The following is a 144179-nucleotide window of genomic DNA, read 5'->3' on the forward strand; positions in this document are numbered from 1 at the left end:
TATTACCATATACCAGTACATAAAAGGTGTCTACCAAGAGCATGGAGACTCCCTTGTTACAAGGACTCACATGGAAAAGACAAGGGATAATGGGTATAAGTTGCACTTGGGGAGACTCCAGTTGGACTCCAGAACAAAACTTTTCACCATGGGAACAGTTAGACTTTAGAATAAAACCCCTAGGGAAGTGGTAGGTTCCCCTACACTGGACACTTCTATGGCTTGACTTGACAGGGTGTTGGACCACCTCATTTTAACTATATTTCAACTAAACAGTTTGGGCCAGATGATCCTAGAGGTCCCTTTGAACCAGGCATTCTATGATTTTATAATTCTATAACGCTTTTTATCCCATCTATGTTTAGTGATTCTAAGTATACAGTGTAAGTAAAGTATATTGATATATTTTCTTGAAGACTGCTGATCAACAATACTCTCAGTAACGTCTCAGGATTCTTTTCAAAAGTAATACCAAAATATACCTTTTATTCCTAATTTCCCCTTAACTTTAGGCTCTTTACTTAGTATTACATTCTACATAATTCATACAGTAACATTCTGAATTTTATTCTTACAGTCAACTGACACTTTGGATAATTTTTTGTACGTATATATCTATTCAAATTAAAATCCTAAACTGGGAAACCATCAGCTCATCCAGAAATACTGATTCTGTGGGGTTTCTTTTTTTAAAAGAAAACCCCGAAACTGAGGATCTCTTAAATTTCTTTAAATTAAATTAAAATGTGTCCTATTTACTCCAAAATTTTGGGAAAGGTGACTGCAGATACAGGCACAGATACTTCAAATGTGGTACAGAATCATATATGTGATACATATATGTATCCTATATATACATATATATATGTGTATATATATACACACATATACGAATCATATATGTGGTACATATATCATTTGCTTACTTCAGAATGTGTCATTCTTAAAAAAGCATTATGGATGAATCTGTGTAACTACAAATTTAAATCTGTCAGTCTTGCACTAATGAGACAAAAGACTGTTTGCAATGAAGATGATGTTAAAAGAAAAATGAGTGCTGTAATGGTCTTTTAGCTCTAATTGTATTTTGCTGACATTTGGTGTAATTATCTGCAGTTGAGTATAATTTTATCTTTCATGCCACTCAAAGAAATTCTGGAGTAAATTGAGGTAGCTATCTGTTTTCTGATAAATTTGATCTCTTTATTTTACCCTAGTCTCAGAATATAGTTAGAGAGGTATGAAACCCAGTATTTATCATAATCTGCTTCATTTGTTCAGTCCTCACGCGGCAATACCAATTAGAATTTTATCAAAGTCATCCTTCCAGCAATAATGATAATCCTTCAGCATCTATCTGGATTAGGTCTCTGTTTTATTCTACTAATGAATACTCTAGAGGGGTCTGGGCAATTTTACAGAACAAATTAACCTTAGAGCATAGCCATTTAATTTGTTCATTGTACTGGACACCTGCAAAGTGTACTGGGCTTAAATGCAGTTTAATAGACCCTTCTAGGCCTGTTTTAAAGTAACCCAAAGAGAGCATGCATACAATGATATTTAAAGTATGATGGTTAAAATGTTGGTTTTTTCTAGTATTTTCAGTAAATATCAGATGTGCTATACATGAAAAAACACTTTTGGAGTACATCAAACTTCATCCTGTAATTGCTGCTTTTGAAATTTCAGATAAAAAGTTACAAAAAACTGAAATATGGAATGGATTTGTTTCTTCAATTCCTTCTTTGTGTATAGCATGGTCAAAACAAATGTCCTACATGTGATTCATTTTGTTTCTTATTAAAAGCCTCCTATTATCACATAAATATATCAACTGTAATTCTGAAGTAAGTCTATAATGGAAGGGGACTGGGGAAGACAGGGTAGAAAATTGGAGGGAAATGGAGAAGCTAATTGGTATTCTGTTTTCTACTATTCATATCCCTAAGCCTCTCTAAATTAAAAAAAAAAAAAAAAAGAAAGTCAGAGTCTTTTCATTATCTCATTATGCTACAATTACTACATACTGTAGTGCCAAGACTCGAGAGTGATTCATTTACATTGTTCATCAGCCTATATTTTTGCCTCTAGGACTAGACACAGACCAAATCAGAACACATCATACGCTGCTTGTTTGGCTGTTAGTGTCATACTAACACAACAGGCAAATAATTTGGTCATTATTAACAGTCATAAGGGTTAAATAAATAGACTTTATATTTGAATATTTTAAGTCACCTTCTCAAATCACAAAGAGCTTTTTTCAGATGACTGAACTGTGGTCCTTTCATGTTATAAAGCTTGCTGGCAGAACTACATTGCTGAAAGACTTGCTGCATCCGTGGCTAAAATGAAACAGAAAATACAAGCAAAATCCAAAAGCAAGTAGATTTGGATATCTTAGTTTATTTCAGAGCAGAAAATCATAAGTAAATATGTAACTATACATTTAGGTGTAGAAGCAGACATGTAAAATTAAATCACTAAGTATTTTATCCATTGAAATCTCAAATAAGCTGCAGTGGTAGAAGACAGTGAAAAAAAATTAAAGCAGGGAGAAGGCTTGGTTTTCTAAATTCAGAAGGCACTGCTGGGCAAAATGTGGAATGCTGTGACAGAGAATTTCTGAAAAAAACACCCTATATAGCTATTCAAAAATCTCTATGGGGATTTTTGCTTAGGTCTAAAGAATAAATACCATGACCTCAGAAAGTTCTTCTTCACTCTGTTAACAAATTCTCAACCTTTTGTTTATATAAATAACATAAACTCCCTTTTGTCTCTTTGTTTCCTTCTTTTAATGTGCTACATATTTTAAAGTATATTTTAGCTATGAAATGATAGCTATTAAAATAAGTCTACTGTTTACAGGAGTGGGTGTAAGTGAATTCCAAAAGATGTTTTGAATCCTCTGCTACTGCTGAAATCATGAAACTGTTCTTATTTCTTTGATCCACCCAGCTCATATTGATGCAAAGCAAGAATATACAGAAAAACGTAGCTAAGAAGATCTGGAGTTTCAGTCAAGATTATACTTATCTGTAAGCCTTTTTTGTATCTAATGTGAAATACATGTAAAATCCCAATATAGACACAGCTGAGTTGGCTCAGGTACTGTGACATGGAAATTAGACTAGTATGAAGATTAGACAGCTGTGAAATGGCTGTGAGTGCTGTGTAGATATGTCACAAGGGGACTTAGAGTGAGGTTAAAGCAAGAAAAGAACTACATCACTCAGTGATATAGTCTGAAATTTATTTACTGAGGACAATAGATTTAGTTGGTGGATAGCAATGTCTAGTATAAGTTGTTTCTATTATAAGATTTCAGTTCAATGGAACTCACACACAACTTGCAAAGGCTCACGTCTCTTTGGTCCAGTCTAGACAGCCAGTGTTGATCCAGGGAAGCAACAGCTTACTGTTCAACATTTTTGACTCCTGGCTAGTATCCTGGCCCCTGTATTGCCTGTACTGGAGCTGGATGTCCATGCATAAAGCCCTTTTTCTCTGACTCCCAGGAGGCTATTTTTGTTAACATATGTTGATTTTAAAATTAGATCATCAGCATAAGCCACCAATGGTCTTGTTAATCTTATAGCTCCAGGCCAATTTCTTTGGCTTTCCCTATATTTAAATCCAACTAGTGGTTGTTTTCCAAGTTATCACCACTCCTGATTTCCTTTCCCAAATGAACAATAAAGATATTAAATCCTGTGTTTCTATGCTTTCTCATCTCGTATCAGAGTACAGTGTCCCTTTACAGCTAGAAATGGGCAGATGTGATATAAACTTCATTTTATTGCAAGATTTTATTCAGGAAGTTTTTAGTCCACAGCAAGCCATACAACAAAGATAATTATAAGAGGAAAGCAATGAAACCCGTGTTTATATCACATTTGATCTATATATTTTCTGTAATAGAGTGGTCTTATACATGTGGTTTCATCTAGTGGGACGTGTCCCTGCCCATGGCAGTAGGGTAGGAACTAGATGATATTTAAGGTCCCTTCCAACCCAAACTATTCTATGATTCTATGTGCAGAAAAGGAATTTGTAAAGTTAACACACCTATGAATATCTTCCTCTTTCTACAAAAACTACCATGACTTCATCCTACTTGAGCATGAGGGCTGCTGTTTCAGGTCCACATCATCACACTACAACAACTACCTGAAAACAAAACTGAAAATTCTGCCTAAGGTTTGACAGAATATTTTAATTTGTCCAGGCTAGGGTTATATTGCTGTTGGCTGTTTTTCATTTTCATAAAATTAGAAAATAATATTTCCATTTTATTTTGATGAAACCATCTTTCCATTCCCAATTGTAGACATTTCTTTGAAAGAAATTTCTTATGAATTACATTCGATGAAAATATTGTGTAAATTTGACTAATAACATTCTAAAGGTACTAAATATCCAGGTTCTGATTTTCTGAGGAATAAATAATTAATGGAAAGTCAGCTACCGTCCCTTCCTTGGTTCAGCTTTTAATAGACAGTAGAAATACATATGGCCCACTCAGGAAATTGACATAATGTCTACACTAGCAGTGCAAAATTAGACACATCTTATCTTTCTTTTGCACTTCCTTTCCTCTCTCTTTACACCAATTGTTCCTTCTTTCCTCTTCTTCAAGGGTCATCAGGGCATATATTGTTATGCTTCTCCATTTTTTCTGAGCTTGAAGATATTCTACTACACATGGTGTTGTTTCTGCTTGGTACTTTTATGGAAAACAATGTCTTTAATTGACATAAGAACTTGCCCAATTCCTACTTTTTCTCTAGGTGGCAAACAAATTCTAATTTTTTTTCCTCCTCATTTCAAGCTTAGTTTACTCCTTGAGCCTGAGCTGTGCTTTGACTGTAACTCTTTGTTCTCCAATGCACTTGGGGCGGGGGGGGGCTGTTAATCTGGAAGGATTTACGCTGATATTCTGTTGCTTGATTTTGGTGGTCTCAATTTGGGACATGGTAAAAGAGACTAGCTTTCAACCGTGGACACTTGAGCATGAAAGATGCTCTAGGGTATCAGAAATGAGAAAAGCATGTGCAGCACAAGACCTACAGGATAACCATATCGTCCTAAGGTAACAAATGGAGGCCTAGGAGATCTGGAACATCTTGAGTTGGACTAGTTACCTGTGCTTAGGCAGCTAACTGCTACACTCATCTGATCTGAAAAGCCAGTGCTTGGCAACTGGCCTGAGCTGAACCAAAAATGAGTTGTAGTAAAACATAGAATCATAAAATCATTGAGTTGGAAGGAATCTTAGAGATCATACAGTTCCAACACCACTGCCACAGGCAGGGACATCTTCCAGTGGACTTGGTTGCTCAAAGACTCATCCAACCTGATCTTTAAGGCCTCCAGGGATAGGGCTTACATAATTTCTCTGGAAAACCTGTTCCACTGCCTCACCACCCTCACAGTAAAAACTTTCTTTCTAATATCCAATCAAAATCTCCCCTCTTTCAGCTTAAAACCATTACCTCTCATCCTCCCACTTCACTCTTTCATAAAAAGCACCTCACCAGCTTTCTTGTAGGACTCCTTTAAATACTGGAAGCATGCTATGAGGTCTCCCCAGAACCTTCTCTTCTCTGTGCTGAACAAGCCCAACTATCTCAGCCTGCCCTTATATGGAATGTGTTTTAGCCCTCCGATCATCTTCATGGCCCTCCTCTGGGCTCATTCCAACAGATCTACCTCTTTCTTGTGTCAAGGAATCCAAAACTGAATGCGGGTGAGGTCTCACAAGAGCAGAGTAGAGGGGTAGAATTACCTCCCTCGACCTGCTGATTACACCTCTTCTGATGCAGCTCAGGATACTGTTGGCTTTCTGGGCTGCAAACGCACATTGCTGGCTCATGTTGAGCTTCTCATCCACCAGCATCATCAAGTCCATTTCTCCAGGGCTTCTCTCAATCTATTCTCTGCCCAGCCTGTAACTGAGCTTGGGATTGCTCTGATCGAGGTACAAGTTCTTGCACATGGCTTTGTTGAGCTTCCTGAGGTTACCTCTTGAGCCTGCCAAGGTCCCTCTGAACAGCATCCCTTCTCTCCAGTGTGTCAACCACACCAAACAGTTTAGTGTGATTAGCAAACTTGCTGAGGGTGCACTCAATCCCACTGTCCATGTCAGTGACAAAGACAAAAAACACCGGTCCTAATACTGACTCCTGAGGAACACCACTTGTAACTGGTCTCGACTTGGATATCGAGCCATTAACCAAAAATCTTTGGGATGGACCATCCAGCCGAATCTTTATCCACTGAGTGGTCCATCTGTCAAATCCACCTCTTTTCAATACATTGACCAGAATGTTGTGAGGGACAGTGTCAAATGCTATGGATAGGTCCAGGCAGACGATATCAGCTACTCTTTCCTTATCTACCAATGCTGTAGCCCATTGTAGAAGGTCCCCAAATTTGTCAGGCTAAATTTGCCCTTAGCAAAGCCATATGGTCGTCATCTATCACTTTCTTCTTTTCCATGTGCCTCAGCAATTTCCAGGAGGATCTGCTCCATGATCTTGCCAGGCACAGAGGTGAGACTGACTGGCCTGTAGTTCTCTGAGTCTTCTTTACTACCTTTTTTAAAAATGGGAGTTATCTTTCCCTTTTTTCAGTCATTGGGGACTTCACTGGATTGCCATAACTTCTCAAATATGGTGGATAATGGCTTAACAACTTCATCTGCCGATTCCCTAAAGAACCACAGATGCATCTCATCAAGTCCCATGGACTTAGACATTTTCAGGTTCCTTAGATGGTCTTGAACCTGGTCCCCTCTTACAGTGGGTGCTTCTTTGATCTCCCATTCCCTGTCTTTGCCTTCTGTGACTTCTGTGGTGTGCGTTGAGCCCTTACCACCAAAGACTGAGGCAAAAAACTCATTAAGTACCTCAGCCTTCTCCGTATCCTCTGCAACCAGGACTCTCATTTCTTTCTGGAGTGGGCCTACATTCTTCCTGGCCTTCTGCTTATCACTAAAATACCTATAGAAACTTTTCTTGTTGTCCTTGACTTCCCTGGCTATATTTAATTCTATCTGGGCTTTAGCTTTTCTAAGCTGATCTATAGCTGCACAGACAATTTCCCTGTATTCCATCCAGGCTACCTGTCCTTGCTTCCCGCCCATGTAGGATTCCTTTTTGAGTTTAAGATTGTCCAGGAGTTCCTTATTCATCCATGCGTGCCTCCTGACTTTTTTTTTTCCAGACTTCCTTTTTGTTGGTATGCATCATTTCTGAACTTGGAGGAAGTGCTCCTTGAATATTAACCATCTTTCATTGCCCCACTGCCTTCCAGGGCTGTGTCTCATGATATCCTACCAAGCAGATCCCTGAGGAGGCCAAAGTCTGTTCTCTAGAAGTCCAGGAAAGTGAGTTTGCTGCTTGCCTTCCTCACTGTCCTGAAGGTCTCAAATTCCATCACTTCATGGTCATGGCAGCCAAAGTTTCCCTCGAGCCTCATATTTCCCACCAACATTTCCTTGTTGGTAAGAACAAGGTCCAGAATACACTTCTCTTCATCAATTCATCTGTCACTCGGAGAAGAGAGTTGTCATAAACACTTTCCAGGAAACTCCTGGGTTTCTTGTGCCCTACTGTGTTGTCCCTCCAACTGATTTTGGTGTGGTTAAAGTCCTTCCTGAAAACCAGGGCTTGAGAATGCAAGCCTATGACTAAAGATACTCTTTCTCTTCTCTGACAGGTGGACCTCATCAGCCCTCAGTAGACCAGGTTTATCAAAGCAAGTCCCATGACCTATGTAAACAAATCCCTGGCTAGGGCTCTAGTCCTGCAGCCATATATTGATTTGCCAGACTCAACTGGCCTCTTCAAATCTCATTGCCTTGACTGAGAAGATTGATGAAAAAATTACATGACTAATAACTTCTGAATATTCAGACCACAGTTTTTATTTAGTTTCTGGTTTTCTGTAAAAAAAAAGACAATATTAAAGATAATAAGCACAAAAAAACATGCCTTTCTTGTGAGTATGGTGAAATAGTATTTCTTTCAAGTATCTTCACTTTCTCTTTGAGTTTTCTTAGAAAATCTGCAGGTATAGTGCTAAGATACTCTGTCACTGCATTTCATCAGTGACACATTAAATAATCCCATCTGCCTGAAGCAATAACTACTACAGGAATAAAGTGATTATCCATTGTTGCTTGATTTGCAGTTCCTCTAAATCTAATGAATTTAAACACACATTACTTGGTGTAAAATATTACCATTGCATTAAGTAGCTGTCATTTAAATACATTCATATAGTATCTACAATTCAAACTGGCATGTTCTGTGATATAATATCTAGTCACCTAGCACACCACAGCAAAGCAATTTGAACTAAAATGAGGAAAAAATTAAAACATGCAACTTACTTGGAGGTACAGAGGATTTAGAATGAATGGGAACATACTCTCTATCAGCCTAAAAGTTACTTCACATTGTGAAGGTATAGTGGTGGTGAGTCTAAAGCACAGACCAAAATACTGTTAAAATTATATAACAAAAATAGATAATTAGATTATGACTTGAAGCCTCAAATACACATAATTCTAGAATTTCAGAAACATCACAAGACAAATGTGGTTTCAGTCACCTAACTTGCACTTGCTTGACTTTATTGAGGCATTAGCTCGCATGTTCATGCCAGATGCAAGTTTTGGGGTTTTTTTACATCTTACTTCGTAGTACAGAAAAATAATTAATCTTCCTAGAGTACTGAGTGTTTGATCACTTAAGTTCTTGTTTTATATATTAGATGAGGCCAGCTCTAGCCTTGTGCTTCCATGTATGCATTCTGTGATCTAGGAAGGAGTACTGCTTACTATCCAAAAATGAGTTCTAGAGGAACAATGAAAGTAAATATCCACATATCTAGGCTGCAGGATAGAAAAATGTAATTCCACTGCATCAGTGCAAGTCAAGTGCATTGCACAACTGGACAAGGGTGAGGTGGGGCAGAAAACTGGTCATTGTCTTGCACTACTGTTACTTGTAGTTCCAGTTGAATGAATACTTCAAAAAGTTTTGAAAATATTGTGTAGTAAATTACCATTTAATAATAAAGAGATATGCAGTTAACCCTACCCTGTATTTAACATATCAGAAGCTAAAGTTGGGATAAACTCTTTTGATAAATCCTAGCAAATGAAATATCTGCACAAAATATTTACTGAGCATAGATGAAAAAGGAACAGAAGAGGGTTGCTCATCACCTGGTAGAACACAACAGATGAACTTAAGAAGAAAAGGTTTAGGTATCAGTAAAATTTGCACATCTAAACACATCAGAAAACTTGCCAAATATTTGTAGGAAAAAATCCTGAAAAATGTAGCAAAAGAAAACCCAGAAACTAAACACCAGCACAGACATTACTCAAGGAACTTGCTTGAGCTGTCTGCTTCTAGCATATTTATTAAACTATTCATAGGAATAAAAACATCATAAAAAAACCCCGATCTGCTATGTATAGTATCCAGAAGCTAAGATGAGAATACAAGCAACAGTTGAATGATATTAGTCACCTGCCTCTGCATTTCACCAGAAGATTTTCAGATCCTGATGTGATTGACCATAGAATAGGCTACCTAGAAAACAAACAAATTAATACAAATTTCATTTTGAAGATAAATCTTTATGTAGCTCATAAATTCCAAGAGATTCTACATCTGTCTGTCTTAATGGGAAACCCACCTTCTTAATTTGGATTGAGAGAGTCTGAGTATTTATTGTCACGCTTGTTCAAGTCCAACATAGATGCACACGGGAGTATTTCACATCAGGGCAGAAATGAAAATGTTCAGAACAAATTACACAACACTACATTACTTTTCTGCACCCACCTATGAAACTTTTACTAAATAATCTCTCCGACATTATTCCAGGAGATTTATAATTACATGTCAGTCAATGCTTGAAGCTGTGCCTGAAAACAGTAATTTACATTTTCTTATCACTGGCTTTGGCTTTTGGGTTTAGTTAATTCTTACACAGCAGCTGGTGTGCTTTTGGAGTCAGAATTACATTTCTGACCAAAACACAAACTCTTCAAAGTGATATCAAATACAAAGAAGGACATTGTCAGCAGAATTATGTATTTGTGAAAAACTTAAAAATTTAAGGAAAACAGTCTATCATCTAACACACTCCTAGGTAATATTATTTATTTGCCACACACTCAGTTTTCAGCAAGTAAATGGTATTCAAATGATGGAGTAGATAAATGCTTTATTTATGAGATAACAATTTGTCTTTCAGCAACTGCTTTCCTTATGTTGTACTTTGCTGATGGTGGAAACAGTAATGTTACAACACAAATAAAACGTTTCTTAAACCTGCAGAGAATTCTGAACAATGTTTTTTTTCTGCTAAAGAATGATATACGTGTGATTCTATTACTTGCATAAAATGAGCTCCCTGCAGTTGACTTTCAGATACCAATCTTCTCCACAAAAAGGAGTGAAAGGAAAAAAACATTCTATGTCCTTTCATTGTATGCACAGAAAAACAGACAAAGAGGAGCCAAGATGAGGTTATTAAAATTACACATTGAGAAATATGCATTACTTTCACAGTTGTATTTCATAGAAAACCCTGGATGAAACTAGTTTGGCACTGCCAGAAGCTACTGCTTAGTGCCATTATCAGTGGCTGATTCAGTCCAGCACAACAACTGTTGTTTCCATTTTTTTTTAAATTTCATGTGCATTGATATAATAGTTCTTCCTTTCTGCTTTCTTCAAATAATCTTTTTCGTCACTAGATTGCACACAGTTGTGGTTTGACAGCAATTGCTGTTGACATTTCCAGTTGCCCGGGGTCAGCCCAGTATTAATTAAAACATGATAATAGACTATTAAAATTTTTCTTCTTTATTGTAATGGATCTTATGCTATTTTTAAAATTCTGCTTCTTTCAGATAGAAATAAATCCTAATCTTACATTCCTAAGTAGAAAGAGCAGGTTAAATTAGCAACCTTATTGCTTCTAAATTAAGTCCTTAAATTAACATTCCCCCTCCAATCTTTACTGTTGGATTATACTTTATCTTTAAACTTCTCAGAATGTCAAAGAAAAAAAATCCAGAACATTAAAATTAATTGTTTGTGATATACACTGCACATTAATTTGCAAAGCACCTAAAGCTAACATCTGTACATTAATGTCTTTTGCAAATCTAAGTATGATTAAAACTCTAGTTGATCATTCAAGGCAGTCAGAAGACACCTGAAATGCCTGATATTTCTTACAAGCTCATGAGTCTCATTACCAACAAACATATTCTTCTAATAAAATTCTTATGTTAAAGAGTAGATTTTCAATTAAAAGTCACTACTCAATGATTGTATGCTCTGATATCCCACTAATTCCCTAGCCATATCAGATCAAGGTCATGCTTGCTTATCTTCATGACAATAATTACAGTTAATTACTTATTGCTTCAATTACAACACCAAACCAGCCGAGAGCTACTGCTGGAACTTATTCCATCTGGTATATGAGTACCTTTACTGTGCATACGTAGAAACAGGAGACATACTTACATGTGTCAGTGGTGCCATGGCTGGAAGAGTTTGAATTATACCCCCTATATGGCAGTATAGTCTGGATTTCATCATTATTAGTGAAAATCCATTATTCTATAAAAAAGATAATAGCAGGAATGATGCCTGATAGGTCTAGATAGGTCAAGAGTTAAGGTAGACTACTGCACTCTGTGTCTTGTTTGCAAGAGGTAAGCGTATATTGGTTTTCATGTTCTGCATCACTGGATCTCTTATTTTGCTCCAATCCCAGAGCAAAACCACACTTTTAATTTGGATTTTCATGTCTCTTTTTTACAGAAAGTAAAAGGAGATATTATGCGATCTAGGACCACTGAGACTTTAGAATCTGCCTTATTCCATCATCAGAAAATTTAGGGGTTTGTTCAAACACATATGTGTGTATGGATCGTCTTGTACCCATATGCTTACAAAGTATATGTACTAGCAGTATAAAATTCACTATCTCACAAATACAACAAGACTTACTAATGTCGACGAGTAATAAAAAAGTAAAAATACTATTGATGACTCTTACTTTGAGTAATTAATCTGGAAACCATTTTTTATGCAAGAAAAATACTGCTAATTCCTTTTCAAAAAATGTTATGAAAATTGTTTTCCTGTTTCCTACTGAAACAGATCTTAGTATTTCCCCACTATACAACTCAGCTGTCAATTGTTGCTTCTTGGACTTCAGTAAAGCCCTTGAACAGTTTCTCACAGCACTCTGCTTGAGAAACTGGCTCTGGACTGGAAAGGTCACACTCTCCTGATGAAAAACTGGTTGGATGGCCAGGCCCAAAGTGTTGTGGTAAATGGAGTTAACTCCAGCTGAAGGCCAGTTACAAGTGGGGTTCCCCAGGGCTCAGTGCTGGGTCCAGCCCTGTTCAACATCTTTATCAATGACCTGGATGAAGGCATTGAATGCAATTTAGTAAGTCTGCAGATGATGCTAACTGGGAGGAAGTGTCGATCTGCTGGAGGGTCGGGAGGCTCTGCAAAGGGATCTGAACAGGCTGGACCGCTGGGCTGAGACCAATGGCATGAGGTTTAACAAGGCCAAATGCTGGTCCTGCACTTGGGGCACAACAACCCTATGCAGTGCTACAGACTAGGAGAAATCTGTCTAGAAAGCTGCCTGGAGGAGAGGGACCTGGGGGTGCTGATTGACAGTCGCCTGAACATGAGCCAGCAGTGTGTCCAGGTGTCCAAGAAGGCCAATGGCATCTTGGCTTATATCAGAAACTGAGTGACCAGTAGGTCCAGGGAGGTTATTCTCCCTCTGTATTCGGCGCTGGTGAGACCGCTCCTCGAATCCTGTGTTCAGTTCTGGGCCCCTCACCACAAGAAGGATGTTGAGGCTCTTGAGTGTGTCCAGAGAAGAGAAATGAAGCTGTTGAGGGGGCTGGAGAACACATTTTATGAGGAGTGGCTGAAGGAGCTGAGGTCGTATAGCCTTGAGAAGAGGAAGCTGAGGGGAGACCTCATTGCTCTCTATAACTACCTGAAAGGAGGTTGTAGAGAGGAGGGTGCTGGCCTCTTCTCCCAAGTCACAGGGGACAGGACAAGAGGGAATGGCCTCAAGCCGCACAAGGGGATGTTCAGACTGGATACCAGAGAGAAATTCTTCACAGAAAGGGTCATTGGGCACTGGAACAGGATGCCCACGGAGGTGGTTGAGTCACCTTCCCTGGAGGTATTTAAAAGACAGGTCGATTAAGTGCTCAGGGACATGGTTTAGTGGCAGATAGGAATGGTTGGACTCAATGAAAATCCCACAAAAGTATTATTTTAATGCCAGCTTCCTGAAATGCAAGTCCAAGATTTGAGCTTCTGTTTTAGTGTGATTTTTTTTTCTAAATTAGCAGAAAATGGTAGTTCAGAATAATTTTTTAATAAAAAATAAGGTTTTTATATTCAATTCTTGTTATGAATACAAAAAAATAATGTTTACTATATCTCCTGATTTTAAGTTTTTTAATAACTGTAATAGTTAGTGCTTATATTTGGAATTTTCCAACTATTCAAGAGATATTAGTAATTAAAAATAATTAGTTTTACTAACTGACAGTAATGTTTTCAATTTCTAGTATAAAAATAAGTTTACATTCATTCTGGTTGCCATGACAACAATGTGAATTAGTTGTCATCCCACAGAATATTGTTGGAGTCTTTCATCATTTTGCAGTTTGATTTTACTTGATAGAAATGGTCAGTATTTTGAATCCCTTAATTCTTTAATTTGTTTTTGAATACACCATTTTTATATTCTTTTGAGAAAATATGGTTTGATAGGCAGATCCTAGTGAAAAATGAAGACAATTTGTGACACAGACCTCGTAAGGAACAATGTTCTGTTCTTAACCAGTTAACATTCTAACAATCTGGCATAATTATCACTGTATTTTTTAAATTAGTGGCAAAGAGGAACATTCAGTGTCATATTCATTTTAATCAGATTTCTTAGAGAAGTTAGACCTTAAACATGGTAATGATCATCTTCTTAATTGAGGCAGCCAGAAACAGAACAAGACATAAGCATTAAGAGAAGTGCTTATTAAAATCTGATAAAAAAAAAGCAATCAAAACTGTCATGAGTCTCTATAACTTAAAGATTTAATGTTATATAAAATTTAAGAGGCTTTATTAAATTAATTCAGAAAATAGAAAATCTGCTACTTGCAGTGTGCTTATTCTGTGCTCATAAAGCCAGATTTAGACACATTGATTGTATTAGTATTAAAAAATTTTAATTTCCAGAAGTAGATTTACAAAAGTATTGACATGGTGGTGTTAGAAATTGAGCAGAATATCCTTTATGCTGAAAGGCCCAATATACCACACGGAAATTTTAAGCAACACTGTAGGGATTTACAACAGATTTCATCTTGAACTTGTGAATAGAAAATGAGAAAGCAGAATGGACCTTAAACCCTATACCTTTTATGGTGCACAAACTTAATCCTGAGCTGTAAAAAGAGGTTAGATCCTCATCTCAAGTTAGATATGTAACCTCTTCCTTTTTTAAAATGAGAAGAGTCTCTCTTTTTCTTCTAATACTGTTGGTCATTGTCTTTTTATGTACCAGCTCAGAGACTATACCAGTGAACCAAGAAGTAAGAAACCTGGTTTCTGTACAATCATCAGCTTTAGAGATTTTTTGCCCATTGTTCTCAAATTCACCTACTTATGGTGCCTTCTCCACTGTGCTGCTGAACTGTGCCATCCTGGGATATATTTCACAAATTAAAGGATCAGGAGGAGGAAGGTATAGGGATCAAAGAGCCTGGAGATCTGAGACACAGGCCTGGCAGAATGGGTCCTCTGGCTCCAGCTCTGTCAAGACTGGTTTATGTCAGTTGCATTTTCTGAATCTTCTCACAGACGGTTTCCAAACATAGCAGGGTTTTCACCATGCTTGGATGTCAGATAAAAAATAGCCATTCTATTCTCTGCCAGGAACAATAAGGAATATAAGTAGTTAATATAAACACAAAACAGGGAAACAAACACAAAACGGGGAAAAAAAGTTAAAAAGGGGGAGAAGGGAAGGGAAGGGAAATTTTAGAAAGTTGTTACTGTAGTAGAATCAGTCTTGAGGCATGAGTAGTTTAGCTCACAGAACTGGAGCTGAGTCCATTAGCTGAACTTGAGCTCACAAATGTGGCTCTTCACGTTAGTTTAAACACAAAATAATGTCTTAGGCAATTAATATTTTTACTCTCTCTCTACATCACCAAGATTTCCACAATTTAAAAACCATTTGTTGGCATGGAAACACAAGCTTTATTAAAAATGAATTAAACTAATTAACCTAAAACATATCATACTATACAGTGTTTGATTCAGAATACATTAGAGGAAAAAGCACATGCTTCATTATCATTTTGTGCCTTTTATCTGATGAAAATATTTTGCTTCCATGAGAATTTACATGTTTGATCTTTGGGCTATCTCCTGAAGGTAAGGAAACTGTTGACAAGTGATGTTAAAGGTTCCTGCTTCAGCAAAGTTGGACCTTGCATTAATATATATTGTCTATCCCTCAACATAGTTTTGCTTTCTAATTTTCCATCAGACACCACCACGTGGTGTATCATTTTCTTTCCTAGCTGCAAATTTTATTTCAGATTTGATGTACTGACAAAGAAAAAATTCATTGAGTTAAAGAGAAAATGAAGACATAAAGTACCAAAATGATCCATACTCTTCTGCCAATTTGTTAAATTGTAAAATGACAGAAATAAAGAGGAAGTATTAAGCTAAATACCTTCCATAGAAAAAGAAGTCTAAAAGATTCAGAGCTTCTTTCCCATAGCCCCTTTCTTTCCCTATAATCCTGTCATGCTACACGATCTTCCACTTGCATTAAAGTCAACACACAGTTGTTTCTCATGTCAATTTTTGAGTGGCTTTGGATAGTAGTCACAATTTTGAAAGGAAATATTAAAAATTTTATTCAGTGTCTGACATTACATCAATGATTACATAAGCATTACTTCATGGATCTATATATATCACTTAGTCTAATTCTGTCTAGATTCTGAATTACTCACTGTAAACTACAACAGGAAGGTCATCTGCATTCAGTTTGCAACCTGGGCTTCGTGAAAACATACTTTCTCTCTGCAAGGGCAAAAAATAATAACTTAGTGGTCAGGGTGAGAAATCAGAGTGTAGGGTCAGACTTGTCAGTTTCTTTTTTTTTTCACAATTTAAAATAAATTCAAATCAAAGGGTGCTTGCAGATATTTTTTCCTAATATGAAGCAACAGCTCTTTGTAATAGAAATCTTGTAATCCAACAAGCAGCTTCTAACTCATTCAAATGCAGACCTTAGATAATGTCAAACTGTTGTATTTATGACATGTAACATGACTATAAATGTGGAGTAAAAAACTCAAATATCTCAATGCTGCTTGAATTCTTGGATTTCACTCCTCAGCTCTCCTTATTCTTCCTATTCCCGCCTGGGGATGAAGGGGATAGAAGACTGAAAACCCATTTAAAAAATATAAATATTGCAGTGCTGTCTTGGATCATTATAGATACTTGTCCTGAAACACCAGGGTTTCATTTCTTGCAGGATGTGAAAGATCTATTTTATTGAGCAACTCAGTGTCAACCTTGCCATTCAGCCCTTAATGTGGCACATTGTGAATGCTGCTATGCCTAGCGGGTGGCCTGGGGGTTCCCTGTCAGCATTTTTGTCATGCACTGCAGGAACAGTAAAACCATTCATACAATTCTGAGAACTCCAAACACTTTAATGTTGCTGAGTTTCCACTTAAAATATAAATATCATTGACCTTTCAGAAAACTTTTTCTTTTAAAAAGACTTAATTTGCATGACTGGTTGGTGTAAATGACATCCATACTCAAAGCAGTTTAAGTCTAATCTCTTAGCTGGCTTGAGGCTTTTTGCTAGAGCAACCTAATGATATATCAGGGTCAAAAAAAAAAATGCACAAGTTTGGTGGTATAGCATTGGCATTTAACAAAAAAACCCACGGGAATATCCAGTGTGCCCAAGCCTTGGGGTGGTTCAGATGAGGTTTACAACAAGCAGTGAAGATGTCTCATACTCGATACTAAAAAAAGAAAAGATATGAAAAAAGTTCTAGACACTCATCAGGAATTTTATCCAGTATGCTCAGCTGAAATATTGATTCTGGCCCACTGAGGAAGGGCTGAAATCTTCTGAGCCCCTGCCTTGAAAGGAAACATCAAACTCTGAAAAAGATTAGATGAGACTCAGTTCCAAATATTAAGAGGCACAATATTCATGCCTGTGTGATCTAAAATGATGGCTGTGATTTTAACGCAAGAGTCATATAGGACCAGAAGTGAAAAAAGGATTTAAGCATCTAAATTAAATTTAAGCAAACAAAACTTCATGACCAAAATTTATGTCTGTGTAACCAGCTTCTTCTGCAGGTGGTCTGATTCTGAGCCATATATTTCTGTGGCATAGTAGCAAACAAACTCATTCATGCAGACCCATTTTTTTTCTCACCAACCAACTTGGAATCAGATTTTATATACAATGAAGTAGAAATTAAGTAAGTGAAGAGTACGCACAGAAGTATCAATAATAAAATATAAGTAGACTAATTTTGTCTACATTTTTACCACTTCAGAAACCTTAAGACTTGGCTGAAACACAAATACCTCTGTTTTCTCATAAAATAATTGATTCCTTTTCTACATCATTAAAAAATATGGCATACCTAATCATAATTATGTGTACATTTACTTTTTGACTCAAGGAGGTAGCCCATTTTTTAAGTATAAACCTATTCTTGCATACCATGTTGAACAGGTACACAAGTTCATATTTATTACTTTAGAAAAATAACTTAAGTAACTATGGTAATGTAATATGTTCTCTCCAAGATGTAGATCATATCTCATTTTGATAATGATAGTCATATGGATGGATGGATGGATGGATGGATGGATGGATGGATGGATGGATGGACGGATGGATGGATGGGTGGGTGGATAGATAGATAACATGTACTGGGACCAGTACATTCAATAATTTGTGAAGGAATTTGGTACTACAAACACAAGAAAACTGGAATTTACAACTGTATAAATTATATTGCATTATTTCTTTAAGTTCTTGCAACTATTGAGGTCTTCATATGAAGACACTACATGTTTCAATAACCATTTTATTTATCAGCCCAGAGCAAGAATTCTTTCCTCAGGCTTTTGCTCAGTCCCTGCACAAAAATGCCAGAACTGCAGATTTCATGTGGGTCAAAGTTATTGTTATTGGTAAGATATTTTGCTTAGTCAAAACCTATTAACAATCATGAGGTGGGAAAAAAGTCAGTTATTGCAAATGCACAATAAAGCAGTTGGCTAGATGGTACTATTCTATGCTTGTCAGGGGTTGGGGGTGTAGTACATTGCAGTCATGAGCTTCTCAGCACTAACAGGAAAACCTGAGAACTATCATGTCTCCTTCAGATTTGTTTCTTTCATTTTTATCTTCAGTGTTAAGCATTTGGGCACAATATCTTATTTGGGCCAGATGGACATTTCGGTCAGTTATTTCTTTGGTTGACAAAAACAGTGATTTGATAAAGCATTTATCCTATATCAGTTTTAACAGTTGTAAATTAAAATATAAAGTGGGGTTAATATTTCTAATATCTGAAAATTTTAATCCTCTTTTGAGAACATTAATTCAAAGATTAGGTAAAAACACTTGCAAATGTAGGAACAAACTACAGTTCCCATGAAGAAGCAAACTTCCAATGTCATATATGGCAGTATAATTTAATTCTCAGTCACTTAGCTACAGACAAGAAACAGAACACAACAAACTTAAAATTGCATTATCCATAGAATCTGGTCAGAATCTGAATATAATGCACATTGCTCTTTTTGAGGTGAATGATTGGCAAAGACAACCACAAGGAGAAAACACAATTTTGCCAGAAGCTCATTATCTGATGTCAAAGCAAATAGTATGTTTTATATCTGTGGCTGACAAAGCTCTGACTTTTGCTGAAGAGGCTGCATTTTCTACTGCAATATGCCTGTGATAAAATGTCGCTAAGGAAGAGAAACCTGCTCAGAGTCTCTTTTTTTAAAGGATCAGACTCATTTTTAAAAAAGTTTAAAACACAATGCTGAACACTCAGTTTTTCATCTGGTTATTTTCTTGCCCACTTGTTTACTTATTTGCTTCTTTAATAATCACTTGTTTGTTGTGTGCCCATTGTCATGGGTTTTTGTATACATTCGTATTTTTGAGGAAGACAGTGAGATGATCAAAAATAGGCACATGTAAAGTTCACACAGCTTTCATCTTGGCATCGTTATTTGCTGACATATCTGACCATTAGACTTTGATTCTGACCTTACCGCAATTTTGCAGTGTTTTATCTTCATAGCAATATGCAAATTCCACAAACATTTGAGTGAAAAAAATAATTATATTGTCTGCCCAACAGTAAAAGAAACACTTACTATAAAAATGTAAGAATTGTATGTTCCAAATAACGAAATAATGAAAAATCTACCAGTCCTATTTCTCCTATTATATAATTCACAGCTTACTGAAATTAATAAGCCATAACTTCTAGAAGGATAAAATAATCTCTACGATTCATTATAAAGCCTTAATATTCAATGAGTAGCTATGATATCTGTACAGTGATTTGGCAATACACACTGTGCAGGCTGTTGTTCAAAGGCACATCTTTTTTTCATGGCTTCTTGAGGATTTACATTCTGCTACTGATTTCTGCTAAGTAGTTTAATAACTGTAAAATGGCACTACAGTCACATACTCTTATTTCCTCTCCATTTGTGCTTTCAAGAGGATAATTAATCACACACATGAAGAAGTGTTTAGGAAACTGAGCTTATATCTACATTATCAAGTACTGTTCCAGAGCGAAGCGGCAAAATTTCCTTACATTTTTGAGTATTCTTATTTTCCAGTTGAGCCAGGAGGACAATTTACTTCAAAGCACTCAGAAGAACATTTCTTTTCCAATGACAACTGCTATGCAGCCTAGTTCTGAAGAACAAAGAAGCATGTTAAAATTGTAGGTGCATGAAAAAGTGTATAATAGATTAAATCAGTGACACTATTTTCCAGTCATTTTTTTGGGGAACCAAAGCAGAATTTCTTACATACTGCACTATGCAAAAGCCTAAGGCAGAGAAGGAAACTTATGCTGATTTCTTCTTTATGGGATGCAGACGATATACTATATCTGAGATGGGATCCATATGCAAGCTTCTGTATATTCCACATCTCCACATTTCCACCCTGTTATTTTCTGCATTATCTGAAAGCAGACAGTCCACACAGAGTGTTGAATACAGAAGGACCTTTAATAGCTGTATGGCACTGGGATATAAACAACACTTCTGTGAGTTTTCCTTCACTCACTCTTCATTCAGCACAGCAGATCTCATGCTGGTCTGTCTTGATGCAATATGTACTCTACAGTTACACAAAACAAATTTTTCTAAAAATAATATTCTATATAAGCTGTAGAAGCAGATGAGATAGTTGACTTCCATGTCTACAACTTCTTAAATCCAGTTTATTCAAGATAGCTTCTTTTTAATTAGTTCTTGGCAGACACCACAGCTTTGATGGTAATTCTAAGCCATGTTCCAGTGAAGTATTTCAGTAAGTTTCTATATCTTAAAGGTGCAATATAAAACTTGAGCAAAATTCATTATCCTGGTTCTTTAAAACTATCTCTGGTTGCTAATTCACCAAAGATGAGGATCACAAATACATGCAGAGCTATTCAAGTTCATGCTTGTAATTGTAGGTACTAATTGCAAGTATTGAGATGCTTGGTTTATTATTACTTCAGTACCCAGAGCTCTAATAGAAAATGTACAGAAGTGGGTTGCTCAATGTGCATAATTTCTTTTGCATAGTTTCATTTTTTTGTTTTTCTGTTTGTAGGAAACAAGTACACTATTGGTTTCTTTCTTACTTACGAGCTTTTGATCACCAAAGAAGATAAGCTTTAGTATAAATGCTGAATGTGGCCAGAATCATAGATCTGTATTTATTACACCATTTCTTTTGTATGTGTATATACCATCATAAAACAGAAGCAAATTAGTGATGTGTGTCAACAGGGAGCATAGGAAATTTCTAAACCCTACCCCAGTTCAGAGATACAGACTGCATAGACAGGAATTTACTAGAACTGTAAGCTGCAGAGAGTACAATAAAACATCATTGTATACAAATTATTGTGTTACTTTTTAGGCAGTGATGAAATACCATTGTCACAGCTGAGATTTGATTCTGGCTTGGCTTAAACTAGTTTCTGTACTAAATTAGAGGACCTCAAATTGGCTTACTCATTGTGAATACAATCTCCACGTTATTGGGCACATCCACCAGTATCTGAGATAATGAGAAGGTTCATTCATTTTGCTGATGTTTCAGCCTGTACTAGTGGTAGCTTCTGCCTGTCCACCCAGCAAAAAAAAAACCTCAACAGTTAATAATTTCATTAATTCTAATTTCATTCCATAGGTAGCAATCAAAATTTGATGGTAAATTTGGACTTTGACTCACCCTCTTGTATTTAATCTGAGAAAAGCCTAAAGAACATACTTGAGTAACACCTTGGTAAAAATGCACCTGTCTTTTTGGAATATGTGCACATGTAATTTTTGCACTTTTCTGGCACACATTAATGCTATCCTGTACACTCCAAAACATGTTAATGGAAATACACTAATTTGCTAGTAAACACCAAACAAAACATGTACCAGCCATTATACACTTTTTTGCCGTCATTCATATTTCTGCTTATATCTTATGATTGCCTTTAACAACAGAAATCCAACAAAACAAAAAGCTATTGTCTGATATAGCATATATGGAATGTTTATATCAGTGGAACTTGCCAAGTATCATCAATTTATTTCAGTGTTTTCATTCTATTTGTATGAGCCAATTTTAGCTCATTGATGGTAACACATTTTGATTTAAACTCACTTTGATGTCAAGTCAGTTTGATCCAAAAATCCTGTTGAATTTAACTCATTTCTCTGTTTCCCAATGTGAAGTTCTTGTACATCAGTAACTATAGGAAGTTTATCCTTACAATTTTTCTGCACTAGCAGAAAATGGTTACCTAAAAAATGCCAAATATTATAAATTTTTTATCGAGCCATTTTTTGCTCATTGACAATCAGCTTCAACTCTCCCATGAGATCTTGAATCAGTTCTTGACTTACCAAACATATTCTTTAGTTCTTACTTTCATTTCAATTCATTCCAACTTTATCTCCTGACAAGCTGCCATATTATTTAGACACCAATTACTTAACAGACAGAAGAATATGCAAACATAATATGCCAAGAATGTCTGCTAGTGCCCTGAAAACTGCCAAGTTTCATAGATGATTTTTTGCCTTGTTAATTATTTTTACAAGACTTTCCATTGCAATAGCCATTCCTAGATATCCTCAAAACTCACATCTAATATTTTTAGATAAATACCAAGCTCCTTTCTGTCTTCTAATGGCAGAAATATATGAAGCCTAAAGCTCTAGAACTGGCAACGAATTAGGTAGAAAGAGCTTTAGCGCTGCAAATTTTAGTTGTAACCTTTACAATTTTAAGTCTGAAAATGATCAAAGTAATTTCTCAAGAACATACTGTTTTGCATTAAAAATCCTGTTATATACAGTCAATAATACTCCCTGATAATTTTTAATGTATATACTACATTCAAGATTTTTATTCAGTAAAAAATACCACTCAAGATAGTATGAGGAACATGTAACACCTGGAAGACAAAAACCTTTTAAAATATTTTTTGTATCTTATAGAAAATTGTTAAAGCCTATTCTCAATTTTAAATCAGAATCAGTGTTTGGTTTTTTTTATCATATTTTTTTTTTCTAGGCAGCTCAGAGTTTCATACCTGGTTTGAGACAAGATAGTCCGCCTTTTATATCAAAGACATCATACCCATTACTATGAAGCCTGTTCACGTAAAACCTACTGGCTTTTTAGGAGGAATAAAAAAAATGCAGGTCTTGTGAATCATAGATCTTACTGGACTAATCAGTAGATTTTGTATTCAGAAAAGACTGCCATTATATAATCTGACAGCCTCTGTTCTGGAATCATCCAATTGCTGATGTTGAACTAAAACTATATCTTTTACAAAGTCTTACCTATTAAGACATTTCTTTGATAAAATTAACCCACAACCCCTTGGCTAGCTCTAAAGTTATCTTTGAATGTTCCTATTTTTTTAGCTATTGAACCTCACTGTACAGTTGCAAGTGATTTTGAATAACCTGTTATTCCAACTTAATTTCCTACATGTTAAGTAATTAATTCAGTTGCCTAGATATAGCTTTCTACTTGCCTTCAAGATGCTTTACATATTCCCTATGGACTACAGTCCATGACAGTGTTGTTTCAGGGGACCGTCTCCCATAGGTTCTATGACACACCTGCCAGCACTTTGTGGATCTCTTGGACATCCTCAGATATCTGAAGGGAACAGTTGAGACCTTGAATATGGGGATAAAATCACGCCTAACACTATTAATTCACATTATTTTCTTAACAAGCTAAATACTTTGTGGTTTTAAAGTCTACATTATAAGGAACATTTTTCAATAGTTTAATCATTCTCATTGACCTTTCATACATCAAGTCCCACTTGCTACTTTTCCTCAAGTCCCAAAGTACGTAGCCTACTTTTCTAGTGTAGAAGTACAAGCATATCTTTATTCATATTGTTTGTCCTATTTAATAAATAAAGTTTATTTCTAACAGTTAAGGTGTAGAATAACCAGTAGTGTTTGTCTGGGTTTAAAAACGTTATATTTTACATACGTGTTGAAACAGTTTTCATAACGTATTTCTCATTTCATATACATTCAACTTTTTGATGGTGATTTGTTCAGGGCTAAATAATGACATTAAGGTGCAGATTTGCACTGGTTTTACTTTTGAGCCATTCACTAAAATTCCTTGTTTCTTCAAATGTAGTTACAGTCTTGATCCTCAGTAAGAATATTGCTGAAATGATTCTCAAGACATAACACTAATTCTTTAATCCAAACTCAGTATTCATGACACTTTTTGTTTCTAAACTTACTTGTGTAACAGTTCAGTTGTGACAGCAGTCTCTCTTTAAAGCGTATGTTAAGATGCAATGAATACAGACTGTGTGATTGCTACTTCAATTTAACTCAAAGCCAGAGTTTGTAAGGAAAAAATGCTACAAAAGCATTTCTTCTGGGATTCAACATTAGAATGTACACTGCCTCAAAAACAGCCCTATGACCTGCTTCAAAACACTCTACAACTTCTCACTGAAATTGGTAGTGAAATTCACCTCCATCTCTGGTTAATGATCAAACAGTAATGCAGCAAAGCACTGAGAAATCATTTAACCTGCAGAAGATATTGGTACTGATACTCCAGTTCGCCTATGTCCTCCACCAATACAGGATAATGTAATATATTTTACTACCCTTAGCATAACTTCACTAGCATTAGCTGATTTCTAACAGTGAAGTGGTATTCTACAGTAAGTTTGTGCAACTGGGGAATTAGTTACAGTTATTGATCATTAATTCCTTTGTGCTCCTGTTAATCATTAGTTGTGTGAATCATCAGAGTATTGCTTCATGCTGTTAACTCTGACTCTCTTATTTAATAGATTGTCTTTGATCGGTAGAATTTAAGATGTATCTGTGTATTGTCCAATTAACATAGTTATAAAAAACCCTGTTATAATGTTATTTGAGATGTCTGTCAAGTGAATTGATTTACTCTGTTGCTTTTTCATATAAGTTGCAAGTTTCTCTGTGAACACTCCAAGTCAGTTCTTATATTTGTATAATTTTTTTTCTTTTGCAGTTCTTAAATGTTTTTGACAACATGATTTTCCTATTTCTGAAGTTTCCCATGAGGTAGTGGTCAGTTTAATGAGTTTCTAAAGTAGGAGGAACTGTTTTCCCCTAAACCCCACCATAAAACACTGAAACATAGGGTTAGGGAGTCCAAATAAACTCCAAATCACAGCTGAGACAAAAATAAAGGTTATTTGTGGGGATTCTGCCATTTATTCTGGGGAAAAAGAAATAAAAAGATATTATCATACAAAACTTGAATAGCTGGTCAACTAAAGAGAATCACCTGGTTTATTTTGGGTGTACGTAAGATATAACAACTTCCAGATGAAAACAAGGAAAGTCAGGTTTTCAGAATCCTGTAGTCAAATTCTCCGAATTCTATAAAAGCGTATGTTAATGCTGAGCCTTCAATATACAAAAGCATTTTAAATTGTTTATCTAAGAGTGAAAATTAAGATATGCACTTTGTCTCCTACTAGGGCAGGGATGTATCTTAAGAGCCTTTCATAAGAATTTCACTAAAATCAGGAAACATAATGGTTTTCACTTTGACAGAAACCATTGCCTCTTAGGTTTAAGACATAAAAATCTATGGCAGAGATTTTAGACATGTAAGATTGCTTATAATTAAGGAGAACTACTCCTTACAATATTAGCTGGAAAAAATCATTGAAGTCTTACAATTAAATCAGATTCTTTCAGTAAGGGCAACAGTTCACTTGCCTATTAGAAGTTAGTCGTGTTATTCCTGAGAAATTTTTTGATCTAAAATCTATAACCAGAATGACAGGAATTCTTTAGGTAATATATCTCACTATCAACAAGTAATGCTCCTGAATCAAAACAAATGAGGTACAATCCTTCATTGTAAACACATTTTTTAAATATATGGCAAATCAAAACCTAAAACATTTCAGTGAAACTGAAGAAAGTTCATAACTCTGCATCTCAAAGATTGGATCGTATTTTAAACCTACTTTTTTCACAATCTCAGCCTTCATTGCAGGTCACTGCCATTTCTGTGTCAAATTCAACCAACTGCTGCAGCTTGGATACAGGAGTGTCTAATTTTGGTACCAAACAGCAACATTTCTGCTCTCCAGTTCTTCATGGAAACAGATAAATAAACACAAGCAGCAGAAATAAGTAAGGCAAGTGAACTATTAACCTAGTGGTTAAAGAACAGGGAGCTTGTCTCGGAGTTTAAATCTCTGTGATACGGCTCTTTGCAGCTCTAATTTAGAATTTTTTTAAAATTTCAAATACAGCTAAGAAACATTATAGCCAATTAGTTCCAGTAGGGCTACAAGGGTGTATATACCCCACTTGTATGTACCCCACTTGCACTGCTTTCCTGATAAGCTGAAATATGTCTCATCTTTTTCCAGGCTGTTCCTGGCCTAGAAATAGCAGCTGTTTATTAAATTCTCATTTGGGACGGGGTTAAAAGTCCTTGAAAATTAAATTAGGATCATTCAATTAGGCTAAAGAAACATCTCAACCAACTCTTAAAGGAACATGATTTAGTTTATTTCTGTCAAATTGGATCTTTAACAGGCTTCAAACTATCAAAACTGCTACAAAGTGAACTTAAATAGAAACTGTGCTATTCATTTATTTATTTTATATTCAGACATAAAAAATATACATTTTGCATGAATCCAGAAAAATTAATTAAAAAATAAAGAGTACAAGGTTGCTTAAATAATATTGTGTACAGATACCATGTACATTTTCACTGCCCATCCAGTGAAACTGTTACCCATAAGACTGCAATTTAAGTTCTTCAGTCCCATATTGTTCATATTTTCTGCAGCTTTGACTGTTAAAACTCAGAATGCCTGTCCTTATTACCATGTACCAGGACATAAAAAGGGTATTGTAAAGACCACCTTCTTTAGGTGTATTAGTTGTGTCTTAAACATGTCTGAGTGCAGGGATGTGTGTGTGAGAGGGGCTTTTCTCTGGCTCCTGGTTAATAATGAGAGAGGGAGGTGTAGGAGCAGGGACGCCCCCCACCACCTCACCTGTCGGTTGGCTAACTCTCACAGCTGGCTACTGCAGAGGAGGCGCAGCAGCACGTGCTGCCTGCCACCCCCTGTCCCCAGCTGAGCATACATATCCAAACGGTTCAGGCAGAGGTTATTCTGACACGGGACAGTTGAACTGCCAGTGACCCTAGAACCCCTAGACGTAATTCAAGAACTTTCCTAAAGGAACTTCATTGCATACCCCAAATTGAGAACTTTCACAGGAAGTCCACTCATCACGTGCTAACACGGCATTTGACTTTACCCTGGGAGATTTGTGGGTATCTGATTTACCATGCAGATGTCGAAAAAAAATAAAATGCTTTTACCTTCTCTTTTCAACTCTGCAAGTCAGGATAGGCCTTAACATTACTGGTGTCAGGATTGGGGTGTAACAAGTGTCTAACAAGAGGATGGAGACTGCCTTGTTATAAGGGGTCACATAGAAAAGGCAAGAGGTAATGGGCATAAGTTGCTTCAGGGGAGATTCCAGAAGAAAACATTTCACCATGAGAACAGCTAAACATTGGAATAATCTCCCCAGGGAAGTGGTAGTTTCCTCTACGCTGGACACTTTTAAGGCTCAGTTTGACAGGGCTCCAGGCCACCTCATTTAAACTATATATTACTTAAATGGCTGGACCAGATGATCCCCGAGTTCCCTTCCAACCTGGCACTCTGTGACTCCTAAAAAAATCTTTCCAAACTCCTTGAAGGACTTGTGGATTTCTGTTCTGCATAAGACAATAATTTTTTTGAACTGATTCCCAGGGACTTTGTAAAGACTTTGGTTTTTCTAAAACAAACAACTTCAAAAAAAACCAACAACCAAACCAAAAAAACCCCTCCTCAACAATTGCATCCTGCCGAAGTTCCTTCATCTTAGATCAGTGTTTTAACAGGTTCCTGCGTCATCCCTTTTCACAACTCAAAAAAACCCATAGGGGTAGGTAATTCAAATGTGTTTCTTATCAGCAGAGATTCCTTAGACAATCCATTGTCTCAAGTTCAAATCAATACAGACTGAGAGGGAAACATTAAAGAAATGTTAGGACAAAGGAGACATCTGCTAACATGTAATGTCATTGGAGTCTTTGAAGAAAGGAAAAACGGGCATCCAAGAAATAATCTCAAATTTGTATCTCTGACAAAAACATTAAGTATAATAATCGCATTTCATATCTAACACACCATCATAAAGTATGCTAAAGTTTAGCATACTTCTAGGGCTCTTGGTTAGTCATCCCACACTGGATCCATTGTTGTTATGAGAACTGTGATAATAAATATCCGCTCCATACATCACTGCACAGCAGGGGGCGGCAGCTTCCTGGGGCTCGGACCTGGAAGCTTCAGTGAATCCCCAGGTGCAGCAAGGGAGGGTCCCACCACCCCAGTCAGAAAGTAGGGAAGCTGGAGGGGCAGTGGAGGACAATCCAGCCCTTGCCATCAGGCATTTTACTGGCAGTGGGGACAGGCAGAGGCTGTACAGGTATATTGGTGTGGTATTATGGAATTACTAGGTCTTATGGATGCACTGAGCTTTACAAAAGGGAGAAGTTCTACTTGAACAACGAACAGCTTTATTCAGTAAGACTCGAATCAGCTGACTGACTCTTTAGGTAAGGTTGAGGCCTCACAGCCTTATGCTGCTTCAGCCAAGAGCAGAAACACCCTTGAAAAGACATATTGAGCTCTCTGCCCCAAAGGCAAATGGCTATGTTGCCACTCTGATAAGACAAGCAGACTTCTCAAGAGCCAATCAACACGTACTAATTGACCTAGTCCTACCTTGCCAAGAGGCACCATTTCCAAACTGTATAAAATTGGCACCTGCAAGCTCTTTTTAGGGGGTCAGAAAAATGACCAACTTATCTGATGGACAGGTCAACTGTCCTACAATTTGCCCACCATTACCCAAGAAGGGACATGTTTTTGGTAAGAACAGCGAACCTTTGACTTTGCTGGATGCTCCCCTGGGAAAATAAATACTAACTCAAGTTTTATTTGTTACGTCTTATAAATATATATATGATCATAGAATCATAGAATCACCAGGTTAATTGTTAATCAGTTATAATCATCCAGCACTAAAGCAGAGATTGAATTTATGAACAGCAATCACAACCTTTTTCTTGTCACTTAAATTATCTGCTGTTTACACTAATTCTGACTGGTGGCTGACACACATGCACATATCATATAACGCTTTAGCCATAAACCATCAGCCAAGTCTGGGACTAGAGGTGGAATTCTCAGTCCTGGCTGGACTATCATGTGCTGATCTTAAAGGTATGCTGTGCAGTTCAGCTGAATTTATTTCCTTTCCACAGAGAGTGGCTTAATCTTCGAGTGATATAGAGGTTGTTGTCCAGAGTTTCTAAATCCTCTTGTGATCTGGAAAACTTAATTACCTTAAATGCAAAAAGACCTTATATTTTTTTTTATCTCAAGATGATATACTTAATATGAGAAACAACAACTGACCATAATGATACAGATTTTGAAGATTCAATTTTTTAATCTCAAATACTCAATTTTTTAATCCGGAGAACAGTGCATGAAGGCAGTACTTCGCTACAAATTAAAGAACAAAATAAGCATTAGCACCTTCTTCTGTAACAGCTGATTCCTACCTGTGGAAGAGAGGGAAGAGCTTCCTTTCACAGAGCTTGCTTACAACTCAGCCTGAGATAGACAGGGCACTATGCTTGACTGACATAATTACGTGGCAGCTGACAGTAATTACATGTAAATCTTGTAAATGAAAAAGAGAGTGTATAAGAAAAGTTAGTTTTAGCTCTTCTCATATATTATCCTTGTTTTGTTATTTCTTCATTTATAGGAGAAATTTTTCTTGATGGAGAAAACCACCATAGGTAAGGTAACCATTGGCTGATTGAAAAAAGGGTGAATGGAGGTGGGTTATCATTAAAGAGAAACGGGTTTTGCTGATAAAGAGAAGTGAAAGAAATACTCTCTAAAATATTGTCCAAGTTTTTGTTTTCCACACAAACTTCAGACTATTCAATTGTGAGGTGAAAAAAAAAAAAGAAAAAAACCCAAAAAAACCACCTGTGAGAAACATTACATGCCTTAGCTGAAAAAACTCATTAAATGTTTCAATAATTCAAGAAAAATTTTTTTCTGGAACATTTTTAGGTTAATAAAAGGAGGGAGGTTATTTAACATGTAACTAGTGAAAGAGTGCATTATGAAGAATGAATGGTAACCATGTTTGAAACAGATTATGAGATGCACAAAATAGCAATCTGTAAAATATGGTAAATCTTAAGTGGCCCAAACAGTTTGACTTTTTAAATCTCAAAATCTATTCAAATACTACTCAGATGTTTTGGGAGATATTTGGTGAGCTTCTATATTTAGTGTAATCTTAAAAAGATTTATTTGTAAAATCTCTGCTAACACCTTCAGATTTCTTATGATTTTTTTAGTTTTTCCAGTCTCTTAACCTGGATGTTATCAGTATGATAAATGGTTAGATTAGCAAGTGTGCATGAATGAGCAACTGACAAAATGTTACAGTAATTAGATGCTTGGTCATATGTATGGAGTTTTTCATTTGAATTTTGCCGGTCCTTATTATGGGCATCAAATTTGTGCAAGGAGAGGAAAATGCTCTGTGTTTATGTGCAGCCATAATGTAAAGTAAGCATTACAGAAATCTATAGCTACAAACAAAGAATTATAGGAAACCTTTAACAAACCCCAGTGTTCTATAATGGAACTTGTATGTCACACATGAATTGAGCTTAGTGGTGTCACACCACCCTGAATTTTCTTTATGCCTATGACAGAATTATTGGATTTTTTTCTTTTCATCATCTTTAATCTATACTAAGAAAACCTTGTTCTTAAAATTTTCATGGCTAAGTCACTTTCCTAAAACTTTATTCATCCCTATTACTCTGCTTTGTCTTCTGTCTACTTTGTCGTAACGCTTCCTGTCATGTGCTGATCAAAACACCCTAATCCCACTCTTATCATAGTATCACATGGTAAGACTCAAAAATAAATCTCTATATACTGCATGATGTTGTTGTTAAAAGTATCCCAGAATTACACTTTCCTTTCTACAAAAGCATTACTAGTTCGTGATTCCTATTTAAAACCTTTTCAATTGAAAGTTAATGACTGACAAATACTTCTAATTTTGTATGTGTATGTTTGCTTTTTCCTAGTTAAGTGTGATTGTGTACTTTGTCTTTATTGCATTTCATAGTCTTTATTTCAGACCATGTCTCTGATTTATGAAGATCATTCTGTCGTCTCAAGTGTCTGGAATACCTCATGGTTTGTATCAGCTGTATAACTTCTATTCTCTAGGCCATCATCTTAGTCTCTCATGAAAATATCAAATAATGTTTGGCTAAGTACAGATTTCTTCAGTCCATAACATTTATAATGGAATTTGTCAACACAGTGTTAATAACAGATATTTGTGCAGCTTTGAGGTTTCTTTTCATCTTATTTGTTTTAACTATGACTATATAAAACTTAACACTAATTTAAAGAAATCACATATATACTATTCCTCTATTATTGCTCTAGAGAAAATCTCTCTCTGTAAGGCAAAATTCCCTACTTTCACATGCCAGGAAATGTGTTAGCTGTATATTAATGCTAGTATCTCAGAAATATTCTCTTAGAAATAATGGATTATGCAGTAGTAAAAAGAAAGCTTTTCACACATACTATATTCCATATAATGTGCTAAAAAGATTTCTCTTGAATTTGTCATTCCAGAACTCATCATGATGCTACAGCTTATAAATTTGCACTGAGAAAAGAGAGCAACTGATACTGGAATATACTCAGAACATGATAGGTAGAAAATTAATCTTATTCTACTCTTAAGTTGGCCATAATCAATAACTTTCACAAATACCGTAAAGTGCCCATAATTTCAAACTACATATCCTAAAAATTAACAACTGGAATAAATTACTTACAATAAATTATTATTGTTGAGTACTTTCTCCTTGTAATCACAGTTAAGGTCACATGAAATAAAAATGTCTTTAAAGTATAAAATTAGTTTGATAAGGAAGATATGGAACCATCTTCTTCTGGTTTCTATAAGCCTACATTTCAGATATGTTTGAGATAGAGTAAATTGTGTGGATAGTTCAGAAACTGCAAGTACTGAGGAAGTATTTCATACTGCAAATTCATGGCAGTTTTGCTTGTTGAAATATATTTGATGACAATCCTATAGATCAGATACATATTGTTAAATTTCACAAAGAGGTTAATAGTTTCTTCATTTATGAAAATAGCTTGTTTTAAAATTCACAGCCTGAACCTCGTTTTACATCCACAGGTTCTCAGAATCCATTCTCTTTCACACAACTTTAGGTATTTTTTCAATGAAAGACACCAGGACTATGTCAATTAAAGAGTAATTTAAATATATATGCACACAAAAGAGAGACAAAATGAGAGAAGACTCTCTATTCTGTGAACAGAATAGAGTCTTTTCATCAATACAATGCAATACAATATGATACAATACAATACATTATATCTTACAGGATAAAATTCACTTTACTCTGAAAGCCCAAGTAATCATTGTGTGAGAGAAAAAATGTGTGAATGGGATGAAAAGATAAAAATCAGACACTCCTCAAAGTAAGCTAGGGTAGGGGTCTATAGTGGAACTTCCCTGTGATGGCTATAACAACTAATCCAACACAGAAATTAAGGCATCACTCATATTATGGCGTTTTGAGAGCTTATTGCACTTTCATAGGTTTTATTGCATGGATTTTAGGCAGGTTTTCTCAGACCACCTAGGCTGCTTTTCTTCCTGATTTAGCTTGATACATCATAATATATCCCTTTGCCCTGGGCTTTTTACTACTCCTTTGTACCAGGATTACAAGGCCATATTACAAGGGTTTTCTGATTTTGTAAGTCATGTTACTCTCTATCCAGTTATAAAACTAAAGGTTCAATTTAGGCTAGATTTAGAGATTTACAAAGCTATTTCTAAGCAATCAGGGCCCTTTTCAATAACAAAAGTAGATTCTTATTAGAGATATTGTCTACATACGGCATAGGTAAAAATGCTAATTTACAAGTCAGATTTTAATGAAAGTCTAATTTTCTAATGTCTCATTTTGGTATGTCCTTGTTAAATAGTGGGAATATCACTTACAATTTTTCAGCCAAAGGCAGGGTCTTCATGTTTTACCTATTGAATGCTGTTAAATAATGTAAAGTGCCCATAATCACATAATTTGTTCCATTAGGATAAATTAGACTTGTGACAACTGTAAAAAGGAATATAATCACCAAACAAATGTGGCATGAACAGATAGTTGTGAAGATTCAGACTTCTGCCAAATATTGAAAGTTTATCCACTCACTACTCCTTCACTCCTTTTTTTCTCCTACATTTTCTTTATTCTTCTTCAATTGCACATTTGTGGAAAAATAAATAGTGCACAGCTAAAATATCATGTAGGTACAGAAGCTCAATATTTTCTTGCAGAGTGCTGTTGATCCTTATAGTGTTTGACGTATATCTGATACTGAGTATGTGCAATATTCATGCTTACATTTAAAAGCAAAGTACAATTGCTTTCTGATAATCTCAGAGTAGATTTTTGAGCAATGTTTGGATGTAGGTTACCTGCAATCCAAAGCAATAGAAAGAAGAATGGAGTTTTAAGAAAGGTAAACACCTGATGTTTTCTTTCAGTGACAGCAAATTTTGATTTGGCATTGATTCAGACAGTTTCCTTCTCCATACCTCTAAGCCATGTATGCTAAAAAGCAGACATTTGACCTGGGTGAATTACATTATACATTTTTACCAACAAAGACTGGCCAGTGAGTAGCAGTATGTTCCATCCTTGCATGCTTATTTGATTTCTTGTTCTGGTACAAATTATAGATATTACAAAGTCATAGTAATAGTCTTTCTAAGGAAAACTGATATTTAATGAATAATTTACTCTTGAATTAGTTTTCAACATTTGCTCTCAAAAGAACACAAGAAGGTATGACAGGTAGAGGAAGAAAATAACGGCAGGAGTAAGAACACAAAGCTAAACAGGAGCTGCAATATGAAATTTTATAAGTTATCTGAGCAGACATTTATTTATTAAATAACCAAAGATGATACATTAGACTGTGTCTCTGCCATAATATGCAGATCTAACATGTCTATTGTTTCTCACTCAAAAGCATCCTGAGAAACTTACTGATTCAATGATGACATTGGTACATGAGAAACATGTTGAGAATCATAGAATCATAGAATCGCCAGGTTGGAAAAGACCCACAGGATCATCGAGTCCAACCATTCCTATCGAACACTAAACCATGCCCCTTAGCACCTCATCCACCTGTGCCTTAAACACCTCCAGGGAAGGTGACTCAACCACCTCCCTGGGCAGCCATGGCTGCAGAAGTGCTGTTCATGACTGAGGCAGCAAGGCAGGACTTCAACGCTTTCTATGCATGTTTATCTCTAAAATCTTCCTGTAGTGGAAGGACATGAGTCTGTGGAAGGTACTTTCTGCAAAATCTACTGCACTTCAAAAGACATCTGATGTGAAAACCGACATGAACTGTTGCACTACCTTTAGCTACTTATGTGTATCCACATTTATTTCAGTTGTCAGCACTTTGAAATTCTAGCCCATGATTCCCTGCCCTTCTGTGTATCACTCTGTCATGCTAGGCATAAAATCTAATATACAGGTTTGTTGATTGGTTTGTTCACTTGCTTGCTTGTTTGTCATTGATGAGATTAGGAGGATGTATAGGATAAACTGTTTCTACAAAATATTTCCAGACATACACAAAATAATTTAATATCAGTGACCTACATTATGAAAATGCTAATGGAGTTACATTTGATCTAGTGAGCCAAAGAGAGAAGTTGAAATTTGACCTTAATCATTCAGGACAGTAGCTAATATTGAGAAGAATAGTTCAGAGGTTTAGGAAAACTTCTGAGGAAACTTTCTTAGCTGATATCCCTGAATGGACTTTTTTTCAGTACCTTTGTACAGACATCTGGACAACATCCAAAATGTGTTTAACAGGAAGTATAAATGGTGCCAACATGTGACTAATTTTCTTCACCTACTGATTATGTCTGACATAGCACACTTCAGAAAGTCACAGTGCATGCAAATAACATGACAAAATAACAGTACTTACAGTATTGTATTTGTATTGGTTAATCATGGTGTAATTTACTGGTAATAAATCATCAGGAAATGTAGGAAAAGGACGTTGTTATTGTATTAGAGAGAATCTAAGCTGTCTATTACTACTAGTATTAATGAGCAAACAAAATTAATTATTATTCTTATTACACAGAAAAATACTTGCTATCATTTGGACTACATAAAAATACTCTGACATGTGCTTGTATCTATTTTTATTATTGTTCATTGGGATTTTGTCCTCTTTTATGAAAAATCATCACCAACTGCATACTGAATGAATAAAAAAATGTTAACTACTATTTTAACTGCAATTTGTTTCACTAATTGTACATAACTGCAGAATATTTTTGTCTCCATCATTTCTTGTGTGATATTTTTTTCTTTTCTGCCTTATTCAGGGTAGAAACCCTAGGCATCATTGGAACAAAACACAGGAGTAACACTACTGACTGTTCCCAGAATTATATGCAGCAGATCCACTCATCTGATGTGCAGAAAAATAAAATTTGAACATTTAATATATAACTGAATAATCATGACAAGCAATAACAATTGAAAATATGTTAGTTTATGCCATTGATGTATTATGTCTATCATACACATTCTGTGTATCAGATGATTTCTCTTAATACTTGAGTAATAAACGCCTTCCTAAATATTCTACAGTTTTTAGAAAACACTCAAGAGGCACAAGAAAAGGAAGAAATGAGAGAACTAGTTTTAGAAGAAAGGATGAGAGAATGTACTCTCATTTAAAGAATTAGTTGTTTAGTGTTTCTCTACAATGAAGGCAGGACACTTCTTGTTCTGCCCTTTAAGACTGAGAAGAAACTAGCATTTTGGAAGCCAAAAACTCCATTTTACAGTAGTCATAATAGACCTAGTGTATAACAAGGTCTGATCTTCTCCCCAAATATTGCTGGACAGGGTAAAAATATTTTGCTTCTCCTGGGACAATAGATCTAAATCTTTTATCATTCTAACCATACCTTACATTCAGTTGAAAGTAATCATTTTCCATTGTGTAGTATGTCCATAATTATTTCAATGATAAAAATAATCTTGGTTCCAAAATTGAGAATTTAATGAACATTAGATAAGAGGAAAAAGTTCCAGACCATGAATTCATACAAAAGAAACTTCAGCAATGTATCCACAAATACAAGTGGCTTTAACACTTCTCTAAATCTCTAGCTGATTGTATTGCCATCTTTTTAAGAAGGAATGATACTTGGTGGTTGCTGAAGTGGCAGATAGTACTGTTTTGTCACAGATGTAGTGCTTACAAAACTATTTTTTTCTACAGCTCCAGAATTTCATCTCACACTGGAATCCCACTAATTCAGTATTTGTAACAATAGTTTCTTGCAGCTATTCTGGTATTGTTACATAAATTCTTAAATACAATAACTGTATAAGGACACTCAAATTTTCGCAGCGAACAACTATCTCCTGAGAACATTGTTGTTGTCTAAAAAAGCGTAACACCTGTTCCTAACTTTTGCTTTAAAGAGTAAAAGATAGACATTCCTTACACAAGAAAGAAAATAACGTTTTTCAGACTTCATCTTTCTTCTTCCAGATCTTTTATCCTTAAACTCCTAACTTCAATCCATCAATTAGATCTGAAAACACAGATATTCAAGTAAAGATATGACATGTGAATTTCCAGGCCTTGGTCTTTTGCTGTGGACTGTTTTGTATGTACTTTTCAAAAAACTATTTGATAGTTTCACTTGTTTTAACTATATAGTGGAATAAAAAAGTGAAAAAATATGCTTTGTAATTAATTTCTAAGATATAGCAAGGAATTGAAAAGAAATGCAGGTTTCTTTTGTGGATATGTGGATTTTTGCTCTGAATCTCTGGATTTAAATTGTAGTTACTTATCAGATCTGTGTGATAGGTTTTATCAGATATACTTTTACCATATCTATCATTTTCCTTTTCACCAAAGACACACTAGTTGCTTCAGTAATGCACCTAAAATTTACCTCTAATAGAAATCTGAGTAATTCATCCTTATTTTTTTTGCCATATCATAGTCTGTCTTTCTGGTGATAAACTGGTACAACCATGCTGTACCCTCCCTGAGACAGAAACAGGAACATACACTAGAAAAAATCAGAAAACCAAGGGGATTCTGTATCCTCCTCCACCATGCAGGAGGCAGTAGGTTAAAGGGAAGGAGTCATTGGAGGCGAGTCTACTATTGGGGCATAAGGCAAGCCGCCTCCTTGCCAACCTTCCCAGATGCTTCTATGCAACAGTTATGAGGCTCTGGGACCTGGTCGAGGACATCACTAGGAAACTTAATGGGCTGGTATGACACTCAGACTATCACCCATTATTATTCTTCCCTATGGGCAGCAATGGAGCCTCAATGTATAGTCCAAGGACACTCAAAAAGACTTGGGGACTTGAGAGTGTTGGTGAGAAAATCTGGAGCACAGGTTATTTCTTCCTCTCTCTTTCCAGTTACGGACAGTGATATTGGAAGAAACAGATTTAACTAGTCTGTTAATATGTGGCTCTGTACCTGGGTTAACTGCATGAATTTTCAGTAGTGGGATCTTCTATACAACACCATAAAAACATAAAATCAGAATTCTAATTTGCCATTAGGAAACAGCAGGAGAGATCAGAGGAGTTACTGATATCCTAATTTCCTGCGTTAGCAGGAATTTTTTAAGGCTTACAGATAAGTCAAGGAAACAGTTAATATCCAATACTACAGAAGAAAACATGAACAAAGTATCCAACATCAATAAAATATAAGTTCCTGTCAGCAAGACAAGAGGAAAAATTCCTCTTTTAACTCCATATCTGGAGATCAGTTTAACTGTAGGCACACTAATTCTGTTGCAATACACTGACAGACTACCTGGCGTCTTTTAATATAATTTACAGATCAGCTCACGCCTTTCCATAATCTATCTCTGGCAGAGTTTTCCTGACAGGACTTCTGAAGTCCTCCATGCTCTTTGCTGACCTTGCATACATAAAGTTCAGGCTGAGCATAAGCAGAAACCCTTAGGTATGGATAAACTCATTTTTCATTTCAAGCAAAGAAAAAATATAGAGGACTTTCAGGAAATCTGTATATCAGCTGCACATGTTTGAGGTACTGATTCTCTATCGCTAACTAGTCCAGATCAATCTAATAACTTACTCATGTGTGATGGTACCACCAAAAGATTAGGTATCTAAATGCAGAATCGACTCATTTCCTTCAGGTGTCAACATACCTCAGAAACACCTAAACACTGTAATCACCTTAGCTTCTGACACTGAAGGTTTCTAGCTCACTAAAGTTCCCCCTGTGTATACCCTGCGAAAAGGACCAATAGAAGTCATAAAAAAAAAGACATGTTTGCCTGTCTTCTATTGACAAATAGAAGACAGGCAAAATCAGACAAGGTCTGATTGCATAAAAGAATAACTTGATAAAAATATCCGATAAAGAATATCTGCTCTGAGAATATCTCAACACAGAGCTTCTGAAAATATAGGACCTTCTTTAAACATATAATTGTTCATGTTTCTACTCAATATTTTAGCTTCAGAATATTTCTCTAGCGTCTAAAAGACATTATTTCAGTCTTTCTCTCTGAGAGGGTTCAAACAAATACATGCAGTTTTTTGATATGTCCAACTGTAAAACCTAAAATGCAATAAATTCAGTAGTGAGCATGGTGCAAATTTATAGCTCAGGGTGTTCCTTTGGGAAATGCAGGTTTAGTTTTTTCACAAAGCATACAGGATTCATGCCTCGAAGAAGAATTTAAGCAGTGCTCTGTCATTTGGGGGTTTTATTTATTATTTTAATAATTACCTATTCAGTTTATCACAATTTTAAGCACCTATTTTCTACAAATATTATCAGTCTAGATAAGTGCCTAATCTGGATGCTGATTAGCAGGGGGCTGTTGACAGTAATATTTCGGGAATAAACCAAAAGGGTGTGTTATGGACCAGTGTTAGTCTTGAAGTATGATTTGCTTCTATTTTGTTTTCTGAATCTCACAATCCTTAAAGATTTGGGGCTTTGTTACTATAATCTGAGAAGCTTAATAAAATGCTTTTTAAATAATTTATCATAAAGGGAATGTGGTGCAATAAATTCTAAAATAAAATGCAATCTTACTGTGAACACAAGTTGAACACAACAAACTGTCTCATTACAAATAACAGAAGATGAAGAATGAGAAGGAGTATGAAAGGAAATGGGAATAAATATTCAACAGAAAAAAAAATAGACATCCAGAGTAAAAATCAGTTTTAACCTTAATACTTCACTGAATTCATTATAATTATTTTTTTGGGGAGGGGGAAGCATTTTTCCCAAATTCAAGAGCCAATTTAGAAAAATGTTACAGTTACGTAGAAAGGCATTAATGAGTTTTTCTTAATCTGGCTTTGTTTTATCAAATATGATACTGAAATCTTAAATCAATGAAGGGTTTTTTTAATGCAGCTTAGTGGGTATTCTCCTAAAAAAAGAAGCATAGACTTCTTTCTTATTGATTTAAAATTGACATTGATGCAAATTATTCATAAATTATGCTATTGTGTTTTTCCTCCATATCAGCTTCTAAAGTTTTATGGATGTCATGGTGCTTCTTTGTTTTCTCAGGAAACCTTAAATAGCCAATACCCAGAGATTTCATAATAACATCTCTGTCCTATTAGCTTTAGGTCCTGTGAATAGCTGTTAGATGTTCAAATACTGACACAAAAGAAGCAACACAGTTTTTTTCAGATTAGTATCAGCACCTACGTTTGTATTTTATACAGATTTTTACAAGCCATTACTTTTCTGATGTTCTTGTATCACTACAAACTTTTCACTCTATTAACATCAGGGAAAGGGGGAGGGGAGAGAAAAGACAGAAACTATCTATTATTTTTTCTCTCTGCATGCCCATTCTAGAGTCTACTAGAAATTCTCACAGAAATCAGTATCATGAGTCTTACCCCACTCCAAGTGAGAAGGGAACTGGAATTTACTTTCTTACTTCTTGATCATCTGTACCTCATAAAGCTATCTTCTGTAAAATTATATGGCCCTCCAAAAATGTGTAGCTTTAGCAGCATTTTGTAGTGGATCTAGATCCTGTTGGTGTGGACTGGTTTTTTCTTCCAATAGGCTACCTTTGCAGAAATAAAATGTTTCATTCTGCATTTTTATGAAAGTGAGATAATAAGCTAAGCAGACTAACCCAGTTCTGAGTCTGCACAGGAGAAGAGAGGAGCTGTAAAAAACAACAGATCTTTACAATCAAAGACTGAAGTTCCTAATGTGTCTACGCAGCAGCTAAGAGGATGATGGGGAGACTGAATCATTACTTCAGGTTCAAGTTTCTCAGTTATCTCTATAGATATACGGAACTCTTCTAGTTATCTAATTCTTTTATTGAAGTACCCTCCTGCAGAGTGGGAGTTTGTTACTGTGCAGGGCAACATGAGTCTTTACTTTTAATGATTAAAGATAACTTCTGGCTCTAAGTAATACTGTGTTCTATTTCTGTATGGTAAGTTAGTTTCTAAAAAATTCTTGGTCTCTCTCTTGGGGATTAAATATTTATTTCTGATCTACTGAAACTGAGGATTAACTCATTTATCCACATATTTTTTAGATACTCCACAGTAAACAAGGTATCTCCATAGGATGACAGATATTACAATGCCTGTAGGAAACTTATACACACCTGAGTCTGGATCTGGGGACCAGAGACTTCATACTGTGAAATGGTATTAGTTGTTCGTATGTGACCAACTGGCTCAAGTCCTAAGTGTTAATAAGATTTTAATGCTCTTTTATCCTATGTAAAACAGTTGTTTACAGTTACTGTTATACTAAAGAAGTAATTTAGAATAAGTCTCTGTTTTAAGGAGGAATGTAGTTCATGATGAATAGCTGTGATATTGGATCTAAGTTATGACATGAATAAACTATTCCCTGCGCAATGTATGATGCCTATTTTCTTCTTAGAAAGAAAGAAAGAAAGAGGGAAAGAAAGAAAAGAAAGAAAAAAAGAGAAGAAAAAGAGGGACTAGGGTAAGAAAGTCACCACACCAGGCTCTAACATTGTCTTCAGGCTTCCAGAATGGAGGGCATGCTGGCCCTGTCTTGAGAATGTTACTTATAGATTCGGGTTTTTGATGCACTTGCACAGTGACCCTTTTCGAAGCTTCTGGAACAGAGTTAGGGCTTGAGCGTTTTTGGTGATCCTTCTGACTCTTCTTTCTCTACCAGCAGGATTGCAGTATGACCTCTCTTGGCATGCAAGTGCAGCAGTAACACTTGTAAAATAAGGAATTTTGCACTGGAAACAACACTGCCTCATCATGTGACTTGCCTTTTCCCTGCTGCAGTTTGCTGTAAAACAGTTGATTTAAGGTATACCACTTGAGTCGTAGGACTAGTCTCTTACAACTTCTTCCGTGACTACAGGGAGAAAAATAGTTCTCCACAAGCCTCTCCAGTGACCTGTGCAGCTAGCTCAAACAAGAGTATTGACATTAACGTGGAGCTCTACCTGTTGCAGAAAGTGGTTTAGGCCAACCCTAATGGTATAGGAGTTTCAGAAGCATTTTGTCAAGGACCAACGATTCAAGTTATCATTAGCCAGAGTTACTGTCCGTCATTCATTTGACTGATTTGTGCTGCATATAACAAAGAGGAAATTCTGTGCTTTGGAGACCTATGAAGCACGTACAGTTTCCTGTGTTTATGAATATGTGCCTTCACCATTATTTGATCAATTGAGGTCCTGTAGCTGACTTTAGTGTGGAACATGAAATACTCTCAGACAGAAAGGTCCCTCTGTTTTTAGTGAACCTGCACATGGAATTCAGCACCAAGGACTGAGAAGGGAAAACCAGAGGTTTCTCTGTATAGTGTAAGCCTGATTAAATTCTATCTTTCCAAAATGATGACAAGTGCTTAACTGTAATTACATATATTTCTAATGCATTTTTTATCTGCTGCAGGCCTTGGTGCAAGGTTTATATTTTTTACTTATTGCAAATCTTGGGCTGAACTTCTCTCTTTTCTCCAGTGTGATAACTTCAAACTCCTCACTGCCATTCTGATTTTAGTTCTGACCCAGCTGCATCCTGCTGAATTGCATTAGTTCCTGCAAAGTAGCTTTTATGTTTTAAGGTACAACTACTATAATCTCTTAAACTATCTGATGAAATTTTAATCTCTCTGCCCTTCCTTTTAGAAGTCTGCTCAAGAAAGATGCCTTGACAGCATCTTATTTTATTTACTGTTCCAGAATCCCTATCTGTGCCTTGTTTAATTGTTTATCTTCTTCCTCCTGTTTTCCTTCCCTTCACTTCAACCTTTTCTTTCCACTCAGCTTGCTGAGGCTGAAGTTCAGGTCTGCCTTATCCTAATTATTGTGCAGACTCTATTCCATTATCTAAACACATTTTTTGTCCCCTAAAATGCTCCTGTACTTTATCATTAGATTCTCTCAATGTCATCACTACTTGTGCTTTTCCTGTCTTGATTGATTGATCATTGATGACAGAAAGGATGAGCCAGAGTTTATTAAGTTTACTTTGTGGGCTGTGTTGTTGCTAGGTGATACCCCCTAGTCACTGCTATAAATACATAATAATCTTAAGATTAAATTTTCTTGTTAGTTTTCATTTAAGTAGTGTAACACACCTGGACTTCAATGATCTAAAGAGCATTATAAACCTACTTGGATTAAGGGAAAATTCTGATTGGCTGCTATATTATTGCTAAGAAATGGATTAATTTGTATGAAGCACACGGTTCTCCAGTGCTGTTCAGTATTTCAAACTGCTAACCTCATCTTTTTCCAGCAGATTGACATGTCTTTTTTTCAGAATAGAGGTCTTAGGGGAGAATAAGGCACAACTAAGCAAGCTATTTAGTAATCATGAGGTAACACTCGAGAAAGACTGAAAGTATGACAGTGTGCTGGGTTGTATGATTCTCTTATGTTAATCACACTCCTTATTTCACCTCCTGCTTAATATTCATCCAACTAAAATTAATTTCATTGTGCTAATTAAGTAGTGCATGATCTTGCAAGTGTTCCTATGTGAAATACAGTACTATTAGTGTATACATGAGTGTACTACGGTAGTTGTTATGAGAGTGTCTGCATAAAGTCAGAGCCATTTTTGTCTCTGGATTGTTTTGTAATTAGGGAAGGGGGTTAATTAGCTGAAATTAAGATTTTTACCAGAAGCTGAATTAGGAATGGGGAAACTGAATATGCTTATCTAAGCTTAAAAAAAAAAAAAAAAATTGAATAAATGATTATTTTTCTATCACTTCAGTATTTGGAGATCTAGACTCTACATTTCAACCAACTAATAGTGAAAGCTACATAGAAATTATAATACCTACTGCTTTTAGCTCATTTCATACTCTGTAGTTAATAATTTTATCTCTTGATTCCTTGTGAGTGATTTCATGAGTAAAACCTAGCACTACAGTGGCATTTCATGGGGTTTTTTATCCTTCATATTAGCTGTTAGGGTATTTATCTTTTCATAGGATATCTGTTCAGCATATCCTTTCTCCTTTCTGTGATCATAAGGAGCTCCTTGACTGTTTTATTCCTGAATGTTTTTTGTCATTCACTCTTTGTAGTTTCTTTCCTGCCACTTACCTGCTCTTCAGGGCAGAAAACATCTATTACCTACCATACAGAAAGCAGAGTATAAATATGTAATATGATGTAAATAATGTTTTCTACCATTAGAAAATGGATATTTTAAAGGCAAAAAGAGGTTAGGAGTCCAAAACTTGCAGAAACTTTTCTTACACATTTTCCAGCATATTTTCAGCTAACAAAGACTGCAGTCAGTAGTGCCTAAATTTGCCAGAGCTATCTAATATAATTGAATAAATCTTCCATTTCCTAACTTAAACATTCATAACTGGAGGGATATTTGTGGAACAACTATTTCCAAAGCAGTTAGTCATAACCTGGGACTGTTAATTACAAATACATAATAAAAAATGTTTCATCTATTTTTGCTTTAATTGGGGCACCCTAACTGATAATTCCTTTTTTTGTCATGCAGAAATGTCATGGCCAAGAGGAGGAGACTCATCTGCACTCAGAAACCTCAAATCCAAGATTAGATTCTAAAATAAGTTTTGAAATACTTGAATCTAAGGCATGGAAACTGTTAGTGTAGGTTTTGTGAAGAAGTTAGTCTGAAAAATTCAGTATTTTTTTTCATGACCTTCTTAAATGGAATTCTCTCTCAAAAGTTTTACTGCTGCCATCAAAATATGGTTTACCTGTAGCTGAATTCAGTGTCTAATTTAGAATATATCCTATTTAACTTCTCAGCTATCTGAAAGGAATTTGTCTTTCACTTTGCTTCCAATTATGTATTTACAGTTGATTGGAAGAACCAAAAGTAAATAATGCAAATGTGCAAATTACTCTGAGACAATATCATAAATGTGTATTCCTTTGCTCTGATATTCAATTCCGATTGCAAAAGATATGGGTCTGGGAATAAAGTTTTGTTTCAAAGATCTTGATCACAGTACATAAAAATGAAGAAACTTAGCTACATCATCCATCTTGGAATATTTCAGTTGCTTTCCATTTCATAATATTTTGATTCTGCTGAAATTCTAGGTAACATGTTCAAGATGTGAATGCTTATCAGGATGCAGTTCTCAGAATAAATTTTTAGAAGAATGAAAATAGTCATAGATATATTTTTATTACAACAATACAGTACTTCTGGGCAAATACTATGGGTCATTTGCATCACTGACAGTAACTTCAAGGATGTTTTTCTTGTAAAGAAGAATATGTAATCAGATTGTTGCCAGTGAGGCTTTTTGTGTATGTTACTGCAGTAAGGCTGAGCCAACTCCCTCTAGGCTCCATTGTGTGGAAATAGAAACCTATGCTCTGTATTTTGAATTTTCAGTCATTTTAGTTCCTCCTACTTTTTCTCCAGTATGCTTCCTGTATCTGAAATAACTTTCCTTTTTCTTTTATTTTGCTTATCTGACTTTTTTTATTCCTTTCTCTATGCTTCTCTTCCTCTACTTGTCTTCTGTCACTCATAGCATTTCAGACCTGAGTGTTTTGTTACATAGGTTCAATACATGGCTACCAATCCATATGAATGCAAAATATGAAATAATATATTCTCTTAGCTCAGAAATAATTTGACAAATAATTTTTCTTCTGAGAAACCCATATATGCATTGAATGACGCGTCTCAAAATCATGATGAATTTCTTTAATAACTTCAATGGACTGTACATTTCTGAAGCCTTTAAATAATTAGCTATTAACTGGCACTCCAGTTTCTGAGGGATAGTGTGCTGGCAAGGACCCTTAGTCTGCCACCTGCTGTTTGTTAACAGAGAAGAACTTGTGGGAGATGTGGCAGCTGAAGGATGCCTGGTGCATAGCGATTACAAGATGATAGGATTTTCAGTTCTAGGAGAAGAAGGGGGGAGGGGATCAGTAGAATGGTCACCTTGGACTTCTGGAGGGCAGATTTGGTCTGTTCAGAAGGCAGCTCAATCAAGTTCCATGAGAGACAGTCCTTAAGGGCAAAGGAGCTCACAAGGGATGGCTGCTCTTTAAAAAGGAATTCCTGGAGTCACAAGAGCAAGCCATCCCTGTGTGCCCGAAAATGAGCTGGCAGAGCAGAAAACCATCCTGGCTGAGTAAAGAGCTGTGGGTGGAAATCAGGAAAAAGAGGAGAATATACAAACTCTGGAAGAAAGAGCACGCAACCTGTGAGGACTACAAAGATGAAGTGAGATCTTTCAGAGAGAAAATCAGGAGGGCTAAAGACCAATTAGAACTTATATTGGCCTATTCTGTGAAAGATAATAAAAAAATCCTTCTACAAATATATCAATAACAAAAGAAGGACCAAGGAAAATCTCCATCCTTTACTGGATGCAGGGGGAAGAATAGTGGCAAGGGATGAGGATAAGGCTGAGGTGCTTAGTGCTTCAGTCTTTAATAGCAAGGTAGGATGTTCCCTGGATACTCAACCTCATGAGCCAGTAGGCAGGGAGGAAGAGCAGAACAAAGCTCCCTTGATCCAAGAGGAAATGGTTAGAGACCTGCTGGGCCAATTAGATATTCATAAGTCCATGGGGCCAGATGGGATTCACCCAAGGGTGTTCCGGGAGCTGGCAGAAGTGCTTGCCATACCTCTTTCCATCATCTACCAGCAGTCCTGGCTGACTGGGGAAGTTCCACTAGGCTGGAGGCCAGCAAATATTACACCTATTTACTAGAAGGGCTGGAGGCAGGATCCAGGAAAATACAGACTTGTCAGTCTGACCTTAGTGTCAGGAAACGTCATGGAGCAGGGCATCTTGCATGCCCTCTCACAGCACGTGAAGGACAACTGGGTGATCAGGCCCACTCAGCATGGGTTTATGAAAGGCAGGTCCTTCCAAACTAACGCTATTACCTTCTGTGACAAGGTGACCTGCTTGATGGATGAGGGAAAGGCTGTGGATATAGTGTACCTGGATTTTAGTAAAGCCTTTGACACAGTATCTCACAGTATCCTACTTTAGAAACTGGGTACCACTGGCCTGGACAGGTGCACCATCTGCTGGATTAAAAATTAGTTGCATGGGTGGGCCCAAAGAGTCATGGTGAATGGAGTTAAATGCAGCTGGAGGTTGGTCACAAGTGGTGTTCCCCAGGGCTCAGTGCTGGGTCTAGTCCTGTTCAATATCTTTATCAATGACCTGGATGAAGGGATCGAATGCACACTTAGCAACTTTGTGGATGACACTAAACTGGGAGGAAGATTTGATCCACTTGAGGTTAGGGAGGCTCTACAGAGGGATCTGAACAGGCTGTATTATGGGCTGAGGCCAATGGGGTGAGGTTTAACAAGACCACGTGCAGAGTCCTGCATTTGGGATGCAACAACCCCAAGCAGCACTACAGGCTTGGGGAAGAGTGACTAAAAGCTGCCTGGCAGAGAACGACCTGGGGGTGTTGGTGGGTAGCTGACTGAACATGAGCCAGAAGTGTGCTACAGAAGGCCAGCAGCAGGCCTTCTTCATTGCAGGGGCGTTGGAACTAAATGATCTCTAAGGTCCCTTCCAACCCAAACTATTCTATAATTCTATGATTCTAAGAGAAGAAAAAAAAGAAGATATCTTGGCCTGTATCAGAAACGGTGTGGCCAGCAGGACCAGGGAAGTGACTCTACCCCTGTTCTCTGCACTGGTGAGTCTACACCTCGAATACTGTGTTCAGTTTTGCACCCCTCACTATAAGAAAGACATTGAGGTCCCGGATCATGTCCCAAGAAGAGCAATGAAACTGGTGAAGGGGCTGGAGAATGAGTCTTATGAGGGACAGCTGAGGGAAATGGGGTGGTATTGCTTGGAGAAGAGGAGGCTGAGGGGAGACCTTACTGCCCTCTACAGCTGCCTAAAAGGAGGCTGTAGAGAGGTGAGTGTTGGTCTCTTCTCCCAAGTGACAGGTGATAGGATGAGAGGGAATGGCCTCGAGCTGCATCGGGGGCAGTTTAGGTTGGATACTAGGAAAAATTTCTTCACAGAAAGGGTTATTGAGCGCTGGAACAGGCGGTGTGGGGAGGTGGTTGAGTCACCATCCTTGGAGGTGTTTAAAAGGCATGATTTAGTAGTAGACAGGTATGGTTGGAGCTGATGATCTCTAAGGTCTATTCCAACCTAATATTTCTATGATTATTATGTTTTCTTAAATTATTAGCTTGAAATTTTTTTCAATTTTATTTGAAAATCAAATCTTTAATTTTTATTTAAATAATCTTTCCACTACACGCTTTTTTATAATTATTTTTTTCAGTTTGCAAAGAATGAAAAATACAATTTTTTTTAAAGAATTAAATTAGATTCTGGCTTTTGGGTCAAATTAAAAATAGAATAAATTAAGATAATATCTGCATATTGTTTCTATGGACTGTTAAGTGCTCTTATCTTACTTTTATATATTTGTTATTTTTTTCAATGAGGAAAAGTTCAAATACCTTTTGCTTATGTCTGTGCTCTCATTTAGGTTAAATACTGGTTTCATAACCCTGTCAGTATAAAGGAACCATAAAATAAGGCCAGTTATGTTGGTACAGGAAAGTAAAATAGTCTTTTATTCTAAATGATAAATGGGCCTCATGTCTGTTTTTTCAGCAAGACCCCTCACTTCAAAGATATCTATTTTTCCCTCTTATTTTGTCTTCTGTTCTTGTTTTGTCCACTCACGGGCTTTTGAAATATTACTGAAATATCCAGTTTGCTGAGTACATTATGAAAAATACTGTAAAAATAGTATTCTTTCCTTCTATGATATGTCCAGATCAAAGAGGAAATCCCTGAGCAATAAATATTTCAGATCTTTAAGGGATTGTAGTAAAGACTGTGGATGAAATCATCATGAAGCCACAGACACAAAATCAAATCTGGCCAATTTTAATTGACTAACTGACTTCACTGGGGCAAGAAGGTAGCACATGTAAAAGAGAAACAATCTGTATATTGGTATTTTCATAATAAGAACATACAATAGCAAGGATAAAAGAAAAAACAAAAAGGGAAAAGTATTTGTAGAAAGACGATAAAATTGATCCATTAATTAGAGTTAATAGGGAATTTTCCCTGAGGTCAACTTGCCCTAAGTTAAGAGTCACGAAACACTAAAGAAAATGTTCAAAAGCATAAATGATCTACAGGAACCAAACCACAAATGAATTGGGCAGACATCCCACCAAACTGGTGGTTTAAGTAAGATGTATAGCTTTACACAAGTCATTTCTGAATGCTTAATCCTCACTGAAGGTGCAAATGAAGAAAAATAAAATTACACAAAAAATCTCAGCCAAATATTTGAAAAATATAGAAAAAAATTAAACTGGAAAAATATGTGTGAATAGATGAAATTCAGATCTTAATATTGCATAGCAATAGAATGAACCAAAATATATGGAAGAAGCATGTCAGATGGTGAAAAAAATCTCCCCAAAATTGAGAGAACATGGAAAAGCATCAAGCATAATATAAGAGCACAATATCTCCATATTTTTATTTTAATTTATTAAACACAAGGCTGATAATACATTTCATTATGTTGCATAGGCATTTCCGTGTGGGAAAAATAATAACTGCTAATGTACTCTTAACCTAAGAGATTAATTTACTTAATATTAAAGCCATTCAAAAACATTTAAATAAGAAGCCTGGCAGAATTCATTAACACCAACAGTATTTCATCTCTGGAAAAATTTTCTAAGAGAGTAGTGTATTTTTTGTCATTTGAAGTTCCTATATATTCATATATTATGTAGCCTGGAGTTCAACAAAATATATTAGTCTCAATATGGTGAGGATGGGTAATATTCAAGGGCTGTCTTAATTTAAGGGTCAGATAAGATGAGCTAGCCATCATAAATACAAATATATAAAGTCAGAAGGGAGCTTAAAAAAATTACCACATCATACTAAAGAGTATAGATAAATACCAAATGCATGCATCTTTAAAGAAATAATAAAATAAAAAAAGTCCACAAATGCAGCAGTAAATCAATAAAGCAGATGAGATATGGCAGAAACACAACAAAATTTCATATCCATAGTGCTTGATGTTTTATGTCAGGGATTAGAATCCTACTGTAGTGGAAATAGCAAAAAGAAATAACACAAGGACAGAGACTTTCCCACATGGCTTACATTCTAAACAATTGACAAAACACATCCACTGAACAAACATGGTCTGCAGGGGAAGATAAGGTTACTGTCCAAGCAGACATCTGTCAATAAATTAGATGTGACAGTGGCTCAACTTTCATACGTCATCATTGACCTAATCAAAGGCAACACAGCAATTATTTATAGGAATATTGTGTTACCTATATTCCCCTATGCTTAAGTTTAATTAATTGTATTTGACTTCATCCCATGGCATGCAAAAATATAATTTCATGCTTATGTCTATTTATAGTTTTCAGGCTTACTAATATAAATTGAAATGTACAAATCAAGGAATGACTTTGATTTCCACCAAGAAATTTTCCACCTATCATTGCTTTAAATTTTCAGGGAAATAAATCAACTGATCACCAGCACTTCCCTGGATTTGCTGAGTCTGTGTTAGTATTACAAACCATTAATTCTGATGGATCAATCTGATGACTCACCTCTGTATTTGTTATTCATATCCTGGCTACAGACATAATTGTGTTGTCTTCAAAGCAATCTCTTCATTATGTCAAAATATTTCACCTCAAATATGCAAGATAATCTAATAGGACCTGCTCAGGGTGAGATCAGCTTTTCACCAAAGGACATGACAGGAGTGAAACAAGACTTCTGGCCAACATTTTCATCAAATGGCTCTAAAGGCAACAGCTCATCTGAACAGATTTATAGTAGCTAAGCAGTGTGAATAAGCTATGAAAATGGAACAAAAAATATAAAATTCACTAATGACTTAAGAACTAATACTTTTGTCTCTATTCTAATTATGTCATAAGCCAACAAACCTTCTGGAATCTTGCTTTAGAATTTACTTAGCAAAGAATATAGTTATTACCCCACAAAAAAAATGCAGTAAGAATTCTTAGCCCATTGCCAAATGGATTATATGCCTAAGTGGAAATTCCAGACAGAAAACAGAGATCTAATAATTTCAGTATTTGCCTACTTCATAAACTGTTATACCCACTAAGCAGATCAAATTTTGATCAAATTTTTTACTAATGAGCAATAGTAAAACTCTGTTTAGAAATCCTGTCATTCATGGTGTGACATCAGTGTAAGATTGTACTTGTCCATTTGAGCACAGAAAGTGTGTGTGACTAGAAAACAGATGTTCTCTTTAATATCTCTATATGCCTCTTATTTCATAGAATCACAGAATTGTTTGGGTTGGAAGGGACCTTAAAGATCATCCAGTGGTGTCCCTCATGGGTCCATATTGGGACCAGCGCTGTTTGATATTTTCATTGATGATATAGATAGTGAGATTGAGTGCACCCTCAGCAAGTCTGCAGATGACACCAAGCTGAGCGGTGCAGTTGTCATGCCAGAAGGAAAAGGTGTAATCCAGAGGGACCTGGACAACCTGGAGAAGTGGGCCTGTGTGAACCTCATGAGATTAAACAAGCCAAGTGCTATGGTTCTATAATTCTATGTCTGTAACTGGTAATGGGCATCCTTTCTCGGTTTATTAACTCCAACTGTGCTGTTTGACAGTTTTAGCAGAGAGGTACAGCATGATGTGAGAATATTCATAGAATCGTAGAATGGTTTGGGTTGGAAGGGATCTCAAAGATTATCTGGTACCAACCCCCCAGACATGGGCAGGGACACCTCCCACTTGATTAGACTGCCCAAGGCCCCATCCAACCTGGATTTGAACACCTCCATGGATGAGGAATCCACAACTTCCCTGGGCAACCTGTGCCAGTGCCTTGCCACCCTCAACATGAACAACTTCTTCCTAATGTCTAATCTAAATCTTACCCCTTCCAGTTTAAAGCTATTACCCCTAGTCATAGCCTTCTTATCATCTTCATGGTCCTCCTCTGGACTCGTTCCAACAGTTTCATATCCTTCTTATGTTGGGGATTCCAGAACTGAACACAGTTCTCCAAGTGGGGGTCTCACAAGAGAGGAAAGTAGGGGCAGAATCAACTCCCTCAATCTGCCGGCCATGCTTCTTTTGATGCAGCCCAGGGCCTTCTGGGCTGCAAGCACATGTTGCCAGCTCATGTTGGGCTATCCATCAACCAGCATCCGTGAGTCCTTCTCTGCAGGGCTGCTCTCAATCACGTCATCCTCCATCCTGTATTGTAACAGTGGATTACCCTGACATAGGTGCAAGATCTTGCACTTGTTTAAACTCATGAGGTTCACACAGGCTCACTTCTCCAGCTTATCCAGGTCCCTCTGGATGATATCCCATCCTGGTGTGACAACTGCACCACATTTATTGCAATGCATCATGATTCATGTGCAGGTTATTTACTAAACTAGTGAAGCTAGAAGTAAATCACAAGGCCTTAGAATTATCATCAGTCAAAATATACATACAGCTATAGTATGATAGCTCTAAAGGATGCAATGGTGATTTGAATACACATTTTTATTTTTAATAATAAAACGTTTAAACATGTTGCATTTATTTCAGATATGGCATGTACTGATGTATTTTTTCTGAAAAATTTTGAGTACTTTTTTACATACAGGGCACATTTGCTCTTCAGAAAGCCAGAAAAGCATGTGTACAGTGAAGCAAGCTCATTTCTAATTCTTGTAGTTTGAGTGGAAAGAACATTCAGCCTGGTTTTGCTTCACCTTTCCCCCTTCTCTTTGTGAGGAAAAATAATTAGCATGAAATAGGGGATCTACCCTTCATTCTTAACACTTTTAATTTCACATTCACTCAGATATTAGCCAAAATATCAAAAGCACAATAAAACATTGAAAAACCACTGAGGAAATAGCCATAGGCATTTGGAAATTCATGCTTCCTCCCACACTTTCTTCTCTGCAAAGTTCTTCAGAAACTTATTCTGTGTCACCTCCTCAGTGTGGGAAAGTACTATGAAATCTAATGAGTATCCACAGAAAACAAAGACTGTTACAGAACTTGCTGCAGAACAATAGATTTGAATATGACCCTATTAAAAAAAAAATAAAATCTTACATGGATTTTAAGCATGTTATGTGTTGCTGGCTATAAATTTAATACAATAAAAATTTATTTACCATCTTTTTCATGTTAGGTAGTGATATTAATATCCACAGTACAACCTAAGGGTGTACAGTAAGCTAGATGTGTCCCCAGTACGTTTTGTTCTCTAACTTATTTCAATGCAAACACCTTCAAAGACTTTGTATAATCATTTCAAAAATTTAAACAGAACCTCAAGAGAAGGTGTGTAATTTTCAGTTCACTGAACCAGAGAATAATCTCTCAAAGCTGTTTCAGTGTTGTCATTACTTCCACCTACAAAAGAAACAGTGAGGACTCAAAGTCAGAAAAAGAATAAATAAGCAAATACCTTCATAAAGGAAAGCTTTCAGAAAGTGCTGATTCAATATTTTTCTGTGTTCTAGAAAGATTTACCTATGTTAGATAAATGGAACTTTTATTTCAGTATCTGAAATACACTGGATGTCTGTCAATATATTCATCACTTTGATGCAGTGGTAATCAAACAATCTGATTTCAATCTTAAACTTCTCTATTAAAGAAGCAATAAGAATGAACACTTTGCTGAACACCATAAATTTAAATCAGTTAAAATGCAGTTTCCAAGCCTACATAAACTAATGATGTATCTAAGGAAGTTGTAGGTTTGATGACTACTTATGTGTATGCTTTCAAATAGGAATACAAACAGACATTTTTTCCTTAGAGAATAAGGTCTTTTGAAATCTGTGTTTTATTGACCTGAAGGCTGCACACATCCTGAAGGATGGTTTCATGAAAATTACATTAAAGTAAAGCTTATGTTTCAAGAAAATTATGCTTTGACCACAGATTACTGACTGGATGTAGTTATATTTAACTAAATCAAATCTGAAGCATCTTATTTTCTGTAAACAAAAAATCCTTGACAATGTTGCCTGTGCAAGAAAAAAACTTAACCCTTTGAATTATATATCCTATGAAAGTTTGAAAGTATTCTGATATTTATTTTTGTTGTATACATTGTGGATAGAACTGATTTTATATACTAATTCAAAGTAGCCCATCATGGCTGTATAGCTATACCTACTTGCACATACACACATGTGTGTGCATGTGTGCGTGCATCTTTGCATAACAAATGTTGCCCATATGTTATGTGGAAATTAATGAGTTACTTTAATGTTAGGCTTATTCACATGTCAGTGAAAATCCATTACATTAACAAATTTAACAAAGAAGTCATCCTAGAAGACTTGTAACAGTTCTCATACTATCTTTAAGTCAGAGATTCTTAGAAGTTTGCTTCCTTTTGTTAGAAACTGTTGTTAATAATCACAATATCTCTGAAATGCTTAGCTAGCATTTTTTTAAGTCACATCATAGAATTTTATCTCCACACAAATCTTAGGTCTAAGGTACTAGTTATTAGGTAACCAAACTAAAATCTCTGAGGTATTGAATAATTCTTTAAATGAGGGAAATTGTCAGCTTGATAAATTTGACCTGGTCCAGCAGAGAGCCGCCAAGCGAGACAGTGACTGGATCAGTTGCCCTATGAGTAGTGGCTGAGGGAGTCAGGTTTGTTCTGCCTGGAGAAGAGACAACGTTGGGTGACATAAGATCAGTTCCTCAGCACCTATGGTTAAGACACTGAGAATATAGACAGGCTTTTCACAGTGGTGCATGACAGGAGGATAAGAGGCACTAGGTACAAGTTAAAATAAAAGCAGCTCAGACAGGATATAAGAAAAAAAAATGCAATGAAGATATTTAATACTGGAACTGATTTGCAACCAATACTGGCATTTTTTTTTTTGAGATTTTCAAGGCATAGACAAAGCTGTGGGAAACCTGGCCTGAACTCATTTAATGCTGCTTTGAACAAAGGATTGAATTAGAGAGGACTTTTGAAATCACATATACTACAATTTTCTGCCTCACAACTTGATGCACCTGGCAGTACAATTCAAAAACATGATTATTTTTTTTGTCAGACTCATAGAGTATGTAAGTGTTAGATCACTCTCTTCTCTTTTAGGTAATTCTTTTAAGCAAATATAATGTCTTCTCATCCTCTTATTGAATATAGGTATTTTGGATCACCTTTTTCTTAGTGTATTAACTTGTATTACTGAACTCTGCTCTCATTTTATTATTAATATTTCAGCTATCTATTCACTTCTTTCCCTATTTTTTGCATTGTTGCAGAAAAGATGTTTCTCTTAATATAAAGAGTTTAGATAAGTTTTCAACGTAGGTTAAGAGTAAAGGTACACTCTTTTCTCTTTTGGGAGCTCTTCCATGCAAACATATTAATACTGAATAGGGGAGGAAATAGTAAAATGAGAAATTTTGCTAATGACTCAAAACAATTGAGATTAAAAAAATAAACATTGGCTGCATATAGTTGCACAAAGTTGCTTTATATGGAATGATTATTCACTAAGGCAGCAAATGAATAATCTCAATAGCTTGAAAACAATACACACTATTGTCATAAAGATAACTGCTAGACATACCCTGTGAGGTGAATTATCTGATTCTACTCAGTCAAGACATCTTGCATTATTGTGAGCTGCTATATAAAAATTTCAGATTCATGTCAATAGCAATAAAAGGGAGATGAGAAATGTAAAGTAGTATTAGCAAAAGAATTTAGAAACCCCAGAGTATTCAATTACACTGTTGTATAAACCCACAATGCATCCACATCTTGAGTGCTTCACGCTGTTCTAATCATGCTATCTTAGAAAGGTACAGACTGTGAAAGTACAAAGAAAGATGACAAGGATGATCAAAGACACTGAACTGTTTTCATATGAGGAAAGATTTAATAAACTAAGACTCTTCAGCCTGCAAAACAGACAGTGGGAAATAGTTGAGGTACACTTGCACTACATTGTGAAGGATATGAAGAAATTGATTAGAGAACAATTATTAACTCCCTTTCAATCCAAGAAATAGGAGAAAACAATGAAATTATTAAGCAAAAGGAAGTGCATTTCCACACAGAGTAAAATTATATTGTAGTTCTCATAACTATCAAGTGATGTGGAGACCAAATATGTAAGCAGGTTCAATATGTGATTAAGTAATTTAGTGAAAAGTCCATCAAGATTTATAAAATACCAGGAAACAGATATAACCTCTCAACCAGGAGAAATAGTTAAAAGACATTACTGTCTTTTTGCATTTGTTCTCAAAACACCTTCTTACTGCTGCTGTGTTACATATTGCCTCAGATGTCTCTTCAGTGCCTTTATTTTGTTTAGCTGTGTTTCTTTTCAAATACAATACTCAATAACATCAATTCAGCACTGGAAAACTCAGTATTATTAATTCTGTTTTATGGGCTGTAAATCACTTTGACTATTTCAAGCAGTTTAAATAATATGAATATTGATTTCAGATATTGATTATAGGTCTCTTATTGCATTCAGGCCTTTTCCCTTTCAGTTCTTGGGGTTTCACGATTCACAAAATCATTAAGGAAAGTGATAGCCTGAATGGCAAAGCTGCTAAAGTGGAAAAAAAAAAAAAAAAAAAAAAAAGCAATGCTTTATTATTAAGTACTTCTTTCCTTCTGGAAATTTATGGTAGAGAAAGTTTCAAGAACAGATAGCATTTGCAGAGTCAGAAACACATCAAACAAATTGGTGGGAAAGACAATCGTAAGTGGCTGCTAGTTTTAAATGTACTCTGTAGTATCCCATAAACAAACCACAGACACTGAAGGAATGTAAGGGAAATGAAAAGCAAACACTGGCCAGCACCTCCACATGCTCTGTTGGTAACACATAACTAAGCTAAAGTACCGATGGTTTTACTCAGCTGGACATTTCTTATGTTGTTATTACAAGTGGAACAGTTCATACTACATGTCATATTACAACTTTTTGACATTGAATATCATTTTCAGTAAATGATTGGTATAAAAATTTCCAGAGTTAAGGAAATCCCAGAAACCAGTTAAATTATCCCAGAAATGAATTTTGGCCAGGTGCCTATGTGTTTTTTCAGCAATGCTCCAGAAAACAGCATCTAAAATATTCTGCTATTATTTTTACTCTGCCAGGATGGCTATAACAATATAATATCATTAAGGAAATTTATTATAATGTGTGAATTTGTGTTGTTTGAGGTAAGGCTTTATTTTATTTCCTCTTTTCCTGGTTTTCACAACTCTCTATTTCCTGCAAGACAGATTTTGCACTTCAGGAGTAGAATCAAACATGGAAATAATAATATCCATACTAACAAAGCATTACTTGATACAACCCAAAATGGTACACGTAATCTCATGTATCTGTAAAAAAGCTTGTAGCAGAGTTTAGAGGAGCATTAATACATTGAATAATAAAAACACAGGACTAGAAAATCATCATGAGAGGTTATAATTCATCTCTTGTCACCAATGATAACTGCATCATTTCTGGGAGATATTTGTCTAACTTGTTCTGAAAGACTTCCATTGATAAATATGCTATGTTTCCTTAGAAAATCATTATTGATGTTTTTTTAATTAAGTAATTAAAATGAAATGAGTAAAGCATTTAGGTAAACGTTATCTGGAATAAAGGTCACTTTGTGGTCAAGACAGCTAGGAAGGCTGTTAGAGATACTGTACGACGTTGCTTGGATGGAAAAGACTTTACATGGAAGCAATTGAAAGGGACTGAATATGAAAATGGAAAAAATTGCTTCCTACCAATGTATCAGTGGAGCATCAGGAAGAGAGAAAACATGGTTGAGACACAACACACAGAAAAACAAAGGTTTAAACAGGTTGCTTTTCAATATTGGCTGAAAAATAAAATACGTTAATGTGGAAGATGTGAGGATTCTGGACCCTGTTAGGCATAGCTGAGCAGAAGTCAGTGTTCTCGAATTTCAGAACAGGAAAGGATTTCATTTAACTTTTATTCCTTTATTTTTATGTATAAAGGTTCCCTGCCAAATACTGTTAGAGATACTGAGAAGGCATAAGACACAGCATCAACGCTTAGATAAGCTATTGATATTCTCTACACGGGATATAAAGTGTGTACAAGAGAAATAGAGACTGGAGAAATGTATGGAAATCTATCAAAGTTTATTTTACACAGTGATATTATCTCTAAAGTAGTTATTGCCTAAACAACAGGAAGTCAAATGCTGGGACAGGAAAAATGTCATTGTGTGTTTATTCCAGATTTGTACTCCTACCTAATTTTCCATTATTGGCAGCTGTTGGAGAAAGGATATTGGGTTGGGGCACAGTCAACCGGTCATATAATTATGAAATCACAAAGTTCAACATTTCACTTCTGGGTACTGGACATCTGATCATTCTCAATTAATTCCTGGGCTCACTTTCAGAATAAAAAAGCTCATTACCCTTCCTGCTAGAGTATTAATAGGTGTAGATTTTGGAGTAACTAAGCATGGAATTGCTTCTAACTGGCAGGATCAGTATCACTTTCAGCCATGGAAACATCTAACAGTCCATTTGTAACCAATATGGATCTTTAGATTTGGCCTAGGAGAATAACTTTGATCCTTCTTACATTAGTTTAATCTGGAATTACAAAATGCACAATGCATACATAAGAAGGAAGGCATCCAGCACTATCTATCTACATGTACTTATTTACTTGTATTTTTTATTAACACTTGTGCTAATGCAATCTTAATGTCTACATGTCGTCCAAGTCCCAGGTTATGTTTTGTGCTTGCATAAACTGTAGAACTGCTATTTATGACAATGTGAATTAGAAGAAAAAGAATGGATATGCCGAATATCAGACAAAACAAGGAATTTTGTCAGCAGTGGAAAGCCTTTTTTTTGCCTTCACCAAAGCTTCTTTGACATTTGTGAGAGTCACTTGACACTTGTCTTACTGAAGAATCCTTAGCAAAAGTGTCTTTAACCACTCAAGCTAAACTTGGAAATGAATGTTAATTAAAAGCACTTAAAAATTACTTCATACCACAAAAGTATCTCCTTTGCCGTGTTACAGCCCTTGATTCTGAAAAACACACAGAGAAATGACACAGACACTTCAACTAGCTCTGAAATCTTTCCTAAATTGTTAGAATAAGGGCATTTGTTTACAGATTTTCACCACATATTTAAATGCCAGAAACATAACCCTGAACTCAAATATATGACCATGTGTAAACTAACGTGTAAACCATGCAAGCGACACAGGGTTTAAACACTCAGGGGTTTTGGGGGTTTTGTTTTTTTTTTTTACCAAGCATTTCTTATTACTACTTTCAACATTATCTGATCTAGTGAAGTGGCATTCAACTTTTTAGTTTACTGATGTGGTCGTAAAATAAATGGCTGCTACAATCTTATTTATATGCGAAAATTTTATGTACATTTATACTCCAAGTAGATGATCTCTATCAGTACCAATTCAGTATTTATTTAATTTTATTCCTTTGCCAAATTACCTTGCCAAATTCCTTGCCAAATTTCTTACCACTGTAAGAAAAGCAACTGTGATACAACCCAGCTAAATTAAAATGTCTTTTCTGCCTTTTCAACTACTTGTATAACAATATTGTTATAGAAAATATTGGTTTATAACAATAGGGGTTTTTTTGCTATATCTAAGATCTCTAGTTGGTGTTAACAGATTAAAGATTCATTGCAACAGCCCTGCAATGAAGCCCCTCTGTGGAGGGCAAAACCTCCACAGATGTTAGATACCCACCAAAGCCCTTCTAGTACTCACCTCCTCAAATAGACAGGGGAAAGAAAATAGAATGAAAGGCTCAAGGTTCAAGATAAGGATGGGAGAGATCACTCACCAGTTACTGTCATGGGCAAAACAGGCTGAACTTGTGGAGGTAAATTAGTTTAATTTATTACCAATCAAGTCAGAGTAGGACAATGAGAAATAAAACCAAATCTTAAAAACAATTTACCCCCACCTCTCCCTTTTGACCAGGCTTAACTTTACTCCCAAGATCTTTATTTCCCCTCTTACAGCTGCACAGGGGGATGGGGAACAGGGGGTGCAGTCAATTCATCACATCTCATTTCTGCCATTCCTTTCTCCTTAGAGGAAGGACTCCTCACACTCTTCCCCTGCTCCATGGTGAGGTCCCTCCCAGAAGAGACAGTCCTCCATGAATTTCCTCAATGTGAGTCCTTCCCACAGGCTGCAGTTCTTCATGAAACTGCTCCAATGTGGGTCCCATTCCATGGAGTCCAGTCCTTCAGGAATGGACTGCTGAAACATAAGTCCCACGAGAGGTCACGAGTCCTGCCAGAAAACCTGCTTCAACATGGACTCCTCTCTCCACAATTCCTGCCAGGACCCTGCTCCAGTGCAGGCTTCCCATGGGGTCATAGACTCCTTTGTGTATCTACTTGCTCTGGTGTGGGGCCTTCCATGGGCTGCAGGTGGGTATCTGCTCTACTGTGGGCCCCCTGGGACTGCTGGGGATCTACCTGCGTCACCATAGTCTTCACCATGAGCTTCTGTGGAATCTCTGCTCTGGCACCTACAGCATCTCCTTCTCCTCCTTCACTGTCCTTGGTGTCTGTAGAGCTATTTCTCTCACACATTCTCACCACTCTTTCCAGATGAAGTTGTCAAATTCTTCCCCCTCCCCTTCTTAAATACTTTATCCCAGAGGTGCTACAGCCATTGCTCAGACTTGGCCAGCAGCAGCAGTTCCATCTTGGAGCTGGCTGACATTGGCTCTATTTGACATACAAGAAGCTTCAAGCAGCTTTTCATAGAAGCCACCCCTTTTGTCCCCATTACAAAAACCTCACCACACAAACCAAATACACCCACTATGTGCAGTGAGTCTGGAAAATTATCTTTCCAGTTTTTACTATCATAGGCTGATGCATACTGAAGGAGTAATCTTTGTCACTTTGAAAGCTGTGAGAAGGAATGTTTTGCAGTCGATACAAAGTTCTTCATCTAGGAACACGGTAGATTTAAGGAAAGCACAAGGACAGAAAGATAAAAATAAGAAAGAAGCAGAACAAAGGCAATATAACATAAGAATAGTCACCACCCCAATGAATTCAACACAGCTTTCAGCAGGAAAATATGGTCCACAGGACAGGAAACATTCACGTGTACTTCTTGGCATGTACTATTCCATCCCCTATTAGCATATGAGGAGGGTTCTTGCTGCTCCTGCATCACATGTCTGTGTGGAAAGTTCTCAGACTGGGGCATGCACAGAAGCTCCTTTTGAAAAGATCTTTAGTTGGATGTGGGGGCTCCAGAGGTCACTGGGAGTTCAAAGGACCCTTGTCAGAATAACCACTGCTTGAACACTTTGGGCATGCGTGTGTAGTCGGGAGAACTCCTGCCTCTTCAGAATGCACAAATGCCTCACTGCAACAGCACAGACAGCTCAGCAAACACCAGCACCCCAACCACAAGCCACTCGAGGGTGGAGGCCAGAGCCTGCTCTTGGCCAGACTACACAAATTCCCAAAATTCCCAAGCATACACAGCTTTGCACCAAGATGGATGTTTAAGACATACTGACAAATACAAATAAACAAGTTGATCTTCACAGAGTGTGATATAAAACCATGGAATTCTAGTTCTTAAAACTTTCTTTTTTCCCCTAGAGGATCTACTTTACTATAGAGGGTCTTCTATCAGTAAGAAGGGTTTCTTTCCCCAGAACATGAAGAAACCAAGTCACCATAAACATTGAACATTAGCATAAGAAACAAACCAGAAATTTTATAAGTATGTTTTGTAGAGTATTTCACATTTTAGAATTTATGTACTTTGTCCAGTTAAATGGAAATCAGTGCTTTCTAGGAGAGCCAGAACTAACACAGTCCCTGATGTCCTATGCAAAAGAAAGTGTTTGTCAAATTGACTTTCAGCTCAGAATATTGCTTCAAACTGTTTGTATCGCAGTGAAGTCTTAAATACTATATTTTTATCCCAGAGTATTGTGTAAGAAACAGTTTAAAAAATGGGTAGCTCCTATTTTCTTGTTTATGGAAGCTGATTAGGGACCTGAGTGAGTAGTCTAAAATTATATCTTTATCTAGATATAACTCTAGGAGGCATTGGAGAAACGTGACAAAATTCAATAGCTCATTGAGCAGAGTCCATTTCAGGGTTTATACTGTCTTCCAGGAAGCTTAAAAAAACCCCAAGATTTATCATTCATTCATCCTAATATTTTTTTCTGATTAATATTTTGTTTCTAACTTATCTTTAAAAATGTGGAAATAGTAAAAGCAAGTAGTTTGGTTCTTCCTTCAAATAACTTTGAAATTTCCAGCATAGTGCATCCCTCCTAGCTGGAAGCTGATTATCAGAGATCCTCAGAACAGCAGATGCAAGAAACAGTGAATAGTTTTAGTTGATTTTTTTTTTGACTGGCTTATTACCTTACTGGGTCGATTGGCCCAGCAGGTGTTGCTACATGTCGTTCCCAAGGAGGCTTCCTGCTGGCAAACTGGTTTGAAATCAAAAATTGCATTTATAATCTTGACAATAATACCTATGAGAAACACGCTAGTGAAGGCTGGATGAAAGGCAGATCAACTTTTCTTCCAAAGCTTAGGCAAAAGAGTTTTCAAACTATTTTCCCTCTTATTTTTAGAAAAGCACCTTTGATATATGATGGAATAGCTAGAAAAGTTAGGTCTCAAACACCCTTTTATTAGCTATTGAATTTTTACATACATTTGATAAATATAAGGGCCAGGTTCATAGTTTCAAGTCTTGAATAAACATTATGACCTCTATTCTGTACATGAATACAGCAGAAAAGCATAGAGACACTGATTGCTCTATGGATTTAGTAATTAACTTGTTCCTTGTAACTTCTTAGTATTCATGTAAGTATTACACTTATAACTAAACTTCTTTAATATCTCTGCAGTTTTCTGTGTCTTTAAATATGCACTTCACTAGTCAATGCCTCTCATCAACATGTACTCAAGCAAAATTCCTTCTGAAATAAGTGAGAACTTTTCTTGTGCTGCTGTAGGAAATTTGGTTAGTTAATGCAAACTATAGGTGAAGATTTGGGAAAAAAATAAAGTTTACCCTAGAAGAGGAATTTAAGTTCACTTCAGTTCACAGCTCATGTTTAAAGTCCGTGTCTCTTAGAAGAAGTAATGCCGCTAAATCCTAGACAAGGGACTAAGGGACTTACCATCAGTAAGGAGGAAGGAAAACTTGTGTAATTTGCCTTGTACTCTAATCATATCCAGATGGACATAATAATCTTTTAGGTGGGATTCATTTTTCCCTAACTTCAAATGTCAACAGCCTAACTACTTTAAACTACTTATAGGATATAGAACGGTATTCATTTGACTAAACGTGTACTTGATACTATGGTCACTAGCTCAGATGCAGAGAATTGCATTTAGTGCAAGAATTCCACCTTTAGAGGCTATTTCCAGTTTATGGACATTATGTTAATGGGCTAGTGTAAATCCCAGAGTCCTTGATTCTTTCTGTCTTTTCCACTATACTCTCTGAAGATGGAATGCAGCAAGTAACACCTTATGAGAACAAACAGAAGAACTTATCCTATAGTTTGATACCATATTCTTAATAGCTTTTAAAACAAAGTTATCTATGTATGCACCCATTCTTCTTTCTTTTCAACTGGAGCCATTATCATAGCAGTCTACTCACAATCACTCTTTTGACCAAAGTGATTTATAAATATTTTCACAGAACTGTCAGTCTCTTAGATACTAATGAATACAATAAGACTTCTTTAGTGATGAAAGGAAATTAGATTTAAATCTTGCTATGAAGGATAGAAAAGTACAAAGAAAAAGGCACTGGGAAAAAAAAAACAAATCAGGACCTCTTTCATTCTGGTGACACTGCGATGTGATTTGAAGAGAATAATCATGGTCATGTTGGTAAGTGAGACTAAGACATGGACGCTGTACAGGGATAGTGAAATTCACTGAGAATGTTGAAGTAAATAAGCAAAGCAAGAAAAAAGAGATCATTTTGTGTAAATTTGGTTTTAATTCCCTTCAAATCTGGTTTACAGACAGTAGTATAAGTCTCTAGAATATGAACAATCCTGTGGAAGAAGTATAAGTTTTAAATATGAAGTCAGTCTCATTGTTTATTCAGTTATTGTATTTTACATGTCTCATTTAATACACCTTTCTGAAACAGTTCTCAAACTGCCAGGCTAGTTAAAGTGCTCAGCAGCATCCATTGCAAAATGCTAAAATTGTGTGCATGAATTAGCATGGTTCCATGAACTCAAATAGATCTATTTCAGTCCTTATGAAGTTCCCAGACACTGCATTTATGTAATTGAAATACTAAAATTAAAAGATCAGTGTGTTCTAAATTCCTCAAAAATTCACTGGTGGAAACTAAATCCAATAAGGAGGTTAGATATGGTTACACATTCAGGCACTTTGCTGTAAGTGACTGAGCAGAACTAGAATGCCTCCACAGATTTCTTTGTGAATGAAATTTGCTTAAAACAGATAAACCTGTGATAACTAAACTTGAGAGGAGGAAGCTTGCTGATTAATTGCCTCATTGAATGGGGATAAGAATAACACGCTGATGTAAGAACTACCAGATATCTCCAGGAGAGAAATGTTTAGGGCCCTGACTGCATCAGTATCACCCTCCTCAGTCTCATCCAGGGCACGTACTCTCTCTTCCCTTTGAGCCCATAGCTGCATTTGAGCTCAGGCCCTGGCCCACGGAACTTGCCATGCTACAATGGTTGTATGCCATATCCAGCCTTGAAGGTTTTGAGCTCGCCTTGATGATTTGACTTTCTGGCTTTGTCTCAGCCCTATTGAGTCATCTGGAAACCAGTGGACTCTTGGCTGCCCTGGTTTACTGCCACCAAACCTGCTCTGGTCTTCATGGTTGGTACTGTGTCCTTGCTATGTCCCTTGGTTCATATTTTGCCTTCCCTTGCTAAGACTCTGCTGAAATAAATGCAGATGTTAGCTGCTTTTTACCCATATTCTGGTCAGAGTGTTCCGAATAAAACAGAGCTAAGCCTTCAGTTTCAGAGGAACAGACACAATTCCCTTTTTCAACAGAGAGCTATAATACATACTTATCCCACAATCCCAAAGACATCTGAACCAGAACTGCATTCTTCCAGAGGCAAAATGGATTTAGTTCAACAAGATTATTTAAGATTGTGAAACAACCCCCCATATAATGTAATTTGTGGCTTTATACAGTCCAATCAGTCAGTGAAAATATGGTATTTCAAGAGTACTGAAAATTTTCTTTTATTGTTAAACTGCTATTCAAAAAGCTAAAATTCTTTCTTTTTTTATAGATAAAAACCTAAAAAGAACTACAAATTTAATATTTAACAGTAGAAACAGTTTACATACTAGCCTACCTATTTTACCTGTGTTTACTAAGAGTACTTTTCTAGACATTAGCAAAAAGGAATTTATTTCATATGACAAGTTGTACACCTTGGAGAAATCCTTGTAACATGCCCTCTGACCCTCAGGCCTACACATCAGATTTATGCATGGTGTAAGAGGTCTTCCTAAGTGAAATCTTCATACCCATGCAGACAGTATTTTGCACAATACTCCAAGGGAGACAATGAAGAACTTGCTTCAAGAGCAAAGCTGCATGAGAAGGCCTCTTCAGCCTCTACAATCAGCTCATTACATGCCTGTTTTGACAGATCAGCCCTGGAATGAACACTGATTTTGTTAGTTGAATTAGCTCTTAGCCAAATGAAATGACAACTAGAAAATAAATATTATAAGAGGTGAAAGTAGTGGCAAGATTGTGAGTGGTTTTCTCTGCCTTTTGACCTCCCGTCCCTTTGAAAAACCTCCAAACTGGGAAGAAAGGGAAAGAAAAAGAAATAATAATTGTTCTTCCTGGTAAAATTAATGGAACACAGATGTGTGATATGCCCATATATGAAATAATATGAACTGAAAAAATAATGCTTAAATTCACCTGCTCTTACTGGAAATGCTTTCTGTTTATTATAAAACATTTAATAATAGCATTTAATTTAATTATAGCAATTAGAACCTTTTCCAGATTACTCTTTATCTTAGGAACATCATGATTTAATTTGCATTAATGTTTGACTTTCAAACAGTAAATATTTGAACTTCATTTGACTCTGCTCTGTACCAAGTTGTCAGTATTTCTCTGTTCTACAGTTTGATTGCAAACAGATCACATGAAAATCTGACTGTTAGGTGGACTGACAATTTCCTTTGAACAGTATCAGAGTTTAGATGAGAATATCTCCTCCATTGGATACATTAAAATTCTGGATCAGGTAATTAACAGATCTTTCATGATACTTTTTTGACTTATATTTTCATTAAATCACATTGAATTTGATCCTAAACCTGCCAAATCTATACTCATGCTTAAGCATGGGAAAGCAACTATTTTCAGCTTTGATCCTAACTCAGCACTCCTTTGCTATTCTTCACTTTTTTCTTATTATACATTTAACAAACAGAAATGGAATCATGTACTGTTCTGATGAGGTCTTATTACCAAGAAGTATTAAGGTGACAACTGCATCTTTTTTCAGCTATTCCTCAAAATCATCCGAGGAGTTGTTCAAATTTAGCACATAGTAAATTCGAAAATAGATTCCAAGGAATTTTCTTTCAGAGCTCAAACACAGCACTAGGTTAGTGTTGTTTCATGAGTTACTATTCCTTAGTTGACCCACATCAAAAACAGTTAAGAAATTTAAGTTAGTGAAATTTACTTTCTAATTACATCCACTTAGACTGCACACACTGCTTTTTGTTTCCTCGCTGGATCCACAAATACCAGAGAGCTTTAAATACATGAATATATCTCTGGTGTGAACAGAAGAAATAGAACTGGGGAAGGAGAGTAAAGAAGCTCAGTCCTTAGGATCATGTAATAGGTGTGTGTCCAAATATCTGCTGATGTGATGATGAATGGGCATCAATTTAGACATGAAGAGAATGAAGTACATGTCAAGTGCCACAACTTCTTTCCTGTTCCTTACAGCTTTCATATGGGATCAATAAGCTAGAGAGAGGATGTAGTTTATCATTAGGAATATTTTGTATGCCAGCACCTGGTAAAGGACAGGGGAAATAGATTAACACACCTTAAACCCCAGTGTTACTCAGGTTGTTTCTTATTCATGATGTTTTAATATTCATCTGGGCATGCACATACATTCTGCATATGATAGTTTTATTTCTATTATTATTTTTGAGATAAGTGATAGCCTTCTTAGACTGAGACATTCTATTTTTTCCACGGTACTCTCTCTTCTGTCTCCTTTAGTCCATGTGTATAATCAAAATAAGACTCTGTTCAAAGATAACTAGAAACAGTATTGTGAGATGAAAGGGCAATTCAGAGGGTTAAGAATGCTGATCAACAGATTTGAAAGCATAAAATAACTCACATGTTGACTAATTAATTTCAAACGCTTCATTACTCAAAATAATGTTTCACAATCTAATAAGTGCTCTCTGCTGTTAGTAGCTTTACAGCACAAACAGATGGTTTTGAAAGTTCCTGGCACCCTATTTGTTCTTTAATTTTTTCCCAGTGGTAGTTTTGTCAGATTTCCAGACTATGCTAAAGTAACAGAAAGAACGGCACAAAGGAAATAACCTTGCATTCAAGAGCACTGGTTCATCTCATTCAGTATCGTATATATAACAGTAGTCTATGACAGATGTTCCAAAAGATGATTAAAAAAGCACGTCATATTTATGCTCACATTGCCAAAGCCATTTGGAAGCCTAAGTCACATTATACTAACCTTTGCAAATTAAAGCTCTAAGGAATAAATTGCTTTGAGCATTTCAGATGACTTGAGATAGCAACAGAATAAAATAGATGTTTGTTCCTAACCGTGGCAATGACTAGTTGGCTTATGCACTGGAGCATAAGGAATAGAGCCTTTTATGAGTTCATTTGTGAATTACCCTATCTACCACATACAAGAAAGAATTATATCCTTTGTTCCTCTGTGCAAGAAAATATAAATAGGGATACTGGCATTCAGAAATTCAGTGCCTAGTTGCTGTTCTATGTGCAGATACTACCTTCTGTTCGGATTCTCAGGTTTCTAATAAAATATGATGTTATTGAAGCCCTTCCTCTTACTAATTTAGCTGGAATTAGACAATAGCTTCAGAAATTACAAGAAGGAAGTATACTTCTTTGTAATTCTCTCTCACATAGGTATAATGTATTTACCATCAAGACTTCAAGTCTAAGAAAATCGAAATAAAGAGAGGTGTGTTCAGTGCACCAAAAAGTGAGAGCATATTTCTGATGGCGGATCATCACTTCATTCCTAGCTGATAATTTCTTAGAATCTTTTAATACCTTCCATCTGATCCAAGAGAATCATGGCTCTATAATGTGTTGTTTCATTTCCATCTCGTGTTCTGTTACCACAAAAAACTGGCAGCACTTCACAGTTCTGAAAGTCAGAGTTCAAGCCCTGTCATTGATGGATGGGAAGAGAGTTTGCCATAACATGCTTGACAGTTTCTTAAAATTTGCTATAAAAATCTTACATTATTGCTACTAAAGTTACAAAATTGAGCATTCAAACTGTCTCAGCTCAGAAAGTCTCAAAGCAGCAAATTCCCTTACATCTTCTCTTTATCATCTTTGTTCATATTCTTTATGATATAAGATCACATGTAAGTTTTAGGTTTGGTTGGTTGGAGTTTTTTTCCTACTGAATGTCTGTTGTTTTCAGTGCTGAAGACAGTGTATGAAGAATGAAGGATGACTGGGTAAGTGTGGATTTCCTGGTTTTACACCTTGACATTGCAACAGAGATTAATTTACTTTTCAGGGTTGTTCTTCATTTTTCCTAACTTCTGTACAAAATGAAAACATAAGAAATAAAAAAATATTGAAGATTAAATCCAAAATCATTAATACTTTTGACAGAGATATCTCTATTTCAGGATATGAATAAAAATTTCTGAGGTAAAGTTCAATGAGTCATACAATTCATAAGAGCAAACATAGATCTTTTGATATGGGCCAAATAACCTTATGAATGACAGAAAAATAACCTCTCCTCAGTTACAATTAATTTAGCCAAGGAAAAAAACCCACCATATTTTCTCAGATCTAAACGTATCAGGCCAGATGTATTACAGAGTTAAGTAAATGATAATATAGAAGACTACTTCCAGTTAAATCTCAATGTATATTCACATTAGATTCTCCAATGAACAATACATGATGACAGAAGTTCTGACCAGTAGTTTCTCTATGAGACAGCAGCTATATTTTCTGAGCTCTATTTTTCTATTAAAAATAGAGAAAAAAAATTAAAAAAGGAAAATTATACTAATGAAAGTGTGGAATTGTTTCTGGGAGATGTAGAAAAAGGAATAGACGGGGGAAATTAAGAGGAAGAAATTTGTGAAATAGGTTTAGACTTAAAAATCTTGTCTTTCACTGAAAGAAGCAACAACATTTGAAATAACTTTCACCTCCCGGATTTTCCTTCTCTTTTCTAAAAAAGAACACGTTGGCTTCACAGCTGCTTTATGTACATGATCTAAGTATAATGAACTCTTAGGGTTTTGCCTGCACAGCAATCATACGTATAAAATATCCATGTAAAATCTTAGACCATGAGGAAGATAAAGACTTGATCAAGATGGAGGATATTCTCATTAAGGATCTCATAAAGTACATTTGAAAAGGGTTGAGGAAAAGGAACCAGTTTGTTAACAAACGATCATTCCTCTTCAGCACTGGTGAGACTATACCTTGAGTACTGTGTCCAGTTCTGGGTTCCTCAATACAAGGGAGGCACATAGATACTGAGGAGAGTCTAGTGAGGTGCCACTGAGATAATGAAGGGCCTGGAGCATCTCTCATATGAGGAAAGGCTGAGAGAGCTGGAACAGTTCAGCCTGGAGAACAGAAAGCATAGGGAGATCTTTACACAAAATCTTGAAGGAAGGGTACAAAGAAAAGGGAGCCAAGCTCTTTTCAGTCATACCTAGTGACAGGACAAGAGGAAATGGACACAAACTGAAACACAGGAGGCTCCCTCTGAATGTCAACAGACACTTTTTTAATGTGAGGGAGACTGAGCACTGGCACAGGTTGCACAGAGACATTGTGGAATGTACATCCTTGGAGATATTCAAAAGTCATCTGGTTCCAGATAACCGGCTCTAAGAGGCCCCACTCAAGCAGGGAGTGATTCAACAAGATGATCTCCAGCAACCACAATTATTCTGTGATTCTGTGAAGCTATCAAAAACTGTGTATCAATTTTTTCAAAACAATTTTATTCTCAAATCATGCTTTAAAAGACAATCAAGTGCCCTTTTTCCTGGGTTCTTTTGTTCAGTTCTTTATAATATCCTCAATTAAAACCTAAAAAAAAAAAAAAAGTCAGAATGTTGAATTAAAGCTTAAATTTTAAGGACATTTTATTGAACTGTGCAAATAATGAAGTCACCAAAACCAAAATTTTTTTTTCTTTTTTGCAGTATGTTATATCATGAGAGAAGAGCTTTATGCTACTAACAAAAACCTAAGACCATATTACTATTGAAGACGAGGAAGTGGTTTTTGCAGGTGTTACTGCTTTAACTGGATTTGTGCACAATGTGGACAAAGACTCTAAATGAAACCCATAAGCTGATTGCAGATTACCATTGAACCAGACATCACTGCTGCTTTGCCTTCTTGCATGTTCTTCTGAGAGTTAATAATAACCTTAAGGCATCTTTATTAGAAAAACACACCCATTTAGCACATTTTTTGGTCTAGCCTCTTTTTAAGTCTAGTCCATATGTAGATGCAAAAAATAAAAATCTCTTTATAAATTGAGGTTTCAGTTCCTGTCACTCATATAATGCTCCACAAAACCAATGGGCATACTCAATTATATTATACAGAGTCCACGAGCTACCAATAGCCTGATTTCAGGAAAGAACTTTACTTAAAGTGGGTTTTCTTCCTGTACCGTTCTCTCAAGGAAAACTGCAAGAGTCACTGCATTTCCTTGTCATTTACCTTTTTTCATTGAATTCTTTCAGCACTGGGAATACATCTGCCCTTTTGTATTTATCTCATATTTTTCTCATTTCACTCTCTTTCTTTTAACTGCTTCTTTTGTTGTCCTTTTCATAATTGGTGAGTTGAGGTATGGGGCTGTTAATAATGTAGGGGATTGGATTGGATTTTTGTATTATTTGTCTTTTTTTCCCTTGCCCTTTCTATTCTGCCTCTCTTATCTTTACTTCCTCTTTAACATCATTCCTTCAAAAATTAGTATTAGGCTCAGTTCATGGTTATGAGTAGCATTTGCAGAAAGAAACTGAGCAGTTAGAATTCTTTATTCATCTTTTGCATGCCCATACTGCCTAAAGACGTAGATAATTAGAAGATGGATAAATATTTTCAATATAATTAGGGATAATTACTATATGCCCATCAGTGTCAGGTAGGAGGAGACAGAGAATGTCTCTAACAAATACCTTTACCTGGCTAGATTTTTGTGGTTTCAGCTGTCTATTTTCCAGTTAAAAGAATATAAAATATTTCTATTATTGTTGTTACTCCAGCTAGATAGCTTTTTCATAGTCTCAAAATGCTATTTATTTTTTGTATTGAGAATTTCACAAAAGTCTCCAGTAGTGTAATCGATACGCAGTTTTCCTTATTAAAGTTCTAACGAATTTCTAGGCATGTCACTATCTTTCCAGTCAGAAGCAGTGTAGCTTTCAGTGATTCACAAAGAGTTAGTTTCATGAAAAGCGCTTTCAGAAAATACTCACCATTTGTAAAATGGCTAAAACTTTTAAACAGAAATCTTATATCAAACTCAACTATTAATTGCCAGGTCAATAAATAAATAAATCAATTAATTAATCCGGCAAGCACCCAGCTACAATTCAGTCAATATAAAATACTCATAATTCTTCCACACACGCAAGTACGTGTAACTGCTAGAGGCAGTTCAGACAGTAGAGTTTGTTTAAATTAGATCATAAATACTGATGCAATTTTTAGGCAATAGATACAGTCGGTTACTGCAGTTCCAATTTCCTTTGGTTACAAAAGGGTATAAGACAGGACGACCCACTGTCTAGAATACTAAAAGTATTTGTTGGTAACACAAGATTCTTTTCTCCTATTTAGAGAAACACAAATGCCTGTTTTCCCTGAAGAGAAAAGAGTGCACATTTTAACTTCCTTTGCTGTATTTTTATGACTATTGCTTATCAAATTCTTCCTCTTTTTTATTTGAACATCCATTGATAAACAGAATAACTAATCAGAAGAAAACAACTGATTGGAACCAGTGGGAAAAAATAACATTAAGCTGTTAATACAGGAAAAAAGTCTTGATTTTCTTTGCTATCTGGAAAGATCCTTTTTGCAAAACTGGAATTGAAGAGCTTAGACCAAACACCTTAAATACTCAGAACTGGGTCAATATAAATAGAAGGAATGATGAAAAGTATTTTACTTAGCAGCATAGCATGCTTCTTTAAGAAAACTGTATCCCAAAATCCTACATCACTTAAAGGATTTTGCATTTATGTCTTCATATATATAGAATGAAGACATAGCTGTTGTAACCTGGATTAGCTCCCTGAATTCCAGGACTTTTAAGCCAAATAGTCTTCCTTGTGAATTATTTCTCCATTTCTGTCCTCACAGACTAAGGTACGTATAGTTTACAATCAGAAAAGAGATACTGGAAATAAAGTCTAATGCTCCTTTTAAAATACCACCTCATTAGAATAAAAAGTTACTTGTTTTCTTATTAAGAATTAGTTTTTTTATTTGCAGCAAGATGTTTTGCTGTATGTTCCTGGCATATCTAGGGTTTCTCCAATTCTGAAAATCAAAGTAAATCACTGTAAGCTTCTGCTAAGCTTTATACAATACTAAGAGTTATACTGAAAATTGGGGTGGGTCACTTCCTCTATAGTAAACCCAATTCTATATATTGACTTTTCAAGGAATGTATTTTGGTTTGGTAGTTCTACAATGGTAAAAGACTATTTGCTGCTCTTTACTGTGCATTATTTAAAAGTGAGAATCCAAGACAAAGGAAAACATATACATTTTTCATACTCAAAATACTAGTTTTGAGTGGAGAAAGTGATTGCTAAAGAATAAGGTGATATATGCATGATATATAAGTGCCTTAAAAACCAGAAGATTCCTGACCAGGTTTGCCAGGCTTTGAGTTAAGATTTGTGTTTTGCAAGTGGAGCAGAAGTATGTAATATATTTTTTAGCTTTCCTTTTTTCTCCTTTGTGCAGGCATTTAGTGCTGATGAAAGAAAGAAACATGATATCACTGGCTGGAGTAAGCCACTGTGTGGGTAGTTAGGTTTTTCTTTTCATTTCTGTAGAAATTTTTTTTTTTTCTGTCAAACTCAAGCATTTAGTTTTAGTATGTTCAAAGTGGACAGCTTCAAAATAGTTGGTGTGTTGTTATTTCTTTTGCAGAGTACTGTAATAATATGAATCAAAAAGACCAAACTGATATCAGCTAAAAATGGGAGAAAACTTAAAACTTCCAGCAAATGTGTCCTGCGCATATATACGTGAGGAAAAGAGTCCATAGAACCAGCTGAGAAAGGGGATAACAGAGCACAAGAAAAGTACACACTGGGTCGAGGGCAAGATAAAACAATTCATATCTGAACAGTGTTATGACAACTTTAAGTGATTCTGAATATTCCATCATTGACTTTTTTCCTTTATTCTTCCTTGAATCTAGAGAGACTTAATCCACTAAGAAGATTTTTAGCCACCAAACTGATTAAATGACCATTTGACTGAGGTCCAGATATAAGCAGGAGCATTCCTGTTACCTCTGGGCATCTGTCTTTCAAAAAATGTAAGCTGAATTCTCCTCTATGCTACAAATGTCAAGAGAAACACCTAGGGCAACTTCATGCATCAGACAGATGCATGGCATAACACATCCTTCCAGGCTAGCTTAGAAGTGTGTCTCCTGAGCAGTGCATCAGGGACTCTATTGCTATTTCTGCTTTGTGGCTCCAGACTTCTCAAGGTGTCAGTGACATCAATAAAAGTGAAAACATTTTCTGACACTACAAAGACCAAAGAAAAACAGACAGAAAACTGAAGCTTCTCAATCTTTGAGGAGAAAAGGAAAACTTCTCTGCTTTTAGATACTGAGCTTTTGTGGTATAAGCCAGTTCTGCTCTAACTGATCTGTTTATACACATGCCAGTCTTGAACTAAATTATACACCCAAGAGTACTGAGGGACCTGGTGGAGGAGATTGTCAAGCCACTTTCCATCATTTATCAGCAGTCCTGGTCAACAGGGGAAGACTCAGATGACTCGAGGCTTGCCAATGTGACACCCACCTACAAGAAGAGCTAGAAAGAAGACCCAGGGAACTACAGGCCTGTCAGCCTGACTTTGATACCAGGAAAGATTATGGAAAGGTTCACCTTGAATGTGCTCACCAGGCAAGTGCAACCAGGGGATTAGGCCCAGCCAGCAAGGGTTCATGAAGGGCAGGTCTTGTATGACCAACCTGATCTCTTTCTATGATGAGCTGACCTGCCTGGTGGATGAGGGAAAAGCTGTGGATGCTATCTACCTTAATTTCATTAAAGTCTTCGACTTAGTCTTCCACAGCATTCCCCTAGAAAAGCTGGTGGTCCATGGTTTAGACAGATGTACTCTTTGTGAAATTAAAAACTGGTTGGGTGGGTAAGCCCAGAGGGATGTCAGTAAGAGAGCTAAATCCAGTTAGTGGGAGGTCACAAACAGTGGTCTCCAGGGCTCAGTGTTGAGGCCAGTCTTGTGTAACATTTTTATCAATGATCTGGATGAGGGAATTGGGTGTTCCCTCTGTAAGTCTGCAGATGACACCAAATTGGGTGACAGGGTTGTTATGCTTGAGGGCAGAAAGGCTTTGCAGAGAGATCTGGACAGGCTGGTTTGATAGGTCAAGGCCAGTTGTATAAGATTCAACAAGGCCAAGTGCCGGGTTTTGTACTTTGGTCATGACAACCGCATGCAACACTACAGGCTTGAGGAAATGTGACTAGGAAGCTGTCCAGCAGAAAATGGTCTGGGGTACTGGTTGACAGTCAGCTGAATATGATCTAGCAGTGTTCCCAGGTGGTCAAGAAGGCCAACAGTATCCAACAGTGTATCAAAAATGGTGTGGCCAGCAGGAGCGGGGAAGTGATCATGCCCCTGTAATTGGCACTGGTGAGGCCATACCTTGAATACTGTGTTCAGTTTCAGGCCACTTGGTACAAGAAAGACAATAAGGTGCTGGAGTGTGTCCAGAGGTCTCTGACGAAGGGTCCAGAGAACAAGTCCTGTGAGGAGTATCTTAGGGAACAAGAGTTGTTTAGTCTGGAGAAGAGAAAGCTGAGGGGAGACCTTATTGTTCTTTACATTTACCTGGAAGGAGATTGTAGTGAGGTGGGTGTTGGTCACTTCACCCAAGTAACAAGTGCTAGGACAAAGGGAAATGACCTCAAGTTGCGCCAGGGGAGGTTTAGACTAGATATTATGGAAGAATTTCTTTACTGAAAGAGTTGTGAAGCATTGGCACAGGCTGCCCGTGAAAGCGGTGAAGTCACCGTCCCCGGAGGTATTCAAAAAATGTGTAGATGTGGTGCTTCAGAACATGGTTTAGTAGTTATGGTGGTGTTTTGTGGATGGTTGGACTTGATAATCTTAGAGATCTTTTCCATCCTTAACAATCCTATTATACCATACATCATATTTTGGTGCTGGGTGATATTACAAGCAAAAGGTTTGTACCCTTTTTTAGTATTAGACTCCAGTTGAGACTTAAATTGAAGTCCATTCTTTTGCTAGTTTTACTTTCACTAGAACTTAGGATATGTTTTAAAGGCAATCTGTCAGGAAGGAACACGAGAAAGATCATTACTGCCCTTATGATTCTCCTTGTCACACAGTCAGTATTTGTTGGGGACTTACCTAGAGACGGTTTACTCCCAGATATTACAAACACCACAGGCAGGTAGATCGTTAATAATACCTTTCTCAAATGTCGGTCCCAGTGTTGGAAAGAAGAACTGAGATTAGCCAGTAGCAACCTTTTAACAAAGCTGCCATTAGGCAGTATGCATACTTCCAACTCACCTGCTCCTTGGCTCCTTCAAGCCTTCCAGCCAACAGATAAGACATAAAAGGCTAATCAACTCTATCAATCTGTGACCTTGTTTAATGTCAGGAATAAAATTTGTTGGTTTTTTTTTTTACTTCTTCAACAGCAGAATATGGGCTTCCTAGAAGGATAAAAGACATTACTTGCTAACACACTGGCCATATATGACGTTTCCAAGAAAATGCAGTCTGTGAGTTGAGCTAGAATAATCCTGGCAGCTAGTGCATACAATTCAGCAACAGTCACCATCCAAGAGTAGTCAGGGCTGCTGTGTCCTGGGGTCTTGCAGTTGGCATGCTGCCACATTTACTTCTTTCCAAAGAGACAAAAGCATACTCTGATGTTTCTGCCATCCTCTTTGTCTAAATCTAATATTGCCCTCCCCCCAACATACCTTTCTTATCATTTAATAATACAGACATGCTGGTATTTTTTTATACACGTACATGCACATACCATTTTATAGGGGTATTAATTAGCCTGTAATTGATGGCCATCCAAAAGCAGCCAACAGACACTATTTGAACCTCCATTTCAACTATAGCATTACCAGATTACATGTTTCACAAATCTGTGCTATTTTACACCTTGAGAGCAGGCTGGCAATGTCTTTTGAATGCTTTTCTGAACATGATTTCCTCTCTTGTAACCTTCACCTGTACCCATTTCTTAGGTTTATGACCAGGCTGCTAGGCACCTTCTTGTTTTTTCACAAGCTGCAGTAATAGCAAAAAAATTCAAGCCTCTGACTTGAAAACAAAATAACAGTCCACAAAGTTTCTTCTAGGGAGAGCTGGTAACAGAAAACCCCAGAGTATGAGTGAAAGCAGCCTTGTACCATGATAACTGCAGATTCCAGGCTGTCAATTACATTGACCTTAACATCAAAGCACCTTCAGGTAAGAGACGTATGTAACCGCAGCAATACTATAATCTTACCCTATTTAATGTTATTGTAACAGTTTATATAAATGATCCATTTTTGAAAGAAAACTAAAACAAATACATTCATATCTTCATCCCTTCAAAGTAGTTTTGCTTTCTGCCTTCCCCTCACCCTCACCATCACCACCAATTTCTGATAAAGACAGCAGGTAGGCGTCACCGTCTGTTAACAATAGGGATTTTTTATCTGTTGATTGAAGCCTTTGCACCGGATATAAATACCAGGCCTGGGAGAGGAAAAAAACTTCTTGAAGGGTACTGTGCCCACTGGAACTAGTGGGAGGCATCAGCTGCCTGCACTGGCTGCTTACCACAGAGCTTGAATGCTTGAATTCTTGAATCTTTGTTAAGGAGGCAGAGTCAGAAGAGACACAGATCACAATGAGTTTATTAGAACAGATACTTACTTATTAAGCTTTCATTATTAACATCAGATAAATATTGACACTGTTCATTTAATTATTCCCTCACACAAACTCATAACTGTGCAGCTGCAGTAGCTGCTGGAAGGCCAAACTCAGCTCTTTACCAAGAAGGGGAGGGTCAAACTGATTTGCCAATAACTCCTTAGTAGGTGTTGATAAAGTCTCTCAAGGTTCTTTGTCTCATGTGTACAAACAATCTTGTAGGATAGGATACCGTTGGAGTTATACAACCAGTTGTTGATGCTGATGTGTCCTGGTGGAATTGCCAGATGATTAGTGTCCTGAGTTTAACATTTTTTGAAGATTCAGAAGAGCCACTAGACTCCAGAGACTATCAGTTCTGGTGAAACATTCAAGCAATACCTCTCAGCAAATACTTTTGCTCTCTTTGACCTGCTATTTTCTGATAAGTACTTCTCCATCCACACCTGTAGGTACTTGTGGGGCCAGTTCACAGCTCACAAAGAATGGGCTTTTTTTTGATATATCTGATTCAACACTGTGTAATACTCTCACTGGACATACATTATTAAAAATCTTTCACAGGTTTTCCAAAACTGCCTAGTATATTCACTTTCAGACATTTAAAACCCCTAAAAAACTAGAATAACCACCAACAAAAAGCAAGACCTGCAGCATTACTAGTGTCTATTTCCTCTGCTATTGCTCAGTGCTCTATATAATAACTTCCATCATTATTCTGGACAAAGTTTTAATAATAACAATGAATCCAAAGTATTTTGTTGAGTTCCTCAGAAGTGGTGCTATCATTTGCATATCTAATTTGAAGTCCCGTTCAATCTTATTATTAACAAAGATGAGATATATCTTCTTTAGCAACAATATGCAAGGTGCTGGCAACACATTTCTGTCAGAAACTAACTGCACTGTGATGAAAGATCTACACTCTGAGGCTTCTACTGAAGGAATACTGGTTGCTTTATGTCCTGCTGAAGGTGGAGACTGTAATTTTAAAAAGATGATCATGATTTCTATATTCTGCAAGTCTACTTGTAGGGGTTGTAAGTGATATTGTTTACTTCTTGACACTAGCTTCTTCATTTTCTGTCAGTGCTGTTTAATATTTTCATTGATGATATAGACAGCAAGATTGAGTGCACCATCAGCAAGTTTGCAGATAACACCAAGCTGAGTGGTGCAGCTGTCACACCAGAAGGACAAGATGTCATCCAGAGAGACCTGGACAACCTGGAGAAGTGGGCCTGTATGAATCTCATAAGGTTCAACACGCCAAATGCAAGGTCCTACACCTGGGTTGGGGCAATCTGTGGTTTCAATACAGGATGGGGGATGACATGATTGAGAGCAGTCCTGTGGAGAAGGACTTTGGGATGTTGATGGATAAGAAGCTTGACATGAGCTGGAAATGGGCACTTGAAGCCCAGAAGGCCAACCGTAGCCTGGGCTGCATCAAAAGAAGTCTAGCCAGCAGGTTAAGGGAGGTGATTCTGCCTCTCTATTCCTCTCTTGTGAGACCTCATCTGGAGTATTGTGTCCAGCTCTGGAATCCTCAACATAAGAAAGATATGGAACTGTTGGAATGGGCCCAGAGGAGGGCAACAAAGATGATCAGAGGGCTGGAGCTCCTTTGCTATGAGGACAGGCTGAGAGAGTTGGTGTTGTTCAGCCTGGAGAAGAGAAGGCTCTGGGGAGACCTTATATGGGCCTTCCAGTACCTGAAGGGGGCCTACAAGAAAGCTGCGGAGGGAAATTTTACAAGGGCATGTGATAAGACAAGAGGGAATGGCTTTTAATTGGAAGAGAGAAGACCTAAATTAGACATTAGGAAGAAATTCTTCACACTGAGAATAGTGAGGCACTTGCACACATTTCCCAGGGAAGCTGTGGATGCCTCCTTCCTGGAAGTTTTCAAGACCAGGTTGGATGGTGCCTTAGGCAGCCTGGTCTAGCAGGATGTACCCCTGCCTGTGTAAGGCAGGTAAGGCTGACAGGTCAGTAGTCCCCAGGGTTGTCTTTTCTACCCTTTTTTAAAATGGGCACACTGTTACTCTTCTTCCAGTCACCAGGGACTTCTCCTGACTACCATGACTTTTAAGATATCATGGAGAGTGGCTTGGCAATCATATCATCCTATTCCCTCAGGACTCTGCTCTGCATCTTTGTTGTCTGATGCTTTCAGTATTTCATCATCCCTGCATCAGCCCTGGTTGTCCTGCTACTGAAAAGCCATCAAAATAACACAGCTTGAAATGATAAACAGAACAATTGCAGCACAGAGCATGCAATTTTGTGGACTTTTCTAGGTGTACAGAAATTTGTGTCTGTGCTCTGGCAGTCTTATTATACCATACAAAAGGTTTATCCAGATATGTTTGTTTACCTAAAGCTGTTGGACTCTTTTCATACAGAAAATTTTCTCTAACTGTTAGGAAACCTAAGAAATTACATTTGATTATTTTTCCACAGAAACAGATTATAGAAAAGTGCAAGATTTCATTTTTGCTCTTTCATTAAAGAAAGAGAGCAAAAATATAACAAGGTCCAGGCAAAGTCCATATCAACCACAAGTAATCTTACTGCAAAATTAGTATCATATAATTGGAACTAGTCAAATCAATTAGTATAGTCATTCCTTTACTGAGGTTAGATGCATGACTCAAGAAGGTACCAAATTCTCAATGAAGAGTTAACATAATGGATCAGAATCCTCTGACCCAGTTTAACAATTAGCTGGAGGTGACGTGATGTGAAATTTAAATGTACACTCCACAGCAAGGAGTTCTTTCATCCTTTTCACAGAATTTCATAGTAATTCTTTCATCATTAATAAACATGGCTAAATTTAAAACTGGAATGTATATTTCATTTTATTGTTATAAATATTATCTGCTTAGTGCCAACAGCGTATTTCCAGCAACTGAATGTGTATCACTCTCACCATTTGTCAGATCTGCATTGTATTCATATAGGTGTAGTATATTATTAAACATGTAAAGCAAAAGACTGAAATTGATAATTAGCCCTCAAAATTTTGAAGTATTGTCTGGGAATTAAGCCACACATTTCCCGTTATAGTCCAGAGAAATCACACAGCTAAAATTCTTTCACTGTTTAGGAGATCAGGAGACAGCTTCTGAAGTATTCTTGCTCATGGGAGAGTAATTTGCACTTTATGATTATATATGGATCAGTCTTTTCATTACATATTTTGTGCTCCAATTTGTATTTTTTCCAAAAAAATAAGTTATTTACTGTGATTTCAGGTGTTCAGCTTTGAAGAGATGAGTCATCAAAACTCTTTACTGATAGACAGAAAAAAAAAAATCGAAATTCACTTTAAATGCAAAGTGAAAAACAGGCAAACAGACAAAAACCCCAAAACCAAAAACCCCATGTTTCTGATTTTTTTTTTTCAAAATACTTTTATTACTATAGGAAAGCATTCTCTTTTGGGGTATTTTGTTAATGTGCATGCTATCAATGCAGCTAATAAAATGGTTTTCCAGTTTTAGATTCTTCTTAACTCAAAAACTATGAAATCTCAGGGATTCTTAGAGCTTCATGAAGACTCAGGTCGCTTTGACAGTTTTTGAATAGTCTCATAATTTTCTGCTACAGAATATGTAATCATAGTCTAAAGGCGGGAGGAGGGAAGGGAAGAGAACATTTTTCCTTCTAACAATTTTGCATTTGGGTACATGCAGTATGTATTCAGGACTCAACTAAAAATTTATTCCTACCACAGTGTTCTAGGATTTTTTCCCTAGCAGGTCTTTCTCTATATGTGCATAATACACATGGCATATGACAACTCAGGAAGTATGCATGAGCCTAGATATTCAGATGTGGTTATTTTTGTACCTGATTTTAGCTTTAGCTTTCTTCTTTTAAAGAATAGTGGAAAAGAAGATTCAGCAGTTACATATTATATAGTTTGATACTAAAATACTATTCAGAAATTTTAAGACCACTTGACATGAATGGAAGTTAGAATAAACCTTTTGCCTTCCTTGTCAAATATGTGAAGAAATTATTCGTATTGTTCCATATACTTTTATTCATATTTTATTCTTTTGCTAAGATATTGAGCTTATATTTAAAAGTCTAGATCTTCATTAAATGTTTTATCAACATTTCAGCATTAACAGTCAGGCTGTTTGTGTCATGTTAAACAGGTGAGATTCTGGCAGGTGGCTAAGGAGACCCACCCACCAAATCACGAGGTTAAAAATGCACTGCCTAAATTTCTCAGCATCCCCTCAAAGAGGAGCCCAGGCATGGTTGGATCTGTTTCTACTCTCATATTTGGTTGACAGTTTATGACTAAAGGATTATGAGTGTATGTGTGTGCTTTATACATGATTTTGCCACAAGTCAAAATCTCATTACCTGTGACAGTCTCCTTAGAGACTGGTACACACAGGGTTAATATGTGCAGTTCAGTTTGTAGTCCAAACCAGGCAGCCACTTGCAGCAAAGCCTGTCAGAGAGACAATTTTGCAATGCTGGAGGCAATAAGCAGTTTAATTCAAATGACAGATTAAAACAAATTCAGGATTGACTTGATAAATTCACTTGCTGGGTTAGCGCTTAGACAATTATAACTGTTAACAATTAGCATAAATAGATACATAAAGCAAGTAACAATAAAAAAATCAAGTTAGGAGTTATTTTTCCTGGGAAACATCTGACAGAGCCAGAGGCGTGTGACTCTTACCAAGACATTTCCTCTTGATGGAGGAAGAGAGGTCCAGCCCATCAACCCATCCATCAAGTAACGTGGTAATTTTTACTTTCTCAAAAAAAGGGGGGTTTCAGGTATCAGTTTTATACCTTTTGAAAACGTTTTGGCATCTCTTGGCAGGGTGGGACCAAGTCAATTAGTATGTGTTGACTGGCCCTTGACAAGGCCACTTGTGTCATCAGAAGCAAGGTCTCCGGGGTTTGCCACACCTTTGTGGCAGGGAGCTCAGCCCGTGCTTTTGCAGCTGTTGCTGCTCTGAACTGAAGCAACATGAGGCTGTGAGGCCTCAGTCTCACCCCTGGTGTCACTTAGTTGATATGAATATGAGACCAGCACCCAATCTATCTGCTTTACCAGACGCAGTTGACCATTGCTGGTCACTCCGTCTTTCCAACCACTCTCTGTTGCAAACACCAAACTTATTTTGCAGAAATAATCTTGCCTTTTCCAACTCACAATGCCACAGGGCCTGGCCAATCTATCATACTACAGTTTCTTATGAGGAAAAAAAAGAAATTGTATTTTTTAACCCATAGTCAGAATTCCAGAAAGAGAAGAAAACTATGCCTTTATTCACACTGACAAATACCTCCTTACCATTGACAAATGCTGGTTTTTGAATACATCCTTTTATACTATGTACACAGGTTTCCCAACTCAGAAAGTCAATAAACTGACTTGCGTGAGACAGAGTGCAAGCTGCACACAGACAACTTTTTTTTTCTTTTGTGCAAGGTTAATTTGAGGTAGTTATTTTCCTTGTACCTGAACTGGTAGCTGAAATACATTTTCTCTCCCTACTCCACCCCTAGTCACTTTTTTTTGTTAATCCCCTGCAGGTATTTAGAATTAGCTTTCATGTTGTGCCTTAGTCCTACTTTCCCCGGGCTTTGCAAATTCTCTTTTCTTAATAAACTTTTTTTATCATTTTTGTTATCCTTTTTTGGATTCTTTCCAATTCAGCAAAATCTTTTTTGTATTATGGAGCCCAAAACAGTGTAAAGCACTCTCACCAATTCTGCACTGAGATAAAAAATTAATTACTTGCCCCCCTTCTCCTGACCTAATTCTTCTCATTATACTGTACATGCTCAATACAGTATTTCACATTTTGCAGCAAACCACTCTGCATTCTTCTGCAGAGTTTATGGTTTCCTCTGAGCCTGCTCTTTTCCTGTAGTCATGGAAATTTCCAAATTAGCCTTTCTTCGTGTTACAAATCAAGCTTTTCACGCTTCAAATTTAACATGATTAAAGGTCAACTTTGTTGTATTTAGACTCCAATCATAGCAGGGTGCATTAGGGTCTTCGCTATAGACTAAGGTTAGAAAAGGCAGAAAAATGATGATGATGTTGGATGCAGCAAATTCTCTTGATTCTGTAGTCATACTGAAAACACAAATCTCTCTCTTCTGTTTGAGCACATTACTGGTGCTATTTTGGAGAAGAATTATCTGTGCTTTCCTAAGCAGTGAAGTTATAACTTTTTTTTTCTTTCAATATCTGTATGGAGCTATGTTCCTCTCATAAGATTTGTAGATCATACCATCACGCCAAGTTTTGTTTTCCTGAGTTCAGGTTATTTTTTCTTACTTCTTTACCTGCTCTTTAATTTATTTTGCCTTTATAGAAACAACATGATCTGCTACAGAAATTCCTCCTATGGATCATGTCACTTTGGTCATGAGAGCTCAAAGAACGGCACTGTACTAAGGGAACATGAGTATACTTCTTTCTTCCTTTACTACCTAGTCAGACATGCTTCAAGCAGCAGAATAGAATAGAAATGCTTCCTATGTCCATGCTGTTACTCATACAGCCTCCATGACGATAGACAACACACAAACATTTTATCACAGCATTATGCAATAGATGAAACCGTTTATCTGCACACTTAAGGGACTGTTCAGTTTAATAACAATTATGAACTTGACCTAATGACTTGACTCATTTTTAGAGTGATTCAGGTACAAGTAAACGATCTGTTTGTCACTTTTTCACTATCACTATTTAACATATTATATTCAGAAGTGTCAACAGTGTAAAAGTGTTTAAATTGGTAAACATATTTAGTTTGGAACAGGAAAATGAAGTCAAAGGGTATCACATTTACTCTCGTAGCACAAAACTTGTTGCCTAAAAAGCAGTCACTTGTACAACTTCATAGCAATTCCTATGCAAACTATAAATCATGCTTGATGAACACCATTGTACCAGAAAGAGGTGCATAGCCACATCATCCCAGAAGACCTAACAAAGTTCCTATGATGAGCACTGTAGGCACATACTTACCAACCCATGAGTTTCCAGAGCCTACAAATTTGATTATTACTACAGTTTTTTATTGATGTTGATGGTCTTGACCTTACAGTCTTATGTCAAGTAACATAAGCCTCTAAAAAGAGCCTCAGCTTTAAGTTATCTACGCTTTGTTGCTCTTTAGTCAACAGAAAGAGAGAAGTATCTCCCAAGGGGCAACTCATTTTTTCATAGATCCTTACCGTATTGATGAGTTATTTTTGAGAAGAAACTCTCCACTAATTCAAGAGGAAGCCTAGGTAGACTAATTTGGACCAGATTCATAAAGACACTCCAGGGAATAGTGTGAACCGTTGTTGAGACACTGACATTTTGCTGGCTGACCAAAGATCAGTAAAGCCATGCAAACAGTTGTATGATTTGGCCTTGCCTGGTTGTTGACTGAGCTATGTTGACAGTGTGCCTGCTACCAATTACAGAAAGGAATGTGAGAAGCTGATGACCCTGGCAGATCTGCTGATGACCTCTGCTGAGTGCTGATTAGTCAGCAGGCAGACACCAACATGCAAACTCATGGATGAAGTTAAATTCATTATGTTAGTGTCAGCCTCTCTGGCCACAGCTAATAAGTGTGTTACTGATGAAGCCAGAGACATTAAAACTCACCTGTATTAGCCTTATGATCAACGGAGTGCTCTTATTCACATCAGTTTTCTTCTGATGTGAAGCTTAGCACCAGTGAACAGCGATATTACTTCTGGCGTGTAATGAAGCACTAAGCTGGGATTATGTTTCTGTGAGCACATTCTCAGTACAGAATGGAATATTTCCACAAATTTAGCCTAGTAGTTGATGATCCTTGACTGCTTTAATTTCAAGCACACTACTTTCCATTGAAATGCCACATCTGTTTCTTTAATTATTACTTTGGATGACTTGAAGTAGATGCACAAATTCTTTGAAGGAATTCCTGAAGCTATTTACTTCTTTATAAGTGAAAAATTCTACCATTTTTTGTTAGGAAGTAAGTATATGTAGCAGCATATATAGGTATCTGAAAGCAATGGAAAAAATAAAGCTAAGAATACACATTATATATTGACATTGTTGTTTACTGGCTTTGTTATACTGTTAACTATGGGTTTAGGATTTTAGCTCATTTCTGATAAAGATAACAAGTATAACCTGTTCTTCAGAAGACATCTGGTAAAATAATGAAAGCATGGATACATACAGAAATAAGGTCAACCTCTTGAATTCACCAGAAAAATAGACTAGAATAAGAAAGACTATAGACTGGAACAAGAAAGAGTTTAGCATTCAATTCCTTTTGTAACTGAAACACAAGTGCAGAGAAGCACAAACCTCAAAAAAATATGTTGAATTTAGCAATCACAGAAGAATTTTAAAAGCCTTTCAGCTTCTAGTTTGGGATTATCTTTCTGCATATAGAGATCATAGAAAAAGAAATAGAATCTTTAGAAATAATAACATACACATGTAAGGGCATATGTGTGAATAAATTTTATGAGCCAGAATCATTACCAAAAACTGCTTAGACTTTGCACAGTAACAAGTTATACCATTACCATTGAGTTTTTTAGACCCTTTGACAATTATCCAGTACTCCCACTGTAATATTTCAAGGAATCTCAGAAGGAAGATATTTAGCCCAATCTCTCTTAGGCTGTAAATGATCACAGAATCCTAAAATTTAAAATTGGGAAAGGTATACTGCATCAATAGTCCAGTTCTCTGCCAGGACAGAACTCTTCTCAATATTACATTTTCAATCTTTTCTCTACATTGGCTTGAATTTGACAAATTTGAGGAAATTATGTTATTATTTTATTTATTTGATCAGCAATTTTGAATATACCTTCTCCCTCACCTTTTTATATGATCCTGTATGACATTGCTCCCTCAAATATTCATAGACTTGTCATTTAATAATACTTTATTTTTTTTTAGATTTGAAAAGACCTTTAAGATCGTCAAGTCCAACCGTAAACCTAAGATTCATGAGCCTATCACTAAACCATGTCCTTAAGCATCGCAACTACATGCCTTTTAAATACCTCCAAAGATGGTGACTCCACCATTTCTATGGCTAGTCTCTTCCAGTGCTTGAAAACCCTTTCACTTAAGAAATATTTCCTAATATCTAGCCCTAACCTCCCCTGGCACAACTTGAGGCCATTTTCTCTTGTCCTATCACTTGTAACCTGGGAGAAGAGACCAGCTTCTGCTTCACTACATAGAATTATAGAATCAAAGAATCATAGAATCATACATCATCCTTTCAAGACAATGCCATTTATTATTATTTTAAACTTTTTTTTTTATTTAAGGTTTTCTTTCTACTTACTGTTATACATAACACGGTTCTTGTGATTTCTTGAAAAATATTTCAAATTCACCCATGATTTAATACGTTAGGATTTTACTGAAGTAAGATTAATTAAGCAGTGCTTATTATGTCTACCGCATTAATCCTACCTTCTGAAGAAAACTGTTGAATTTTCTTTGATAGCAGGTTAATTTAACATGGTTTCTTGCTTATGTTCTTTGCTGCCTGCAATTTTCCTCAAGGTGCTAAAGGATTTATTGAAGTATATCTCTGATCTCATATTTAGCATTTACTTCAGACACTTGTAAAATCTAATTCTACAACTGACCCAATCTACTCCCTGAATTCTCAAAGAAGTCATTTAATGGTTCTGATTCTGATGTTATCTTAGTAAGTCTATTTATATAATTTGGCAATGTTAATAGTTTCATGTATCTACTATTCAAAATACGCATTTTTTGCTCTGATTTCAGGTTTTACAAATTTTTCTGTATGCTCTGCTTTCACTATTAACCAGTAATAGTTTTACCTTTCTTCTCAAAAAAAACTTTTCTCAAAAAAAACGTTATACGTGAAATACATTTTAAACAAAAATGCCATAATCAAAACTTCTGATAGTGACAATCAATCTGTCTGAAGCACAGTTGTATACCATGGAGCAGACAGTGTAGAAGTCCAATGTCAGAAACTATACATTAAATTTCAGTTTACCGGCAATTAAAGAGGAAGACAGAAAAAGATCCATGTTGAATATTTACAGACTAAGAAAATTCCACTCATATTCTGAGATGCAGTCCAAGGTCACTGGGCATGTTGATCATCCTCTGATTCCCCTCAAAGTTTCAAAGACCATAGGGTTTTATAAACAATCATAGAATCATAGAACCATTTGGGTTGGAAGGGACCTTAAAGACCATGGGCAGGGACATGTCCCACTAGATCAGGCTGCTGAAGGCCCCATCCAGCCTGACCTAGGACACCTTCAGGGATGGGGCTGCCACGGCTTCCCTGAGCAACCTGTTCCACTGCCTCAGCTGTCTCATAGTGAAGAAGTTCTTCCTTACGTCCAGTCTAAATCTGCCCCTCTCCAGTTTATAGCCATTGCCCTTAGTCCTGCCACTACAAGCTTTTGTAAACAATCTGTAGGTTTTTCTCTGTCCACTGCTGTGGTTACCCCATCATCGAAAGCCACTAGGTTGGTTATACAGGACTTGCCTTTGGTGAAGCCATGCTGGCTGCCATTAATCACCTCCCTGTCCTCCATGTGCTTTAGCACAGATTCTAGGAGGATCTGTTCCATGGTCTTCCCAGGCACAGAGGTGAGGCTGACAGGTCAGTAATTCCCAGGGTCATCTTTTCTACCTTTTTTAGAAATGAGCACAATGTTACACTTCTTCCAGTTACCAGGGACTTCTGATTGCCATGACTTTTAAGATATCATGGAGAGTGGCTTGGCAACCACATTGGCCAATTCCCTCAGGACTCTGGGATGCATCTCATCAGGTCCCATAGATTTATATATGTTCATGTTCCTCTGGTGGTCATGAACCTTGTCTTCCCCTACAGTGGGAGGGGGTTTACCCCCCTGGTCACCATCCCGTTGTCCCATGACCCAGGAGGGTTGACAGCGGTTGCAGTGAAGACTGAGGCAAAAAAGTTTTCAAGTATCTCAGCCTTCTCCTTGTCTGTTGATATGAGGTCACCATTTTCAACCATCAGTGGGGGATGATTCTCCTTAACCTTCCTCTTCTGATTGACGTACCTGTAGAAGCCCTTCTTGTTAGATTTCGCTTCCCTTTTCAAGCTTAGCTCCAGCTGTGTCTTGGCCTTCAATCATTCAATAAGTATATACAGGGAAAAAAGTATATGAATTAAGAAAAAAATGTAATATGGATTCAATTCTAACATAAGTTACAATGTAGTTAATACCTGAGGTAACATAATAAAGCAAGAGGATTTAAGAGATGGCATACTTATGTTCAATTATAGCTTTCAAATGTGTTTCATTTTGTTTCTGGGTTTTTCTTCCCTTCTGTGCATTAATTTGATTACACAAGGAAAAAAATCTGATCACGGCTGTAAATGTACAAATATGAAAATTATATTCTACTGTTTCAGAATGGCGTAACAAATTGTTGGGGAATTAAGATGGATGAAGTAGCCACAAGAGGTATTGAGACAAGGCTTTACAATTCAAAATGTCTTTCGGGGCACTATACAGCTCTTCTCAGTATGGTATTTGAACACCTCAGACATTTGGTGCTTTATCAGCTCCTATAAAAAAATTCCTAAAAGAACCCTCAACGGAGAGAATGCCTACAGTATGAAAATGTTTTACAGACTCAGGTTCCTGGCCCCTCCCAGTCAGCATCATTAATAGCACCGATTTTCAGCTGAATTGAGAATGGAAAATGCAATTAATCCTTTCTTTCACACTAAATGAATAGTTTATGTGTGCACAATTTTTTTAAAACTTTCAAGCCAGTGATGATGAGCAAATACAATTTTATCTTTAGGATTTGACTTCTAGCCAAAAATGTAAAGGAGTTCAAAATCAAACAGAATCTAAATCCTTCATTCCATCCATGTCACCCTATATTATTCCCCCAGTCGGTATTTCAAATGTGAACCATATCTAGCTTGAAGAGTCATATTGTGTTAACTCACTGTATGTAACACAATATGAACATTGTGATCGGCATGAAGCATCAAAGAAATAGTATATTTGCTGAAAGTTGATGCAATTCTCATTTGGTAATAATGAGTGCAGTGAATTTTAACCTTTTACTATGAGACTTATTGATACTTTCAGGTTATTAATGATCTGAAAAAATGAATTATATTGTTACGTCAATTTGAGTACAATTATAATGTGCTTCAGCTCCAGTAGAAATGATGAAACTTCCCTAAAAATAGTCATGTAATTTCCTTTCCCTCCTGAGCCATCCCTTCCCCATCAGAGTGCCATTATGTTACAAGAGGTTCAGGTAATTTAAGCTCAATATAGACAGAAACAAATTAGTGAAACTTTACAATAGTATGGGATTTGTACCTATTTGTTATGGGTCCACTGAATTATCAAGCAACTCATCTGCCCAGTATCTGGGAAAGAAACTTTTGATTAAAAATTCTATTGAAAAGCAGGTTTAGTAAATTTTAAGCCATCAAAACTTACTGAGTTAAGTGTATTGGTGACTTACAATTATAGATCTGTTTTATATTTGTATATATTTGTCTATGTCTGCATGAATAAATGATCAAATAAATAATTTAAATATATTTACACCTATTATGTGGATCTGTGTGTATGTAAACATAAATGTATAGGTTTGTGTGTGCTCTTATAGGCATGTGTAATACACAAACACACATATGTGCAAAAAATAAAGGGAAAAAGATGACGATTTATATGCCATGTTTTTATTAACATAATGTAGATGGATATGGCAGATTGTATTTGACCCTTCAGCAAACTGATATGTAGGAATGAAAGTTTGTCTTTAGAAAATTTTTTACTAAGGTTGGCATGAGCACTTGTAGATAGCTGAGAACAAAGTAATTAACTCCACGTCTGTTTCCAAGTAGCCATTGAGCAACACCAGTGGGAATGAACTCGAGAGAATCTATGTTGATGCTTATATCAACTTTAGGTAGTCTTGGCTACACTTAACTAGTCAAGGAGTACACCCATCAATGGATAAACACTTAACTCTGTTATTGATAGGTGTAGCTGTCCAGAACTTTAGATTTTAAACACCTCTCAACAAATGATGATGAGACCATAAAGGGAGAAAGAAATCTCTTGAAAGTAATACTCACATAAACTCATGTTTAAATGCTACCCTTCCCTGCCCAGTGAGGTCCTGTTTAAGTAATTTCATACTCTCTTAAATTTTATACGCATCTTTATTTGGTAGACCCTTAAGTTTCTGCACAACTCTTAAATTTTATACGCATCTTTATTTGGTAGACCCTTAAGTTTCTGCACAATCTGGTAAATCTCTTATAATGTTTGATAAAAACAAAAGCTCATTGAAATACTTTAATTTGTTCATTCGTAAATATTGCTAGAATCTATTTTGGCTGTGGAGCTGGCTGGAATCATCCCTTGGTAGATTTACTCCTCTAAATTTGAAGAATGGCAAAGACTGACATTTTAATTTTCCTATCCAAGAGCTCCATTAACAAATTCTTTTGTAGTTTTCTTCCCTCTGTCCTATTTTGGTTTGATTTGGTTTGGTTGTTTGGTTTATTTTTCTTTTTAACAGTAAAACAAGAATGGAGTATCATTTAAGCTAGTAGCATCATCAATATTCAAAGTAATTCAGGTGTCTTGGCTATAAGTATATTAAAAAAAAACCTTTTCACTTCAGCAAGGTAGTAATGGGATTTACAGAAAATGGACTTCTATTTCTTACCTATAGGACAGAAATGATACTGATAAGCAAAGACACAGTCTGCATAAGTATGTTGGCGATGTATTTTCTGCCAAGTAAATTTAACTGACCTCTGTCAATACATCTCACTGTCACAGAGATCTGCAAGACATATTTAGGCCTCAGAATAGCATATATGCTTTTTCTCTCTCCCTCTCTCATTCTTCCTTCCTTAGTGCCATGTACAGTTTGAGCAATCTTCTACAAGGCTGAGCTGAAAGCAGTGACCCACATCTGTGTACTCTAAATACTACCCAACCACAATATCCTACTAGAAAAATACCTGGCAAGGCATGTGGTCCCAGCATGGCATGGGTTAAAATGTCTCAGAACAGGTTATTCTGAAGTGAGTGGACAGAGTGAGCATTGTTACAGGAGCAGCATGTCTCAACCTGTTACCTGATCTGCCACCTGACCCAGGTGAGAGGTAGAGGTGAGGGTAGCAGGTTTAAAAACACACACACACAACTGTCGCTTCATGGACACCCACATCTTCTCAGACCTGCAAGGCCAAGGAAAAAGTGCCACAATGCGCAGAACCTTGAAAGTGGTGACTATCTTTCATCTCTTCCGTTTCTCATATCAACTCTCTCTTTCTCTTCTCTCTGTCTCTGCTCATTCTTTTTCCATTTTTCTTTGTGATAAGTACAGCTGCCACAGGTTGTAGCAGGCATTTTGGTTTTGGTTTCTGGCTCTGGTGACATCAGGCTTTTTTTTTTTATTTAACAGTTTTCAGATTTTCTCAGCAGCTCCTTTGTAATACACAGTTGTTTCTGCCTTTACAGTTTCTTGTTGGTGTTATATTGTGTATAGGTCGTTAATTGCTTTGCATCAAGTGTTTTGGGACCTGTACCTTTATTAGTAAAATGTTGTTTACACTGTCCTCCTGATTGCTTTTTGTCACTCCGATGCCGTGCCAGTGATTTCAAGTAGCTCTCCTCAGTCACCACTTTAAACAGGGTACAATCCACTGTGTTGTTTGTCATGGATATATCCTCAAGTCATCCAATACTCTCATATCAGAAAGAGAGCTAATATTGAGCTTTCTAGGACAGAAAAGATTTTTTCAATATAAGACTGTGATTTCTATACCAATTATTTCACTGTATTTTGAAAGGTTGTGTGAAATAAACTCATTAGCAGAGTCTTAATTTGGCAATTTTTTGTAGCTCTACAACCAGCTTAAATTGACCTAAACGAGATAGCCATTAGAAAAGGTAATTCTGTCTGTAATTACCTTTATGTGCTCACCAGGTCTTTTGCCCTGCATTATCTTTACTTATTTTGAGCTATGGAATGAACCATATATCAAAGGAAAAAAATAGAAAAAAAGAAAAATCTGCTGGGCTATATGACCACTCTAGCTGTCAAAAACTGGAAGGGAAACATACATATAGGGTTGAGAAGAAATATCGACCCAAGTGAACATCCTTCTTTAAGCACAATCCAGTTCAAAAGAGGACCATGATCTACTCATATTTTTCCCAGCACCTGCTCAGTACCAGATATAACATGCAAGTGTCTGGAGAATGAGCTAGATCAGAAAGGTGAGCCAAACAGATACAGAGCATTAAGAAGGGCAAGATCATATGAGGAAAGCTGACAAGAAGGAGAGCAAAACCACCTGTGTTAGTAGCAGTTCTCAATTAGATTAGATTGAACATAATACAAAACTTCCCCCTTTGATCAGTCTAAAATGATTGTGAAGCCTCAGGGCTAAAAGTTTGATTATGTCTTGATTCAAAGCTTCTTTGAATTAAAGACAGCTATGAAGACAGTAGTTCTAATGGATTTAATTTATTACCCATTAACAGAATTTGCGGAAGCACCAAGAGAATGTGTCATTCAAGTTATCAGTGATACACATAGTCTGAGGTGTTAGCAAGCAACAGATGTGTTAGAGAAAGCTGAAACTAGAGGTGGAATAAATGTCAACTGACTGTTGTTTCCCTTAAGTCCTGACTGTGTCTCTGTTTTTCAATAAAGCTTTAAGTACTAAGGTATAAGGTTTTTTTCCTAGTATATTTCTGGCCACAGAGATGTGTTAACAGTGAGATTTAAAGTCCAGTTTGAATTTACTGCCTTCTAATTAAAACAAGTGTCTTCTATTTCTGTAGGATAAGGTATGGAGAACAGATGTTCTTGATCACCTATTTTTTACTACTTGGGGTTTTGTTTATGATTTTACCATAATAGCTGTTATTTACCTCCTTCCTAACACAGAAATTCCAGTTTTTTTCCCATCTTACTCATATGAGAAATTTTCCTGTACTCCACTTTCATTTTTCATCAACACAAAATACTTTTCTTGAATGGGATGAACAGCGTTACCCAAAACAGCCAGGATAAAAATATAGCACTGACTTTCTGAAAAGGATCACATTGTTTCTTTATGTACCGATCTCTTCCTTATATATCAACAGCATTTAAAGTATTTTTAACTGTAAATGCAGATTAATCAAAGTTCTTTATTGAAGCATCTACAGGATAAACTCATCCATTTCCAGTAAGGTTCTCTCCATAAGCTTCATTGCACTTTGGATTTGGACTTTGGTTGGCAGGCAAACAATTAATAAAAACTGTAAAAATATATAGCAATGATTGCCGGTGTTGAGAATTTAATTCCAAAGTTAATGCCATTTTAATAACAGAAATCACATTCAGTACAGACAGCAGAAGCTTCAAACAAGCTATTGAATGTAGCTAGAAAAAAAAAAAGTTTCAAATTATGTAGCATATACACCATGTAATACATGGAAATTATATGCATTCTTCCAGTGCTGAATGTAAAATCAATCCTTTTGTCAAGTGCTCCTATTGTAGACTGCCATGTTGGAGACCTACATTCAAACAAAAGATTCAAAGGGTTTGGGCACTTACCTTCCAGGGAGAGGACCCTTCGATCATTCAATAACTCTTCTTAGTTGCAGATGTCAAATGAACTACTGTAGGTAAGACATTTCAGACGAGATTCTGAAAGCCCTTTTGATGAAGTCTCATGTCTGAGGTTAATGACAATACCTTAGGTGTGGGAGTCATGTAATAAGTGTAAATCTGAATTGGAAAATTAAAAACAAAGAGCAGGAAACAAAGAAAAAAGTAGCACTAGTTTGAAGAGAATGGCATTCTAGTCAGGAGAAGTAAATAATGAGGAACAATGTGCTATGATACATGAGGACTAAGATGATTTAAATACTAAAAGATGAAAGCTAGTTCAAAGCAGCTAAATAGAGAGCAGTGACAGGTTCCTAGGGGAAAAAAGGGTATCAAACAATTGGGTGTGTCATTAAATATAAGAAATCAAAAGGTAAAAAGCGTCTAAAAGATAATTCTGTGTGCAGCATTAAATATGAATGATAAGTAATAAGATGAGAAAAGAAAAATCTGTGTCTGACATTAAAAACAAAGGAACATTACCAACTATGCCTAAGTAGGGCAAAAAGGATTTGGGTACAATTTATTAATATAAACAAAATCTAGAAGAAACAGACTAACTAAGAAGAGAACAAAGGATAAAGAATCCACTTTCAGTTAAAAAAACTGGAAAGTTGTGCACTCCTGTACATAGGACTGCAATAAAGATATATACTTCTCATTGAAGTACAACTAAAAGCTTTGCTAGGCTGTAGCATTTGCTTGCTGTACCAATGAATCATAGAATCACCAGGTTGGAAGAGACCCACCGGATCATCGAGCCCAAACATTCCTATCAAACACTAAACCATGCCCCTTAGCACCTCATCCACCCGACCCTTGAACACCTCCAGGGAAGGTGACTCAACCACCTCTCTGGGCAGCCTGTTCCAGTGCCCAATGACCCTTTCTGTGAAAAATCTTTTCCTAATGTTCAGCTTAAACCTCCCCTGGAAGAGCTTGCGGCCACTCCCTCTCATCCTGTCCCCTGTCACTTAGAAGAGGCCTGTACCCTCTTCTCCACAACCTCCTTTCAGGTAGTTATAGAGAGCAATGAGGTCTCCCCTCAGCCTCCTCTTCTCCAGGCTAAACAACCCCAGCTCTCTCAGCCATTCCTCATAACGCCTGTTCTCCAGCCCCTTCACCAGCTTTGTCACTCTTCTCTGGACTCGCTAAACTATGACAGCCATGAGCTTGAACATCACATCTAGCATTTACTTTGCCCATGTACTTATTTAGGGGAGACATTTGAGGCCCATATGATGAATCTGTAAGAAATTATAGCTATAAAATACTTGAGGTACAAAAAGTTATAGAATAGAAATATCTCAAAATCCAAAAAATGTCGCAATGTCCAGATAGAAACAGGTGACGAGTGGTTTCCGTTAGGGGCCTATACCAAGACCAGTACTGTGCAATATATTTATCAATAACATAGACTGTAGGATCAAGTGCAGCCTCAATCAAGATTGTGGAAGACATCAAGCTGAGTGGTACAGTTGACATGCCTGAGGGATGGGACACCATCCAGAGGCACATGGGCAAGCTTGAGAAGTGTGTCCATTTGGATCTCATGAGGTTCAACAAAGCCAAACGCAGGGTCCTGCACATGGCTGGGACAACCCCAAGTATCAATGCAAGCTGGGGAATGAAGGGATTGAGAGCACCCCTGCTGAGAACAACATGGGGCTAGTGGCGGCTCAAAAGCTACACCATGAGCTGGCAACTTGCACTCACAGCCCAGAAGGTCAACTGTATCCTAGGCTGCATCAAAAGAAGTGTGGAGAGCAGGTTGAGGGAGATGATCCTATCCCTATACTTCCCTCTTGGGAGGTCCCACCTGGAGTACTACATCTAGCTCGGGAGACCTTAGCACAGGAAAGACACTGAACTGTTGGAGCAGGTCCATAGTAGAGCCACAAAACTTCTCAGATGAAAAAAGGCTGGTATAGTTGGAGTTTTTCAGCCTGGAGAAGAGGAAGTTCCAGGGATAACTTAATACAACTTTTCAGCACTTAAAGGGAGCCTGTATGATAGGGCCAAGGTATTTCGGCAGTGCCTGTTGTGAGAGAACAACTGGTAATGATTTTAAATTGAAATAGGGTATATTTACACTAGATTTAAGGAAGACATTTTTTGCAACGAGTGTGGTGAAGCACTGGAACCAGTAACCCAAAGAGGTGGAAGAAGCCCCATCCCTGGAAAAATTTGAGGTGAGGTTGGGTAGGGCTCTGAGCAACCTGATCTAGTGGAAGATGTCCCTGCTCACTGCAAAGTGGTTGGAGTACATGAACTTTAAAGGTCCCTTCCAACCTAAACCATCCTATATTTCTATGGTTCCATGATAAAAATTTCACCTGGAAATTAGTTTTTGCATATTTGGTGGGTGATTAAGAAAAGTGGTGGATTTTCTTTTTTCATTGAAAGGTTGGAACTTTCTTACTTTTCTCTTTCTAAATTAGAAATACAGAGCATACATTGAAAATCTAAGCATTCAAAAGTGAAGAAATTCTAAAGCTGGAGTAACTGAAGAAACTAGTGACTGTAGTAACTCTTAGGAATCTGATAACTGCATGAAATACTACTATCTCACTGCCTAGACTCACCTTTAGTCCATTTTTATTTACTGCTTACTAAACGGATAGGGCAGCTCAGAAACTGTTTTCCATTTTCTGGAGGCAAGAGGGTTCACTGCATCCATAGTTCAGCACTTAAATTCTGTGCAGCAAACTCTGTGAGGCTGCTGGTGACCATCTTTTAGTATCCTTGGTCCAGGTTATTTTGCAAATTTAAGATACAGTACACCTATATTGATAATTCCACTCTAGCTTGGCAAAATGTTCATGAGTGTAATGCAAGGCACACTGCTAACTACAGGATTATATCTTGCCCCAGTCAAGAGTGTGGGAGTATTATAAATTCTAACTTAACAGAACATATGAATTGCTTTTAGCAGGAAAAGTAATACATTTTCTCTAAAAGAAAAAAAAAAGCACAACTGTTCTTTTTTTACTATTTAAAGTAAACAAATTTCCCTCTATTTCCCTGCCTCCTAAAAACAGCCTTTCTGGTTTTAACTGCTAAAACTGAAATTTCCAATGCTAAAGAATTAAGAATTGGCATTGTTCAAGGTGGGTCTGGGGAGATTGCTTTTGATTTTTCTTTTCTTAACCTGAAAAGCCTGTAAATCAATAAAAATAAATCTACCATATAAAAATGTTTAATAACCTCACTAAAGGCCAGCACTCTCTAGGTCAAAGTATTGAAGTTAGAAAATCCTTATATGAAGATGAAAGAACTGGGCAAAATATTAAAATGGCTATGAATACTGTTCCAACAAGATGACCATCCTCCAAGTGTGGATGTAGATGAAAGAGAATTGTAGCTGGTCATCAGATCCATTTACATTAGCTTAGATTACCAAATTTCCCACGGCTGCCTAGGTATAGTTTAGTGTGGAAAGGCGACAGAAGCTCGAAGATCATATAAATATAAGATATTTTATTATAAAAGATCATTTTAGCTACGTTCTGTAGGGAATGGGGTGCAGAAGAAGGCAAATGCCAGTGTTTCCAAAGCCTTCTCTAGGACTGTACATCATCTCTACGTTGTCTCATGCAGTTTAGGCTCTTTTACATACCTGTGATCTTTTAAGGACCTGGAACAAGGGATCCAACAAACATTCTGTGTAACAAGAAACAGCACATTGGACGCAGGATTTCTGAGAAGGAGGGCTTTGTGGCATGAAAACAAAAGACAGGATATGATAACAGAGAGAAAGATGATATGATAACAGAGAGAAAGAGGAGATATTTTTTCAGCAGATGCAGAGCACAGCTAGAGCTGTATCTGTGGGCTAGCTGTACCTATGTATGTGTGTGACAGACGTGTTTCACCCCTCTCCTTTAAACAAGTCAGCAGCAGTTTGCTTCAAGCTCCAGAGGAGGTAAAGGCCTGTCTGCAGGCAGACCAAGAACTCCTCCAGGAAATCACAGGGAGCAGTGCCTGCCTCTCAAATGTGTTCCTTGAAGCAATCATACCTCTTACAAACAACAGATCCGTGTTGAGACCCACGTGAATCCTCCCTGGATGGCAGATGGACTACATGACCAGGCAATTCTCCTCTTTAACAGGGATTAGTTGTTTAGCCTAAGTAACATCTTAAATTAAATAAATCATTTAGAGTTATAACATTGTGTGATTCAGTATGCTGTTTGCTTATCTTTCTTAGCATAAGTAGCAAGACTTGCTCTGAAGCACCAGGTGACAAGTTGGGAATTTCCAGTTAAAAATTTTCTCAGCACTTACAACCTATTTAGTCAAAACAGGTCCAGAAGAGTTAACAAAAACCAGAAGTACACAGAGGCTTCAGTGATACAGATCGTCAACCACAACTGCACCAAGACAAGAAAACGGTTTGTCTGAAAGACAGTGAAGGAATCCAATGAGGAACAAGAAAACCCTGGACCCAAATACTACTACTGAACCAAACTACGACATGAGGGGTAGGAAAAGGGCCTGTAAAGGCACAAAGGGATTTCTAGGTTCATATTGGCTTCTCTTCCCGGAATCAACCATGTTGTTATAGCCCTCTACTAAATTACTTATTTTATGAAATCAAGTTCCAGAGAGTATGCTTCATGAAAATTCAGCTTTGAATTTCAGAATGCACTAGTGCCAGACATCCAGATGGAATGATGGGTGTCAAAACTGGTGTTCCCTGGGGCTCAGGGTTGGGGCCAGCCTTGTTTAACAACATTATCAATGATCTGGATGAGGGGATTGAGTGCTTCCTCAGTGAGTTTCCAGATGACACCAAACTGGGCAGGATTGTCAATCTGCTTGAGGGCAGGAAGGCTTTGCAGAGGGACCTGGACAGGCTGGATTGATGGGCCAAAGCCAATTGTATGAGATTCAACAAGGTTGTAGTTTTGCACAACAACGCCATGCAATGATACAGCTTTGGGGAAGAGTGGCTGGAAAGCTGCCTGCCAGAAAAAGACCTGAGGGTGCTGATTGACAACTGACTGAAGATGAGCCAGCAGTGTGCCGAGGTGGCCAAGAAGGCCAACAGCATCCTGGCTTGTATCAGAAACAGCGTGGCCAGCAGGACTAGGGAAGTGATCATGCCCCTATACTTGGCACTGGTGAGGCCACACTTTGAATATTGTGTTCAGTTTTTGGCCCCTCAGTACAAGAAAGACATCGAGCTGCTGGAGCATGTACAGATGGCAGTGAAGTTGGTGAAGTATCTGGAGAACAAGTCTTATGAAGACCTGCTGAGGGACCTGGGATTGGTTAGCCTGGAGACGAGGTGGCTGAGGGGAGGCCTCTTTGCTCTCTAAAACTATCTGAAAGGAGGTTCCAGCAAGGTGGTTGCTGGTCTCTTCAGTCAAGTAACAAGTGATAAGACAAGAGGAAAGGGCCTCATGTTACCAGGGGAGGTTTAGACTAGATATTAGGAAAAAATTCTCTACTGAAAGAGTGGTGAAGCATTCGAACAAGCTGTCCAAGGAAGTGGTTGAGCCTCCTTCCCTGGAGGTGTTCAAAAAATGAGTAGACATGGCACTTTGGGGCATGAATTAGTAGACAAGGTGGTCTCAGTCTGACAGTTGAGCTGGATGATCTTAGAGGTCTTTTCCAACCTTAATGATTCTATGATTCTGTGCTTCAATGATTCTGTGCTCCTGAGAGTCTGCTTAGCAATACCTTGGATTTGAACTCTGGAGCAAACTCACATCAGATGCCTAGATGGGATGTAAGTGAATAAAGTTTTGAAATCTTATCTAACTGATGTAGAGAATCAGGTGTGCACATATAATCCTTTGACTATAAGTACATGTAGTTCTTTATCTATAAACACATATAAACCAATTTTCCTTCATATATTTCCTCCATGAAGTAAGTAATACATTGACCTTACCACCAAACTCTATTAAATCACACTTTACTTAAATACCACTTTTATCTAAAAAAACACATTTGTCACAATCTGCAGCACAGATCAGAAAGCTTTGAAGTCAGGACACCTTTAATTATCACCAGAACAGATTCTGGAACCTCTGCCTGTATCTGTTAGTAATCAAATTGTTCAATGCTGCCTAATTGTTAGCATGATGCCTGGCAAAGTTTTTGGTCTTAGCCAATTAGCATTTTCAATTGAGTGCATATAATAAATTTATATTATCAAATTGTGTTCATGCAACTATACTACCTGCTATGTCCTTACAACCAGGTTGACTTCATTACATTCTGTAATATGGTTATTGTGACTTAGTGGAGCTGTTGACACGCTTGAGTACAGAGAGACACTACAGGTAGGAAGATGTGCTGGGGAAGTCTAGGTCGGATATTAGGAAAAAATTCCTTACTCAGAGGAAGGTAGAGGGAGAAGTAGAACACTGGAATAAGTTACCCCAGGGAAGCAATTATGGCGCCAAGCTTGTAAATATTCAAGAAGCCTTTGGACACATGGTATGAATTTTGGGGTTGTCCTACGTAGGAACAGGAGTTGGACTCAATCATCCTTGTGGGTTCCTTCCACCTCAGGACATTCTATTATTCTATGATTTGATATAGGTCTTGCAAATCTAAATTTTCTTTGCCTGATCATCTTGGTGGCATAAAATATCAACCTTAATATTGCCTCATATCCCTGGGAAACAGTCTACTATTCTTTTTAGCCATAACTGACTCACAGCGATCATCTGTAAAAATCCAGTTTGGCAAAAATCTTTTAATGTCCAGTTTCCTTTGACACTCATGTCTCAAAAAAAACATAAAATAAGATGCTGAACACTAGAACCTGCAACTGTTTAATTTCACACTTCATGCTAATACCTTTAGGTTTCGAAATGTGACTGAACTTCCAATAACTGACATTTGTAATTCCAGATCTATATAATCTCAATAAGGTCTGTTTAAAATCCCTTCAAAAGATAGAATTCACTTGTTTTAACAGTTTGATACCTTTCAACTCATCTTCATATTTACATAACAATATTTTTATCTTTTCAGCAATTTGTTTCATCATTCTTTTTGCTATCTTTCACTGAAAATATACTCCTTCCCCTTCTAAGCTTTCTGAATATTTTAGTTTTTCTGAAATTACACAATTACTCTACATCACCATCAGTCCTGTGCTGACTGATTTTTTTGGTGTTTGAGCACACATATTTTCTAATTTTCTACCAATTACTCTTGTATTTTGAGAGATTATCCTTTTTATTTTTTTCTCCAGATAATAGTGAAGGGAGCAGATAGTGATACACAGTCCTACCTAATATCTGTTGTAAAGCTGAATCAATCACTATATTCCCTCTGCATGAATATCAAACCTCTCTCAGTTCAAAGGAGATAATTTTTAATCTGCTAGGTATAGCAGATTCAGATGTAATCATCCAGATGTGATTTAACACTTTAGGAAAATCTAGAGAGCCCTAGATAACCATCATGTTATTCTCTGCGTTTTCTCAGAGATACATATGTAATTCCTTTTCCCAATGTTTCTATTTTGTATCAGTCCAGTTTATTAATTTCACCAAAAACTTTATACAATATGTACAACCTTTTCAGAATAATGCATGACAAAGTTTTGATAGAACAAAAGGAAATGAGAATGAGCAGAAATGAGAATATCCCCATTCTCCTCAACTGATTCAAATATGGGAAAAGTTTCACCTCAGAATCACAAAACTGAAGAGTGGCTGAGGTAGAAAGCCGCTTCTGGAGTTCATCTAGTCCAGCTTGCAGCTTAGGGCAGGGTCACTTACAGTAGGCTGATTGGGGCTACGTTCAGTTCGGTTTTGAATATCTCAAAAATGGAGAGTTCATAGCATTTCTGGGCAACCTGTAGCAGTATCTGACCACTCTCACAGTAAAAGTGTTTTTCCAGTGCTTAAATGAAATTTCAGGTATCTTAGTTTTGTGCCCGTTGCCTCTTGTCCTTTCATTGGCTACCAGAAGAGTCTAGCTGATATTTTCACCATGTAAACAGGTATATATACACATTGATAAGATCCCTCCTAGGAATTCTCTTCTCCCAGCTGAACAACCCCAGCTCTCTCACCATTTCCTCATATAGCAGAGGCTTCCATTCCTTAATTATGTCTGTGGCCCTTTGCTGTACTTTTTCCCCTGTGTTTGTTTCTCTCATAAAGGAAAGCACAGAAATGAAGACAGCACTTCAAACATGTGTCACCAGAACTTAGTAGAGATGAAGGGTGACCTCCCTTGACCAGGTGTAGCACTCCTACCTGTGCAGCCCAGGAGATTGTTGACCTTCACACAAGATATCTTAAGATATTTCCTTTCCAAATAACCTGTCTTACAGAGAGAAAACTGATTTCAGAGAATGTGCACCAGCAGAATGTTGTTTATTATCATGGAGGAAGTTACAGCAAAGAAGAAAAAAGAGATTATCAAAAATTCCTATTCCTAATCTCATCTTCCTACTTTACTAGATATGTTTCACATTAATATCATAGTTTGCAAGATAGTAACATAATAATAGGTATCTAAAGTTGACATTAATTTAGATGTACTTAGAATCTTGGAAAATCTGAAAGCAGACACATGATTTATTCCAAGTGAAATAAAATATCAGGAAAAACAACACCACTGTTTTTCAAGCAAACAGTTTACATAGATAGCTATGCAGCAGCTGGAGCTCTGACCAAGGAAACATACATAATACAAAAGCTGTCACCTCCTCAAAAATTTTTCTTCAGTCTTGATTTCACAGAAGAAAATATATAACATTAAAGTAATAATTTCTTTCTTAACAATAATTTCTTTAACTTACGAGAAGAACATTTTCAGAAACATTGCTTGTATTAAGAAGGCAGGAATAAAACAGAAAAGTGCCTCCACAAAAAAAATACTGCACTGAGAAAAATAATTAGAAGATTTTTTTCTGCTGCATAGTCCAAAAGAAGGTATAAATAACATGAAAAAAGGAAGAAATGAAAATCTGTGTAGTATAAGCAAAGCCTTCTCTATGTTAACCACAATACTAATTGATTAATTTTATGCTTACTAGTAGAAAAGACCGTTGCTGGCATAATTCACGAACCTCAGAAGACTCATTAATATGATATGTCACTCAGAACAGAATTATTTTATATAGAAGCATTCTTAAAATGTAGTGGGTTTTGAGAACTGATTTATTTGTTTCTAAATACTCACTCCCTATACAACAAATGTATATGTAATATATATATTTGAAAATAATTACTGGCAATTCATACAATCTTAATTGTTGGCTAAGGGCTTGATCCACTCAGGATTTGACCTTCGACTCCCACTAGAGGGAAGGCAGTTTTCCCAATAGAGAATAGGACATTGAGATAATGAGAAGCTGCAAGGTCAGACACAACTCTTGTGTTTGAAAGACTGATGATTCAGAACGACTTTAGAAGTCACAATGTAGAGGACTATATAACTAATTCAAATAGTACAATGCAATGTCTGACTTCAACTAAAGTAAACAAATTCAAGGCTCAACAGCTTTTGTAAATCTACATCCTGCTCAGGGGCATCATTTCACTCGGGTGTGCTACTGGAAGTGCACAAGTATAAAATAAACATCTTATCTTCTTCCTGCAATCATACATGCAATATAATAAGGGAAAGATTGAACCAATAAATTAGGAGGAAAATGTGAGAAGCAATAATCAAGTAATAGGGAGGACAGAATTTTTTTGTAGCCTAAACAGTAGTAAAAGAAGGAAAGTAATGGAGGTCTCATTTGCTACCCCTTTTATGTTTCCCCCCCTCCTAGAGGAAGCAAAATCCACCTCACCTCCTCCTGCTCTGGAGGTGACTGAGAGTGCCATAGTTCCATGAGCCGGACAATGTATTTAGCCCACTCTGCTCCTGGCTATTTTTCTACCCCACCATGAATTCAGTCAGCAACAAGCACACCAGTTCTTCTGTAACTTGGTTTTTGGATCCGGGAGCTAATTAGATGGAGGAAGAAGACTAGGAATACTTAGGTGACAAGAATATTTCCAATTCATACAGTGGCAAAGCTGAGCTGGAAATACTCAGCTTCATTTTCAGGTTGGATGTGTTAGTCTTGCAAGTCAATGGTGAGCAGCTGTATCCCTCTGAGAGACCACCATATTTTTAAGAGACTACTAAAAGCTTTAGTAGTCTGTTAAAAGTTGAATCCATTCCTAAGCTATTAATTAGCCTGGTCCAAAATAATGATCTGTCTTAATTAAGTCAATTCCATATAGACCAAGATAGGTTTGCTAACTGAATTTCAGTCTAAATGGAAGTATTTCTGACTAGGAGTATGGTATTAATGAGATCCCTTTAATGAAGGCAGTGATTTTCTCAAAAGTTTAAAAAAAGGCGGGGGGGGAGGAACAGGACCTACAAACAGAATTCTGTATCTTCCTTATTTTTTGTGAAATGTAGTTTTGGCTGTAAAAGGGGCTTTTTTGACATTTTTTACCTATATGAGCCACCTATTGTGCTGCAATAGCAAAATGGCATTTTTCAATACCACGCTCACTTAATCTGTCGCAAAATAATCTCTTGACGAACCAAGGATTTAGGAGTGTAGAATGTTTTCTAACTGTCTGTATTTCCACAGTCAGAACAGGAGACCATGGTATATTGCTAATGCTAAAAAGAAAAAGTTGGCACTTTGACAAAAATCAGTACAAAATATCTCTCCAGCAATAGTGGGGCAGTAAAATGCCACAGAGTTTGCAGAGTGCTGAATCTCCATCTTTCTGTGTATTTTCCATTGAATAACAGAAAGTTCATGGATATCTTCACAATACCCATTTAGGGCAGAAGCAAAGCCAAAATCTATTTGATTTGCTCACAAATCTTCTACATAAGAGTTACAGTTCTTCTGACAGACTGAGAAAGCTGTATGAAGTCACAATCTGAATTGATTCTCCAACTGCACATATTAATTAATACTGAGAGAACACAGCTGCAATTATGACTTACCAACATCTTGTTTCCTTAAGCAAAACTGTTCATTTGAGGAAGATGGAGCAGGAATTGTTATTGTGAAAGGAATATCATATTATTGTTAAAATTTTGAAAATTCAGCTTCATTCGATTGAAAAATGAATCAAAACACCTTTGAAATACTGTTCAAATCCAATATATTTGTGCTATACAATCTAATTTTTTATGCATCTATTTATTTTGATACACTTACTGTTTTAATAAAATACTTCCCTTTTTTTTATATACCGCATTTAGTTGGAAAAACATACACACATATAGTGTTGGCATAGGTCTAATTTAAGGTGATCTTATAAACACATATTGGAAGCAAGTATAACAAAAAAAATTCTATTTAACAAAAAGCTATAAAATTGTTTAATAAAATATTTTCAAAATTAAACTGGGAAACCAGTAAGAAACAAGTTTTACAAATCCACCATTTGTACATTGTACAAATCCACTCCTTGTACATTTTAGGAAGAACATGTCTAATACTTTGAGATTGCCTGACCCAGATGCTTTTTGTCATTTTTCGTCCTGTAGGAAATATTCTGATCCAGTGCATTAACTGTTGTCTGCGTTGCAGACAACTCCCCATTACAGTATTGCAATTTTGTGCGATTATGCTGGTCATGTCAAATTGGTAAAGTATGTCTTTTAAAATAGCTGTGTGGCTTCTTTGCACTTTAAACTCTGTAGAACTTCTGCTGTTTCTTTAAGAAAAGGAAAAAGAAAAAATAATAATTAAAAAGTAATCTCATTATGTTATTCACAAAATTTGGAATAAAAAATCGTTGTATTTTGAAAAACAGAAAGATTTTTGTGATTCACAATAAAGAAGAAAATCACTAGCTTTGCTATTTCTCTATGAAATAACTCCTGAAAGTATTAAAGGAAAAGGCTCTGCACTCAGAATTTCCAGCCAATATGAATGAAATAGGGAAAGAAATTGTGGATGATGCTAGGAGAAGGGAGAGAAAATAGATTAACATTGATGACTGGAAAGATTTATCTGAAGAGGATGTCTTTCCAAGAAAGACATATTATAATCTGTCTTCCTATTAAAGTGGAAAGGAATTTAAAAAAATAGATAGATAAATAAATAGCTATTATCATGGCAGAATATTGTAGTATATTAAGGTGATAAAATATCTTCCTTTTTCCTACTTCTTCAACATGTTTTTGTCTTGTTCATGATAAATGAGGAGACAGGATAATTTTCTTTCACTGTGTTTTCTTGCTGACACTCAAGTGTGTCTGTTTCAAAAGAATATATTTTTTTTTTCTCAGAGGGGAGAAGTCTACATAAAGAAGATGTAAAGAAGAAAAGCAAGAAAGTTTATGAGGATTTATGAAAGTTTATGAGGATTCCTCTTCACTTTTAGAAAATGTTGATTCTTTGTTCATATGCTTTGTATTCCAGCAGGTAATTGTCATTTCTAGCGAAGTAATTAGGAAGAGATACTTTTATAGAACACATGATTTTTTTCTCTTGAAAAACCCAGATTGCTAGTTTTTTCCCTAAGCTCTGTACTTTGTTCAGATTCAGTGACCAAGTTCCTATGTAGTTTATGTTACCACTATGCAATATCCAGATCAGGTATTCTGGTTTGTCTTTTATAAAAAATTATTATTATTCTTTCCCTTTGTTTGCTTAAGTTTTCAATTCCGTCATTGATTTTTTGAATTGTGACTGGTTTGGGGACTGTGATGTCTATATAAAGCCTGGATGTACCTAGCACAGTGGGACACCGAATAAGTTGAGTTTTCTAATACAATAAGAAAAAAAAGTCAAGAAACCCTATTTCTGAATAAAAAATTATGTAGACATTCTGCAGCTAGTAAGTTCCCTAGTGCCATTTCTGAAAATAATAATTAATCACTTGTTAAAATAAAAGGGATTTGCATTGAAGATTACAATAAATTATACCACTGACTGCTACTAAGCAACATTTGCAAGAACTGCTATCTAATGTATTTAACCTTTCACACTAATCCTATAAAAATAAATTAAACACTGCTAAGGAATGGAGATAAGCAACTGGAAACCATCATCTACACTAGTGTTGTAAAGGTCATTGTCACAGTTTTGTTCTTGCCTCCTACACTTCACCTGAAAAATCCGGTGTGGGTTGTAAGCACAGGGGTTTCGTGGTTGACAGAGCTTAATGATAAGGATATGGCAATAGGTCTTCAATGCTGTAGCCAAAACACTCACATTCTATCCACACTAATTAGTTAACTAGTGCAGGAATAGTGTTTGTGCCCAGATAATAATTTTCTCTGTTACCTCTATATAAATAGATACAATCATTTTGATGTATTTTTTTCTCTTTACTGTTAATTTTCTTATAAATTTCATGTTTTATTTGTATAGACTTCTCAACAAGCAATATGCACCATTTACCATGGATACATATTTGATGTTGCAGTTATAGCTGTTAATTGTGATTGATGAAACAGAGAGTATGGCTATATTTTTATTCCTTTCCTTGATAAATGTTTACAAATTCTGTCTAAGTATATTCACTGCCCGTATTTAAGACAATAGTTTCAACTTTACAGAGTGAAATGTATTTACTGTTGAAAATTCATGAGATGAAACTTCACCTTCAAAAGGCTTGTGGAAAACAACCTGTGAGGGTGAATCCTGTCTGAATTCAAGTTTACTTAGTTCCACCACTGTACACAGTCGATTTCCAGTGACTCAAGAAATGTACAGTGGTATGTGTGTCTTCCCTGAACCTATTACACACTGCACCTCTGCATTGGCTTTTTTGCTGCTGGGAACAAGGGCTCAGAGAACAAAACAAGCAAAGTTACAGGATACTGTACTTGTAATTTTAAAAATATTTACTTGTAGCTTCTGTATGATATTTGACCTCATAATTTTCTGTGCTTCTTCAAGAAATATGAAACCCCCAGATGATGCTTTATTGCAAAGTCTAGAAGTAATTTTTATTTTATTTTAAGGCACAATGCCTCTTAAAAAGGTGGCTAGCTTTTTTGTTCTAATATTAGGTCTCTCAATGCTCTCAGTTTCTCAGTCAGTGGCAAAAAACAGTGTCAGACTGAGAAACACAATGGACACACCACTTTTCTGGATCTGAAAGTATGAATTCTAGATGAAGTGTTCTGGATTGTGCTAGACCTTTCACTTCTGTTGGCCTTTAAATTACATTGTTCATGTCAAATCTTAAAAGGACATGAATGCTGAAATTATGTTCACTTTTGTTTTTCTATTTCTTCCATGAAGATAAAAGTACTTGATTTTGATATAGACAAAAACATTAGGGGCTGTATTTTTTTCTCTTTCTCTTTCTTTTATACAAAAGATATTGATTATCTTATAATGGTATTTCTTTTCAAGTTATAGAAGAACAAAGCGTATTCTATTATTCCAACTTCATTCGAACTGCTCTGTTTACATTAGCTTGCAACATTTCAGTCAAAGCTAGCACTGCTCTTACTCACTTCAAAGGTACGAGATGAGCAGTTGCCATCAAGCCTTTATATTCTGTTACATTTTATCTGCAATAGTCACATAGTTTATTGCCTTATTACTAAGTCAAATTCAGTTATATTTATTCAAGTTTTCTGACTAAAATAACGGACTAAAGCGTCCATAATTCTGCCAGCTGTTATTGTTAAAAAGAGTTTTCTTTTATACTACTGGGAAATAATTCTGGATGAGATATAATCCTTAACTGCTTCAACATTTTAATTTATTTTGTTTTCTGAAGACAGACGCATATGAACATTCATACACACCAGACAAATATGTTCAAAACTGTTGAATAATAAACTGTTCCAATGTATATGAGTCTCCTGGTTGTGCCTTAAAAGAGGCTTTTAATTTGAATGTATCTACTTTCTATACTTATGGTAGGAAATGGAAAATAGAACTATACATTGCAGAAACTACCATGTCTATGTCTCTGTTTGTGAAGGAAGGATGAAAAGACCCCCTGCAGAAAAGACCCCCTTCAGCCTGACTGTTCTGTTCATGGTCATGTCCATGGGAAAAACAAAATAAAACAAATGCCTTACCATAACTCATAAATACCATGAGGGAACAGAAATCATAAGGTAGCAGTAACAAAACCAAACAGTTGTATATGCAATGGTAAAACAGGGCAGTTATAGATCACTGTTATTCTTGTTGACTCTAGGTAAATATATTAACAATCATTTATGGTGAAACATAAATGCAGACAAAAGTCATAGAGTCAGATCACCTAGAGAGAATATATTTCCCTTTTCAGATTGGTGGAATTCAGTAATTTCATCAGCTCTCCCCTATAAAGCAGGTTTGCTCTAAGAGGTGAACCACAAATACTCCTTTTAGAAGAGCCAAAGACCACTGCCTGCAACTCAGCTGCACCAGCCAGGGGGTTAGGTCACAATGGTAAAAAGTTTGGAGGGCAGAGTCCATGGAGGTAATTCCTATGCATTGGGAAGTATGTGAGGTGATTCCTCTTTCTTCCCATCTGCAATGAGTAACGCAGGTTGAGTTCTGAGAACTTTTATGCCCTCTTTGCTTTCTCTGTGCTTCTTTTTGAAGTCTAAGGAACTGCATAACAGGACTGTGGGCCATGAAAAGAAGTAGTAATGTCTTCAAATTTTAACTTGAATATTTTTAGTATTGTTTTTAATCACATACATCTATTTTCTAAATTTTACAAGTGTTGCCTGATCTCGTAGATGAAAACAGTAGAGAAATAAATAGACTGGGTTTTTTTCAGAGTTATTACAGTCTAATACTGCACACACACACAAATACATACTCCTGTAAGTATATATTTATAAAAACAGGTAAACATAAATATATCTAATTCCATAGGTAAGGCAATTAAGATCAGGCTTCCCCAATGGAATAATTACTTATGCAAGGTCTGATAATTATTCTAAGAAATATTCTCAGTCCATGTACTCCTGCAGTACTGTTCAGAAAAGGCTGTGATTTACTATAACAAGCATTCAGAAAAAGCAGAAAATAAATCAACGCTTATTCTATTGTATTCAATGATAACAATCTTACTGCATCTGAACGTGCCAGGTTCCTTCCTCCACCAAGCAAATCGTATGTTTTTATTCAATTAAAAAAAAAACCCCAAACTTATTTCTTATGTTTATTTCTGCATTCCTGTAACAGTAAACATGAAACTCAAGTCTTCTTTAAGGAAGACAGTAGGAAGATTTCTCAACAGAAAGGGATTTTCTATCTTTAACATATTCTGCACGTGTGGATTTCAACATATTTACATTCATATAGACTCATGATGGATTCTTTTATTTTATTTGAAATCTTTTCCTTAAAGCAAGCATCTGCATTTTTGCACTTTAAGTAAGGCTCTAAATATTAGCATTTGTGTGCATTTCATTCAGCCGACCTCATCATTTTCTTGTTTCATGCCCAGGGCTTAGCAGTTGGAGTTTAAAAACAGCCACCTTTAATGTCTATGACTGACATGTAATTTCTGCTTACTTTAAAGCTTTTTTTTGCTAACTTTGCCTTTTTTTAATATTCTTTCCTGTCCATAATCACAAAGCTACATAAGCTCTTTTGTGGCTTAATAAATATTGTCAATTTTTTGAAGCTCAGCACGGTATGCTTTCCTCTTCAAAGACAGTTATTAAGCATATAAAAAGAAGCTTCTTAAATTTGTAGGTTCATTTTTACTTTTATTATTCCTACTGCTTATATTTAAATGAGGAAAGATTATCCATTGAAGAGGCTGAACTGTCAAAAATACTGCCATATCTGTAATTATGTATAACCTTCCTGTGTTTTAATAATGTTATGGTTATGACACAAACTAACAAAAGCCTCTAAATGTGAAATTAAATGCTCTACCTTCCATTGACACTATTGTTTTGTTGGAAACTCAAAGCCATGTGAAAGCAAAGCTATTTAGCTCAGAGCTACAATATTACTATCTCCCATTTTTTAAAATTAATAATAACAAGTAACAGGCCTGTTTGTAATAGATGTGTTACATCTTAGCACCCTAGATCACATGTTTAATGACATGCATATGACATAGTTCTGCAGAAGTATTACTGACAATAGAACAGTTGAAGGACATAGCCGCATAGCACTCAATTTTTTTTCTTGTTATCTGATCAAGTAAACTGCTGAAAGATACAGTGGAAGCAGTTTTCATTTTCACAATGCCTAGGAAAAAACTTATTATTAGAACTGGAGAGACAGGTTTTCCTCACTCCTAAAAGTTTATTGTTAAGTTGTTTTTTTGCAAAAAATGTTTTGCTAAGCACTTCAAATTTTTTCTGTAAAATAGAATATAAACATAGCTGAATTATTTACTACATAGATTTTGCCATCATTCAGTTGGGGTTGCTAACAGAGATCATTTGTTATTTGCTAATGTGCATGACTCTTAGAATAATAATAACATTATTTTAATGAATCTGTTATTATGTTGCCTGCCATGATCCTTGCTCTCCCACTGCATGGCAGAATAGGTAGGAGTAGCTACAGAAACACATCCAAAATCAAATAAAACACATAAAACCAGCATCAGTGAGCTTCATAACTCATCCGTCCGACACTGCAATTAATTAAAAATGGATCTTCAGGCAGTAAGATGCAACCACTTGATTTTAGGACTGTATACATATTTTCTTCTCTTTCCTACACAATCCATTTGTTTAATACATGTTTATGACTTTTTTTCTCTTCCACGTAAAATACAAAACACTAATACCAGTCTGCAGTGAGATTGTTAGGGGACCTTTTAATATGAAAATTTGAAGTAAAGCATTTCAAATGAGAAAGTGATGGAGTAGAAAAAAGAGTTTAGTTACAAATCATTCCAACTGAACATTGGAAAAAGAAAATTATTAGAAAGCCCTCACTATATCAAAGTTTCTCCAAAAGCCAACCTTGTTCTCATTGAATATTTGAATGAGGTTGTTCAGGTCAGGAAAACAATGATGCAAGACTTCCTAAGACAGTAAGCTTTGTCTTCCAAGTTATACTTCCCTTACTACACAAGGGGTCTTATCTCCTTTCTGACTCACCTCCTTTCTTAAAACAAAGAGTGGAAATTAATCTTCAGCAATTTGATGTTCATTTGCATACAAGGTTTATTTAAAATGAACATCGGTTAGTGTGTTTCGTTTATAGTACCTTTCACTAGTCATATTGGATATCCCATAAAATGAATTGTCTCTGTTAGGCTTTGCTTCTCTTTTAAAGTAACAGTAGAGCTTATAATTATGTATATTGAGAACCTGTTACTCATTTATTAGAATACAATAGAATACAGTGCTATAAGTAGCCACTGCAAAAAATCATTACCATAAATCTCTGTACTTATTATTGCGTTTAACGTATTATATCCACATCAAATTTTAGCAGATTTAAAAGTAAATTAAAATGTTCAAGAGTAGGAAAAAAGAAACTTAATTTAATTTAAAGTCAGTCTTAAATTATGAAGTTACCAAACAGCAAAAAATAACATCAGATATCTTTTCAGTTTCAACTTCAAATAAAATACATTTTAAAATCCATGAAAAATCTTCCAACACATACTTCAGAGCAAACCTTAGTACTACAAAATGAAAAAGTACAGAAAGAGATGGTTTTCCTGCTGCACTGATTCATCACTTCTAAGACCAGTGAAAAATAACACCTCTACTGAGTTTTCTTACCTAGCGAGAGAATTTAAGCTGCTTCTGCAGCTCCTAATAATCTGTTTAACTGGCATTTTAGCAGCAAAATTAAAGTTAGGCACAGTGTTGGTCTCTCCATCCTGCAAAGATGAATAGAAAGGCTCATCTTTAAGTACATACATAATAATACTGACTATAAGCTGTTCATGCACATCAAGACAGGATCATCTACTTTTTTGTGTATTTGTTTTGCTAAGGCATAAAAACAACTTTACCATCTGAAGTTCAGTGCTCTGATTTAGGAAAAAAGTAGATTGGAATGCAAGAGTTGTACACAGAAGTGTCTTCTCAAAGCCATGTGGTAGGATGAGTAAACATGTACATATACGTCTTTCAGCTGAAGGTTAGGCCTACCAAAACATCTTGCTCTCAAGGATGTTCTGAAGTCCATCCAGAAGTCTGCTTATCTAGTACATCTAACTTGACTTTGAAGTAGAGTAAGTTTTGATAATGATCTTTAAGGTCCTGAATAATTTGTCTTGGTCATTTCAGATACTGTTTCTTTCTCTTTAAATGTTGTAATTAAAACATATTGAGAGTTTTGTTTCTGTTTTTTTTTTTAACTGATTTTCCTGAACCAGTGGCAAGCTAACTATAGAATTAAATTATTCCTAAGCATAAATTTCAAACACTGCTGATAAGAAGTTCCTAAGTATTTTGAAAGGTCATGACAAGCTGAAAAACTCACAAATAAAGCACCAATGTAGCAATCTTGAAAAAAGGTCATGAAGAAAATCTTCTGTCAGTTACTAGTCAGCAGCAGAATGGCTATATTACTAATCCCGTAGCATGACCTACAGCCTAAGGCAGAAAAATCAGAACACATCAAAATGAATAAGACAAAATATAATTAGTACCTCTGACTTCAACATTAAAATTATTTATGGAGAAATCAAACGTTGCACTGAAGATTTTTAATCCATTGCATTTGTAATAATTGAGTACTTGTTGTGTTTCAAAAAAAAAAGAAAAAGTATTCTCTCATTGCTTTTTGATGAACAAAAAACTTTGACAAATGATGGAAGCAGTCACAAAAGTCTGATGCAGCCTTGAGTAAGTGGCGATGGCTCCATGTTTTTCTCGTTTCACTGTTAGAAAACATACCGTATCTGGTCTTAAATTTGCTCTAAAATGTCTCCATCAATTCTTTGGAAGAGACAGGTAAAATACTTCACTTATTGCATTACGTTGCTAATGTAGTCTTAGAAAAACTATATATTTTTTCTTCCAAAATATTGCAAGCATTAAGTAGTACTTCCTTACGCAAGGAGGTTAGACTCAAGTAAATAATTTCTGTTATTGCTACATAGCAATAGGAGTAAAATAAGGTTCACTGACATTTTCTTTTATTTTCATTATTTTTCTGATTTATATTCAAGATAAATGGTAAGTGACATATGACTTAGTTACAGCCCCTGGAATAGTTTGAAACTGCAGGAAATAAAGACAAACTTATAAAGTCGAGAACTGTAAAATATTCACTTTGTTTAAATATATTTTCCATATTTAACTGGACTATAGGGATGATTCTTTAAATGTCATGGAAATTTCACATTGACTAGCTCCTTCATATTATAATGTGTTCCCTATTAGAGTGAAAAAATCTTGTGTTTTCCAGCAACTTCTCTTATAGAAACTTGATGACTTATTCAGTACTATCTGCCAAAGCAGTGGAAGGGTTTTGTTTGGAAGGAAGATGAGAATGACTTTGCTTTTCCCATCTACATTGCCTGAATAAGACCCCAAAACTTCCAATTTCTTTCCCTTCGCACATTAGCTCTCAAGGCATCAAAACCACGCGGACTATAGACGCAAAGAATAACTGTTGCATCTATTGAGAAAATAGAAATTGAACCCATTTGAAAAATAACAAAACTTCCACTGACAGGACAAGCCTTACAGGTTACACTAAGTGTGGAATGTTTACTTCTCAGTAGATGTTTCTCTTTCCTTCCTTTTCCGAAGATGCAGCCATTTTCTTTCAATGGAAAATGTCTGTTAGCCAAATGAAGCCAAATGAAATGGTGAATTTCTTAAATTTTGGCTCTCAGAAAGTCAGTAAAGGCCTTGACTGTGTATATAAACAGCTAATACATTTTTTGCCTCCACCAATAATGGGTACCAGTTGACATTTTAAGCAATTATTTAATGTTGAAATAAAGCATTTGAAACTTGATGAAAACTCTTTGTTGCAATGAATATGTAATTAAACAATCTGGGAAAATTCATGCTTAGATTCATGTTTGTATTTGTCTTCAAAACAAAATTATCTTAGATTATCAGATTACAAAATTTCAATTATTCTCTTCAGGCAGAAAACTTTGTTTTGAAAAAAATCGAAAATTTCATTGTATCCGGAATCTACAAATCTTTCCCCCTGACCTCCCCCCATAATAACAGCTGTCCACACTAAAACATTTTGTTGGAATAGCATCAACAGCTTTATTCTCTAAAACTCAAGTGTGCATTCTTTCACTAGACAATCATTGATGTTGACACCATTCACTTAAAGAACAATATGAAAACAATAAACTGCAGCTACTAGTTCCCTTTGTTGTCATTTCCATGAGACCACAATAAGCAGAAAGAAGCATTAGAAAGTTTTAGTACTCTCTTCTATTTTGTACTCAAATAAAATTTAACTTATTAGAGAAATATTTAATTTACCTTATTTTCCCAGCTACATTCCAGAAAGAAACATTTTTGGAAGTAGACCTCTCATGATTTCTCCAGAATTAGTTTATGAAATGTGGAGCTAAGTAAAAGTGAGAGTTTCTCCTATTCACTGTATTTTTAATACACAATTATTCTCAAACTCTCTGAAGAATGATATATCAAATTGAATAGCTGATGCACTTTGAACACTTAGCTCCAAAAGATAGATGACACTTTTTTTCATTAGTTTGAAATTTATATTCTGTGGTATCTGTCACAATAATAATAAAATCTGACAGTGCAGATCATATGGGTATTTCGCACAGCAGAGGTAATGTGTTCTTTGGAAGATAAAATGACAATTTGTTCAAATCATAGATTTTTAAATTTTAGACAAACAAGGAAGCTCTAACTCTATGTATCTCATTCTTTCAGAATAATTTCTTTGCTAAAGATACCATAGCAGGAGCCAGACCACCCACATTCTATCTGTGTGAGAACTTGACAGCTTGTAGATGTCCAAGAAAATGATCCATAAAGCCTTCTTTGCAATGCTGTTTACCCCAGAGACACCCAAGCCTTGCTTCGTTCTGCTCTGCACAGCCTGTGTCTTCCTATGATCTCTAAACATCACCTTTAGCCTATGCCCAAAATCATGCTCTGTCAGCAAAGGGAAGCCCCTGACTCCAGCTTTCTTATCCAAGGGGTCCAGCACGGTATGAATAGTAAAGACTCTCACCTCTTTCAGAGTGGTGAAGTGTTATTCATTGCAAAGCTCAGCAGTCATAACCACTTTTGTTTAAATAAAAAAGAAAGAAAACACATCAATAGAAGAAGAGCAAAGTATGAATAACAACTAATAGTAAGGTCAGGCTGCCAGGTACAGGAAGATACATTATCTTTACCTGAGAGAACTTAACTATAGCTCCTAATTCCATTCACTGCCTCACCAAATTATTATTATTGTGTAAGCAGGAAAACAAGAATCCTTGAGACAGTACTAAAACTAAAATGAAAGAGTCTCTAACTCCATTATCTAGAATTTAAAATACTTGGTGGTCATTAAATACTGATGGGCCAATTAGATGAACAGCTGTACCTTAATGCAGCATATTCTCTCTACAGCCCAAGTTGAAATCTGTGTATAGCACGTGCAAACATTTATTAAAGCTGTCTTATTTAGATCTATTTATTTTCCAACAGAGTGATGCACTGCACAATTTAAACACACCTGAACATAGCAATTTCTGTATTTCCTGTATTTCTGAAATTATTTCAGTTCTCCACCCAGCCATGTATTTTAAAATAAAATCCATCAATACACAAAATTTATGTTCTTAAAATTGTTAAAGGAGAGAAGGATATAAAGCTTTTTACAGAATAAACTCATGTCTTTGTTGTTCTTATTTTCTTTCCTAGAACTTACACTATTCTTGTCAGTTAGCACTGTGCATATTAACACAAATGTTTAAGGACACAGTCTCAGGTAAACAAAGACATTTTCCTACCATGAACAGCTTTAATTACAGATAAGTCTAACACTAACCAATACTATTTACAATATCATTTATATTTTATAGAAGAGAGAGAAAATCATGAACATTTGGAAGGAAAATAACAACAGCTGATTAATGTTTGCATTAGTTGCCATTTGCAGCAGAAACCTCTGAGATCATCTCTTAGAGCCTTTAAATTCAGAGCAGCCACCATACTTTTTTCTTTTTTTTTTTTTTTGTGTGTGCAAGAACTATGTGGGCATCTGTGAGAGTTCTTATTTCTAATTCAGCCTCCATAGAGAAATGTCACTGTAACAAACTAAATCAGTGTGTAGTCATTGTTTGCTATTTTCATTTCAGAACCTCCACTTTTTACTCAAGATTTTAGAGTAAAGAATTAAAATCCACACACAATAGATTCTTTGAATACTGGATTGAGACTTTATATTTTTCTTTTAATTTTTAACCCATTTCTTGATTCCAAAGAATTTGTATGAAAAAGATAGTCACTAATTAGGTGATTAACCAGATAAATATAGAGGACTCACTACCATATTCATTCACTATTTGAATATCAATTATTGCATAGATACTGTTTTTCAGTCTTTTAAAAACTGATTCCACAAAGGAAAAAAACAATAAAATAAAGAAATTTCATTCAGGGATTTCCTCAGGCAAAATCTTTGCAAGTTTTCAAGCCATTTGTCTTTTAAAGGAAAGATTTTGTAAGATCCAGAAGGAACAAGATTTTCCCCTACATTTGCAGGTTATTCATCAGCAACAATATTGTAAATTGCTGTGAAATGTCTGTTAGGGATCCTGTGCTCTATATTTCCATATCTAAAATTTCCATTTCTGTGAGGTAATATTATTTTAATAATTTTTAAATAAAGCTTCATTTGCTAGTTCTTCCTGCTGCAGCTCTCACATCTACCCCCACCTAAATACCTTGAGCCAGATAAAAATCAGTTATGACCATGAAAGTTTCTTTTCTGAAGGCTTGCAATATTTCATCCACAAAGAAAATGGTACCCGTGCTAATTTTCAGTGTAAAAATATAAATGCGATTTCTGATTCAACAATGGTTGAAATTAAAGAAATCCTTGTATTTCAGACAGAGGATTTTCCTAGTTACCTGAGAGTTTTGAAATGTCCCCATGTTGTATACTAGTGCCTGACTGCTGTTTATTTTATCTGAACTTGTGCTATTTCAAATGTCTGGAAAGGTCTATTGCTCTCCTTAAATCAAGATATCTTCCCCAGCTGGTCAGTATTCCCTGAGGTTTTGCTAAAAGTATTTCAGATAAATTTGTTATCTTGAGCCAAATGATTGATACCACTCTTGTGAAAAAAATTCGTGATTGTTAGGCAATAATTTTAACGACATGGCAAGGTTTTTTATGGATACAAAATAAATCCATGCTCTGCTCTAAAATTCTCGGGGTAAGATCTCAGCTCCTGTAAGCCCAGATGTACTTTTGAAAATGATGGATCTGTGCTATCTTAAATTACTTTCAGGTCTATTCCAATATGACAAAGATAGAAATATCTTCAAGGGACCTGTACTCACCAAGACTGTTTGAAGGGCTTTTCCAAATATTTACAAACACCTCTTTTCTTTGCTTTTCAGCTAAGATTGACATGTGACTTTAATCAATTTTTTCTTCAGTAAACTTCACAACTAAGTTATGTAGTGGTTTGTTAAGCTGTTAAGACTTGCTAAGCTTTGTAGAGTTTCACATATATTGGTTTCATTGACCGTAACTTATTCCAGTATGCAGTATCTCTTTATATAGCAATGATTCAATCCTCAGATAACACTGTTAGCCCGACCCACATGTAGGACCTTGCACTTGGCCCTGTTGAACCTCATGAGGTTCACAAAGGCCCACTTCTCCAGATTGTCCAGGTCTCTCTAGATGACATCCTGTCCTTCCAGTGTTAGAAAATTTGGAAGATCTTAAACAGCACCAATCCCAATACGGACCCTTGGGCGATACCAGTTGTCATGGATCTCCATCTGGACATCCAGCTGTTGACCGCTACTCTCTGAATATGACCATCCAACCAGTTTCTTACGCACTGAACAGTCCACCCAACAAATCCATATCTCTCCAATTTAGAGAGAAGGCTGTTGTGGGGGAACTTGTCAAAGGCTTTACAGAAGTCTAGATAGATTACATCCATCGGTTTTCCCGTGTCCACTACTGTGGCTACACCGTCATAGAAAGACTCTAGGGTGATCAGGCAGAACTTTCCCTTGCTGAATCCATGCTGACTGCCACTAATAATCTCCCCATCCTTCATGTGCTTTAGCATAGCTTCTAGGAGAATCTGTTCCATGATCTTCCCAGGTACAGAGGTGAGGCTGAGAGGTCAGTGACCCTCAGGGTCCCATCTACCCACCTTTTAAACACCTCCAGATATGGTGACCCCGCCACCTCCCTGGTCAGCCTTTTCTGGTGCTTGATAACTCTTTCTGCGAAGAAATTTTTCCTAATATCCAATCTAAACTTCCCCTGATGCAGCCTGAGACCATTTAGGTGGTAGTCTAAAGGGCTGACCAATGTACAGGAGAAAACTGAATGTTGCCAGACATTAAGCTATTTTAGAACAGCCAGGAGGTAACAAGGTTTTGTTTTGTACTTAAGAGACAGCTTATTTATTTTCTGAATTAAGAATCAGTAGATAAAATACAGAAGTGTTTCAGAAATCAGGATTCTTTGTCCTCCAACAATATCAGACACTCAGAGTTAAAGATTTCTAATCTTGCAATTACATTTTATGTCCAAAATATAGCTCCCTGGAACTTTTTTAGACTACAGCTGTGTTAGCAAGCTGATCAGGACTCAGACACTTGCTGTAGGGTTGACTATCCATACTGCTTGTACCGGCAGGTACCAATTTTCAAAAAAAATTCTGAGGACTGGCTCATGGACAGAGGGCGGTTCCTAGTAGGAGGAATTTTCCCACTATTTGTGATGATGACCTTGTTTTGCAAAGTGAGAGGGACAGTGTTTATTCAAGTTATTACAGCCTGAGCCATGTGAGTTTTAAGGGTGGGAAATGGAGCTCCATTTGATGACTTTCCTTGTCTAATTGGATAAGTAAGGTTGTGGAGATAGTGGTGACAAATGTAGTCATCTATTTTTTCCTAAATTATCCTTTAATTACACTAATCTATGTCTTAAAAATACCTTAGGATTTTGTCTCAAAGGTACATATACTGAAAATTTATAAGCCTCTTCAGCAGGAATGAGATAACTTTTATACACTATAACATGGAATGTATGTGGTTTGAAAGTTTTCATAAATTATTACCTCATTTTCCAAATATTTCAAAACATTATATTCGATAAGTTTTCCTAATATACATACTTTTATACTCAGTTTTTATTCACATTAGAGAAATAATAAGTAGTTTGATTTTTCTGCTGCTGTTTTGAAAATAAAAGTAATAACATAGGTCATGATCCCCGAGTTTAATTAGATGACCATACTGAAAACATTTTATGAAACGACTTAGACAAATAAAACAAGGTCAAACTGCTTACTGATTTTCCAGAGGAGAAATGACCAGTATGGGTAATTTTCGCTAGCTAGGTACTTAGACTGCAATAACTTGCACCAAAAGGAGTCACAGCAGAACTCTGTAAAGTAGAGAAAAGATTTTACAAATGTGATACAGAATTTTAAAGGAGAAAAATCTAATTTATTTGCAATTTTGCTATCTGGAAATGTTTGTTTATGATTTATCTTATGGTTGCAGCTGGGATCGTCTGTGAACAGAAATTGCTGAAGAAGCAGTTTACTAACCCAGTTTATTCCCATCAGACACCACTGCCTTATAATGTGTAAGGGGAAAACAAGTCTCACTTTTTATGAATTATGTATCCATTTATGTAGCCTTTACAGCTCCAAATAGATGTATATGTGCATTATGAATACTGAGCCCATTCTGTTATAATTTTTATTAAACAAATCTTATATACTTAAACAAAATGTGTCACTGATGGTTTTTACTGTAAGGTAAAATGCCTGAAAGATGGCTTAAAATTACTAAATCTCATCTTAAAATATAATCTTTAAAAACTGAGTTTCATGCTTTCTTTGTAAGACAAAGATCATATCAGTTGGGCGGACTTAAGTAAATGTTAATGCAAAGTATTGCAAAATTTTCTACTAAGCTATCAAATCAAAAAGGAAACACAGGAAACTTCAGAGTAAACTTTGCAATACCTTGACTCTTACAGTCACTCCAGGTCTGAGGACTTTCTAAACTGGGATATGTACCTTTACCATTTTGTTTACTAGCTACCTGTGTACCCCGGATCCCTAAATTAGTCTAATCCTTGTTTGAACTCTGTCAGTTTGGGGAGTCTCTGTTCCTTTTGACATTCCCAGTATCACAGGATAATCTGTTCTACAATTCCAACACTAGGGCTAAAAGTTGTGCAGAAAGGTGCACAACGTATTATATATGGAGACTTTTTTCATTTAGGAGTGCAAGTACTGTCCAGAGGTTAATGCAAGGCCTGCTGCACATGCTCATTTTCAGTGACAAAGGATAGGATGCTCAAACAAGACCAGGGGAATGAATTCAGGACAGAGCAGGCAACATTACGTATTTAAAAAAAGAGGATGATTGGGAGAAAAAGAAAATTGTGTAGGATGATTCAAAAGCTTTACTTACACTTAAACAGACTTGTTGAACCAGTCTGTCAAGCAGGCTGTCTAAATGTCCTTGTCATAATTCCAGCCTGGAGGCTGGAATATCACCCACAGGGCACATGTTTACACCTCTTACCTCCCCCCACACCAGGCTCTTATGCAAGTGAGTTATGTAAAGATTTAAAGGCAAGTCTATTTATACTCCCTCTCACACCATTCTTTTTCACAACTGAGACTATTTTGTTACAAAAGACAGAGTTACAAAGCTGGGTGAGAGTACAATGAGGAACCTAACACAAAAATACAGGCAGTTGGGAATGGCTCAGCTGAGATCCAGAGTAAGCACAGGCAATGAAGAGACAGTATGTCAGAAGCCTGCCAAAAATGGTAGGATCTTATAAAGAAAAGGTCTGTCTCACACAATCTGCCTGGGGGACATGTCAAGCAGCAAAAGGAATGTGAAGGAAGGGGCAGTGTAGTAAGTTCACAGTTGCTTTTTCTGATCTAAAAGTAGAATGGTGTTCCCTGAGAGATAAATGTATTATTCAGAAACCATTCCAGGCCTTAGCCAAGGCTGAACTTGAGGATGTATGTAGAAGTATGCAGACAGAAGAAACCATTTTGTTGTTACTTGCTTGTTTTTACAGAATCCGTTAATAGAAAGCAGGGAGGTTTTTCAGTATCGTTAATTTCAGTGGCGATTTTTGAAAAGGAGATGTTGGAACTGTCACTTACTTCAGCGTGTTTTGTGAGGGTGGTCAGGGAAAAAAAAACCCACTTTTTCTTTCCTTTATGCAGAGGAGAGAAAAGAAAACTGAAATTGAAGGCTGAATCACAAAATACCAATGCACTATGACATCACTTTTGTTTTATTTCTAGGCCAAAACCACTGGACTGTGGGCCCTGATGTGCAATAGAAATAGAAAAATACTGTAGGTTACAATGATAAGCTTAATGGTAGAGAATAATGTACGTGAATTAAAGAAGTAAAGCAGATGATGAGTGATGTCCAGTCAGGTGGTCAAATTCCTATGGATACAAATATTTAGGTACTGTTATTTTTTAATATAAATGTTAAGAAACTGATAGCTGAATGGTATAACTTGTTTACAGTATAAGGAGAAATGTTTTGCTCACTGTGTGAAATCTATGATGTGGAAAGTTTAGTTCTGCCTTCTGAGCTCCACAGCTCTTGTTTCTTCTGGATATTACAGAACCTTATCTCAAGTTTTCTTCAGCTTGTTTACTGAATTTTCAGTCTGCTTGCTCAGGAGATTCTTAAACCAGTGCAAGCAGACTAAAAATTCTGTAAATAAACTGAAGAAACTGCAAGATAAGGAGTTAGAGTGTTAAAAAAGTAAGAAGAGCTACAAATATCTTGCAAGGAATTAACTCTTCGCAATATCTACACACATATACATATGCTATATGCATGTGTGCTTACATCGTGTTCATTAAGCAGGTTTTAAATAGAGTTGCAGGTGTGTTTTGTACTACATGCCATGCGTAGCAGTTCATCAGTCATTCATTATTTCCCAATTAATTAAATCAGAAAGCCATAAGTAAACTGCTGACATAGACACAATATCACAGACAGGCTCGGAGGCTGCCACTGTATTTAATTAATTTAAATATAATTCAACTGAGCAGACAGAGAAGAGAGCAAAATCTCAGCATTTCTGAATCCGATGATTTTCATATGTGTAAAGTGTAACATGTTCCTAAAAAAAAGACTAAGAAACCATAAATAGATTTGTGAAGAAATAATTTTAAATATTCTGTTACTTTTCTTTTAGAAGGTTGGTTTCACACAAAATGGCTTTTGTGGGGTCTTAAGGAATAAAAGGCTCCCTCATACACCACTTTTTATTCTCTCTTCATCTGTAAAAACAAGTCGAGAAGTGGTTTAATTTACTGTTGAACACTAGGGGGAAAAAACAGAATGCAAAAATTAAATTACATTCACACACAAAGTTAATAGCTTTTATCACTCTCAGTAGGAAAGTATAGAGAAAGCATTGCTTCATATAATGTACAGCCTGCTTTCAGCATTATAGTCTTTAATAGTTAAGGTACCATTCTGCAAATGTGCATGGACTGAAGATATACAGGGATCTTACCGAGGCAATGGCAGTGAGTCTAATTGGATTTTACTGTTATCACAGATTTATTTAGTGCTTTTCATGTACAGATTTCAAATCCCTAAAAGAATAACTAAGTGACTGTCATTAACACTATAACAGCTAGTAAAGGCAAAATGCAGAGAGGCTGGGAGTTGGAGAACAGAAGTCTCAAAGAATGTGGGGGACAGATCTCAGAGTCTTAGTCCAATGCACCTACTTGCACATTCCAGGGGGAAAAAAAGGAAATCTGTCAAAATAAGTGATATGAAATAAAACTTTATTCACATTTCGATCGAGATCTGACAGATGAGTAACATGAAAAAGAGTGAATTGTTGTACATTTCAATTCCTACTGAGGTAAAACCTGGGCAATGGACAATTAGTTGTTAAAGTTCATGAAGAGTAGTCGAATAAACACCTTTTTCAAAGCACAAAAACTTGTACAGGCGAAAGCCTCATCCTAGAGTACACTTTATCTCCATGCATAGAGCACTCTTTTCATTAATTGAGGGAGCTGTAGATCCTTCTGAAGAAGTGGTCAGGGGTTTAGGCTTGATCAGCTGTAGGCAGGAGATAAGAAAAATATCTCTCCTAAAATCTAGCTCTTAGCTGTTACTTAAAAGGTGGCTCAATAAGCTAAAAAAGTAATTTTTGATCTAACATGGAAATTCAGTCATCATATTCAGTTCAATTACTTACCTGATCAATTTCTGCTCTTTAAATTTCACATTTGGAATAACCCCATGCCTAAAAGAATAAAAGCTATGGTAAATATTAATATTGTTTGAAACTTGATGTTGTGCTTTTCCTACTTATGCAGCAACTGCTTATATTCCTATATTTTATCTGGGAAGTGAATGATCTAGTATCAGCCAGAGTAAATTCTATGTGTGTATTCATAATTATTGAATGTTACTGATTGCTTGCTTTCTGTTGTGTGTTTCAGGAAGCAGTTTCTGCCTTTACATTGGATCTAGTTTCACTGAGCTGTAAATACAACTCTCTAAGCAAACAATCTAGATTACAAGGAGGTTATTTATCCCTCACCATCATCTGCGGATAGAAGATGCAATTACTATGGTGCAGCTATAGCAGATATCTAGTAATTTCATTACCAACTGACTAGCTTGGCAGTATGTTTGTATGTTTCAGCATTTTTATGGCACAGTAAACATGGGAGAGATCCCTTTCTGCCAGAACAAATCAGCTATGTACTCGCAAAGAATGGCCGTTAAGAATACACAGAGCGCTGGCAGAGTAACACTACTATCAAGATGTTTTTCAGTTTTCTCATCGAATTTAAAGACTGCTTCATCCATGCATAAAAGTCTTTTCCTGTTTCTGTTTGTTAGTGCAGGTAATAACAACAATTTTCCCACTGACATCTTTCCACTATGAAAAAAAATACCTCTTGGGGAAAGATGGGTAGTATGACATCCTCATTAATACCAGCTGAATCAGTTAAAATCCAATGAACACCAAAAGTACTAATGACGGTGTCTTAAAAGTAAAGAGTTTATTGTTACTTACACCAAATAGTGTCTCATATATATGTTTCCATAAAACAGTTTCATCATATTGTGACCTTAAAGAATGAGTTTATGCCTTCCAGCCCATCAGCCCCATCTACTGCAACTTGGCATAACAACAGTCTTCACCACAGTAAGCACACGTTTCTACTTTTTTTGTCCCTACATCTAGCATGCTTAGGATTTTCTTTTGATTCTCACTTGTTGCTCCAGTGTGGCCTATCAAAACCAGTCCTAATTTGTCATTTCTGAAAATTACATCTTTTTCAGAAGAAATCATCCCACAGACTTTACCTGGTTGAACTCAATAATTGCAGAAGTTTTGAAAATCCTTAAGCTCAAAACATATTTCCAGTTTAACTTGCTTTTACCAGGGGAAGGGAGGGGAAGAGAAGGAACAGGAAGGGGGGGGGAAAACTTTTTTAAAACATTTTTAAATTAAATTTAAAGTTTTAAATTTGATATAGCCTAAGTCCATAAGATCCATTGCTGCAAACAAAACAATAGTCCTATCTCATGTCTGATCAAGGTTGAGCAAGAAAGACTTCACAGAATCTCATGAGGTTATCAAGCAGATCCTAGACTTTTAACATGGTTCTTCCACACAATGCATTCATAATTTTGCTCCTAAGGCAGAGTTTTCATTATAGCCTTAAATACCATGAGGAAAGTAACAGCCTATTAAATTAAGGCTAAGGGTTTGCTAGCTGTTATATCTACTTTAACAATATAACTTTCTCTTTTGTCTCCTTCCTCTCTTCCCTCCATTCAAGGGTAGATAAATCTACACATCTCTCTGCAGATTTTTATTACACTATGTTGGACTCTCTGCCTTGCAATAACATGAGCAAAATTTAGCCAGTTTATTCAGATTCATTCTGGTGCAATGTCAGTTGCTGCAGTAATGGATCTGACTCCAGAATCATTCTTGGGGAAACAAAACAAAAATATGTTTTCAGACATGTTTCAATATGACCTGGCACATTCTTGGTTATATACTGCATGGTATTTGTGGACTCGTGCTGAGGAAAGAGCCACTGCAATGAAATTAAAGAAAAATAAGATGTGAGAAAGAAGAGATCCGTCTTTTTCTCATATAAACCAATGTAAATCTCAAATTTCCCCCTTCAGTTCTCTTCATTTTACTCCAGAACAAGTAGTCTAGCATAGGTACCTCAGAAAAGCTTGTCAAACAATCATCTTATTTTTGACACTTAACAAAAATACACCTAGATGTGTGCACCCTCATGGGCTTAATAGATTTGTTATGCTTTATTTTGCAGATGTTCAGTCATTTAAAACTAGTTTGCTAGTAAGTATATCTGCTATGTAAGACATAATTTTTTTAAAAAATACTGTTAAGTAGTGAGGATATAGAAAGAAATGAGGTCTTCAGCATACTGCATACAACTAAACAGCAACCTTCCAGTAAGAACAGTGAAAAATCCCACAGTTGTAAATTGAGCGTATTCCTTCCTTCTCCTTCTCATTTCTAAAACATTTTCCATAATTTCTTTTAGTGCTTCATGGATTACAAATTCCTAAGATTATATGATTAATTATGCATCATTTTGGGTAATATAATGGCTACTTCCTTTTCAGGCAGGCAGGCAAATCTAGGAGAACACAGAAAACTTAATTGCATCTTTCAAATATATAAACAAAAGAAACTAAATTCTGATGTGAGCTTCTAATTCTTAAAAGTCAGATATTTATTTTTATTACAGTCGCAAAGTACTGGAGCAGGAACATTTCCTTTTCAGTATGTCCTTCACACTCTCCTCTGCAGTCTCTTGATACTTAATATATTCTTTTCATTTAGCTTCCAGCTCCTCTTTTACCTGTCCATCAATCCTCTATTCCATAGAACCGGGTATGGTTTTCAGTCTTTTTTCCTTTTTTTTTCCTAGACAAAAGGAGATTGTGTTTTTTATTCTTTTCACTGCAGTAAGAGGAGACGGGAGTTTAATGGCTTTAACAAAACTTTTCTCCTATACTGCAATGTTAAGTTATCCTTTCCACATATTGTATTTGGCTATATCCAGAGATGAAGTTAAAACTTCATCTCTGGAAATGGTAAAGTTTTCCTCTTTCAGTAATTGGTTACATTTTTAGTATTCATTAGTTCATTCACCTCAGATAATTTCAATGAAGCACACATATTAAATTACCATTATGAATCAGGAGCTTATGTAAGCTAGTTATAGTCTTGAGATTAAGGACATCCACATAAAAGAACTAAGAACAAAATGGTGCAACACTTACTCAAGAATTGATTGATTTACATAGCTTCAAATGCCGAACGTAAATATATTAATATTACAATATTTATGCTGTCTTTTAAAATACTAAATTTGTGCTATGTGTTATAAGTAAAAGTCCAGATCTTCATTTCATTTGAAATTGATGGGCCTACTACACTACATTAATTCAATGGAAATTATCTATTTTAAACCACTGTTTTAAACAAGAATACAACTAGGGAGGTGGCCAGGATGTGGAGCAGGTGAAAACCTTTTCATTGTAAAAACTGACAGAGTATTAGATTTTCATTTAACTGCAGTGTCTAATGAGTTTAGAGAATAAACTCCCAAAATTATGCCCTGTAGTCTCATGCAGGGAGAGTCCTTCAATATATCAAATTGCTAGGTCAGCACTGGCTGAGCAATAAAAAAAACCAATGCTTTTAGATTAAGGGCTTGTCAGCATTAATGTATGGATTAAGACACCTCAGATATGATTGACAAAGGCGTTTGAAGTGACAGCAGATATGTAAAAGGTTCAGACAAGAAAGCTCAAAGACTCTTCAGTCTGGAAAATAGGTTAATTACAGTATAGTGCAAATAGACTATAGAATATAGCAGACAGTATCTCAGTGCCATGAGCCGACAGGATAGGTGCTAGTTGTCCTCTGTTTTTCACAATGACAGAAGTATGAGGAACCACATGAAGGTAGCAGATACAGATAATAATAACGTAACAGAAGAATAATAATTAATAATCCATGGAACAGGAAGCCTGAGAAACTTGTTGCCAAATATTGTTATAGGTTGTGGAAGTCCATATCAGGTTGGGGGTTAAAATCACAGGGGGGAAAAGAATCCACTGAGAAATCATAAATACTTCAAAATTCTCTGTGTTGAAAATTGGAGACTAAAAACCAGGATTCTATAACACATGGATCATTAACTGTCTTGTAATACATGCTTTAGCTTGAAGTATTAACACAGTTTAGTATCAATGAAAAGTGGTACCTTTTCACTAATTGATCATGGCACATGGCCACGGCCCACTTAATACCTCATATACTGTTTTTCATATGTCTGAGTTGCTGAACTTCATGTTTGCAAATGGGACCAGTTATAATCATATAACCTTAATTTCACATTAGTAAAGATTTCAGGTGTATTTTTGTTGTTGTTGTCTAGTGAAAGAGAATGACTTCTTGTAGAATAAGTCCTCCATACACACTGAAGTTGACACACGAGTCTGTTGTTGTAATGTTGCTGCAACTACTTAATGATAATTATATTGAAATATATGTTGCTTTTCTGAAATCCACGGTGCTGGAATAGGGGCTAGAGCCACAAACTTGTAAGATGTCCATAAGTGAAAGCAAAAGCATGCCCGTAAATCTTCCCAGTTGTACTAGAGGGCAGTGTCACTTCAGAAAGCAAATCAAATGATCAAACACCCTGACAGTCTCCTCCGTGCTTTTTGCTATTGCCAGACATACTTCACAACATGAAGCATGTATCTTATTCATCTTGAATTCATCTTGATCTATTTTATCCATCAGTTCATTAGCCCTCTCAGAGCACTATCTCTTTGTAATATCTTTTACCTTCTATGTTGACATATTGTGTGATACCATGTGATTTCCAGTCTTTGGGCATCACTTTTGTCCCTGCCTTTGCACCCTTCTCTGGAGGTTTCTGATTCCCTCTCTTCCCTCAGAGCATCTGTTCCTGGAAGAACCTTTTATTATATTGAAGTAAACATGATTTCCTATTCTCCTTTCTTTTAAGTGAATGTGTTCATGGAATTCTTATCTTCCTAAAAGTTTCCAACTCTGCCTATCTGTTGCAACCTATCATTGCTTAAACTGATCAGAACTAGGGCTGCCGTGTCACCATTGTCCTGCTGTCCCACTGCCAGACAATACTTACCATTTTAAACTGAGGTCCCATAAGCTAGGGTTGATTAATGAGCTGATTCAAGGAGTTACCTACTAAACTTAAACCCCACAGAAATATGATTAGTACTTGACAGCCTCCTTGAAATCTTCTTGCATGATTATTTAGTCATATTTGAGAAGCTGTGGGGATCGTGTGATTATTCTGCTCTACTCAGGGGGTTCAAAGGAGGGTCAAAAAGATGATCAAAGATCTGGAGAAATTGCCCTGTAAGGAAAAATTAAAAGAGTTAGTTCATTTCCGCCTGGAGAAGAGAAAGTTTCAGGGGGATATCATCACAGTACTTAAAGGGTGGCTACAAAGAAGACAGATGCTCTCACTTCACAAAAAACTACATGGACATGACAAGAGGCCAGAGGTACAGATTGCACCAAGAGAGGTTTCATCCTGACATAAGAAAGAAATCTTTCACAGTATGAACAACTATTCACTGGAACAACCTCCCCAGGAACATGGTAAAGTCTCTATCATGGGATTTTTGAGATGACATTGGACAGGGTGCTAGATAATATTATTAATGCTCTCTTCCTGACAAAATGTTGAACCAGGTGATCTTAGAATCACAGAATCATAGAATCACCAGGCTGGAAGAGACCTCATGGATCGTAGAGTCCAACCATTTCTATCTGCCACTAAATCATGTCCCTGAGCATCTCATCTACCCGTCTTTTAAATACCTCTGGGAACGGTGACTCAACCATCTCCTTGGGCAGCCTGTTCGAATGCCCAATGACCCTTTCTGTGAAAAATTTCTTCCTGATATCCAGTCTCAGGCTCCCCTGGCACAGCTTGAGGCCATTCCCTCTTGTCCTGTCCTCTGTCAATTGGGAGAAGAGGCCAGCATCTTCTTCTCTACAGCCTCCTTTCAGGTAGTTGTAGAGAGCAATGAGGTCTCCCCTCAGCCTCCTCTTCTCCAGGCTAAACAACCCCAGCTCTCTCAACCATTCCTCAGAAGACCTGTTCTCCAGCCCCTTCACCAGCTTCATCACTCTTCTCTGGACTCGCTCCAGAGCCTCAACATCCTTCTTGTGGTGAGGGGCCCAGAACTGAACACAGTATTCAAGGAGCGGTCTCACCAGTGCCGAGTACAGAGGGAGAATAACCTCCCTGGACCTGCTGGTCATGCCGTTTCTGATACAAGCCAAGATGCCATTGGCCTTCTTGGCCACCTGGGCACACTGCTGGCTGATGTTCAGTTGGTTGTCAATCAGCACCCCCAGGTCCTTCTCCTCCAGGCAGCTCTCCAGCCAGACTTCTCCTAGTCTGTAGTGTTGCATAGGGTTGTTGTGCCCCAAGTGCAGGACCCGGCATTTGGCCTTGTTAAACCTCATCCCATTGGTCTTAGCCCAGTGGTCCAGCCTGTTCAGATCCCTTTGCAGAGCCTCCCTACCCTCCAGCAGATCTACACTTCCTCCCAGCTTAGTGACTTCTCCAGCTCGCCAAGGGTGCACTTAATGCCTTCATCAACCATAGGTGTCTTCTAGCCTGGGCTGTTCTACCATTACTTGGCCACATAAAACTAATTGTTTGTTCCTTGGGCTGCGCTTGAATAAATGTCTCATTGAGTCTGCTGTAGAAGGATTTGGTAGATTTGCATAACATAGGCCTTGCTGTGCTGTTCCTCTACAGGGATGACTGAAGTCCCACATGAGGACAAGGGCTTGTGAAGATTAGTCTGCGCCTATATGTCTATTAAGGGTCTCAGTCTTCCTGGTCAGGTGCCTGTAGCAGACCCCCACTATAACGTTACTTGTCTCTTCCCATCCTTTATTCCTGACTCAGAAACTCTAAGCTGACTCCTTATCCTTCCGGAGGTGGAGCTCCATGCACTCCAGCTGGTCATTGACATAGAGGATGATGTCTCCTCCACATAACTCCTGCCTGTACTTCCTGAAGAGCCTGCATCCTTCCATTCCAACACTCTAGTCTGTGAAGTCAATAAGATCATAGCCCTGCATGCATGCACACCTCTCTTACTCCTCTTGTTTATTCCTCATACTGCATGTGTTCACACAGAGGTATTTAAGCTGAGCCACTGATGAAGCTGGCACTGGCACCAGACTAGTAGGACTGCTGTTGATTGACTTTCCCCACCTCGGATAACTGTAGTTTAAAGCCCTCTTCACTGGCTTGGCAAGCCCATGACCTAGTTTCTCCTCAAAACTAAAATCCTCTCCCTTTCATACCTACTTTAAACGTTTGTCGTAAACCACAGAAATTCCTTATCATAACTCTAAGAATATCTTCCTATATTGCTCCCACTAATCCTTTTCTGCAAGCATGTCTGTTTGCGTTTTCGTTCTGAAAAGAGGTTGAACATTTTATTCTGTATTTAAGTTATATCTTTCCAAACTTAAAAATGAAAAAAATATCTCTCACTGTGGACAATCATTTTCCCTGCCACTCTCATCTTCTTCCAAGAGCAGGGTTTAATATCCATAGGCTAAACCTAGGTCATGGCTACTACGTATCTCCTTCAGTTGTCTTATTTTGGCATACAGGAAAAATAATATGCATGTGCAGCATCCAAAGTGTTCATCATTTAGGGACAACTATAAGAACTCATCCTTTACATGAATGCCACTGTCACCCCGAATGCTGCTAAGTGCCCTGCCCTTGAGAGTCAAATGTTCATCACTGGACACATGCAGTACACAATCAAACTTATGGCTTCAACTCCATGTCGTTGTATTGAAAACTGGAAGAGTTTTTCTTAAGGTGAATTTTAGCAATGCTCAGTACACAGTTTGAGGTCAAATAACCTCAAATTCCAAAAACCCACTGAATGTCCCCATTGTGCGTGTGAACTTTCAAAGTGGTCTGGATGCTTTTAGAGTACATGAACAAGTCTGTCTCCAAACTGTGTTAACAGAAATGCTCTACGTGACAACAAGGGTATAGCTGTTTGTACAGTATAAAGCACATACGTCACTAAATTATGGAGTAGGAAGGAATATGATATCAGCCAGTCTTTATCTGATGAGGCCATTGCACATTAGGCTGCATAATTTTGCAAGCAATAGGCAGTGTGGTGAAGAGCCACTTACAGGTACACACAGTTCTAAAAAACTTCACAAGTTACAGGTCAGTGGCAGTGGTACTGTGTATTAAGACTGAAATTTTATTACTGGGTTCATGGCCAGTCAGTAATAACAAGAATTAACTTCAGCGACCATTTGAGCAGGTACTTTGGTTTACTTTCATTCACTGTGCATTTAGAATTAACTCCTCTGACTTTTAGAGAATGAAATAAAGACCTGCTGAAAGCAGTGTACTTGTAGTGTACCTAAAGTTTTATTAGCTGAAAAGACTAAAACACTTTGATGCACACACTGGCATACATCTAATTTAAGATCATATATTACATATTACATATTACCTTTTTGCATTTTACATTATATTCCACTATCATTCTTCTTAAGTAGTGATGGAGAACATTTCTTGTGTCATAAATGAGAAAGCTATTTGAACAAATAAAACAAGTATTGTATATTTTATTTCAAATACTCTTCCACCATGAAAGAGTTGTGTTTGATTTTAAGGAACTACAGGACAGTATTTGCTGAATCTTTTTATGAATCTTACTATGTTTCAACTAGTAAACTATAATCCCTCTCATCTTACACAAAGCAATTCAGAACGACTCTGGTTCAGAAACATTTTCGAAACAGAATTGGAAATCCTTACAAAATGTGAGTCTTACAGATAACTGTAAGCTATAACAGATATTTGGGAAAAATTACTGTTGTCATAAAAAAATGTTAAGTGGCAAATGTAATTTTCTTTGGAAATACAAAAGCTTTGCATATTTCTGCCCGGGGAAGAAACAATCACCTAGAACCAGCCAAGCAACTGTAATTCTTAATTAAATTGTAGACTTTTTTTCATGTTGTTCTGCTTAGGCCTATTAGAACTCATTTAGCTGTAGTTTCAACTTTCATTCTCTCACAAATTTAGTCTGTACCCATTAATTACGACTGTCATGAAAGAAGAACAGCCATTAACAATGCCAAAATCCCAATACATATATACACATAAACTTGGGATGTGACACTAATTGTTATGAAAGTTTGACACAATCCTCTCCTGAACCTATGAAAATTACTAACTAAAAATATTGTTACGGCAAAAGACTTTTTAGCTACTTACACCAAGTGAGCAATAGGAGGCCAAGTGCTTTCAAAACAGGTTAACAAGTTATAATAATTACTGAACGACTATTATCTCATTAGCTGGAAGAGATTTTCCCCAGGGTAATTTCTTTTTACACTATGAACTTTGAAATCGGAGCTGAGCCTGAAAAAAATGTGGATCAAACTAATGTGATGGATATAAACACTGAAGTTTTGTTTTAGAAAAAAAGGCAAAAAGAAACCATGTGGCAGACCACATATATTTATTCAGAAGTATTGCCATTTCAAAATACTTTAATCCAATATTTATTTCAACCTCCAGGAGCACTAAAACTTGATAGTCACTAAAAGGAGAATTGCCTTAAACTGAACTAAATCAGGATTACTAATTTTTACTTTAGTTATGACAGCATCTACATACAGGTCAGATACATAGCACCAGAACATCAGATGAGGTTGCCTATGCTATGAGGTTGTCTATTCTTCCTGTAAGGTCAGATAAGAGAGAGAGAGAAAAGAAGAGATAATAAGATGATGAACTATCCAGAGACAGTACATATAATATGAAAAATCATGGAAATCAAGCCAAGAGGAGAGAGCATCAAACAAGAAAGCAGGAAATCCTACATATTAATAGGTACTCAGCTTGGGAATTTTTCCTACAATTGTTCAGGAACACAGTCTCCTACAAATAGTGTTCATTTTATATTGTACAGCCTAGAAGTCCCTCCGTGTTCATTGTCACAATGTAAATCTCCAGTTCAGGCAGAGAAATGAGATACTCTCTCTATCATATATGCATACAAACACTGTGGCACTCAGTCTTATTGGACAATGAACTAAAACCTTTCTCAGCCTGAAAGGTTTTAGTTCATCATCCAATAAGACAATGATAAGTAGTGAATAAGAAGTCAGGGTCTGCTGCCTAGGTTAGGACCCTAATCAAAAGAATACTATCCAAAATATAGGTGGGTTTGAATAAACTTTATTATCTACATTTCAGTGATGGATTGAAATTTTTAAATTATATTGTGTGTGATTCCTCACTTTCTTACCAGCATCCTACCCAAGTTCGTGTAATTTTTAATTCACAAGCAGTGGGAGAACATGTCTGTACATTCAAGTTACCAGTAAAACACCTGATTTCCTCAGGAGTCAGGAAATGATGAATACTAGACAGTTTATATAATTCTACAAGGGCTTGATTCGAGTTCCATTAAAGTTTATAGAAAGCTTTCTACAGATTTCAGAAGCACAATGAATCAGTGAAGAATGCTGTCCTACCTAATAAGTATTTTGATCTTTACAGTCAACATCTATTTATGTAGATTTCTAGATGTAATTGATACTGGTGAATATGTACTCTTATTAGGTTCTCTATTTAATTCTAAATGGAAAAAATATCACAATTAAATTGTATGCTCAACTTAAAATATAAATGTTTCATTATGTTACTTAAATCCTATTAGGTGCGATTACTTCAGCACACTAACTTTCAACATACATAGAAAATTATTAAGGATTTTTTTTGAAAAAGATTTTTCAAAGAGGGTACCAGCCACCAGGGAGAATGCAAAGTATCAGCTTTCAGCTTTTGGTAAATAATTCATGAAAAGAAGATTGCACGGAAACAATATGAAATGCTTCATTAGCCAGAAGTATTTGTACCTATATACCATTTTCTAGTTCATAACCCATGAATATAAGGGGCAGTTCCAACTCCTTATGGAAGAAACTAAAAGTACTAAGGAAAGTACTAGATTTACTGGCATTTGAACAAAAACTGCAGTTTCAAATTCATAAATGCATTGAGAGAATTGCATTCTTATTCTGTCTTTAAACATACTGACAGAGAGTCATTGACTTTATTAGTAATAAACAATAGCTTTTTTTCCATCTTGTCTGCCTTCTGTTCACCTGATCTCATCTGCCAGCACTGTGCTACTGAGTTAGCTCTATGGACCAGCTCATGACAAGATGCTCAGAATCAGACTTGTAGTTTCATTCAGTTTTCTTGGTGGTGAATTGATTTAAGAAGCCTATGATGCAATGCAATCACTCCCCTATCAGTTACCATTTGCCACCTCTTATGACAGTGTATACATATATATAATAGTGTAATATTATAAATACATTTCTGTGCTACTTATATAATATGTATGTAAGCATATGTGAACATGAGTGTGTGTTTCTGCATATATATTAAAAATGTATATTGTATACCAAGTCAAAGACATGAACCTGATTTGAAAAAAAAAAAAAAAAAACAAAAAATCTGAGCAGATGGAGAGGAATGTGAGTAGGAATGAACAGCCAAAACAGAGAATGTCTCACACTGTCAGAAGGAAGAAACCTTTCATACACGTATAGTACTTTGCTGTTGATAAACATAACTAGACATCTAAGGAGTATATAGGAAGAAATTCAGGGTCCAGTCCTGGGCCGGAATGTTCTATAGCAGGAACAGTCCCTCTCTGGCCCTTTCTAATCTTTCCCCATTCTTCAGTCTTCCTCTCTTTCCCTGATCAGTTCTTTATGTAAAGTTTCATTCTTTTTAATTGCTTCCTCTATTCCCTCCTTAGATTTAGTAACCCATTTTTAGGGGATTTAAAGCATTATACCTATGATGTGTTGGTACCGCAGACCTCAATGTAGCAGAAAAATCTATGAGTTATATATAAACAATCTACAATAACTTTACAGGGCTTATCTAGCCTGTGCTACCACAGCTAAACAGCGCCGGGCAGCTGAGCTAACTCACTGGCAATATTAGCCAGTCAGACAAAAGTTATTTGATCAAGTTATTTCTTGATCTCATGATTAGAGTAGCATATACTGGTAAACCACTGAATCAATGCTGATAACCTAATTGGAGGAGAAGGACCTGGGGGTGTTGGTTGACAGACGACTGAATATGAGCCAGCAGTGTGCCCAGGTGGCCAAGAAGGCCAATGGCATCTTGGCTTCTATCAGAAACGGCGTGACCAGCAGGCCCAGGGAGGTTATTCTCCCCTGTACTCGGCACTGGTGAGACCGCTCCTTGAATATTGTGTTCAGTTCTGGGCCCCTCACCACAAGAAGGATGTTGAGGCTCTGGAGAGAGTCCAGAGAAGAGCAAGAAAGCTGGTGAAGGGGCTGGAGAACAGGCCTTATGAGGAATGGCTGAGGGAGCTGGGGTTGTTTAGCCTGGAGAAGAGGAGGCTGAGGGGAGACCTCATTGCTCTCTACAACTACCTGAAGGGAGGTTGTAGAGAGGAGGGTGCTGGCCTCTTCTCCCAAGTGACAGGGGACAGGACAAGAGGAAATGGCCTCAAGCTCCGCCAGGGGAGGTTCAGGCTCGACATAAGGAAAAAATTCTTCACAGAAAGGGTCATTAGGCAATGGAATGGTCTGCTCAGGGAGGTGGTTGACTCGCCTTGCCTGGGGGTGTTTAAGGTGCGGGTGGATGAGGTACTGAGGGGAGTGGTTTAGAGATTGGTGGGAATGGTTGGACTCGATGATCCGGTGGGTCTCTTCCAACCTGGTGTTTCTATGATTCTATGATTATAGCCCTCTACAACTACCTAAAAGGAAGTTGTGGAGAGGAGTGTGCTGGCCTTTTCTCCCAAGTGACAGGGGACAAGAACAAGCTGGAACAAGCTGCCCAGGGAGGTGGTTGAGTCACCATCCCTGGAGGTGTTTAAGGGACGGGTGGACGAGGCGCTGAGGAGCATGGTTTAGTGTTTGATAGGAATGGTTGGACTCGATGATCTAGTGGGTCTTTTCCGACCTGGTGGTTCTATGATTCTCTGATTTCTCATAGATATCTATTCATATAAATAAATATCAGTATGGAACCATTCTATAGCTAGACCTGAGCACAGTTACATTCTCTGATTTAAAAGTGAAAGAAAGGGGCTTTGTCTTATAGAAGAGGGAATATTTCCGATGGACAAATCGAGAATATTTTGACAGAAATTTTCTGCTATGTTGTACAGCTGTTTCATGTAAGTTTCCAGATGAGTAAAACTAGAGTAATATATAATTTTTGTTGACTGAGTATGATCTATAAGGTGACAGGAAACAGTGTATGTGTATTTAACATGGAACAATTGATGAAATATCTGTGAGCCTTCGGAAGATATCATTGAGGCTAATGTGTTATTACTGATGATCCTATGGCTTACCGTATGTCCAAGCAGTAAAGTTAGCTAATACACTATTGTCTTTTCCAACTTCAATTGCTTCATTTAACAAGCTGATAGAAATATAATGATATTAACATTTGTAAATGACAACTGCAGAAGAGAAGACATTTAGTTTTGTTCATGAGTGTCAGATTGTGACTATATTATAGTTACTAATATTTAGAAATTTTACTTCCTGACAGTAGCTGTTTATATAAATTCTGACCTTGATTACAGGTATGACCTATATGCATGTGGGAGATGGTGGCCTTAAGAGATTGCTCATTTCCAATAACAACAGGACATGGGATTAAGAAATTAATGAATACTGGATAATATAATTAATTACAATTTTATAAGTATTGAGGAAGCTAAAAAACACAAAAACATGATAAATGTAAGAAAATATGAAAGACAAATGCAAAAGAATAATTATGAAGATGCTCAATAATCACTTCATGATAATTTCTGAGCAGTGGTAGATGACACAAAATGTTAGTTCTGGAAATGAATAACTTCAGAGAAAGAGTCCAGAAACAAAATTGATACCATTCTCATTTTTATAAAGACAGAAATGCTCCTGTGTCAGTGGAATCATCCTAGAACTACCTTGGTTAAGACTAAGATCAATATCTACATTTCAGAATATTAGAAGTGCACAAGACTTTTTTTTCAGAAAATGTCTGGATTTCTGGTTTATTTATTTTTTGTACCTCTGTGTTCTGCATTTGCAGATCAAGACATTTGCTCATCTCTTCTTATTTCATAGTTCAAAGAGTATGGACATACATGCCGATGTGAAAAAGCGACACATATGAGTATACAAGTTAGTTGTGATTTTTCCGTAAGGGAAAAGTCAGCTTCAGAAAAAAAATTGACACTTTTAATCTGAATGGCACACTTAGGAATTCCTCATAGCCATTTTAGAAACTGTATCAATTTTAAAATGTTGAATGTTTCTATTGAAATGAATTTAAAACAATTATTAGTAAGTTAATTTTTATTTCTGCCTGAATATTCTATATATTAAAAAAATCATCCTTTCTGGTCTGAGTAAAATATAACATCTTTGGAGCTGAAAAAAAAATCGTAATTCATTATTTGTGTAATTACACCATGTGGTAAAGTTTATAGCTAATTATTTCTCTCATGTGGTCTGTTTTCCCATTCTGTCTTTCTGCCACGTCAAGCCAATAAAATGGCCCTTAAAAGCATTGAATTACAGTGATTATCATTGGGATGGAATAGGTAAAGAGGTTGTGTAAACAGTTATCCAGCTCTCTTGAGAGCCTGTAGGTAGTCCTCATGCTCTTTCATGCTATTGGTCAACACCTTAATACAGAGACTGGTGCTAAAAGGGAGAGTTGCTTCTCTTCTGCTTCATTCTGCTATAAAGTTGAATAGCTTCATTTAGCCCTTTCATAGCTTTTGCTTCAAGAAAACACTCATTTCAGGCATCTTTATTATAGAAGGAGTAATTTAAGAGCTAAGCAAGGAAATCTGTTTAGATAAGACTGTCCACAACTCCATTCAGAGCAAACAGCTGGAAGCTGAGGCTTCATTGCTACACTGACATAAAGTCAATAAGAAGCTCTCTTAGTCTGGCACTGCTCAGACAAGAGGAACATCTCACAGTAGTCACACAGCTGTTACTGTCTGCTTTCCAGCTGAGATCATGGCTCAAAGGTATGGGTGTTTTTTCTTCTGTTCCTTTCCATAGCAAATTTAAATGGCACGGCTAGAACAAAATACAATCTTCACAGAAAGGAAGGGAAAACAGAATACTTGCAGCCTGGGACAACAAAAAGATTGCTACTTTTTTCAGTTCAAATACATCAGTGGATACATTTTACACATTATCAGGAATGCTATGTAGGAGTTTGGGATGAGAGTTCAGTTCCTAATCATCAAGATGGCTGTGGATGTGGTCTTCCTGGACTTCAGCAAAGCCTTTGACACAGTTTCTCACAGCGTTCTGCTTGAGAAACTGTCAGCCTCTGGGCTGGACAGGCGCACACTCTCCTGGGTGGAAAACTGGTTGGCTGGCCGGGCCCAGAGAGTGGTGGGAAATGGTGTGAAATCCAGCTGGAGGCCAGTGACAAGTGGGGTTCCCCAGGGCTCAGTGCTGGGTCCAGCCCTGTTCAATGTCTTCATCAATGATCTGGATGAAGGCATCGAGTGCACCCTGAGCAAGTTTGCGGACGACACTAAGCTGGGTGGAAGTGTTGATCTGCTGGAGGGTCGGGAGGCTCTGCAAAGGGATCTGAACAGGCTGGACCGCTGGGCTGAGTCCAATGGCATGAGGTTTAACAAGGCCAAATGCCGGGTCCTGCACTTGGGGCACAACAACCCTATGCAGTGCTACAGACTGGGAGAAGTCTGTCTAGAAAGCTGCCTGGAGGAGAGGGACCTGGGGGTGTTGGTTGACAGCCGACTGAATATAAGCCAGCAGTGTGCCCAGGTGGCCAAGAAGGCCAATGGCATCTTGGCTTGTATCAGAAACGGTGTGACCAGCAGGTCCAGGGAGGTTATCCTCCCCCTGTACTCGGCACTGGTGAGAACGCTCCTCGAGTACTGTGTTCAGTTCTGGGCCCCTCACCACAAGAAGGATGTTGAAGCTCTGGAGAGAGTCCAGAGAAGAGCAACAAAGCTGGTGAAAGGGCTGGAGAACAGGCCTTATGAGAAGCGGCTGAGAGAGCTGGGGTTGTTTAGCCTGGAGAAGAGGAGGCTGAGGGGTGACCTCATTGCTCTCTACAACTACCTGAAAGGAGGTTGTAGAGAGGAGGGTGCTGGCCTCTTCTCCCAAGTGACAGGGGACAGGACGAGAGGGAATGGCCTCAAGCTCCGCCAGGGGAGGTTTAGGCTAGACGTTAGGAAAAAATTTTTCACAGAAAGGGTCATTGGGCACTGGCAGAGGCTGCCCAGGGAGGTGGTTGAGTCACCTTCCCTGGAGGTGTTTAAGGCACGGGTGGACGAGGTGCTGAGGGATATGGTTTAGTGTTTGGTAGGAACGGTTGGACTCGGTGATCCGGTGGGTCTCTTCCAACCTGGTTATTCTGTGATTCTGTGAAGATCTACCCAATAATTTTCCCAAGAAGACAGACTGATCTTGAGTACTAAGCTTAATTGCCAAACATTGTGTTATTTTCTCAAGACTTTTCTGTCATTTTAAGCAGCCGTTTTTACACAAGGGGAAAAAACCCAGTAAAATAGGAATGAGATGGTATTCATTCCTATAGCACCCATCCACACAAGTAGTAAGCTCACCTTCAGTAAACCACTTGTCAGACAAGAACAAGGAAAACATAACTTCTTTTACACATGACCTGTTGAGTGCTTGTACCTTTTCCAAATAAAATGATGAAAAATTCTTGCCTCATAAAAATCCTTACATTCAGCTTTTGGAAAATCTCAAAATTTAGAGAGATTCATGGTACTGTATAACTGTTTAAATTGTAAATTTTTTAGAAAAGCATCGCCCCATCCAAACTTAATTACAATGTTAATTAGCATTAAAACCACAATAATTATCTCTTTTCAGGAAGACCTCATCACACTGTCCCTTTGCAGGTGTCATTAGAGCCATCTGCTTTGTCCAATAACATTAATTACAGCCTGGGAATGTTTACATCTTCTAAATTTATGCAAAATGCCACTATAGCTAATACTGAGTCTTGAAGAGATGCAGAAAACCATGTATAGATTAAGTAGTTTAAAAGCCTCCATAATCATCCAAAGCAGCACAAGAAATATAGTACACCACACCTGTCAAGAAGTTTTGTGTGTATTCCTGTGCATTCAGACAACTAAAGCAGAAAGATCATTCCTCATGTTGTAATTAGTTATGGAACTTATTTCTTTTTTCTTCTCTCCATATGGTTAGTTTTTATTCACAAGCCTGGAGTCTCCATTTGTCCTTTCACACACTGTGGCATGTTCTGGTGCCGATTTACTCTATTTTTAGTTGCTTCACACTTTATATATTCTGTTATGACTTGGGTGTGATTTATGGCCATATCTTAGTTTTCAATTCCTTATCAGACAATACATATAATACAGATATGTCAGTTTGTTTCAATTTATGTCCAAAACACTCTTCTTTTTTAAATGCTATCCACCAGTGGACAAAATAGAATTGACCATGCCTTATTCTAATGTGTATGGAACAGCAATTTGTCATCTCAGCAGCTTTTCTCACTTTCTCCTATTGCAGTTTGCGCAGACAACTTCTTACTCTTAGTTCAACACTTTGTTACCCATTTCTTCCATCAAACACAGCAAGTAACTTTCTCTGTAACTAAGAACGAAAAAAAAAGGCAGATAAGTGAGCACAACTTGAAGATGGAGCACTCAGGTTTAATACACTTATATTGCTTATCTGGGACTCAGACTGCATCATTTTCAGTATGAAAACCAGTGTTTAGAGAATATTTTTTTTTCTCCCTCTTGGCTCTGGCATAGGCTAATTTATGATAGCTGTAGATAAATTCAAAACATTTAACTGTTTTCATATATGCCTGTAAGATTAGCTTACAATCTAGTTCCTACTTTTCACTCACAGTAGTCGTAATTTTGATTTATTTTTATTTTTCCTCTTCTCAGTTTTTATAGAATGCTGGTGTGTGCACTTACTTACAATTACTGTTTTAGCGTTGCCAAAGTTCTCTTCTAAAAAACTGTTTATATTTCAATTAATTCTTTCTTTTTTAAATAATCATAATCATTAATCATGTTGAAGGTCAGATCTAAATTCTTCATTTGATTTGAAAATATATTTGTACTATTTGAAAGCTCAATGCTTATGTTGTACATTTGTGTACATTTTACAAATCCAGATATACCACTTCAGAGACAAAGTTTAGGATTTGCTGACCAAATATATCCACGACCTGGAAATGTATCGTGTTTCCTCTCCATAAGCTGCAAAAACATCAAATACATGTATTTCTTAGTAGATATCATTTATATGTCTACTCAAACTCATGTTATTGTGATTGGACTAGGCTGCTTCTTGTATTTGTAGACTTTCCAAGAAAAGTGAAAGTTTTGCTCTAAAAAGAGAAGTTTGATTTTCAAGCATTTAAATGGCAGTGGAAAATCCATTTCTACATTTCACTAAATTAATCTTGAAAAAAAAAAATTGGGGAAAGTTAAAAAAGGAAAAATAAGAAAAATCTGCTCAACACTAGAACAAAATGGCTTTTATAATTTTTTTTTTTTACTATTACAAAAAGAAACATGTCAATGTTTTCTAAAAGTTAACTTTGAAATTTCCAAATTTAAGTATTATGGAATTTTACACTGCAAAAATCTTTTTTTTGGTTACAGTACAGAAACAAAGAACATTTTTAAATATGAGAATCTACAGAAGAAATATATTATTTTCTATCTAGTTCTAAGAAATGTTAGAACTATTTAAAGAAAAGTACTTTAGTCATTTCTATCCCTATAATTGTATGCAACTCTTTGTGAAATAAAATCAAAGGGGGAAAATATGTGTGTTTTATAACTGCAATGCTGAGGTACATTTCAAGAGTATTTATGATTCCACTAAGGGGATATGAGTCTGAAATGTTACAAAATACTATTTGAAAAAACAATTGCCTGCTTCTCACACTGTATTTATTCAGTCACTTTTACAGCTTTGCCCAAGAGAATGCTTTTATTTGCTTTTACAATTTGATTGCTTTGTTTACACTAAATACATTAACTATGATCCATGATAAGCTCTTGATAGTGTTAAATATTTCATGTTTTTCCCTAGAGTAATTATTAATTTCTCTTTAATCAATGCCTTTAAATATCTGTCCTCACTATAGCACTTAAGAACTTTACAGCATGAGCTGCTTGTTCCCTTAATGTCTTACAAATCTGTATCTCAATTACCTCATGTTGATAACACCCTCTGTTGCTTTTGACTTCTATAGTAATTGGGAATACTCAGAAGCTAAGAAAAGGTGCATAGAACACTGCAAGATCACGTCCAAGTTTTAACTGCTCATGAGTCGCTCATATATAAATCTTTCTGTACACTAGCTTGATAGGTCAAAACTTCACCTGTCTCTGTTCCAGTGGTAAAAGATGGGATAGAAAAACAGAAAGACAAGTGTTACGAATAGGGAATTCTGTTCTCAAGGAAATCCATACAGTAGCATATATGTGCATTATCACACATCAACATGATACAACCCTATTTCCCACTACGAGTCCTCTGAAGTTTCCATTTAGATTTAGAAGAAGTATTGATTTAAAACTAGAAAAAGTAAACCCATCATACTATATATTTTGAAAGGAAATGCTTTTCCTTTCTTTTTTTCCTGATTTAAATACAGACAGGTACTTTTTGAGGCCTCTAGCATTACCTGAAAAATGTCCACTAAAAACATTTCAGGTGCAAATATAAAT

The sequence above is a fragment of the Phaenicophaeus curvirostris genome, chromosome 4 (genome assembly GCF_032191515.1).
Source record: "Phaenicophaeus curvirostris isolate KB17595 chromosome 4, BPBGC_Pcur_1.0, whole genome shotgun sequence".
NCBI lineage: Eukaryota > Metazoa > Chordata > Aves > Cuculiformes > Cuculidae > Phaenicophaeus > Phaenicophaeus curvirostris.